At 36.9% G+C, this 143,472-nt stretch overlaps 9 protein-coding genes and 3 long non-coding RNA genes across 41 annotated transcripts; 7 read left to right on the top strand and 5 right to left on the bottom strand.

The window, feature by feature from the left end:
• Positions 1–540: 540 nt before the first annotated feature.
• Positions 541–1,365, bottom strand: LOC130736728 (uncharacterized). Its single transcript, XM_057588518.1, has one exon. The coding sequence runs from the start codon at positions 1,363–1,365 to the stop codon at positions 541–543; it is 825 nt and encodes a 274-aa protein (XP_057444501.1).
• Positions 1,366–9,955: 8,590 nt separating this feature from the next.
• LOC130736727 (F-box/FBD/LRR-repeat protein At4g00160-like) lies at positions 9,956–11,857 on the top strand. The gene is made up of 5 exons (XM_057588517.1): positions 9,956–10,666; positions 10,938–11,099; positions 11,186–11,418; positions 11,590–11,657; positions 11,775–11,857. Exons 1-5 carry the CDS (start codon positions 9,956–9,958, stop codon positions 11,855–11,857), a joined length of 1,257 nt encoding a protein of 418 aa, XP_057444500.1.
• Positions 11,858–14,165: 2,308 nt separating this feature from the next.
• Positions 14,166–18,621, top strand: LOC130736726 (FBD-associated F-box protein At1g66320-like). The gene is made up of 4 exons (XM_057588516.1): positions 14,166–14,699; positions 15,498–15,671; positions 18,330–18,367; positions 18,567–18,621. The coding sequence occupies exons 1-4, from the start codon at positions 14,166–14,168 to the stop codon at positions 18,619–18,621; spliced, it is 801 nt and encodes a 266-aa protein (XP_057444499.1).
• Positions 18,622–20,108: 1,487 nt separating this feature from the next.
• On the top strand, positions 20,109–22,583 carry LOC130738551 (uncharacterized). 3 transcript variants are annotated; one of them, XR_009019446.1, is made up of 3 exons: positions 20,109–20,684; positions 21,139–21,321; positions 21,506–22,583. It is a non-coding gene; the product is annotated as an uncharacterized LOC130738551 (long non-coding RNA). The 3 variants fall into 3 exon arrangements; XR_009019445.1 differs by having other exon boundaries at positions 20,114–20,773; positions 21,156–21,321; XR_009019444.1 differs by having other exon boundaries at positions 20,114–20,773.
• Positions 22,584–44,675: 22,092 nt separating this feature from the next.
• Positions 44,676–47,264, top strand: LOC130738550 (F-box/FBD/LRR-repeat protein At4g00160-like). Its single transcript, XM_057590572.1, has 3 exons — positions 44,676–46,456; positions 46,541–46,702; positions 46,787–47,264. Exons 1-3 carry the CDS (start codon positions 45,749–45,751, stop codon positions 47,078–47,080), a joined length of 1,164 nt encoding a protein of 387 aa, XP_057446555.1. The 5' UTR covers positions 44,676–45,748; the 3' UTR covers positions 47,081–47,264.
• A 6,565-nt stretch (positions 47,265–53,829) lies between these two features.
• On the bottom strand, positions 53,830–57,550 carry LOC130738549 (uncharacterized). 5 transcript variants are annotated; one of them, XR_009019441.1, is made up of 7 exons: positions 57,314–57,550; positions 57,133–57,227; positions 56,440–56,480; positions 56,240–56,288; positions 55,736–56,149; positions 55,178–55,273; positions 53,830–54,334 (listed from the first exon to the last, which is right to left on the bottom strand). It is a non-coding gene; the product is annotated as an uncharacterized LOC130738549 (long non-coding RNA). The 5 variants fall into 5 exon arrangements; XR_009019443.1 differs by having other exon boundaries at positions 55,183–55,273; XR_009019442.1 differs by having other exon boundaries at positions 53,830–55,273; positions 55,736–55,914; positions 56,013–56,149; positions 57,314–57,549.
• Positions 57,551–67,979: 10,429 nt separating this feature from the next.
• LOC130735498 (uncharacterized) lies at positions 67,980–68,665 on the bottom strand. Its single transcript, XM_057587457.1, has 2 exons — positions 68,408–68,665; positions 67,980–68,313 (listed from the first exon to the last, which is right to left on the bottom strand). Exons 1-2 carry the CDS (start codon positions 68,564–68,566, stop codon positions 68,164–68,166), a joined length of 309 nt encoding a protein of 102 aa, XP_057443440.1. The 5' UTR covers positions 68,567–68,665; the 3' UTR covers positions 67,980–68,163.
• Positions 68,666–69,092: 427 nt separating this feature from the next.
• Positions 69,093–72,628, top strand: LOC130738547 (FBD-associated F-box protein At5g56370-like). 5 transcript variants are annotated; one of them, XR_009019438.1, is made up of 5 exons: positions 69,094–69,890; positions 69,979–70,140; positions 70,227–70,800; positions 72,190–72,239; positions 72,313–72,628. XR_009019438.1 is itself a non-coding variant. In XM_057590570.1 (3 exons), the coding sequence occupies exons 1-3, from the start codon at positions 69,201–69,203 to the stop codon at positions 70,545–70,547; spliced, it is 1,158 nt and encodes a 385-aa protein (XP_057446553.1). In that variant the 5' UTR covers positions 69,093–69,200; the 3' UTR covers positions 70,548–72,628. The 5 variants fall into 5 exon arrangements, 2 of the variants coding, with proteins under 2 accessions (XP_057446553.1, XP_057446552.1); XR_009019437.1 differs by having other exon boundaries at positions 72,190–72,628; XR_009019436.1 differs by having other exon boundaries at positions 70,227–72,239.
• A 19,676-nt stretch (positions 72,629–92,304) lies between these two features.
• LOC130735497 (uncharacterized) lies at positions 92,305–94,148 on the bottom strand. The gene is made up of 3 exons (XR_009018478.1): positions 93,914–94,148; positions 93,446–93,536; positions 92,305–93,319 (listed from the first exon to the last, which is right to left on the bottom strand). It is a non-coding gene; the product is annotated as an uncharacterized LOC130735497 (long non-coding RNA).
• Positions 94,149–102,294: 8,146 nt separating this feature from the next.
• LOC130738541 (disease resistance protein RPV1-like) lies at positions 102,295–118,204 on the bottom strand. Of its 19 annotated transcripts, XM_057590549.1 has the most exons (9): positions 117,558–118,199; positions 116,337–117,447; positions 115,891–116,172; positions 114,940–115,788; positions 114,192–114,853; positions 114,013–114,091; positions 111,176–111,211; positions 109,170–110,007; positions 104,658–106,875 (listed from the first exon to the last, which is right to left on the bottom strand). In XM_057590549.1, exons 1-5 carry the CDS (start codon positions 118,130–118,132, stop codon positions 114,335–114,337), a joined length of 3,336 nt encoding a protein of 1,111 aa, XP_057446532.1. In that variant the 5' UTR covers positions 118,133–118,199; the 3' UTR covers positions 104,658–106,875; positions 109,170–110,007; positions 111,176–111,211; positions 114,013–114,091; positions 114,192–114,334. The 19 variants fall into 19 exon arrangements, with proteins under 19 accessions (XP_057446537.1, XP_057446532.1, XP_057446541.1 ...); XM_057590558.1 differs by having other exon boundaries at positions 109,170–114,091; positions 114,192–114,630; positions 114,709–114,853; positions 117,558–118,201; XM_057590544.1 differs by having other exon boundaries at positions 104,658–105,149; positions 106,798–106,875; positions 109,170–114,091.
• On the top strand, positions 109,145–114,036 carry LOC130736725 (F-box/FBD/LRR-repeat protein At3g26920-like). Its single transcript, XM_057588515.1, has 5 exons — positions 109,145–109,581; positions 112,986–113,091; positions 113,184–113,345; positions 113,424–113,630; positions 113,932–114,036. The coding sequence occupies exons 1-5, from the start codon at positions 109,145–109,147 to the stop codon at positions 114,034–114,036; spliced, it is 1,017 nt and encodes a 338-aa protein (XP_057444498.1).
• Positions 118,205–121,128: 2,924 nt separating the features above from the next.
• On the top strand, positions 121,129–124,581 carry LOC130738542 (protein FAR1-RELATED SEQUENCE 5-like). 2 transcript variants are annotated; one of them, XM_057590563.1, is made up of 4 exons: positions 121,129–121,403; positions 121,718–121,766; positions 121,890–124,147; positions 124,236–124,581. In XM_057590563.1, exons 2-3 carry the CDS (start codon positions 121,727–121,729, stop codon positions 123,635–123,637), a joined length of 1,788 nt encoding a protein of 595 aa, XP_057446546.1. In that variant the 5' UTR covers positions 121,129–121,403; positions 121,718–121,726; the 3' UTR covers positions 123,638–124,147; positions 124,236–124,581. The 2 variants fall into 2 exon arrangements, with proteins under 2 accessions (XP_057446546.1, XP_057446545.1); XM_057590562.1 differs by having other exon boundaries at positions 121,890–124,155; positions 124,236–124,580.
• Positions 124,582–143,472: the final 18,891 nt, after the last annotated feature.

The raw sequence follows: 143,472 nt of genomic DNA, 5'->3' as shown, positions 1-143,472 counted from the left end.
CTAAATCTTATTCTATATCACATGAGATTTAAATTATAATCACATAATTCATCAAATTACCATATAGCTTAATAATAAATAAAATAAAATAGTAAATAACCTAATAACGAAAAATGGGGTGTTACACTGGAGCTCAGCCAGATTTATGTCATTAATGTCGACTTCGGGGGTGACCTCGTGGTATGCGTACTGAGTTGGACACACCAACTCTGTATTTATGTAGGCCACTTTCTCTTTTTTAGGCCACTTGTGAGTTGTCTTAGCTTTCTCGTCGTTCTTTTCCGCTTTGAGTAATTCGACATACCTTACTCTATCAGCGAGCTGAGACATATCTCGAATATAACGCGTGTCGAGTTTCTTCCTAATCGAATACTCTAAACCACCTGCGGCCAAAACAACCAGTACATGTTCTGGGACGTGAGTAAAGCATCGAGATTTCAACATCCTGAATCTATTCAGGTAGTCATCAATGGATTCAGCATTCTTTCTTTTGACGCTAGCCAAATCCTTTAGACTCACTTTGCACTCCCCTCTAAAGAACTACTCCTGGAAAATCCTTTCCAATTGTGTCCAAGTGTGGACTGACCTAGGAGCAAGGGTTGTGAACCATGTAAACACGTTCTTAGTCAAAGAACTTGGAAAATACTTCATTTTCAAATTTTCGTTAATGGCCAGGTCTCCAGCCTCAATCTGGTATCTCGCCACGTGTTCCACAGTAGACTCCCATGAGTCCCCAGAGAGCTTAGTGAACTTTAGGACTTTCCAGCCTCGAGGGAGTTCCGCTTCGAGAACTTCTTCAGTGAAGGCTGAAACAAAATGGGGTCTATTCGCAAAATCCACATTAAAACCATGCTGATTTAGCAATTGTTCGACAACAGCAGCAACGTTTTGTTGCCCCCCAGCATTTTGGTGTTGAATTCTTTCCAACACTCCATCGGCATGCTCATTCCTATTTACCATGTATACGTTCTGCGGCCTTGGTTGTCCCCCTTCATTTTCTTCGAATAATGGGTTTTGTCCTACGTGTTGGTAGGGTTGTACGGGCCCGCGAGCTGGGATTGCGACCGGTGGAATTGGTTCAATCCTCAGCAGAGGTGCTATCTCGTTTTGTGCTCCTAACACTGTTGCCAGACGCCCCATCTGATGGGCTAACTCTTGGTTATTTGCATTCGTGTTCTGGATCAAGAGATTAAAGATCTCTCCCATTTGTCGAGATAACATATTAACCATCTCGTGCTGGCTATCGTCAAACTGTTTCCTGATAGCCTGAAGTGACCCTGAGTTCATGCCCGTGGGCAAATACATTTGCGAACTTTGCCCCGTGGCAAAGCCGGGAGGGCTCACTCGATTTCCTAAGTTCATCATTGTGCCATTTGCCCCGAATGGAGCATCCCAAAAGGGGGCACATTCTCAGAGAACGTAATTGCCCTACAAGCCATGCATTAACGATGTAGGCATGCCAAAGGGCATATCTCTCACAGGCGGAGGAAGGTTCGGTATAAAGGATGTTTGGGCCACGTTAGCCACTCCCCTCGTCACAGTTGGCAGTGTGACGGCCTGAACCGTGGTGGAGATAGGATCTCGGCCACGGCCGACATTACTATACCCTGGGGTGGTGCTATGACGCCAGGATTCGTTCCAGGAGACAACTCCTCCTCATTGTTACTACTGCTCCCACCAGGGCTATTCTGATTCACCACATTGGATCCTTGCGGGGAGGTTCTACCTCGACTATTCGCCATACTTATTGTCCTACCACTTCTCAAGTGCATAAAACTAACTCGCGCAAGCAAGGACGAAAAACAAGTAGCAAAAACAATAAAACTTCACACAAAACGCTTCTGTAAAACTTGGTTTTCACAAAAACGGTCCCACCGGGCGTGCCAATTTGTTTACCGTGATATTTGGTAAACAAACATCTTCCAAATTAGACTGGAAAAAGTTTATGAGTTTTGCGAATTAGGGTTATTTTGGGAAAACGTCTTGCAAAAGCGCGTGTGAAATCGGGTTTTTCGACAATCGTGTGTCAAAGGATAAAAGGAAATAAGGATTCGAAAGCAAAACGCAAGACAATCAAAAGTGCTTGAAGATAAAATTCACTAAGTAAAAAGCTTTACATCAATCCAAACTCATAAAATCGACAGGAAATCTAACAAAAGCAACAATGAGAACAAGTTCGAAACTATCTAAGTGCAGGAATCATAAACGGCTGGTTCGGCAACATACTCCTCCATGATCATGTTAGGCTCGTTGAGTCTCTTTGATGCAGACATGAGAGTTTTGTAGTGATTTTTAGAGTTGAGTTGGGAACCTTTTTCTGCATTAAACTCACCTATTTATAGAGCTCTATGTCCTGTATGAACTTGGCGGTTTCTTCTTCCTTGCTAGACGAGTTAGTGGGTCTTACCCCCCCCCCCCCCACGATCTGCTGCTTGCTCCGGAAGTTCCATGCGTAGTGGTGGAGATGATGTTCTTCAACCGCCTCTTGGCCACGTCATGGGAAGCGCACGTTCTCTTTATTGACTTAGTCAATGGTTGCACGTGTTTAGTGTGTCCGCGTTTGTAGCAACGGTTATCAACGTCCCCTCGTCGAAATCTGCTATCCATTTAACTTAGCATTTTTCCTCACCTCTCCTGGTCCATTTTCGACTGCCCCATGCGTTTTGGGCCAAACATTTTGGGCCAACAATCCTATTAAATTAGATTTATTTGAATCTCATTAATTATCATCAGAAATCAGAAATACAAATTAAATTTTAGTGGTTAAATATGATTTTTTATCCCAATGAAGAGTCAAAATAATTTTATTGAATGTGTTCTCTTTACAATATAATTAAAAAAATTATATCACTATTCATAAATTCGTTGGTAATATACTTAAGAGAAAAATGATGATGCACTGACAGGGTAAATTTATTTTACACCGTCAACTAATGAGATTGTAAGAATGTGTCATAATAATTAATCAAATTAAATAAATAACATATTTTCTCATATCTTTAAAATCTGATTGTTTAACTGTGTAAAAAAAAACTTTAAATGCCTACAAAATAAACTCTATACATAAACCGAATAGTATATATAGTATGATTGTACAAATCACAGATCACAAAGAATTATTCGCCTCTCAAAGAAAAAAATCACAAACAATTATTCGCTTTTAAAAAATAAAAACAAACAATTATCCAATAATCAAGAAAAAGTAAGTTAGAGGTAGGGGTTCTACCTTTTTTTTCTCTACGAAAAGCCTGAAGATAAAAACTTTTATCCGATGGTTTTTTTTAATATTCAAAATCTCACACCTTTTGGCTGTCTCACACATGCAGCAAATCGTTTCTTCCACTCATTTTACGCCTACCCCTAATTTATATTGGGTATCATTGTGATTTGTGAGACTTCTTATTCAAACATAATTTTGTGAGTAAATACTTTTCACCTTCCAAGCTTATTATGATGTTTGGGAGGGATACATGGAGCTTCTAAGAAGATACTTACACCATTTATTTAAGACAATGGCAACAAATTAAACACAATGAATGCATTGAGTGATGGGGGGTATCAAGTTCATCTTGCACTTCCAGTAATATAGATGTTTTTTCATGCTGAGTTGCTCGGAGTGAAGATTGACTGTTGTTTGGAGGTTGTCAATATCCTTATAAGCAAGAGGAATGTTAATAATTATTAGTTTAGGATGTGATTCTCATAAGTCAGATGTACGTTGAATTGGAGTTCGTCTATTTTTCTTTTTATCTCATATTACTAGAAAGTAGAAACTGCGATATAGCTTCAAATGCTATGGGGACAACAGACTTTCCGTTGTGTTTAAAACATTCCTCCTTCCAATTTCATTTTTGTCATTACTTGAATGTGTAGTTTCACTTTAGTTTTCCCAATGTTAAAAAAAAACAATTTGACATTGACAAAAAAATACTCTTTCCAAATTAAGAAAATACTCTCTCTATTCATATATAACTGTCATTATTTTAATTTTTTTCTATTTATTTGTCACTTTTATATTTTCAAGAGAAAATTAATTACATTTTTTTTATGCTTAACAATAAAAAAACAAAAACAGAACAAGAAAAAACAAAACGAAACACCCCCTACAACCTAACAAAGGTTGAGCCTAGAGAGTCAGCTAAAAGCAAAGGTTCAAAGTCAGGAGGGGGGTTCTGAACAAGGAGGAAATCTAAACCTTGTCTGGCTCCCATTTTAGCTAAGAAACCAGCGCAAGCATTTCCCTCACGCAATGTATGCTCCACTCGCACCTCCCAGAGCCTTTGAAGCAGCTCCACAATGTTATAGATCAAAGCCGCCAGAACATGATAATGAGAGGGAGGGTCACCAACTAGAGCCACAGGTAGCGAAGAGTCCTAGTAACAAACCACCCTTCTGTAGCCTCGCTCCCACGAGATCCTCAAACCATGAAAAAGTGCCATAAGCTCCATATGTAACACCGAAGCTTGACCACCAAAGCTAGCAAAACCAATTAACCACACTCCACGGGCATCCCGAAGGCAACCACCATACCCGGAACGAAGCGGGGATCCCAAAGCACTTCCAATACGCTTAACTTAATAGTGGTAGGAAAATTGAAAAAAAAGATATAAGTAATAACAGAGATAAATGGTATGTTAGGATATAAGATATGAATTTTAAAAAATAAGAACAAATATTATTTTTTCAATGTCTTATCTCCAATCCCACCAACGTTATGTGATCTAACTATTAAAAGAAGTGTGATCCCAGTGTAAGACCCAACCACCTTATAACCTTACATATGTCACAACCTTAAAGTGAACAAATGAAGTAGAGTTATACTTGTGAGAGACTCACTAGGGCCATACTATTGTTTAGTGTTTAGCTACCCGTAGCACGCGCATCAATTTCCCTCATGATTTGTGATTTTGCATTCATCTGAAATGGAAAACGAAATTAGCAGCTTACGAGAATCACTCCTCTGTCATATACTTTCTTTTCTCCCATTAAAGCTTCAACCCCCACTCTATAATTCGAATATGTCCACTATATGGGAAACAAAGATTCATATCATGGCTTTGTTCAATCTGTGTATGAGTCATCAGTGGCAGAGCCACCGCGTGTAGAGGTAGAAATACGCCAAGCGACTTGTCATGGGCCGATGACTTAGCTTGTTAGAGGTTTGGCTTGGTGGACTGGGCGAGACCCCGGGGTCCCTCGCCCAGGGGCATCGGCCTTAGGCAGGGAGCGTGCCAGGGGTTTGGGCCTCTCTCCCCAAAGCCCAACTGGCCCATTAAGGTACAATAGAGGCGCCAAGCCCAACTCCACACCTATAAATAGGGGACGGTTACCAATTGTAAAGGACTCTTGACTCATTTGAGAAATATTCAGATTGAAATTCAGTTATTCTCTCTCTCTAGCGGTTAGAACTTCTCTATCTAAAACACTCATATCACTTTCCTCACACTTTGGGTACTCTACCCCCATTCAATGTTCTTAGGATAAAACTCCTGGCGAGGCCTGTTTATTAAAAAGGTTGGGTCTTGACTTTTTAAAATGCTTGACTAACTAAAAAGGTCAGACACTAACTATCCAAAAAAGCATATTTGGCTTGATAAGCCGACTTGTTTATGTAATATAATTGTTATCAATAATATAAAGGCTCAAATACTCTGGAGGTCCCTGGAATTGTATGGCGTACGAAAATAAGCACTTGAATTTTTTTTTTAAATTCTGGATCCCTGGAAAAAAAATTAATCGAAATATGTCTCTACCCGTGTTACGAGCTTATGTGGCTTTATTTTTACACAGTCATCGATTCCACGTGGCTTTTATAATTTTCTTTTATTACACATGGATTAATAAATAATAATTAAAAATTTTAAGTTTAACATTAATCTCTAAACCTAAATCTTAAAACATTTTACTCATAGCCCCAAAATAACATCACACAAAATTGACAGATCTGAATTGCCACAAAGTTTGAGTTTTTCTTAATTATTCATCCTCCTCTAAACACATATATAAATACAAAAAAGGCTTCAACACTCTGGAAGTCCCTGAAATTGTATGGCGTATGAAATTAAGTCCCTAAAAAAAAATTCCGATTCGGGATCACTGGATTTTTTTTTAAATCTAAATAAATCCCTACCCATGTTATGTGCTTATGTGGCTCGAAATTTGCACAATCACTCATTCCACGTGACATTTTTATTTTTATTTTATTACACATGTTATAATCAATTGTATTTAGCTCACCTTGGAAGAGCATGTTTCCAAGGATTTTAAATATCAATTTTATTCTCCTTTCTAAAAAAAATTAAACATTTTAATCTTAAAATTAATCCCTAAACCTAATAATCCATGATCCCTAAATCAGAAGAAACCTAAACCTAACTTAGATATCACCATCTTCCCCATCCTCAATTCATCTTCATCAGCATCTAAACACCAAAATTCCTTTGAAGAGAACACCAAAATCTTCATCAACATCTTCTTCAACCTCTACCCCAACCCATAAACAAACCCTGTAATCCCAACCCCCACAAACCCAACAATCATTTTTCCCTTATCTTAAAAATGAAATATTTCCACACCAGAAACAGAGTAGGGAGAACCCGAAACTCAAAAAAATCGCACCACTGCTCCCTCGCCTAATCTCTCTTCGCACTCAACCACCTTTCTTCTCTTCATGGCGCAGATCGAACTTGATTAGAAGCAGATCGAACCCCAATCATCCTTCTACTTCTCTTCACAACGCATATCGTAGCAGATTGACGACATGGGTGCTTCTTCTCTTCACAACGGCAGGGGTTGGCGGTGGGGGTCAGGTTGAGGTTTTGTGTTGGGGTTGAGGTTGCAGGTGGGGGTGGGGGTTGGGGTTGCAGAATCTGTCTTAACACCTCCTTTAGAAATCACACAAAATCGAGAAGACCAAACACAGCAGCAACAACAAACTTACCAAGATTCACTTTTAATTCAAAGTGATCAACTCTATCAGAGGCAATTTGCATTCACCATCATATTCAAAACCAGATTTCATAGTTTCAAGCGGAAAGTTTGCTCATTTACATATAATTCTATGATTTCGCTCATTTTGCTCACAAAATTTAATAGATTCAAGCAGAATTTTGAGGTTCAGATGTTGATGAAGATGAATTGAGGACGGTGAAGATTTGTTATATGTTCTTCCTCTCAATCTGGGTTAAATTTATTAATTATAATTGATTAATAGTGTAATAAAAAATTTAAAAAGCCACGTGGAATTGATGATTGTGCAACATTCCAGCCACATATGCACATAACACTGGTAGAGACTTATTTCGATTAAATTTTATTCTAGGGATCCCGAATCAGATTTTTTTTCAGGGACTTATTTTCATACGTTATACAATGTCAGGGACCTCTAGAGTATTTAAGCCTAATATAAATTATATAATATGAGAGCAATGATGTACACGTTTTATTATTTGAAAAGTAAATGCAATGATATATAAAAAGACATATTTGGCCACTGGTCGATTAGCTCGTGGCCTATTAGCCTACTGGTCTATTGATCTTCTTTATTTGAAATTGTCTGTTAAATATATAGGCTTTGAAGTATACTTGTAGATCACGCTAGACCTTACAATTCGGCTTGTTAAAAGGTCACAGGTCAGGCATGGGCTACAAAAAGAGAATGCAGACTAGGTCTGGGCCACGCAAAGCCTAGCTTGCTTGACTTGGGCTTATTTCCACCCTACCAATGTGGCCCAATGTGGCCATGACACTACCCAAAAATTAGAAATTGAATATATAATAGGTAGTAAGAGATGGTCTTCTACTTTTTTTTCCTTTTCTTTGTTTTCTGGGTGCTCTTTGGACAGAAGTCACACTAAAAAATTCTCAAGTGTTTATTTATATATTTTAAAAAAATCATATTGTGGCTCTATGATCACAATCGCCTATATATAATTATTCTTTCGCTGCGTCATTTCAAAGTTAATTTTAGATATCTCATCAATATCAATATCAATCAATCAATATCAATATCAATATCATCAATATCAATATCAATATATATTAGAAAAGAAGAACTCCTATCAGGCTGATTTAGTGACGTGTCATTCTCACGTTAATTCTTAGTGACGTGTCATTCCCACGTTAATTCTCATAAAAAAAATTTCACGTGTCATTCTCAGGTTAATTCTCATAAAAAAATATATTTTTAAATTTTAGATTTGATTAGGATTTAGGTTTTTTATTTCTCGATTTTATCTTAATTTATTTTGGATTTATTTTTAGAGTATTAATTAATTTTTATGGTATTTTTATTGAATTTTCGGAATTTTAATGAATTCATGATTTTATGAGTTTTTATTGTGATTTGCTAGATTTTGATAGTTTTTATCTATATTTATTTAGTACCTTTTTAAATTTTAGATTTGATTAGGATTTTTTAAAGGTAATTTTAAATCTGAATTTTTTTTCATAAAATATTAAAAATTTAAAATATTTTCCCTAATTATCTAAGATTTACCTAGATTAAATAAAAAACTAAAAATTCAATAAAAATACCTTAAAAATTAATTGATATAAACTACCAAATCTCAATAAAAACTCATAAAATCTTTAATTAAATACAAATGCAAAAATGCAATAAAAATAACATAAAATATTCAAAAATTCAATAAAAATAACATAAAATTTAATTAATACTCTAAGAATAAACTTTTTCTTCACCTAAAATTTATTTCCATAACAAATCTTGAAACCGATTTTTTAAATTTAATTTTAAATCTGAGAAACATTTTCATAAAATATTAAAATCTTAAAATATTTGTCTTTATTATCTAAGGTTGACCTAAATTACTCCTTACTAATACTGCATCAGCCATCTCCTCCCCCACATGCCTCTACTGTGAACCGGCTGACATGGAGGAAAAATGATGAAGATCACTCGAGTATGCAACTTGCTTTATGTGGTGCTGATAATTGTGTAAGTGTTTGACATAAATGTTTATGCTTCACTTCCTAAAGGTTATTTTTTGTTGCTGAATTTGATTGACTTAATTAGTGAGCACTATATTTGGTAGTGTTGATTCAATTCCTAAATGCCATGGCCTTTAATTTTCTCTTAATGTTTTCATTGTTCCCTATTTTGTATATATTTCATAAATTTTGTAGGTACCCTGCAATATTGTCTCAAACTTGGATGACTTCAAATAAACAAAATGATGTCATATTTTATGATTTATCTTTCACAAGCCTAATTTGTCCTACTATCACATTCTTTTTTTTCCATGATTAATACGTGTTTATCATCTGCTTTATTATAATTGTTCTTACATTCTTAGTATGTTACATTTTTTATAATTTAAAATATTGATCGATGTATAAAATACAATAGACACATTCTTTTTTTTTCCGTGATTAATATGTGTTTATGATCTGCTTCATTAATTATGATTGTTCTTACATTCGTAGTATCTTAAATTATTTTACAATTTATAATATGATTGATGTATCAAATACAGTAGACATTTTCCCGTGCAACGCACGGGTAAAAAAAACACTAGTTAAGAAAATTCTTTTAAGAATTTGGTGATGGCTCCCCTCAAGCTTAGAGTGATTTCTATTTTTTTTATAAAAGAATATTATGATGAGTTAAAATATGGCTTTCAGAAAAAGTTTATGAGGTGATGTGTACTAGAAAATTTTCATGCCTAATTTTTTTAAATAATTAAATAAGAGTACTGTAAACAAAATATCTTAAATTTCTAAAAATACAATTATTCTGTAATAAAAGATAAAAGCTAAAATAAGTAATAATAAAGATTTGGTAACAGTATTGGTTAAACGTGACTGCTAGTTATTCAGCATTCAAATTTAGTGACACACACCACCATCAAACGCAAGAGCATGCGCATAAAGGGATGAGCAGTATGTAATCTTTCGTTCATTTCAGTTATTTGTAAATTTGACTTCTCTAAGAAGGATGGGCGATTTGATTAGCAACTTACCAGACGCACTCCTACGTGACATACTCTCTTTTCTCCCAACCAAGCAAGCTGTTGTCACAAGCATTCTCTCGAAGCGTTGGATGCCTCTATGGCGTTCAGTGCCCACTCTCGACTTCGACGACTCTTGTGTAAACAGCGAAGACACTTATGATCGTTTTGTTCAGGCCGTGTATGCAGTCATCTTTTCCCGAGATCTTCACCTCCCCATCCACAAATTCCGCCTCAACTGTTACACTAATTCTTATCATCCTAATTACGATCCTGCCAATATCAGTGATTGGGTTAATGCTGTTGTGCAACGCAGAGTTCACCACCTCGATCTCTACCTCCGTTCCCTGTATCATCAACCACCCCCTAACTTGTCTTCCATCTTCACTTGCAAAACTCTCGTGGTTCTCAAGTTGCGAGAATGCAACTTGGAACCTATTTCCTCTGTTGATTTACCTTTCCTTAAAGTCATGCATCTAGAATTGTTGTGGTTCTCAAAACGTGGATGTCTCGCTCAGCTTCTTTCTGGATGTCCACTTCTTGAGGATTTTAAAGCAAGTTTTTTATATTTTCATGAAGATGTCACTGATACAGAGTTTAAAACATTACCAAAGTTGCTCAGAGCAGAACTTTCTGCGAGAACTGACAATTTTTTGCTGGGAGTGGTTAACAATGTCAAGGTTTTGCGCATCGATTGGGTATTTGATTTATGAATCATTATTTTTTATTCCTAACTGAGGTTGTCTAAATGACTCATGATAAAGTTTTGGTTAAATAAACCATCATCCAATCATATTGGAGATAAGTGAGTTGGAATTTTTATATTTTATTTATTAATTTATTTCCAGCTCATTTATCTTCAATGTGATTGGATGATGAGTTATTTAACCAAAACTTTATCATGTGTCATTTTGACAACCTCTCCTCTGAAATGAGATATTTGATTTATTGCAATTGTAACTCATGCAGATTGAGCGCAGTCTTTGTAAAGGCATTTGCCCCTACGATTTCCCCATGTTTCACAATTTGGCCCATATTGAACTTGAATATAACAGTTATAATAATGATTGGTCTGAGGTAGTGGAATTTCTCAAGTGTTGCCCCAAGCTTCAAGTTCTTATCATTAACCAGGTTTGGTTACAGGCTTAATTAGAATGATTACTATTTGCCACTTCTTCATTTCATTTATTTATTTCTTTTGTTATCGTTGTTAACAGCCAAATATTCGTTTCTATGAGTCTTATCTACTTGAAGAACCAGCAAATTGGGAGTACCCACCATCTGTTCCTAAATGCATTCTATTACATCTTAAAAGATGTTGTCTCAATCATTATAGAGGCGCCGCATGTGAGTTTGAATTTGCAAGATATATTATGAAGAATGGAAGATCTTTAGAGAGAATGACAATATACAGTGGCGCTGACGTAGATAAACAGGAACGGCTTAAGAAGTTAGAAAAATTATCCTCATGCACAAGAAGCTCTGCAACGTGTAAACTTTCCTTCACATGATAACAAACAAGATTTGGTAGCTACAAGTAGTTTCCTAATTTCTTCCTAGTAGCTAGGTTCTTCCAAGTAGTTGAATTTGTTCTTTATTGGTGGTTTATTGTAAATTTTAGATATAGTGCTGAAGTTGACGCAATTGTGTGTAGTATGATGTTTGAACATGCAAATTCCTTGCTCCAATGTTTTGTACCCAGCTCGATTTGTTGGACTTTGTTCCACTTTTACAAAGTGTGAAATTTTGATTAATCCAATCTGATATTTCAATTAGTAGAACATTGATTTTTCTGCCTTTTTACAGGCACAACTAAGAAGCTGGCATTGAAAAACAAGGTTGTCTTTGGAGCTAGTGAGCAATGGCATGCTCCAAGTCTCCAACTATAACCGCAAGTATGGCATTTGCCAGAACAGTTTCACAGACAGGGATATCCCTTTCTAATTCTACATTTCTACTATTGAACATATAGACCAAGGGCCTTGTTTAACTAAGGTCGGTAGTTGTTTATCACATATTCAACCTGCCCCCTTGCTCCTAGAGCCTAGTATATACCAATCTTCTTTGGGTTGTTTGCATGCAGAAATGCCTCAATGAGTAATCGGGAAGTTTTGACTTGAAGATAATTGGGAAGATTAGATTAGATTTGTTACTCTTCCCATTTCATATTATATAAAGAAAGTTTTTAATTGAAAATTAATGGTGGATACGATATATAGTTTATGTAAATTTAAAATAGTGACTTAAAGGTTAAATGACTCATGGAATTGTAAAGGGAATCAGTTCTGATCCCTGAAAAAATATCACATCAAATTAGGTCCCTATAAATTTTTTTTAATTCAATTAAGGATAAAGTGTGTTTCCATCAAATGTGTCTTAATTTTGACCTGATCAACTTTTTCACGTGGCTTTTTTAAATTTTTTAAATTTCAGTAATACCACATGTTATGATTAATTGAAAATTAATATTAATCCATAATTAAATCATCTCAGCCCCAATTAAGTGTTGTGTTGGAATTAATTAGGGTAAGAATTTTCAAAACAAAGAAATCCAAAACGGAAACCATAATTTATTTTTGAAAGAGAAACCATGAATCTATTATCCACCAGTAGAAACATAAATCTACAACATAAACCCAGAACACCGACCCCAATCCCCAGCAACATCAAACCCAACCCCCTCATTCCCCTGATTCCTCCCACTCTCTCCAACCCAAACCCATCTGCAGCAACCTCTAACCCAAAGGGAAATCAGCAAAGGAAGAAGGTGAAGAAGGAGTTTCTATGTTCTGGATCGAAGGAGAAGTAGAAATCTGAATCGAAAAATTAGATCGAAGAGGGTGAAGCAGGTCGAATCCTCGCTCATCTCCCCACCCTTGAGTTAGTGAGCCGCCATACCTCTGATCTCATGGTGGAGTGGTCGTGGAAGCACCGGCAAACCCTCCGCCGGTGGTCATGGAAGGTGCCGACAAACCCTTCGCTGCTCCCAATTCTGGCTTCCTCTCTCCCAATCTCTTGTTTGGGATTTTTGGATTATGCTAGGGTTTTTGGATTTGGGATTTTAGGTTGGGGGGGGGATGATGCAGGGGGAGAATGGAGATGGGTTTTGTGAGGGGGAGAAGGTTCTTCAAAGAAGAAGAAGGTTTTGGATGTGTTGGGATGCTGATGGGGGTTGGAAAATGAGAGGAAATGTGTTGGGATGCTGGTGAAGTGGAAGTGATTATTAGATTAGGGATTTGTTATTATTAGATTAGGTTTTTGTTTAGTTTATGGATTAATTAAATTAGAGATTTTATTAAGTTTTTTTTTTTCTTCTTAAATAAATGGGTTTGAATTAAAAAATAAATTATTATAATGTTTCTAATGAAAAAAAAAATTAAAAAACCACATGGAATTGCCGACTAGGATAAAATTGAAGGCTGGCAGCATTTGACTTTAGTTGAATTAAAAAAAAAATTATAGGGACCCAATTTGATGTAAAAAATTTTAGGTCCTGGAACTGATTCCCTTTGTAATTTCAGGGGTCATTTGACCCTTTAAGCCTAAAATAATCTATATAAGAATAATTTATGATTAATATTTCCATATTAATACTAGAGAAGTGAATTTTATTTACAGAAATATTTGCACCAAAAGTTTACATAGATTACAAATATATTAGATACATATTTCTTTTTGAGATATGAGCATGAATTTGTATTGAATGTTTTCCAATAATATTTAAGTATGAGTTTTAAGTAATTATTTAAATAAATATGTATCAAAGTGACAATATAATCATAAATTTTAAAAATATTGAATATATTATAATTTATGAATGTTAAATTGATTTTATGAATTATACATTATTATATTTATTATACAATTTTAAGATTTAGACATTATAATATCAAACAATAAAAAAAATTAAACAAAAATTGAAAAATCCAATCCAAAAACTGTCAATCAAATTGGTTCGAATTTAAATTTTGAGATAAATCCATTATAATCATAAAACCTACAAGATTGGATTTAATGGTTTTCTCCTTCGAAATCAAACCAATCTAATTCACTGAACGCTCCTAATAGGAAGACATTGACGAACTGAAGCTTTAGTCCGAGTGGAGGAGGGGGGAAAGGCGGTGGAGGAAACCAGAATAACAGATGGTGGTATTTGCATGCAGTGATTTCTAAATTTTTTGCATCATCTCATATAACATGGAAGATAGTCTTCGTAGCCGTTTACCGGAGGAACTCATCTATCACGTACTCTCGAAGGAGTGGAAATCACTGTGGCGTTCAGTCCCGTCCTTGGATTTCAATGATGCTGACTATGGTACCAGATGCAAAGCTGCCTATGGCCGCTTTGTTCAGTCTGTGAATGCTTTTATCCACTCACGAGATGTCCACCAATCCATTCAAAAATTCCGCCTCAGATTTATCTCTCATGATGATCCTACTAGTATAAACAAATGGGTTAATGTTGCAGTTCAACGCAGAGTTCAGAATCTCGATCTTTCCATCATGCCTCATTGGCTCCTTACACAACCCACCAACTTGTATACCATCTTCACTTGCACTACTCTTGTGGTTCTCAAGTTGCAGGGGTTAACGTTGAAAGAGTTGAAACCGTTTTCCTCGGTTGATCTTCCTTTACTTAAAGTTCTGCATCTACAAGTTATCACTTTATCAGAACGTGGATGTCTCGCCCAGTTTCTTTCCGGGTGTCCTGTTCTTGAGGATTTCAAAGCAGTATGCATTTTAATAACTATTCCACTCACAGAGAATTTAACACTGTTAGAAGTCCCACATTGGCTAGAGATAGAGCCAAGATAAGCTTTATAAGGGTAGTGCAAACCTCGACTCTTGAGCTAGCTTTTGTGGTTGAGTATAGGCCTCCTAATTTCTAATATGGTATCAGAGCCTATCCTAGATCCATTTGTTGTGGAGACCTCCCATTATTGGGCCACCCGTTGTTAATCCCACGTTCCAGTCTGTTCAATCCTGGACGTGAGGGGGTGTGTTAGAAGTCCCACATTGGCTAGAGATAGAGCCAAGATAAGCTTTATAAGGGTAGTGCAAACCTCGACTCTTGAGCTAGCTTTTGTGGTTGAGTATAGGCCTCCTAATTTCTAATATGGTATCAGAGCCTATCCTAGATCCATTTGTTGTGGAGACCTCCCATTATTGGGCCACCCGTTGTTAATCCCACGTTCCAGTCTGTTCAATACTGGACGTGAGGGGGTGTGTTAGAAGTCCCACATTGGCTAGAGATAGAGCCAAGATAAGCTTTATAAGGGTAGTGCAAACCTCGACTCTTGAGCTAGCTTTTGTGGTTGAGTATAGGCCTCCCAATTTCTAATAAACACCTTACCCAAGTTGGTCAGAGCAGAAATTTCAATGCGGCGTACACGTTTTTTGCTCATGGAAGTGGTTAACAATGTTGAGTTTCTGCAAATACATGAGGTATATATTGTGGTTTGATCATCGTTCTTTTTTATTCTTGAGGAAAATTTGATGTTTGATTTCTTGTTATTGTAACTCATGCAGATGGATTTTATATACAACCTACATGATGATGAGGGAACAGAACCTTACGTTTTCCCAAAGTTTCACAATTTGACCCATATTGAACTTGTCTACCGCTGCTGTGCTAATGATTGGTTGCAGGTAGTGGAATTGCTCAAGCAATGCCCTAAGCTTCGAGTTCTTGTCATTAACCAGGTTTGTTTAGAGGCTTAGAATGATTTCTATTTTTTTTATTTTGAAACTTGTTCACATGTTTTCATTTATTTATGGCTTAAATAAGTTTTTGGTCACTATCCTTTACAAAATGCTTGATTTTTCGTCCCTCACCGGAGCAATGGTGGGCTTTAGTCCCTAACCTTTGTCAAAATGTTTGGTTTTGGTCCCTCCGAAGCTCTGGGTCAACGCCGGAGCTCCGGTGGCCCATGTGGCATGGCCACGTGGGATTAATGGGCTGATGTGGAATTTGTTTTTATTATAAAATTAAAAAACAAACCTAATTAATTTTTAAAAAAGAAATTGTTATGTATCAAAATAAAAGAAATTGTTTAAAATTCAAAAAATTGTTTTTTTGAAACGAACTTTAATCGCTAATTAAATCTTTAATTTTAGTCCTAAATTTTTTAACTCTAATCCTTCTTCATCATCTTCACTATCTGCTGATAAAAAAAATCACATTCACCATCTTCATCCATCATCTTCAACAAAACCCAGAAAATAAACTCTAATCCTAAAAAATAAAACTCAAATCAGATCTGTACAAGACCCAGAAGAATTCTTCAACCAATTTTCATTTCCTTTATTTTTTATAAGATTTGTACAAACAAGCAGGGAAAACTACCCCTGTCAACACAAATCAGATCTTTGCAACACAGGCAGCAAGCCAAAAAACTCAGACCACTACTAAAAAAAACACGATTTAGCGAGGGGTTTTAGCGAGGGAAACAAATCCGTCGCTAATAGCGACGGAATGCGACGAAATCAGCAACGGATTCATGGTATTGGAAATAAAATGTTATTTTATAATTTAGCGACGGATTTGAAACCTCGCTATTGATCCGTCGCTAATTCCCTCGCTAATATTATTTTAATATTTTATCTTGCAATTTAGCGACGGATTTTGACCGTCGCTGATGTCCTCCCGTCGCTAAATCCCTCGGTAAATTTTCTAAAACGTTAGCGACGAAAACTAACAAGAATTCCGTCGTTAAAAATATTGTTTTTAAAAATGAACAATTGTTCTCCCAGATTCGAACCTGGGGCTTGTCTCCAAAAGAGAAGGCTTTAGCCAATGAAGTAGATTACATTTATTGTATTATGTTCCAAAATATTTAATTTTAACTATACAAACACTAGTAAGTTAAAAGTTTTCAAGTCCAAACACTAAAACAATCCATTCACTCATACTCTCTAAGAAAAACCCTAACACACTCAGAAACTTCCTCTCGACTCTCACACTCTCATGGCCGCCACCGTGTCCCGCTCCAGTGTCGCCACCGTTGTCCTTCCCGGCGCTCCTACTCCACCGTTCGCGTGAAGCTGTTTGCAATGGTGAGAGAAGCGGAGAAGTGGAGCCAGAGGCGGAGTGGCCGAACCCCGACGGTGGCTGAACCACAGGAAGTGGAGCCTGCTCCGGAGTCGATCATGACGGTGAGCTTCATCTTCCATTTCTATTCTTAGATTTCATGTTCTCTCTATTCGATTTTACTTTTGCTTGATACGATTTCAAAACATGAAACCCTAATTTTCGTATTTCTGGATCACGCTCTCTCTATTCGAATTTTACCTTTGGTTTGATTGCTTCTAAGTACTGATTTTTCTTGAAAATGGATTTTCTACTGTGTTTTTTTATCTTTCCCTAATAGGGGTCAGTTTAGCTTTTTATTGTAACTGTAATATACATTAGATTCTCAACAAATTTGGGTTCTTACATAATGGTTTCCAGTTCCACTACATTCAATATTTATATAATCTAATAAGTTGTGGTTCTCCTTTTGCTTGGATTAGTCGGTCACATGCCATCTTCACAATTACATTAGAACAGATGCACAAACTCCATCCAGTTTCTTCCAGTAGTGATACTTCGGATGAGAATATGGGTTAAGAATACCTTTCAGAAAGTTCCATTTGGTAGATCTAGCTAGATCAGAGAGTGCTAAAAGAACTGGTTCTGATGGTCTTCGTTTCAAAGGTCATAATACTTTATTAGCCTTAATTCCCAGTATACTTTTGCTTCAAATTACTGTGTTGTTGTTGAAAATTATAATGACAAGGATTTAGTGACATTATCTTATCTTTTTGTCAAATAAGTGTACACATCAATAAAGGCCTTCTTGCACTAGGTAATGTCATAAGTGCACTAGGGGATGAGAAAAAGCGAAAAGAGGGTGTACACGTCCCTTATCGGGATAGCAAACTTACTCGACTCTTACAGGTTAGAGAAACATTTTGTTGTTTGACAATTGACAAAGCAGTTTTGTATGTACGCGTGTGTGTGTTAGCATATAAAATAGGCACCTAGACAACATAAATGCTTAAGTTTTCATGTAGTTCAAGAACTCAGTTTTATTAATGGTTGATATGGCAAGTTTCTCAGCTCTCTTAGTCCGACCCTTGTCACTTTGATTGGCCTAATGCTCTTTGCATTAAGTTTTCCCAGAGTATGTAAATGACACTTTTATGCATATTGAACTATTGGTGTTTAACTTCTGTTTGATTATCAGTTGTTTCACCTTTGGTTATTATATTAAAATCTATACCTACCTCATACTTCGTGCTTCATGGTTTCCTTATTTAAGAACTAGTTAGACCAAGTACATAGGAGTATCTAAATGGTGATTAATTTAACTATTTCAGGTTCATGTATCAGCTATCCATTCTAATGGACATTTCAGGTAAACTACCCAAGTTTTCAGCTGCTCAGAACCCATGAATCTTGATATTATTTGGTTTTTTAAGTTTTGATAATATAGGACTTGCTAACTTATTTCATGGTTAATCTGTGTCTCAATTTTTAAATGGACTTTATTATCTTTGATAGCATTTTACATTTATTATCTGAATTTTTTGATCTTATTGGTTATTTTTTCTTAGCGAACATGAACCCGATATCCTGAAGAAGGATAATACAAATTTCATGGGTTCTTAGAACACTGAAGTGTCAAGTTTACCATGCTGGTGAGCTAGTTTTTTTCACAGTAGTTTCATTCATTATTAGTTTAATTTCAACTAGTTCCCTTCTTATAGTTCTATTTCCCGCCCATATTCCTGGTTCAATTTTACTCTGTTTGATTATTGCTTATGATTAAGATGTATTTAGTTTTGTTCAGTTCTCTGTTTTTTAGCATTTAAATGTGTGGTAAATAATTGTGTGCATAATATTTTGCATGGCAGCCATCTTATTAAGATGTCGTGCTCCAAAGTGCTTTGGGTTGGAACTTGCGGTTTCATCTCCTCTATAAGCCCCGACATCTCAGGATAGAGGGAACAATCTGCTTTGTGTTTCCCTTCTGTGGATGTGAAGCTGCTTGAATCAAGAGGTACATCCCTATCTGTTTAAGTTTGAAGCTACTGAAGGGTTTGACACATGTGCTTGTGGGTAAAATCGTTGTTGGGACTTAACTTAATGGGTTCTCACTATGATGAATTAGATGTTGAGTTTGATGACCTTGTATTTAGATGAATATTTATGTATTTGACATTTTACCATGACTATGTATGGCTTCATTACTATGATTATGTATGGTTAATCAACATGATCTTAAATATGAATGTGAAACTTCAAACTAATAGTAGATTTTGAATTACTTCATTGAGGATTTGGGGAAAATGATCAAACTGAATTGTTATTGTACAAGAAAAATAAAATATGCTCAAAAAATAAAATTCGTCACTTACTTAGCGAGGGAATTAGCGATGGATTGGAAATAAAAATGTCAGGCGGTTAGCGACGGAATTGTCCGTCGCTGTTGTCGCAAACAGCAACGAACTGCTCTGTTCCGTCTTAAATAGCGACGGAGTGTTCCATCGCAAATAGCGACGGATTGTTATGTTCCGCCGTAAATAGCGACGGACTGTCCCGTCGGAATTAGCGACGGATTCATGGGATAATCCAGCAAACAATTTAGCGACGGAAATATATAAATTAGTGACGGCATATTTCCGTCGCTGATAGCGACGGATTTGAAAATCCCTCGTTAAATATTTATCGACGCCAGTTTGCACGGCGGACGGTGTTCCGTCGCAAATTTCGTTGCTAAATATTTAGCGACGGAATTTTCCTTCTTTAGCTACGGATTTTGTCCCTCGCTAAATTGCTTTTTTTTAGTAGTGGACCACCACCACAGGGATAGAACGCACCACATCAACAGTCCAATTATGCAGAAGATTAAAGGTTTGCCAGGCAATATCTTGGTTCTGCAACCTACTCATAAACGGAGCAATTGAAGCCTTTAGTTCTTGCATTTAGGGTTTGGGATTGGGAAGGGAAGAAGAGAGAGGGACTCATGAATCACCCCAAGCCCAGAGAGCAACGACGTTCCTCTTCTTCATCTCGAAGCGTTTGGGATTTTTGGAAGAAGGGTCGGCGCTGCTCGAAGGTTCGCCGGTGGGAACCATCGGCACATCGGAACCATCGGCTGGAAGGTCAGGGAAGAGGAGAGTGGATCTGTGGTGGTGGTGGCTGTTTGGAGATTGAGAAAAGAGAAGATTTTTTTTGAACGTGAAAAGAGAAGGTTAATCTGGAGATTGAATGGTTGAGAAAAGAGAAGGCTAGGTGTTAATTAGGTGAGAGAATAAATGGGTTAGGTTAAATGGATTTTTTTTTGAAATTAGGTTAAATGGGTTTTTCTAAGCCAATTTTTTTTTAAATTAATTAACACCTTGCCTCATTAATCCCACGTGGTCATGCCACACGGTCACCGAAGCTCCGGCGTTGACCCAGAGCTCCGAAGGGACCAAAACCAAACCTTTTGACAAATGTTAGGGACTAAAGCTCACCTTTGCTCCAGCGAGGGACAAAAACCAAGCATATTGTAAAGGGTAAGGACCAAAAACTTATTTAAGTCTTTATTTATTGACAGCGACATTTGCTTGGCTGTAAGCGTGATGGATCTGAAGAAGTAGGAGATTGGCAATACCCACCATCTGTTCCTCAATGCACTCTATTATGCCTTAAAAGATGCTATCTAAATGACTATACAGGCACCAAAGGTGAGTTTCGATTTGCAAGATTTATTATGCAGAATGGAAGATCTTTAGAGAGGATGGCAATATGTTGTCGTTCTAAAATAAATCGACAGGTAAGGAATAAGAATTTTAAGCAATTATCCTCATGCAAGAGGTGTTCCGCAACTTGTAAACTTTCATATAAATGATAACAAACTAGAATTGGTAGCTGCAAGTAATTTATTCATTTCTTCCTTTTAACTAGTCTTAATTTGATAGTTGGACTTGTTCTTTACTGATGATTAAATGTAACTTTAAGTTGTTGTGATCAATTGGATGTCAAATTTTGATCTTATGCGAACCTTCATAGTAGGTAAGTGTAAATTCTCTCTCAAACAAGCCTAATCACACACAAAAATCAAACATCTAGCTGTTTGTTACAGATTATTATCTCCTGCAACTTCGCTTCTCCTCCTAACATAGACCTTCCTAATTAAAGGTTAAAATACTTATCAGAAATGTCTGACCTTCAAAACCCAATCCATGAGGAATTTGGTAGAATACTATGCGGGAAGAATGGCATAATCTGTGAGATTGTTCTTACAGAATTTTAGGAGCTAGTACTGATGTGTGGATGGCCCAATGAGAAACTGAGAGCTGACAAGTTAATAAATTGCATCAGGTGAGTTTAATGATCTATTCTATCGTTTTGAACTACATAGGTGTATCTGCAAAAGAAACTCGTACAAGTGAATTTTTTAGCATTGTTAGTTTGTTAAATGATCAGTTTAAGGAAAGTAGTGATTGTTTCCAAGTAGTGATTGTTTCCCCTAATCTTGAATGTTACACTTCACATCATATTTTAGATTGATGCTTGGATTCTCTGGTTTGTTTACCAAAAATCAGCATAAACAGCCTCCCAACAACTAGGAAGCTGGCATTGAAAAACAAGGTTGTCTTTGGCACCGGTGACCAATGGCATGCTCCAACTATAACTGCAAATATGGCATTTGCCAGAGCAGTTTCACAGACAGGGATGTCCTTTTCACCTATTGAACATTGACCACGGGCCTTAACTGGAGATTAGTTATATACATTCATGGCAACAAGTCTGGAGGCAATCACACTCAACAAAGTCAGGTAATAAAATCTATGTTCAATTAAATGGGTTTGCATGTCATAAAAGAATTGCATAAAGAGATAAGCAAATCCAAGCTTGGTGATTCTTGAGTGTCTTCTTAGTTGAATGGAGATGGAATAACAATTTGTGGAAGATGGACATTATCCCTAGAAGAATAACTGCATGTTTCTGATTAGGTACCAGGATCCTTGTGCAAGATGATTCTTAAGCATTTATTAAATATTTATAATAATTATGATGATAGAGTCCATATTAAGTAATTGAATTTGGCTCTTTTAAAGGAGGGATGCTATAGGGGATAAAGAGTGGAATTATAACTATTGATTGAAAAAAAGTTAAGGTTTAAGTCTGAATCTGCAGTGCCGTCATTAATATCCTTCCAGACTGCACTTGGCGAGTCCAGAATACATTGTGCACTATTTTGTTCTGATGACCTTGGTAGTACTGAGGTAGTGACCCTTTTCACAAAGCTCAGAATTGGAATACCACACACCCAACCTTCCCGCTCTTGCTCATAGTATATGCCATTCTTGTTTGGGTTGTTTGCTGTGATCTTCACATCAAACTTGCATGCAGAAATGCCTCAATTAAGCATCAGATCACTTAACCTTATGCAGTTACGCTACCAATTGAGTAATTGAGAGAAGTTTTGCCTTGAAGATTGGATAAAGGATTCCTGCAGTTGGGTGCCAATGTAATATTGACCAGGAGGATAAGCAAAGCTTAGTGTCCAACATATGCACTTGCCAAACCCATTTAGTGGAGGATGATGAAGGTGTGAAAAACGACTAGAAGGGGGGGGTTGAATAGCGTTTTCAATATAAAAACTTTCCCCTTAAGATTTAAAGTAAATCTTTTCGGTTTTTCTACGATAGATGGTGCAGCGGATAAAGATAGAGAGAAGAGAGAAGCACACAAGTATTTTATCCTGGTTCACTTGATAAATCCCTCAAGCTAATCCAGTCCACCCGTTAAGGTGATTTCTTCCTTCTTAGAATGAAGGCAATCCACTAATCAGATAATTGTTACAACTGCACTTGAAACCTACAAGTGACTAACAATACACTGACTTAGCTCACACTAAGATTCACTCTCTTAGTCTTCTCTAGGATCCGATCAACCTTGATCTCCTAAAGGAATCACCACTAAGATTCACTCTCTTAGTCTTCTCTAGGATCCGATCAACCTTGATCTCCTAAAGGAATCACCACTAAGATTCACTCTCTTAGTCTTCTTAAGGATACTGACCTACCCGGTCCCTTAAGGAAAATCAAACAACTGTTTGAGGTTGGTGTTTACAAAGGTTTGCTTCTAAATAAGCTGAGTGTAAACTAAATAAGAACAGATGAAGAAAGTAGAAGCTTGAATCTTTTCTTGTATTGCAGCTCTTGATCTCTCTCTCTTAGCTTTCTTCTTTTTCTTCAGCCTTTTATAGTCCAAGGTGCAAAGGATATTTCTGTTGAGAGAATATGACCGTTGGAGGGCATTTCTGGAACTTCCAGAACCTGCTGTGGCTGAACCTTGGTAGGTAGGCTTTTCAGAATAGTACACTGCTCTTGTACTTCTTGATAGAGACATTTGCCTTTAACCAATGACTTCTGATCAGAGGAATACTTCGTGTTGGAACTTGTGAAGCTTGGTGATCAGAGTCAGAGGGATGCTTGGATCCTCTGACCTTCGTAACTTCTGCTTCTGGACCTTCAGAGCTTCTGGACCTTCAGAGCTTCTGGACCTTCAGAGCCTCTGGTCTTCAGATCTTCTGATCCTCAGATCTTCTGATCCTCTGATCTTCTGATCCTCTGATCCTCAGATCCTCTGATCTTCAGATCTTCTGATCTTCAGATCCTCTGATCCTCAGATCCTCTGATCTTTAGATCTTCTGATCTTCAGAACTTCTGACGAATATATCTTCTGGTGTCAGAATCAGAACCTGTTTGTCAAAACACTCAAGACAAACATTAGAGTATCATAGTTGTTCATCCACAAATAAATACTTGTTATCATCAAAACATAGAGTTGTACCACATGACCAAATCTTGATCTTACAATCTCCCCCTTTTTGATGATGACAAAACCATGTATTTTGATGAACAACTCTAAACAAATAAACTGAATACACTAAGAGTATAAGGTATCAGAGTTAAAACTTATCCTGATGTGTATAGTTTTTCTTGCTCCTTCTGAATCCAAGACTCGTGCTTGATTCTGAGCTAAGCTCCCCCTGAATCTAATACTTAATATCAACGTAAGTAATATCTAGATTCTGAGCTAAATAATATAGGAGTTGTCAAGATACTATCAGTTCTCCCCCTTTTTGTCATAAGCAAAAAGAATGAAGGTGGGAAAAAAATAGTAAGAGCATAAGACGAAATACTCCCCCTCAGAAGGAATACCAAGGGATACTTGGCTTCTGATTAGCATATCTTCTGATGAGAGCAGAAGTGTGGTTCTGGTGACATCTCCGTTCTGGACAAAATTTCATCTTCAGATACTTCAGAATGAGAAGCTAGGAACCTACTCTTCTTCTGATGACGCAAGTCAGAAGTTGTAGTAGCATCTTCTGATGTTGTTGCTTCTGGTTCGACAAGTTCTGAGTCTTTGTTTCTTTCTGAAATGGTCATGCTCATCTCTGCAAGCTTTTTCAGCTAGCTTTGACTTGACCAAATCTTACTCTACTGATGCCTCCAAGATCAACTTCACCTTCAGGTTCAAGTTTTGGATCTTGGGACATATGCCTTTCTCCCGTCATGTGTTGCCTGCATCCACTGTCCAGATTCCATGGTTGGAGTTTCGATGGACCTATTGAAGATATCTGCAACATATATAATCTTATCCCTAGGTACCCACTTTCTGGGTCCTTTCTTGTTAGTTAGCCCAGAAGTTCTGACAACTTTGGGTCATTCAACAGGATAATATAAAGGAATTTGAGCATGATATTTTGACATTGAGAAAGTTCCTTTCTTAAGAGATGATGGAGCAACTTCAGAAGGTTTAGAATGACCAATGTCATATATTCCATTTCTGCTTACGCCATAGATCATTGAAGCCATTAAGCTTCTGTCTACGCTTTTAGCCAGGAATCTTTGAAAAGATTTTTCATACTTAGATTCATTTCTACAATCAGAGGCATCACAGGCAACAATTTCTTCTAACTTAGCAATCTGGTTCTTAAGCACAGAGTTAGAATTGATCAAGGCATGATTATCATTTTTCAAATCAGAATTAATTTTCTCATGTTCGGAAGGAGTCTTGGAAACAGCAGATGAGTCCTTTTTCAGCTTCTTATGCTTAGACAATAAGGAGTTATACTTATCCATGATATCAGACAATGCATGTTTCAGTTCAGAGGTAGAGAAAGAAGCGAATACCTCATTTTCATCGTCTGAGGTAGGATCTCCTTCTGATGCTGAGTCAGAGTCAACAACATCCTTTGACTCTGCTCCTTTGTCTTTGATAATAGCCATGAGTCCTTGAACTTCACCATCAGAGTCAACATCCTCTGACTCTGATTCATCAAAAGTCACCATCAGACTCTTCTTGGTCTTGAAGTGCTTCTTTGGCCTTTTGTCCTTTGATGAACCTTTGTATTTGCTCTGCCTGTGCTTCCAGATGCAGTTGAGCTTTCTGGATGTCAGAGTCAGCTCATCTTCATCAGAATCTTCAGAGGCTTCTTCAGATTCTTCTCCTTCTGCTTGGAGAGCCTTAGCCTTTTCAGATTTGGATTTCATGGCTATAGACTTCTTCTTCTGATCCTGATGTTCAGCACGCTTTAGTTCATGACACTTCAGTATGCTTATGAGTTCTTCCAAACTCATCTGCTCAACATCTCTAGTTAGCTCCAAGGAAGTTATCAAAGGCATCCAGCTTTCAGGAAGACCTCTAAGGATCCTCATGACATGATCCACAGTGGTGTAGCTATTGCTGAGGGGTCTTATTCCAGCAATAATCAACTGGAATCTGGAAAACATATCCTCAATGGATTCGTCAGGTTCCATTTGGAAGGATTCATATTTCTGGATCAAAGACAGTGCCTTTGATTCTTTCACTTTCTTGTTTCCTTCATGAGACATCTTCAAGGATTCAAAGATGCCCTTGGCGGAATCACGATCAGTAATTTTCTCATATTCTTCATATGAAATGGCACTTTGCAGAATAGCTCTTGATCGGTGATGATCTCTGAATTCCTTCTTTTGATCTTCACTCATCTTCTTCCTTGGGATCTTTACACCATGTACATCAACAGGAGGGGTGTAGCCATCAACAACAAAATCCCAAAGATCAGGATCAAAGCCAAGAAAGAAGCTTTTGATTCTGTCTTTCCAGAAATCAAATCTCTGACCATCAAAGATAGGTGGTCTTGCACTGTATTGATATTTGCTTGTAGTAGTGGTGGAATCCATGAGTTTTTCACACTGGCCCGGATCTACTGAACACTGTTAAGTGTGGTAATCAGAACTTGAGCTCTGATACCAATTGAAGGTGTGAAAAACGACTAGAAGGGGGGGTTGAATAGCGTTTTCAATATAAAAACTTTCCCCTTAAGATTTAAAGTAAATCTTTTCGGTTTCTCTACGATAGATGGTGCAGCGGATAAAGATAGAGAGAAGAGAGAAGCACACAAGTATTTTATCCTGGTTCACTTGATAAATCCCTCAAGCTAATCCAGTCCACCCGTTAAGGTGATTTCTTCCTTCTTAGAATGAAGGCAATCCACTAATCAGATAATTGTTACAACTGCACTTGAAACCTACAAGTGACTAACAATACACTGACTTAGCTCACACTAAGATTCACTCTCTTAGTCTTCTCTAGGATCCGATCAACCTTGATCTCCTAAAGGAATCACCACTAAGATTCACTCTCTTAGTCTTCTCTAGGATCCGATCAACCTTGATCTCCTAAAGGAATCACCACTAAGATTCACTCTCTTAGTCTTCTTAAGGATACTAACCTACCCGGTCCCTTAAGGAAAATCAAACAACTGTTTGAGGTTGGTGTTTACAAAGGTTTGCTTCTAAATAAGCTGAGTGTAAACTAAATAAGAACAGATGAAGAAAGTAGAAGCTTGAATCTTTTCTTGTATTGCAGCTCTTGATCTCTCTCTCTTAGCTTTCTTCTTTTTCTTCAGCCTTTTATAGTCCAAGGTGCAAAGGATATTTCTGTTGAGAGAATATGACCGTTGGAGGGCATTTCTGGAACTTCCAGAACCTGCTGTGGCTGAACCTTGGTAGGTAGGCTTTTCAGAATAGTACACTGCTCTTGTACTTCTTGATAGAGACATTTGCCTTTAACCAATGACTTCTGATCAGAGGAATACTTCGTGTTGGAACTTGTGAAGCTTGGTGATCAGAGTCAGAGGGATGCTTGGATCCTCTGACCTTCGTAACTTCTGCTTCTGGACCTTCAGAGCTTCTGGACCTTCAGAGCCTCTGGTCTTCAGATCTTCTGATCCTCAGATCTTCTGATCCTCTGATCTTCTGATCCTCTGATCTTCTGATCTTCTGATCTTCAGATCCTCTGATCCTCAGATCCTCTGATCTTTAGATCTTCTGATCTTCAGAACTTCTGACGAATATATCTTCTGGTGTCAGAATCAGAACCTGTTTGTCAAAACACTCAAGACAAACATTAGAGTATCATAGTTGTTCATCCACAAATAAATACTTGTTATCATCAAAACATAGAGTTGTACCACATGACCAAATCTTGATCTTACAGATGATTTTCACCAGCATCGCTCAACCTTATAAGTTGGCCTTGATATTGATAGCATCTTTATGTGGGCTTATAGTTTTGGCCTCTAAAGTATCAATCTAACATCTAAATTCCCAATATCATAACCTGCCTCATGCATGATTCCCCTGTAAAAAAACGTTAACAGATTAGAAAATGCCTGGTAAACTATCTGGTTGTATTACAAAATTGTCTTCAATCATAATCTTAGGAAAAATCAACCTGAGTCATGTGACTAGCTTCAAAAAAGCTAGGCTTAAATAAGTTTTTGGTCCCTAACCTTTACAAAATGCTTGGTTTTCGTCCCTCGTCAGAGTAATTGTGGGTTTTAGTCCCTAACCTTTACCACAAGATTTGGTTTTGGTCCCTCCGAAGCTCTGGGTCAACGCCGGAGCTCCGGTGGCTCATGTGGCATGGCCACGTGGGGTTTATGAGGCCACATGGATTTTTTTTTTAAACCGCATAATTAAAACTCTTAAACCCTTCTTCCCATTCACAAAAAAAACCCTTAAAAAATCCTAATTAAATTCTTCTGCAATAGATTATTCCCTTCCTTATACACAGATCCTCCACTGTTACACATGCATTTGGGTTAGGAGTCTAGTTAGCTATATAAGGTGTATACACTATGTAATTGGTATGTTGTTAATGATAATGATACTCATTTTCCCTTGTTTCCCTCTCTATTCTCTATTCCCTCTGTTCTTCCCTCTCTCCCTAATTCTATCCCTATCATGCACCTTCAACCTATGTACTGTAAACAACAAATTCATCAAATTCTCATTCACCTCAATCATACCACCATTCCCAAATTAACAACTAATATCAATTTTGAATAACGCAAGGAACAATTAATCCCAATCTGAATGTAAATTACAACCTGGTATTATACACTTCTAATGGAATGGTGGAACAATTAATCCCACAGACGCTGATGGAAGCCGCATCTGCAATCGCCGAGGGGAAATACGACGCCGCGTCGGAGATCCTAACCCGTTTGGCTCTGGGTAATACCCCGACTGGGAGTTCGGATTAGCGATTAATGAATTTTGAGAGAACACAACCCCCCCCTTTCATTGATATTCGTACCAAATATATACAGAAGATGAGTCAACTGTTACTCCTAATAGACTCCTATCAAATCCCTATGATTATGCAAATTACAGCCTAATACATTCCTAAATTAGATGTACAATAATACAAGAACCTCTGACCAGATTTGACAGCAATTGTACAGCTATAACAATCCCATAATTATCTCACTGCATAAATGACAGCAGCTGGACAGTGATGAGATAATTCTAAATTATCTCATTACCGTAATTATCTCATTACCCCCCCTCAAGTTGGCGCATGCAGATTATGAATGCCCAACTTGGCCATAAAAGAGGTAAATTGTGATCTTCCAAGTGCCTTTGTAAATATGTCAGCCAATTGTGTATGAGTGGAGACATGAGTTGGTTGGATGACCCCTTTAGCAATCTCATCTCGCACGAAGTGACAATCAACTTCAATGTGCTTCGTGCGTTCATGAAAAACTGGGTTCTTGGCAATATGAAGAGCCGCTTGGCTATCACAATAGATCTGTATGGGTTGAGGATGATCAACACCAAGACAAGACAAAATGCCCAGAAGCCACTTCAGCTCGCAAGTAGCGGTTGCCATGGAACGGTACTCAGCTTCAGCTGATGAGCGAGGCACAGTATGTTGCTTCTTAGTCTTCCAAGAAATTGGTGACTGCCCCAAAAGCACAAACCATCCAGTGAGAGACCTTCGCGTTAAGGGACAGCCAGCCCAATCTGAGTCGCACCAACCATACAACTTTAAATCACTATCTTTTTGCAAAAGGATTCCCTGCCCGGGACTCCCTTTCAGGAAGCGAACTACTCGCAATGCTGCCTCCCAATGCTCTTCTCGTGGCTTCTGCATAAACTGAGAGAGAATGTGCACACAATATGACAGTTCTGGCCGTGTAAAACACAGATAGATAAGTCTTCCTACCAATCGTCGATACTGGTCGGGGTTGGTAATGAAACCACCAGTAGCAAGACCCAAGCGATGATTCTGTTCCAAAGGTGTGCTTGCTGGTTTTGCTCCAAGGAGTCCAGTTTCAGCAATTATATCCAATGCATATTTCCGTTGGCACAAAAATATACCAGTTGAGGAACGAGCTACCTCAACGCCGAGAAAGTACTTGAGAATTCCCAAATCCTTCATATGAAAGCAGGTGTTCAAATAGCTCTTAAATTGAGTGATGGCTTCATGATTGTTCCCAGAGATAATAAGGTCATCCACATATACTAGAACCACAAGCTGCAGTTCAGATTTTTGCAACACGAACAAGGAGTAGTCGTAGAGGGATTGTGTGAATCCGTAGCTCTTGAGGGCAGTGGACAGTTTAGAGAACCAACACCGCGGAGCTTGTTTCAATCCATATAAGGATTTTCTCAGTTTGCACACCTTATCAGATTGCTGGACAGCAAAACCCGGTGGCATTCTCATGAACACCTCTTCCTGAAGCTCCCCATGTAGAAATGCATTGTGTACATCCATTTGGTGAAGCTCCCAATTTTTTGCTGCTGCAACAGCTAATACTGTCCGAACTGTCACCATTTTTGCAACAGGAGCGAAGGTATCTGTGTAGTCTATTCCTTCGACCTGATGATTTCCAAGAATCACTAGCCGAGCTTTAAATCTCTCCACTGTTCCATCTGATTTGTGCTTTATCTTATAGACCCACTTGCAACCAAGTGCTTTCTTTCCTATGGGTAAGGATGTCACTGTCCAAGTCCCATTGGTTTCGAGAGCTTGGATTTCACTACGCATGGCTTCTCTCCATCGACTATCTTTTACAGCTTCAGCATAGGTATTGGGCTCTTGATCTTGCGTGATTGCTGCAAGAAAGGCACGATGTGCAAAATTGAATCTGTTACAATTTACATAGTGTGTTATAGAATAAGGCGCACCTGAGGGATGTGTTGGAGAGTATGAACTTGAGAATGGGCTCAACTTCTGGATGGTGTTAGTTACATAGTCACGCAGCCGTGTGGAAGGCATTTTTATTCTATGTCCTCGCCCCAACGAACAAGACTGATTGGGCACAACATCTACTGCCGCGTGAGAGGTTCCATTGCATCCATCACTTGGATCTGTTGTGTTTGCATCAATTTCACCCCCCCCCCCTGACTTCCACATTTGGTTCAATGTCTAAGGTGCTGTCCAAAACATCTACACAGTCCTCAAGATCCTCAACCAGTGCCTCATTGTGCGATGGTTTCTCTTGTGTAGGACCATCATTTTCAAAAGGATATTCTGACTCACAAAACTCAACATCTCGTGAAACAAAAAATTCCTTGGTTTCCAAATCAAACAATTTCCAACCCTTCTTACCATATGGGTATCCAACAAACAAACACTTTCTACTCCTGCTAGCAAATTTATCTCCTTTCCTTCCTTGGTTATGAGCATAGCACAATGATCCAAACACCCTCAAGTGTTCCAATTGAGGTGCTTGTTTGTGCAACACTTCATACGGAGTTTTTCCTTCTAACATAACAGATGGTGTCCGGTTGATCACATAACCTGCAGTCAATACACACTCACCCCAAAAATCAATAGGAAGATTACTTTGAAAACGCAGTGCTCGTGCCACATTCAAAATATGGCGATGTTTTCTTTCAACCCTCCCATTTTGTTGGGGTGTGCCCGTGCAGGATGTTTGAAAAATAATTCCATGATCGAGAAAATATTTCTTCATGCAAATGAATTCTGTTCCATTGTCACTTCTAAATGTCTTGACATGTGTGTTATATTGCCTCTCTACCAAAGCAAAAAAATTTAGTAGTGTTTGTGGAACTTCCCTTTTATCAACAAGTAAATAAATCCAAACAGCGCGTGAGAAATCATCCACTATTGTTAAGAAATAAAAGGCACCACATGAAGAAGGTGTTCTATATGGTCCCCACAAATCACAATGGATTAATTCAAAAGCTCCTGTGGCTCTGTGATCACTCAATGGAAACTTCTGTCTAGTTTGTTTGGCTCTAAGACATAAATCACAAGCCTTATTTGACAGCTCACAATTCTTAATTTTACTGACACTAGGAACTAGTTGCATGATTTTCCAAGATGGATGTCCCAAACGTCTATGCCACAGTTCTGCGTGGTTCACCCCATTAGTCTTGAAGGCCTTCACTCCTTGAATTCCACGAAAGTAATAAAGCCCATTCCTTCGTTCACCCGCACCAATCAGCATCCTCGAAATGCGGTCCTGCATAACACACAATTTTTTAGTAATCAACAAGTTACAATCTGTGTCGTCCACTAATTGCGATACTGATATCAAATTGCAATTCAGCTTGGGAGCATAGAGAACATTTGAGAGTTTTAAACCCCCATCCAGCACCGCGGTTCCTTCTCTGGTTGCAACAGTGTGCTTTCCGTCGGGAAGTCCTACGGGGCAATCTTGAATGTCATGTAACTCACACATGCTCTTCAAATCCCCTGTCATATGGTTAGATGCTCCAGTGTCAATTATCCATGGGTTGATATAATGCTTACCTGTCATCTTCTCACCGGTGTTTGCCTTTTGAGAATTCAACAATTCTACCAATGTCTGCCATTGTTCAGTGGTCAATCCAGTAATCCCAACTTTATCTGCCTCTGTGAAGGATGCACTTGCACTCCCTGCTGCACTAGTTACTGCAGCATTAGCACGAACTGCTCCTCCTCTACCGCGTCCTAGTCCCATCCGTTGATCTGTCTTGGCTCGCGCATCACCTTTTCCTCCATTTTTTGGTCTGTCTCCCCACCATTCAGGATATCCAATCAACTGGAAACAGTTTGCAGCTTCATGACCTGTTCTGTTGCAAACTTTGCAAGTCACATTCTTGTCCTTTGTCTCTCCACGTCCTTTTCCTCTGTTGCTAGATTGAACAGCCAGTCCCACGACCTCTCCTCTTTCTTCCTTGGCCCGAGTGATTGTTCTCACCCTTTCTTCTTCTATCAGAACTGAATATACCCTATTCAGAGAAGGCAATGGATCTGCCGCCAAGAGATTGGAACGCACAGTTCCATAAGTTGCATCATCCAAACCCATGAGAAACTGATGCACCTTTTCATCCTCCCTGCGTTTCTCCAACTTAGATTTGATATTGCACTTGCATCCTTTGCATGTACAAATCAGAATCTGGTCATAGTTGGCTAACTCGTCCCACAGCATCTTCAGTTTTCCATAATAGGCTACCATTGACATTCCTTCTTGCTTACAACTTGCCAAATCAGATTTCAGCTGCTGTATTCTTGGACCATTGATGACTGAGAATCGTTCCTTGATGTCTTCCCAGAGATCCTTAGCATGTTCGCTATAAGTCATTGTAGAACGCAAGCTTGGTTCTACGGTGTTCAGGATCCACGATACCAACATGGACTGAACTGTCCACTAGTCCTCCAGATCTATTGATCCTTCCTCTGGTTGCTCTATTGTTCCATCTACAAATCCCCATTTTCTTCGAGCACGCAACGAAGTTCTCATCGAACGTGCCCATTCGTCATAGTTTTCTCCACGAAGCTTCACCTGGGTGATTATGTTTCCAGGATTATCACTGGCGTTGAGATCATATGGTGAGGGAATTCTCTTCCCTTGGTCGACAGGTTGTTTGACACTTCCTGCCGCCTTTGGATCTTCTTTTTCAGGCCCTGAGTTTTCTTGCTCTGATGCCATAAAGAATTTTGAGAGAACACAACCCCCCCTTTCATTGATATTCGTACCAAATATATACAGAAGATGAGTCAACTGTTACTCCTAATAGACTCCTATCAAATCCCTATGATTATGCAAATTACAGCCTAATACATTCCTAAATTAGATGTACAATAATACAAGAACCTCTGACCAGATTTGACAGCAATTGTACAGCTATAACAATCCCATAATTATCTCACTGCATAAATGACAGCAGCTGGACAGTGATGAGATAATTCTAAATTATCTCATTACCGTAATTATCTCATTAGCGATTAATCGATTGCATGGTTTCTGCCTTGAAATCGTGGAGTTGTGGAGCTTTTCAGCAGGGAACACGCCGAATCAACTCAGCTTCTGCTTGAAACTCGGCTTGCTTCAAGGTTGGGTTAATGGCTGCGAGTGATTCTTGAAGTGGCATTTGAAATTGGGTTAACAGATCTGTCTTTTTTCTCTTTTAAAGTTTCAATTTTTAATTGTGGATTGCAGGTTGCTGGGCGTGAAGGAGTGGGGGGAGGAGGTTCCATGAATTTATGGGTTTTCTTATCAGCTTTCTAGGTTTGGTGTTGGGTTTGACTGGGGATTTGCTAGGTTCCATTAAGGATTTTATGATGGATACTAGCTTTTAAATTTAACATGGGACGTTCCGTTATTAAGTTTTCTCTTCTGGGTTTGGTATTAGTTAGAAGTTCTGGGTATTGATTCATGAAGATGATGAAGATGAACAAAAATTTGAGATCAATTTAATTTAATTAGTGAGTTAAAGATTTTTAATTACTGAGTTAATTTTCTTATTTTTTTAAAAAATATAAAAAAATAACACCTGGCCTCATTAATCCATGTGGCATTGCCACATGAGCCACCGGAGCTCTGGCGTTGATCCAGAACTCCGGAGGGGCCAAAACCAAATCTTGTGGCAAAGGTTAGGGACTAAAACTCACATTTGCTCCGGCGAGGGACGAAAACCAAGCATTTAGTAAAGGTTAGGGACAAAAACTTCTTTAAGCCAAAAAGCTAATATGCGCTTAGTCTCTACTCTTGAAGAAGTGTCTACTGATCTCTTTTGAGTAATGATATATACACACCTCATTTTTGAAACACTTCATTTCCACCTCCTTTTATTTCTATCTCTCTCCTCTTATCATCTATCACATCTAATACTTTCTCTCTCTTACTTTTTCTTTTCTTCCTATCTCTCTCTTCATTTCACCTCTCTCCACCTCAAAGAGAGGTGTGAAGATAATATTATTGATCTCTTTTAAATAACAAAGGTAATGTTTAATATGCAAAAATTAGTAAATGGAATTAAACGGGACGGAATGTATAATTTTGATTCTTATTTGAAATTGAACTGGTTGTGTAGGATGACGATGTTGATATAATGGTCATAGCTCGAGGAACTCTGTGATTTTAAGTTTCCACGCATGGTTAACATTGTTTCTCTCAAGACTGCAAATTAAATAAAATGTATAGCTTAACTCACATGCGACTATGATAATATGGTCAGGGGCGGAACCAGGATTTTGACACTGAGGTGGCTAAATATCAAACAAAAAATTAATTTTATTTTCTTTTATCTAAACGATGTTTATTTTTAAATTTACTTTTACGTATAATTTGTATACACATTTAATCTTTTATCTTTTATTTTATAAAACTTCATTATATCAAACATAATTTTATCAAACAAAAAATATTTATGTGTGAATCAATTGATATAAATGATATCAATTATGATATTAGGTTATTTATAAATATATAAAATTGTTTGTGGATAAAGTTCTTCTAGTATAGTGGTAAACATGCATATCCGTTTTTATCTAGGAGTAGGAGGTTCGATTCCCATTCCCTGCATTTATTTGTTTTTATAGTCTTTTTGGTCTAAAAATGAAAATAAATGGTGCAAGAAGGATTCGAACCTAAGACCAAGAGAGAATCCATTCATGTGCAGAGTGTTAGGCCATTGATTGTCATATAATCTATGCTACCTAGTATCAGTGTGAATATCAAAAAGATTCGGGGGCCCGGAGCACCGGTGAGCCACGCCGGTGGCTCTGCCCCTGAATATGGTGACAATTTGCAATTGAATTTGCAACATTTTGTGTTTCAAATATCACATTACCCTGTTTCCTTTTATTAGGAGCTATCTTCAAAGTCGTGACTATGGTCCAACCATTGACTCTAAAAAATACCAGGCTTAATTGCACTTTTGGTTCCCCTAGTTTTATGATTTAGGGATTTTAGTTCCCTTACTTTTTTCTTGCAATTTTAGTCCCCCTATTTCCTAAACTGGGCAATTTTGACCTAGTGATACCCAAAAAAAGTAATAATACATTCACACTTCACTTTCTCTCGCATATCATTTTCACTTATTTTTATTCTTACCTCTCTCTGCATTTTTGGACCGGGCGGGCATTACAGAACCTAATGACCGCCCTGAACGTTGACAGGCTACGGCAAGATTCAAGGCTAGTGGACGTCAGGCGGGAATGGAAGGAAGAATAAATGATTGACTTATGTATGGCCCTACCAGCCAGCTGTAAGATTCTTTTTTTTTTTGGTCAATGATACTTGGAATTAAAGCCCCAAAGGGTTGCCAAACGACACTTACAACATGTGAGACTAAATCTCAGGGAGTGCTACAGCAATGCACTAAAACATAAGAAAATGAAGCTCAAACATGCACACTCAGCTGACTCAATCAGCATAAATCATGAAGTAAAACCCTAAAAGGCCAGACAGAAACCTCTCAAAACCCAAATTAACAGAAAGTTAAATAACTTCTAAGCAGTTAAAATATATCTTGTTTGATCGGTGCTCCCAAAACAACAACACAACCGGCTCTGCCGGTGTTGCAAGTAGTGCAGGCTTCAGCTGCACAAACGGGGGTCATTCAGCAGATCTGACAACAAAGAGAAGGGAGAAGCTTCTGCAGATCCCAAGCAAAACAGCAACAAAGGCTGCAAGGACGGTGGAAGCGGCAAGATAAGGAGGCGACCGAGGTGGGGGCAGTGGCGGAAACGGGTGGCGCAGCGGTTGGACCAGTAGCAGCGGCAGCGGCGGTGTTTGCAGGTGATCGGAAGCAGCGGAGGATGAACATGTTCATGGAAGATGTGAGAGCTAGTGGGGAGAAGGTGCGTGGAGATCTGGACAAGGGGGAACAAGGCTCAGTTGAGGCTCACTGGCACAATCGCTGGAGATCCCGCTATGGAAGGGAAAGGAAGCGCGGTGGCCGGACATGGAGGTGGAAGACGGAGTGGAGGGAGTTGGAAGCTGGAAGAAAAGGGGAAAATAGCAGGAAAAAAAAAAACAACAAAACCCACTTATTTGGGTAAATAACCACCTAATGTGGTAGAAACCCACCATTTGTGGGAGCAAAACACCTAGAAAGCAGGAGAAAACCTCCCTAATGGAGGAGGGAACCCCCCAAGGGGGAGGAGCCCCCAAGGGGAGTGACAGCGCTAGCTTTTTCTTAAAACCCTGGCAGAGCTGTTTCTAGTGCCTTCTGTAAGATTCTTTTGGGTTTGTCCTATTCATATAGGGATTTGGGCCTTGGTTGTAAGGCCCAAATAAAGAAATAAAGTGAACAAGGACCTCATCCACTATAAAAGGAAGGTCCTTGCCTTGTACTAGTGAGCTTTTTACCATTTAATAAGAAATATTTGTGCTCTGCTAGGGTTTAGTCATCGAATCTTTCATACCTAAGTAAGCTCTAGTACGAAACAATTTCATATTACATCACTTATTACTCCAGAGCTGGCAACATATTAAAATTAAACATAATAAAATTAAGAGTTAAAATATGAATCTTGAAAACAGAAACTTGAAGTTAAAATATGAATCTTGAAAACAGAAACTTGAAATTTGCAAAATACAAGATCAAAATACTTACAATAACAAAGCTTTTGATTGAAACTTCAGAATAAGGATTACAAGGAGATATTACAAGGGAGAAAGAAGGGGATGGAGTTTTCGGATTCCTTTCCCTCATGGGTAAGCTTCCTTTTATACACCTAGAGTACTACTGTATCTTGGGTTACATTAACTCTGGTTACTTTTTAGGGTAACTTGAGTTCTACTTTTTTGAAAATTATTGATAACTATTTTGTCGTCTTTTTCTTTTGATGGATGGCTGATAGACCTTGTCGGTCACGCTTGATGATTTGCTTTTGATCTTGAACAGTATGTCTTGTCTTTTCTGCAATAATATTTTCCACTTTAGTAAAAAGAGTGGAATCCCATGTTGAAGCAATCATCTTCATTGTCTTGAAGATAATTATTTTGCAAATTGGAAGAAGCTTCGTCCTCTAGTGAATCAGATTTTTGACTTCCAGAGACTAACTCCAATCTTGATCTGAACTCTTCTTGAGATGTAGCTGAAGCTAGCTCAGCCATAATCTTTGATTTTTCTTGTAAAAATAGGGCCTCTTGGTTGATTTGAGGCGTAGAGGGAGTGCCAGTTAACTGGTCTTGACTTTTCTGGGTAAGACCGTAACTCTTGACCCATTCATCAATTTTTACCTTTTGAATTAGCCTGACGTCGAACTTAGCCCACCATTTGATTCTGATAGACTTTTGAAGCTGATAGAGATTAGTGTCATTATAGAACTGAACCGAACACCAATCCCAAGTCATGATCCATGAAATGGCTTGTGAGGCAGTGAAGTATAAAAGCCTTTCTTCAGGTTGGAAATGAGTCTTTTGAACAAAGTGATTGAACAGAGGTTGAACTTCTTCAGGAAAAATGCTAAAATCTAGTCCTATCTGATGAAACCAAAGTTTGAACCATTGTGGGAATCTTAGAGGGATGCCCTTCTTGAACCAAAAGAACCATGAATGCTGGAATGGCCGGAGAAATAGGAAATAATACCATGCATCCATGTAATCAAAGTAATTATGACCTGTTGGAGTAAATTCTCTTGAGAATTGTTTTGATTGGAACAGAGGGTGCTTCCAATCTTGCATATTGAGAACCTTGAGAATCTTTACTTTGGAGTAGATGATTTCTCCATTTTTGTCTTTATTATGAGTGACCTCTATTGAATCGGTATCTACTAGGATGAACTCATAAAAGAGTCTACCTTTTGAAGGGTGTCCTGGCATGTAATGAAAGTTTGGGGGAAATACTTGTTTAGCAATTTCCCTTGGATTGCAGTTAAACCAAGCTTTTTCGATCATTATTGATGGAAGGCATTCTGGTTTCTCTTGATACTCATATTGTTCTGTTTTGCCTGGGGTTTTTGAAGAAATGGTGTTTTGATAATCTAGTATGGAATATTTGTTGGATAAGGGGACTAATGGGCTTTTTGATTTTGCGGGAGATTGCACTATTTGAGAGGCAGTGGGCCTTTGGGATAATTTTGTTGGTGTTGATGGGCCAGGATGCTTAATTGTTTTGAGAGGGGTTACTGCCACTGGGGCTGATGATCCAGTTATTGAGCTTGGTAGTTTTCGGGACGATCCCAGTGGGGGACCATATTGATCTCTCGAAGTGGGTTTCTCACTCATGGTTTCCCTGTAAGAATTCTCTTGTTAGGAAATCTGGGAGAGAATTTTGATCTCCTTTAATATGAATAATATCAAATTCAAAGCAGGAAAGTAATGATTGCCATCTGGCGAAAATATGTTTTGAAACCAGATTTTTAACATCTTTTTGTAAAACAGAAGGGGCTGCTTTACAATCGGTTTTGATTAAAAACTTTTTATTGAAAAGATCATCTTGAAATTTTGTAACGCATAAAACTATTGCCAGAATCTCTTTTTTGACAGTTGAATACTTTTGTTGGGCAGGATGCCAAATTCCTGAATAAAATCTCACAATTTGCTCTTTTGAAGAATTAACACATTTTTGTTTAAGGATTCCTCCATAACCTAGATCTGAGGCATCTGTCTCTACTATTAGAGAGGCTTCAGGGTCTGGTATTCCTAGGCAATGAAGATATTTAACTGACTCCTTTATCTTTTGAATGGCTATGGTCATTTCTTCATCCCATTGTGGAGGGTCCTTTCTAAGCCTTTTGAACAAGGGAGCACATACGACCCTAATGTTTGGAATGAAATCGGCTATGTAATTTACACAACCTAAAAATCTTTGTAACTGATTTTTATCTTTGATTTCATCTGGAAATTTTCCAGCAAATTCTAAGGATCTTTGAATAGGGGGGGTTATTGTGCTTTGATAAATTTCATAACCAAGAAATCTTGTTTTAGTTTGAAAGATTTTCATTTTCTTGGCCGAAACTACTAAACCATTTTCTTTGATAACTTCAATGAATTTATTTAAGTGTTGAATGTGTTGACTAATATTTTTTGAAAATATTAAGACATCATCTAGATAAACTATTGCAAACTCCATATAGGGGTTAAAGATTTCATTCATGATATTTTGGAATTCACTGGGAGCATTTTTGAGACCTTGAGGCATTACGTTCCACTCATAATGGCCAAAAGGAACTACAAATGCAGTTTTGTATCTATCTTCTTCTGCCACTGAAATTTGATAATATCCTGATTTCATATCAAATTTTGAGAATATAGTAGAGTTATGTAATCTTTTGATTAAATCACTCTTATTAGGTATTGGGTACCTGATCCATCTTAATACCTTGTTAAGAGGTTTATAATTGATGACTAGCCTTGGAGCACCACGTTCTTGTTCAGAAGCGTTGAGCACATAAAACCCTGAACAACTCCATGGTGATTTTGAGGGTCTAACAAGACCTTTGTCTAAATATTCTTGAATCTCTTTTTTACAATATTCTAGATATTGTTGATTCATTTGAATAGGACGTGCTTTTGTAGGTATGTTTTTCTCGTTAAATCCTTCTTCATATGGTAAAGTAATGGTGTGAGTCTTGCGATGATGGAAAGCCATAGGATTTATTTCACAAATTTCCCTTTCTATTTTATCTTGAAATTTTGTGATTATCTTTTGAAGATTTGGCGTCTGAATCTGTTCTTCAATTCTTTTATATTGAATTTCCTTATTCAACATCTTGATATGTTTTCTCTTTTGTTGAATTAGAGTATCTCTTTTTCGCTGAATTAGATTAACTCTTGAAATTGACGCATCTTGTAGAAGATTTAGTTCTTTTAACCTTGGGGGCTGTAAGAATTCAAAGAAAACTTCTTGTCCTAGAGCTTCTGTAATTAATCCTTTTCTTGAAGCGCCAAATGGGTATAATAAGCTTATGAACGGTGTTCCTAATATTACCTTGTTTGATATATTTTTTGCTAGAACAAATGAGGTAGTGTAGCAGATTTTGTTTTTACAAATTTTTGCTTGTGATAATTTATATCGTATATTAAGTTTTGATCCTGTGGCACTACTAACTCCTTCGGTAGTTTTTTCGTAGTATTGGGTAGGAATCAATCCTTCTTGAATGTAATTTACATCTGCTCCGCTATCTATTAGAGCCACAATGTCAAATCTTTCTTCATGAATTACTAAAGTTATTTCACAATCCCACTTGTGTATGGTAATTATATTGAGCATGTTAATATATGTTTGCTGATTACTATCTGAATTGTCTAGGTCTTCACCCCTAGAAGAACTAGCTTTGTAATTCTGGGTTTTTAGGATCTCCTTACCCTCTAATTCCATTAACCTATACTCTAAATTAATGTCATTTTGTTTTAGAGTGGTTATCTCTTCTTTAATCATTTTGATCTCACCTTGAAGATCTTTTATTGAGACAGTCTTACTTGGTTTTTTAAACCTTTTAAGGATCTCATTCATACTTATTGGGTCTACCTCTTCAATTTTAAATTTTTCAGTTTTTTCGACCAAAACATTTAATTGGCTTATGAATTCATCCCTAAGAGACGAATCTTCCATTTTGTCAATTATGGAAATTAGACTGAGAGTTTGATCTTTAGAGAGCATGTTGACTTGCCTGAGACAACTTGAACAGCCACAAGGACTTGTTCCATCTTGACCTATACACTCTTCTTCTTCATTTTCAGAAAAATTAGAGTCTGTTTCATTAGAGTATTCAATTTGATTGACCTCGTCGTCTTCTTCATATTCTGAAGTAGACAAGTCTTCAGGTTCTTCGGTATTTATTAAAACACTTAATAAACTTTGTTTGATATTTTCTTCAAGTTTAAGATTATTAATCTTTTGTTGAGTTGTGCATTTATTAGCATAATGACCTGGTCTTCCACACTTCCAACAAACATTTTTCTTATTATTGTTAGAACTTTTAGTAGGCTTCTTATTAAAGCCTTTGTTTGTTTGTTTTGGTTTTTGAAAATTAGATCTTTTCCTAAAAGGTCTCTTGTTGGTTGAGGAGTCTCTCTGAGCTGCTTTTCTTTTGATAGTTCTTTTGTGTTGTGTGGTAGGAGCTCTAATGGGTTCTACTCCATATTGTTGGCAGAAGTTTCCTACTTCTCGCCTGCTTATTGAAACTTCTTTTTGCATTTTATTTTGGAGTTTGAAGTCGGTACAAACTTGCAAACCCGTATGAATTATTGCATTATGAATTTGTCCAAAAGTTAATAAGTTAAAATCAGGGGAACTTTCACTGAAGGTTTGGATGGTTTGGTAGACTTTTTCCTGCATTAATCTGGGAAGCCCAGCTATGAAGCGCTCTTTCCAGAATGCACTGGACCCATCTTCTCTTAATACAACTTTTGAAAGGAACATGTCTTTATACCAACGGTAATCAGACATGGTTGGACAGTAGAGATTGGCGAGCTGGTTTTTAGCTCTTTCTCTGAACATATTGGGATCTCCTACAAAGTGTAATATTATTGTGTAAACTAATGTAGAAACGGCATCTTCCTCACCATTTTCTTTTGTCTTGGTTAGGATTACCATTCTATCTTGTTCATTTATTAAGTTATCCCACCAACCTTTTAACTGACCAGTGAAGCCTTGAGTAATGACCAAGGCAGCTGCTCGATCAGAATTGTTTTTTGACTTAAGCCATAGCAGCCATAACCATTTGATTTGTTAAATCAAGAATAGCTTGTTCACTCATGCCATCTAGATTCCATTCATTAATTCCAGATCCTGAAAAATGATTTTGAACAAGTTCTCCTCATTCCTCAAATTGGACATCTGGATAGGTTGGTCTATTGTAATAATTCCTAAGCTTGGGATAATGTGGTTGGTTTCCTTTTATCTTATTAATGGATAAATCTTCTTTTTCAAGATTTACTATTGGATCCCTTATTGTAAGTTTTTGCAGTTTAATTTTGATATCTTCTAAGTCTTGTGTTTTAGAAATCTTGATAGAACTTAGATCTTCTTTTGTATAGCTAGGGACCTTCAGAATAGGGCTTTGTAAACCTTTTCCTGTAATGGAAAGAATAGGATTTTTAGGAATACTTTTTTCTTCCTTTGATTCTATCCTTGTTAACTGTTTTGTCATGGTAGTTAACATAAGGTTTGAATAATTCATTTGCTGATGAATTTTACCAATGTCTTCTTTATCAACTATTCCTTCTTTATTTATCTTTTTGTACGGAGAGGCTTTGACTTCTTGATCTCCTACTTGGATTTTTACTCCATCTTGGGGTGGATATTCTGAGGTTACTACCTTATCTTGAATAGTTTTCCAGTTTGAACTTATTTTTCCTAGAGGATTAACTTCTTTTGAGAAAGGATAATCTATATTAGTTTTGATACAGAATGATTCAAACCAGTCAAAGAAATAATAGTTAAGTTCTTAATCTTCCATAGACTGGTAATATAGAGTCCTATAGTTTTCTGTTTCTTCTTTAGGAAAGGTTGCAAAATACCAATCCCTTTTTGGCTTATTGTAATCCGCTAAAAAATCTTCTTTAATCCATTTCTTGTCAATTTGAAAAGGGTACTCTCTTGTTAATGTGTTTAAAACTTGAGAAGCGGTTGGAGAATATTCAGGAGAACCTGTATTTGTCTGGTAAACAGGTTGAGAGAGGTTTGGATAATTATTATCTAACCCTTTGAGTCTTATTGTTGATTCTGTTGAAGATACAGAAGTTCTGGGGATGTCTACTTTATATAATTGTTCAGGAGTTCTAACCGCAAATGAATTTGATCTATTCATCCTTAGAGTTAGATTTGTCCCTTCTTGAATTAGTTCTCGTACTTGTGTATTATGAACTTTTTGTTGAGGTAAAGAGTTCTTGAATACCCATTCTTCAGGAACCTTACTCATAATTTCATCATGAGTAAGCTTCTTCGGAACTTGTACTGAAGATCTCTTTAGATTTGCTTCTAACATAATAGTTTCTTGTTTTGGTGATGATCTTAAGGCTTTAAAATTATAATTAATTTTTGAAACTTTATAATAAACTCTATATATTATTGAAAAAGGATCACTTTCTTCTTCAAATATGTCATCATTTGCCAACAAATCTAGTTGCAAAGCATTTTTAGTCCAACTGTTTTGTAGATTCATGGCATAGTTTGGATAACAATTAAAGAAAATAGGACCATCATGAAGGTTTGATTCTAAAACGGCAATTAAAAAATCTTTTGGTTTTAACAATCTCATGTCTCTCAACATGACAATTATTGGAGAATTAATTCCTAGTCGAAAATTAGGTTTTGCAGCTACTTGCACTAAATTTATGTGAATAAAATTATATCCATTTTTTACATGTTGATCTAAAATATCTTCATTTAACAATTTTATGGTACTCTTGTGATCAGAACTATGCTGACAACATTCTATTGTAAAAATAGAGTCGTCCGACCTATTGAACAAAGTATGTTGCTTGTAAATTTCTTTTTTCTTGACTATGGGTATTGACCAGTTTTGAAGGGCTCTTTCTATAGAGGCTATTTCTAGTTCTTGTTGAGACAATCTATTGATCTCCTCTGTACTAGAGACTGAAGGTGGGATTATCATTTTATTATTAGGTTTTCCCAAGCTTATCTCACTTAAGGTTTTAATTAATCTTGCCATATTTTAATGGGGTTTGTACCAAGGTTCGTGCTTCTTCCCAATCTAGCTAAACCAACGGGCTCACTACCTATCCAAGGCTTTACTGCTGGGACCACTAGACTGCAGGGGTAACTCACACTATCCTTAGACTAATCCCTTAGAAAACTGGCTTTGATTAAGAAAAACTCTTTTTTTTTTTTTTTTACTTTATATCAACCAGAGACCCTAATCCCTCACGGGACCGGGCTCTGATACCAGAGCTGGCAACATATTAAAATTAAACATAATAAAATTCAAAGTTAAAATATGAATCTTGAAACGTTACTTATTTCTCTTATGTCTTCTCTTCACATTTATATAAGGTGGAGATGAAAATCGATGGTGGACTCAACATTATTCCTACTTACTCAGCCCAGAGTCAGAGCATTAAAAATTCGGCCAAGACTATTTGTACCCTCCCTGTTTACTATCCCCACCTTCCCCTTTTGAGCAAAAATGCAATTATACCCCCAATTTAAAAAAAAAATGATTCAATTAACCTACTCCCTCTCTCATTCATTCACGATACCTTCTCCTCTTCCAAAATCTGAGAACCATCTTCCTCTCTCATTCAAGATAGAAAGGAACAAGAAAGAAACAAAGGAATTTGTAGAACGAAGGAGAAAGATGAAGAAGCAAGGGAAGAAGAAGGGAAACATAAACCTAATCCCCTTTTCTCTAGTTAGTCTCCTCAATCGACTGTTGTTGATTTATGTTGATTTCGCTTTCGTTTTCGAACCATGTTTAGGATTTGTTTGATCCGCAATTTAATTTCCGGTAGTGTAATCGTTCCTTCATTTAAATTGCAGTAATGTAATGTCTGTTTCTGGGTTCATCTCGTTGTGAAAAGGTCTGGGATGGTTCTTACCGCAACTAAGATTGCAGATGTTACCGCAACTTAGATATCAGACACTACCGCTACTAAGATTGTGGACGTTACCGCAACTTTGATAGCGGACGCTACCGCTGTTTAGATTGCGGACGCTACCGCTACTTAGATTGCAGACGTTACCGCAACTAAGTTTGCGGACGTTACCGCCATTTAAGTTGCGGTAGCAATAAAACATCCGCAGTTTAAATGACGGATCGAACCACAACCCATATCCTAGATCCTAGATTTACGCGAAAAACAGTAAAAATCCCAAAATCACACCTTTTTTGAGCTTCTATTCTTCTCTTGATCTTACCACCGACAATTACACTAATTTGAAGCTTCAAATACCTCTAAGGCGTGTGATGGATTGATTTAGAAGATGAAATAGGGATGAGGAAGGTGAAAGTGGAAGAGGAAAAAGGAAGAATGTGAGGTTAGGAGAATTTTTTTTACTACTATTGATGTTTTCTATGTTGGGGGTATCTTTGGGATTAAAGAATAAGGGGATCGTGTAGATAGTACAAATAGTCTTGGCCTAAAAACTCACTCTACAGAACAGACTACAGACACCACCATAAACACGTCTGGGTTTATCTCCCAAGTAGCAACTCGAATACAATTTAGGGTTTATGTTTTGCTTTGTGTGTGGATGGAAAGCAGGACCAGTAAGATACACTTTTTGGATTATCTAGGAAAGATATGGCCGATTTGATTAGCAGCTTACCAGACTCAATCCTCTGCCATATACTCTCTTTTCTCCCAACCAAGCAAGCTGTTGCCACAAGCGTTCTCTCGAAGCGATGGATGCCTCTATGGCGTTCAGTCCCCACTCTGGACTTCGATGACTACAACAATCATACACATATCAAAGAGGATATTGATCGTTTTAATCAGGCCGTGTATGCAGCCATCCTCTCCCGAGATCTGCATCACCCTATCCACAAATTTCGTCTCGATTCCTCTTACTCTGATCCTGCCACTGTCAGTGATTGGGTTCATGCTGTTGTGCAACACAGACTTCAACACCTTGATCTCTCGGTCCTCCGTTGCCTCTATGCTCAACAACCCCCTAACTTGTCTTCCATCTTCACTTGCAAAACTCTCGTCGTTCTCAAGTTGCATCGCACCAAGTTGGAACCTATTTCCGCTGGCTCTGTTGATTTACCTTTCCTTAAACTCCTCCATCTACAACATTTGAGGTTCTCAAAACGTGCATGTCTCGCCGAGCTTCTTTCTGGATGTCCAATTCTTGAGGATTTTAAAGCAAAAAGTTTATTTTTTCTTCAAGATGTCGCTGATACAGAGTTTAAAACATTACCAAAGTTGCTCAGAGCAGAACTTCCTGCGAGAATTGCTGATTTTTTGCTGGGAGTGGTTAGCAATGTCAAGTTTTTGCACATAGATGAAGTAATTTGATTTATGAATCATTATTTTTTCATTCCTATTCGACATGATGAGATATTTGATTTCTTGTTATTGTAACTCATGCAGATTGATGGTAGTCTTGGTGAAGGCACAAAACCCTACGTTTTCCCCATGTTTCACAATTTAACCCATCTTGAGCTTGAATATAGATGTTACAATGATAATTGGTCTCAGGTGGTGGAATTGCTCCAGCATTGCCCCATGCTTCAAGTTCTCGTCATTAACCAGGTTTCATTTAAGGCTTAGAATGATTTCTATTTTTTGACACTCCTTTCACATGTTTTCATTATTTATTGTGTTTATTGTTAACAGCCATTGTTTCATCACTTGATGAATGGGATCAATGAGGAAGTAGGTGATTGGCAACACCCACAATCTGATACTGAATGCATTTTGGTACACCTTAAAAGATGTTATCTAAATGGTTTTAGAGGCAAACCAGTTGAGTTTCAATTTGCAAGATATATAATGCGGAATGGAAGAGTATTAGAGAAGATGAGAATATGCAGTCACAGCTCGGTAAAACAACGGGAAAGGCATAAGAGTTTAAAAAAATTATCCTTACGCACAAGGCGCTCTGCAACTTGTAGACTTTCCTTTAAATGATAAAAATCAAGATTTGTAAGTTACAAGTAGTTTCTTCATTTCTTCCTTTTAACTTGCAGCTTGCTACAATTATATGGCCTTTGTCTTTATTTGATAGTTGAACTTGTTCTGTACTGATGAATAATCGTAAATTTTAGATATAATGCTCAATTATGCAAACCTCTGTGTGTGAGGTAGGTGTAAATTTTCTCTCAAACAAGTGCACTCACTCACAAAAATCAAAACATTTGGTTGTTTGTTACTCTTTTATATTTTGGTAGTGTTAAATTTTATTATTATTCTGTATGAATGTTGTAGCAGAATCTGGTAAGAATTTTAAATTTTTACCTAAGATGATTTTATCTTTTCGATAAGAAAGATTATGATTTTTACCAGGATGCAGGGTTGTCAATAGCCAATTTCTGTCTATAACGCCATAGCAGCCCGTGGCCGCTCCATGCGATCCCAGTTTAGAGTAGCGACTGTTGCGGCCGCCATACAGGCACAAAAAGTGGTCAATTCAGCGTTATTTGGCCGCTATTCGAAGCGATAGTCAACAACCCAAAAAAAAAAACCCCAGAATGATAACATGAGGGAAGTTTTGGGATATATTTTAGTACTTCTGTCTCTGCGCCTTTCACCAGCAACCACACAACCCTGTAGTGACCCACCCTTTCCACGACCATATTGTTTTCTTAAGTTCTCAATGTCTATCATCTTTAGGATGTTTTCTCCCCCGCCCTGGCCTTGTCTTTGTTTTGTTGGTTCTTTTGTGATTTAATAACGCCTCTCTGGCTAGACACAAGAACTATTCTCTTCTAGGTGTTTGTTTTGTTGGTTCTATTTATCTATTTTATATGTTTTGTTTAAGATATCTGTAATTTTTTAATGTTAATTAGGAATGTCATGAATTTTGAGCATTCTTTAACATTTATAAATGTATATTGTATTGATTGAAAACTTCAAAAAAATTAGTATAGTGGCCATCATGCTATGTGCAGCAATTTTGTGGTGGGACGTCACTACCCCGCTATCTTGGATGGACAACACTGCCAATATGCGGTAACTGGATTCGATCATTAGCATTATGAAGTAGAAGTTTCATAGCAAGGATGAATCCTTAAAGCTTACAAAGCATACAATTGACACATGTACATCGATCTTTTATGTTGTTTGGTCACTGAACAGCCAATTGTATTAGAGGGAAAGAGTAATGGTTGTGCAGCTTTTACATTTTTTTGGGTAATTAAATTGGTGTTAGCCTTCCCTTCACTTGAATCAGTGTTTTTCCTATTATTTCTTTTTAGTTTTGGTTGGATATCACCTTGCTTAGTTGATGGTTCATGAGATCTTAGAGTAGGTAAGTTTCTTTTCGCTAGGAAGTCCTCTTTGGTGGTTTTTCCTGTCTCGAAATGGATTACTCTCTGGTTTCAGCGGAGGGATACCTTTTCTACACACCAAATTCTGAGTAATTGGAATACTGAAATTGTTTAGATTGTTTGCTGATGCTGTAGGGGAGAAGCATTTGAAGCTGATATGAATGAAATATTTTATGATAAGATGTTAGCATTCTGTAACTTTGATATAGCATTTTAGATTTGTTTGGTCTTTGTTCTACTCTGATGAAGTATGAACTTTTGATTAAGTTCATCTGATATTTCAATTAGTAGAACATTGATTTTGGTGCTTTTATATTATAGTAAATTTGCAGACAGGCACAACTATTTAAGATCTTCTAAATGGTATATTCTAGATTTTCATCTCCATTTTCTATGATTTGAAGCAGGTTTTGTAGGTTATATAATTTCCTCAATTTTATTTTATGATGCACTTGCTTGACTAGTTGAAATCAAGGTGTATGAAATTTGATACAGGTTTGGTTTCTTCATATCTTATTAGAATATCAGGTATAGTGAAGTCATTTAGATGGTGTAGCTTATGTGTAAGGAGGAAGAGCAAGACAAGCTGAAGATCAATGAAATATTTTGATGTCGGATGTCTTTCTATCTTGTCAATGAAATCATTTACATTCCTTGATTGCTATCTCTGGCAGTTCTAAGTGGTTCTATATTTTGTTTCCGTAAACTATCTGTGTAAGTAATAGTAGCGGTGATCCCTGGAGCTGCTGCTTTAGTCTAGTGTTATGTTTAAGTTTCTTGCTCTCTGTGCTTGTTTTCCTTATTGTGCACTCTTTTTTTAAGTGTGGAGCTCTCTGCTTCCTACTTGCTCTGCATTTTGGTTTTTACTTTTACCTAGTTGTATTTGCTTATGTTGGTATTGTTTTGCTTACTCACTTGAGAGAGGATGTTATCAACTCTCAAGACTACCATTTATTCTAATATAATTTCATTTTCTAAAAAAAAAAGTAATAGTAGCTCAGTTATTCATAGATTGTAACACCAAGTATACATTCCTCGATTGCAGTGGTAACTGCTGAGTAGTGAGTACCATAGGAAATTGCACTTAAAATGACTTTTTTTTTAGCAGGTAAAAGTAAATCATTAAGAAAGTAGAGAATGATAGAAGTTCTGAACGATTACTCACAAAATTACTTGGAAAAACCTATGCAAAATCATCAAAAGAAAATGGAAGCACATGTACATAGTTGTTGCTGATAAAAAAAAATGTACATAGTTGTTAGCAAATAAAGCTTCTACTATCAACATTTTAGTTTGTTTTTTGACCTAGGGGTGATAATGCAAAAGCTGGTGTTTGATATTTAATTTATAATCTAAGCATTAGTTTTATGAGCTCTCCATATGCTTATTTTAGCTTATTTTAATGAGTTTAATGAAAATACACTGTCAATGTAATTTTTTTTACACATACCCCCAATTGTTTTCCGCCACTTCATTAAATACAACTTTAATTTAATTTAAATAAAAGAGAAATGTAACCGTTTGGCTTATGTGGCATACAACGATTGGATGTCAATGTAAAACTTCTTCTTTACACTGACGGTGTATACTCTATTTTAATAAGTACTCTCTCTTCTTTTTTTTACTACATCGGAAAATTAACAAAAGAAAAGAAGAAAACTAAGGCACGATTAGGGAGTCCTTCAACAAAAGAAGCTGAAGCTCACTTGCCGGCTGACTAATAAGTACTCTCTCTGTTCCTATATAACTAATATTATTTTGATTATTTTTTTGTTCATATTTATCTGATACTTTTACAATTTCAAGAGAATATTAATTATACTTTACCAGTTGTACCCTTCATTTATTGGGTAGGAAAATTGAAAAGTTAGAATTAACAAGAAAGATAAAGGACATAATAGGAAGTTAGAGAGTAATTTTAATAAAACAAGAACATTAATTATTATTTCTTAATACTTATGCAACAACCTTAAAATATCGGTTATATAGGAACGGAGGGAGTATCTAATAATAGTTTATAAAATAGCTATGTGGAGCTTAGCACCTTTTTCTTTCTCTCATTTTATCATATGCAAGAGAGTTAGCCTTCAGAAAAGTCTTCCAATCTAGTCTTTTGAATGGAAATTGTTTTCATTGGGAGAGTGACTCTAATCATGAAATGAATGTTCTTGGTTTAAACATCATTGTTTATTGTTAAGGATGTCTCCGGTGTACAAAACAAATAAAGAGAGTTTCGTCCACTAGTTCTCTTTGTCATGACAACTCACAACTATGAAGGATGAATACGATTGCAGATTGCTCTATTTTAATTCTTCTCTCTGTACAGTTAAAATGGACGGAGGTAGTATTATTTATCATTTTTAATTCATTTTTGTCATTATATTTTTATCTTTTAATCCTTATTTTTTAATTCTTAATTCATTTTTTATGATCTTTTTTTTATTGAATTTTAATGATCTTTACTATCATATTCATGGTAACATTAAAATTTTAATTCATATCTTAGCTCTTTTCAAAATATTTGAATTGAATTTAAACATATAGTATTTTATTTCTTCAAAAAAAACATGTAGCATTTTTTTATTTTAAAAATATTCCTATAGTTTTTTTTAAAGTAAAAATATTCCTATAGTTATACTTTTAATTTTTACTATTTCGTTTTCATATATAAATTAAATTTAAAATAATTATAATAAAATTATATTTTAATAATTTAATAATTATATTTTCCGTGCATTGCACATTGCACAGGCCAAGTTTTGGCTTTTGGTTACAGAAAATTATAAGGAGTTAGGGCTCGTTTGACATACCGTATTAGGCAGGATAGTATAAACTTATACAATACACTATGAACTTATCAATTGTTTAGTGCTAACATTGTATTGTATAAGCTTATACATCAATCTCTTCTTATACATTAAAATGATGGATTATTTTATCCACCCCATAGATGATGGATAAGACATGATAAAAATGTGATGTATAAGCCACAACCACAACCCTCCAGCATCGCGGCCACACCACCTCCACCATTGCTACCACCACTTTCCACCACCACCATTGCCATCGCCGCCTCCACCACCTCCGTCGCCACCACCACAACCACCACCGTAGTTGTTGTCATCGCTATCACCACTGCCACCACCATCATCACCTTCCACCACCACCACCGCCTCCTCCACCTCAACCGCCATTGTCATTGCTGCTACCACTACATACCGCTATGACCTAGCACCACCATTGTCGCTGCAACCACCTAAACTACCACAACCCTCCACCGCCATCACCCCCATCACTTCCAACACTGTCGCCACCACCCTAACCACCAGTCAGCATCACTGCTGCCAACTTTAGAGCCACCACCACAACCACCACCCTCCATCACCGCCACCGCCATTATCGCAGCCACCTTAGCCGTCACAACCATCTTCATTTTTATAATATGTATCATTATTCAATATTTTACAAAATATAAGTTTATATTAATTTAAATAAAATGATAAGTTATATAGTGTGTCACCAAAAGCTGTATAATATTCAAATTTTATCAGAACTAATACCATCGGGTCTAATACTATCATGCCTCAAAAACTTAAAATATGAGGTGATGATGTGTTAGAGAAAAATTGATGTCTAACTTTTGAAATAATAAAATAAGGGTTTAAATAAAACATCTTAAATTTATAGTAACAAATATTTTGAAATCATTGTAAAAAAAACAAATATTTTGAAATTGAAGAAAAAAAGCTAAAATAAGTAATAACAAACATTTTATAACAATACTAGTGTTTTTTTACCCGTACGATGCACGGGGAATACATATGTCGTATTTTATACGTAAATTAATACGTTGATTTTTTAAAATATTATAAACAAAGATGAAATATAAGAGTCTAAAATGAGATGTAAACGATTGATTAACTAATAAAAAGATTGGTTAACGAAATCTCAAATTCTACAAAACATATAAGGGGACGGATTTATCGTATTTGATACATCAATCAATACGTTTTTTTATACGTGAGTCAATACGTTGATTATTTTAAGAGTAAAATACACTTACCCCCCTCAAGGTTTGTTAGAAAAACACTCCACCCCATTCTTATTCAAAATATACACTCCAGCCCACTCATTTTATCATGTTAACTCCATCCAAAAGATGCTAACGGAATATTCCATTCAAATCAAAATTATTTAATGTAAACTTATTTTTCCATTTTTTTCTGGTTATGTTTTATTTTATTTTTTTCAAAAAAAACTTCACTTTCAAATAAAAATCGTTTAACGTCAGTTCCATTTAAAAAAAAACGTTAGTTTCAACAAAAAAGAATATAACATCACAATTACTAGCAATACCCAGTTTATAAAGGATTTTTATAAATAGTGAATTATATAAAAATATTTCGAAATTAATTTCATACTAATTAAAATTTCTAAATACTAATTAAATTTATTTTTCCTAGATTTATAAAAAAATGTTGCTTATGAATTCTTTGAGTAATGTATGGATATTATTTAATAAAATTCTCTTATCATATATCAATAACATCCCTCATTTTCAATTACTAAAAGTAATATATACTTTAACATTTAACATGTTATAACCAACGCGATCATATGATCCAAATTAATTAATTAATTAAAATAATAATATAATTTTATATTCTTTTATGGAGTGGAAGTTTAACGTACTTTTACCATAAGTTTTAATTTAAAACTATTTCATACATATTTATTCTTGAATTATTTTATAAAATGGTTACTTTATATACCAGCTCCAAGAGTATGTAAGCATTGAGAATATTTGTTTGGTCAAATATTAGAGAGTGACGTTTTTTTCTGAGAAAAAAAAATAACCAAAAAAAAAAGGAAAAATAAGTTTACATTAAATAATTTTGATTTGAATGGAATATTCCGTTAGCATCTTTTTGAATGAGGTTAACTTGATAAAATGAGTGGGGTGGAGTGTATATTTTGAATAAGAATGGGGTGGAGTGTTTTTCTAGCAAATCTTGAGGGGGTAAGTGTATTTTACTCTTATTTTAAATATATTAAACAACAGATGAAATAGAAGAGTCTGTTACGCGGAGCATAGTGGCGGAAAAGTCTTAAATTGAATCACTTGTTTGAAATTCGTGCCGTAGAATAACTAATAAACAAAGATGAAATAGAAGTGTCTAAAATGCGAAGCAAACGACTGATTAACTAATAAGAAGATTGGTTAGCGAAACCTCAAATTCACCAAAACATAAAAGGGGACAGTTTTACGGTGTCTAATAAACAGTAGTTAAGTTACTCTACAGTGACCGCGATCATGAGCGTCAATTTCCGCTCACACGTTCTCAAAAACTTCTTTGTAAACAACATTAAAAGGAAAATTAGCTTGTACAGTGAACAAATAAAAGTGAATACATTATTTAATGGGAATAAAATAAAGGTAAATCTCCAATGGTAACAATGTTAATGTGAACCTTCTCCTCTATCATGACTTCTTGAATTGTAGAACATAATCCAAAGATTTTCAAGTCAAAAAATTACAGCAAGAAACTAATTCAAAAGGGAAAAGAGATCAGCATGAAAGTACGCCATTGGGAGCCATTTTTTACAGAGATATGTAAAGCCTAAACATGTAAATGAAGACTTGACAATCTGAAGATAATTAAGAGGTGTGGAAAGATAAAAGCTAAAAAAATTTCCAAGACCACATGTACCCCAGGATCATATGACTTTTATTATGTAAATGAGATTTTAACAGAAATCATTCATGCATATATCAATATGTAGAAAAGAAAAAAAAAAGACTAAAGAAATTGAGGCTCTTAGAGTTTCATTTATAAGCCAACCGGAACTTGATGCCACTGCTGCTCTAATACCGATGCCAACAATATAAAACTGACTGCTAATCATAAATAAATAAGAGTAAGAATGGTAATAGCTTGAAATGAAAACCAAAACATAAAATTCATAAAAACCCAACAGGGAACAAATCAAGGAAAAAATATTACTTCTCGTTGACATAGATAAATATATCAGCCAAGATACCTTCTAATTCCCCAAAACTGTTCTGACATGGATAAATATATCAGCCAAGATACCTTTAGTACTTATCAACTATACATTCTTGCAAGACATTCAACATTCTACTTTTTAGCTGTATATAATTTCATTTATATTATTGCTCAATATAGGCTGCAAAAGATAAGCTGCAATATGCAGCTAGAAAGGGCAATTTCTTAAGTATGCAAAAACAGCCATGTAAAGAGGAGCTGTGCAGATAGAAGAAGCAAAAACAAAAGGATTTTTGTTAATTTGAATTTTTATAATGGGACTGTTTGACAGGCAAGAAAGCAAAAAATTGCAATTAAATTTGAATTTTGAAACAAAATTTCTTGGAAATAAGCAGCTAGAATATGAAGGGGTGCATTTTAACCGGTGCAGCTGTTTGGAAATTGGAAGTAAAAGGTTGTAACTGTCACATGGGGTGGAAAGAAAGTAGTGGGAATGTAAAGATTCAAAAATACCCTGTCTTTTCTTTTTTACCATAAACACAATCTAAAGTTCTAATCAAATCCATTAGAATCAGCAAATCACTTTATCTAAGCTTCTACACCTCAAACTTCTTATAATATTAGTTTTTAAGTGTTGTGCAGTTACTTCTATTCAGGTTGATACATATCAGTGGTATTCTTCCTCACTCCTCAGGAACACAACATCAAGATTGTAAAAAGAGAGTATATACCTTACTTGTAACACGGCCTTATAATAGATGAAACCAAAATCTTCCTTAAATCTTCTATTACTATGGTCTCCATCATACATCTCCCATGGAAAAGCCCTGAAATAAAGATAACTAAAGAAATCAGAAGATTTAGCTAATAGCTACAATAAGCTTGCACTGATGATGCTTTGAGCAGGCATGCCAAACCTAGAAATGGTTAAAATATACTAAGAAAGTTCTCATTCCCAATTTCCAATGGAGATAAAAAGTGAGACACCATAGAAAGAAAAAATATATATAAGAATATACTGGACATAATAAGTGTTATCAACATTGAAAGAAAAAAGAACAAATAACTATAGACAACCAAATCTTGGCCAAAAGACATGAATATAACTCCCATAATTCTAGTTCTATTAGGTAGTTCAAAAAAAATTCAATATAAACCCAAAGACACAGTAACCAACCCTATGAATGAGAAAAAGTTGTTTGAGATGATTAGATATGCACTATTCACATATTGTATTAATCTCATGTTTCTAATAAATCTTAATGTATACTGTATATACATTTTATCACCTTTTTCCTTTTATGATTTTTTTCCTTTGTTGAGTGTTTCTCCTTTGCAACAGTAGCAGCATCATTCCCTTCCTGTTTATTCTTCAGTTACAGCCTACAGAATCAAAGGAAAGTAGAAAGTAGTCCCATTCTTAACATAGTTTGCCGGATCAAACACCTCCAATACAAATTTTTCTCCCCTTCCAGCACAAAATAATTGATTAAAGATTAATAAGACACTAAACTCAGATTCTGCAGCTCTAATCTTAATTTTCACATGAATAATCAGAACTTCTACCTTGGTCTATTGTTTTGTTGCCATCATCCACCTTCTTCTCTTAATCTAATCCTTATTATTCAGCATGTGTCATGAACTCAGAAGCTGAAATAAACCCCCTGATTAATATTTGATCTGAGAATATTCAGATAAGGAACCTGCGACATCAAATCAACCATATATGTTATACATGTCATAGTACTAAGAAAGTAAATAGAGTAAGAGAAATAGAGAATGTAATAGCTCACTTCATGAAACTATTGTAAGCATATGGGAGACGGTGCTTCTTCTCAGGTGCTGCAAAAAGAAAAATCAATTTACAAATAAGGACACACATGAATGTTGTTGGGAACTGAGAAAGAAAATCATTTGTAGAGGGAGTTCTGAGTAATCAATAATGCAAAGTTTTAAGGTAAAAAACTCCTCTCAGTGCATTTGTTGAACTCACCACATCTCTTGCAATGGAAGAAGTTATCCTAGCCTCCAATTCTGAAAAAACAATTATATAGAGAAGATGAGGATCAAATTCTGTTAAAGGACATTAGACACCACAAACAACTAATGACTCTACTCAAATTAGAATGATTAATCCAGGAAGCCAAACTCAATTAATAACTTACCCTCTACAGTACATTAAAGAGGATGTGAATGATACACAATTATCAACATGAGACTTCAAAAAAGAGAGAGAACAAAATATAATTTTCAGATTCTTTTTCATTTTCAGTGATGATCTGAAGAGTGTCACAGTAAAGTGAATCAAGCCAATTCTGCAAGATTGTTACTCTCTGAATACAATTGATTAATGATATGACCTTGTTGCCAGTTGACTATGCTTACTTTTTAGCAGTCCTTGATGAACTTTTTACTCAGTAGAGGTGCATTCATCAAAGATAACATCACCATATATTTTAGGATTTTTAGAAAATCTATATATAAACTACCTTTGAAGCCAGTTTAATCGCAAGATAGGAAATTAAATAAGCATCAGGCAGTAGCATACAGTTCTACTATTCAGTAAGATTTCAATAGAGGGCTTACAAAAATTAAAGATGGTAAAAAGAAGATGTAGACTCTTTCTCGATAAAAACTAAAACTGAGAGAGACATATTTTTGAAGTTGAATTCAATAAGCTTCAAACCTTGAAAGCAAATGAATACTGCTTTGGGCATGTCATCTATCTCTTTTGAACTTATCTCTTTTCAGCATCAACCAATACAATCAATTTTTTGCAGCCTGGTGAAATTGAAAAATTTGAAAAAAATTATGTGAAAAGGAGAACACGGGAGGTCAAGCAGAAAGATAAGGGAGAAGAGGTTTACCCATAAACCAGCCCACCGAAACTCTAGATCTCCTCAGTAGGTATTCCACTCTTCTTCTTACTGATTCACTTTTGAAAGAAAGAAACCGGCGAAGCACGACCCAAAGGTTGGAACAGATTGGGGAAGAAAGGTGGTAGGTGTGTAACAAACTCAATAAGAAGAAGATGATGAGCCGTGCAATTGAAAAGATAGGGTGAGCCGTGCAATTGAAAAAAGAGGAGGAGGAAGAACATTAGGTTTAGCTGTTAAGGAGAAATAAGGTAAAGAAAAATCAGGGCACATGTGGCAAGTAGGGCCAAGGTGGAAGAGCTGACGTGTAAAATATTAAGTGAGAATTAATCTAAGAGCGACACGTCACTAACTTGGCCTGTGGGAGCGACACGTCATGCTAGAAGTTGTTCTTTTCTAATATACTAGTCATTTTTACCCGTGCGTTGCACGACGATCACGTTTATTGTGTAGATATATCTGTAGAATATCAAATAACAGAGAATAGGTTCAAACATGTATGTGAATAGACCAATTCCTCCTTACACGGTTCAATAAGAAGATCTGGAGGAATCTCAATGAGTGATTCAGCTTCATCAATGGTTGTTATTGTTCTGTCTCCCACTTGAAGCAACCAATCAGCAAACTCTTTTATTTCTGCTGATGAAGAAGATGAGTTAGCATTTTGCAATCTCATATTAACAGCCAATTTCATTACCTTGCAATGCTTCCATAAATATGAAGAATTGATAGCATAACCCACAATCTCCGAACGACTTCCTTTGGAAATAACTGGGAGTATTTGTCTAAAGTCGCCTCCTAGTACCACAACTTTCCCTACGAATGGAATGTCATAACCATAAGTAGATCTAGTCTCTATAATGTCATTTAGAGATCTGTCCAAAGCTTCAAAGCAATGTTTGTTCAATATAGGTGCCTCAAAGAAACAGTGCGTCTTTTATAAGTACCCATGTTCCTGAATAGTTCACTAATAGGAATGTTCTCACGAAATCCATCTTCTCCATAAAGAAAAAGTAAAGGGTACTGCAGTGGGATGAATGCAGTATGCATCTCGTGGATTTTTGTCAAGAAACCATATCTCAATTTAACAACAACATCCCTACCAAATTGCATATCATCAAAGTCACCAACGATCAAAGCTGCAACCCCATCATCCGTAGGCATATTATAGGTTCTGGGATCATTTCCCCTTGCTCGAAAAAGACGCACAGAGAGTTGAGAAGTATCATCAGAAGATAGATGATCACGAACCTGCCGAAAAACTCTAGCAAGCACATTGGTATGGTTAATCATGTGTTTTAAATCCTCAACCAATGAATTATCAAGCTCTTTTCCAACACCGTTAGAGCTGCACAATATTAAAAAAAAAGATTAAATAATTATAAATAAAGATATACATGGCGTAATATCTAATGACAACACGTATAATATTAAACTTTTGTGTTACCTAAGAATTTTCATCCGATTTTTTGTTTCGTTTTGTGTATCGTATATATACAATTGAGCAAATTTTGGGGGTTGACCTACTTGCGGAATTAAGCTTCATATTCGATGATAGTTTTGACCGCATAGGACAAATTGTGGAGGCCCGCCTCCGTCATTAATAGAAGTTTGAACCTTACCCACCCATAGAGGTAAATGCGAACATGCTGTTATATACTCTGATATTTTCCTTAAAATTCTTAGCTCTAGGATCTTTGTCTGTCCATAAATCCAGTAATAAAGATGGCGGGTTGCGTAGATAAGGAATGGTAACTTTTCCTTTTAAACAACACAATGAAAATGTAGCTTGTCCGGAGGATTTTATTTTCCCAGTTTTCTCATCATGCCATATTAGAGCATTACAATAGAAACAAATAGACGTAGGATCACCCAAGTCAAGTATTTCTGTAAATTGTATAAAATGTGTTTTTAATAAATTATAAATACAATTATATATTAAAACCTTTTTCAAATAAATAAAATTAAATAAATGAAATACGTGCCATAGATGACTGAAGTGGAAATAATTGTCCAAAAATCTGGGCTAAAGCTAAATCTGTCCAAATCTCAAATATTCGGATGCAATGTTCCCCATGATGATTTGGTCCAAGCAGCGAGTGTCCTAAGAGTGCAGATCGGTAACCTTCCATTCAAATACCTCGGAGCCCCTCTTGGTGATAATCCTCGCAGGAAAAGGTTTTGGCAACCTCTGATAGAAAATGTGAGGCTAAGGCTGGGTTCTTGGGGTTCTAAATACTTATCCCTTAGTGGAAGGCTTGTGCTGCTAAAAGCAGTTTTGAGCGCCATTCCAATCTATCACATGTCTCTTTTCCTGGCCCCGGTTGGAGTGGTGGGCGAACTAGAGAAATTGATGTGATCTTTCCTTTGGGGGAGGTTGGATGGAGGGCGAGGAATTTCTTGGATCGCATGGGAACAAATCTGTAGAAGTGCTCAAGTAGGAGGGCTTGGGGTTGGCTTTATTGGTTGGAGAAATAAAGTTTTACTTCTCAAGTGGGCGTATCATCACTATGGGATGAATGGGTTCAATGAAGGTTATTGGCAATACCCACGATCTGATCCTGAATGCATTCTATTACACCTTAAAAGATGCTATCTAAATGATTATAGAGGCACCAGCGGTGAGTTTCAATTCGCAACATATATAATGCGAAATGGAAGAGTTTTAGAGAAGATGAGAATACGATGTGGCTTTAGCGTAAATCAACTGGAAGAGCCTAAGTTGTTTAAAGAATTTTCCTCATGCACAAGGTGCTCAACAACTTGTAAACTTTCCTTTGAAGGGGCAAGAGAAGTGTGGGACCTGAAGTGAGGACTGCGTGGAAGTGATAGCAAACTAGATTTGTTAGCTGCAAGTAGTTTCTCCATTTTTTCCCTTTTAACTAATAGCTAGCTACAAGGATATGGATCTTGTCTTGATTTTCAAATTAGTCAAACTAGTTCTTTACTGATGGTTAATTAGTAGATTTGAGATATAGTCATATAGTGCGCAGTTGTACGTTAAATTCTGATCTTATGCGAACCTCAATTGTAGGTATGTGTAAATTCTCTCTCAAACAGGAGCAGCACATGCCCAAAAATATAATATTTAGTTGTTTACTGTTCAAGAAGAACTCACTTGTTTTTTGATAGCATGAGTTTTTTGTGTGTATCAATGTAGTAGCAGAATATGGTAAAGAATTAAACTTCTACATAAGATGAATGTATCATTTCAATAAGATAGGGACTTGTACCACTATGAAGTACTTGGATCACTGGAATCTATGATTAGCTATATGAAACAAAAGTTTCATAACAAGGCTGAATCCTAACAGCTTATCACGCTTGCAATTGACATTTGTTCAACCAGCTTTTATAATGAACAGCCAAGTGTACGGAGGAATATATAGAGTAATGGTTATGCAGCTATTGCATTTTTTGGGAGATAAAAAGTGGTTTAGTCTGTCTTTCACCCATCCCTGAGTTTGTCTGAACAGTCAGAACAGACATGACTAAAAAGTGGTTTAGTCATGTCTTGACTCTTGAGCTTGTGCAGGACTCCAGGTGGATCCAAGCGTGTTCACATTTCTGTTATTGCATGCCAATTTCATGGCACTGTGAATTTTATTTCTGACTATGCTCTTGGTTAAACTTAGGCAGTGTGATTTCTTTTTGCCCAACCTTATTATGTCTTGCTTCATTTCTTTTTATGCAGGGCTCTACTTTTTTCAACCTCTATTTAGAAGGGCTAAGTTTTAATTATGTTTATATTGCAATTGCTAGAGCCATTATTTTTTGGTTTCTGTTACACAAGATGGTGCAGTCAGTCTATTTCCCTTTATCAAATCATTGCAAATTTGCAATGGTGTGTGAGCTGCATTTTTTAAAATTTCATTAACGCAAAATTTTACAGGGGCTATGTTTGCACCAATTTAACTATTCCTGATGCATGTTGAAACACAGTTCCTATATTCTTATTTACTATTACTCGTTTGTCTATAATAGTTGAGCAAGTTTTCAATAATCTAGTAAATACATGTCATAGGACAATCCTGAAGGCCCGGTAAAACGGATTCCTATTACCATGTTTTCAGTAATTTACATTTTTATTGCTTGGTATATTGGTGTACAGTTAAAATTTTAGTGGTTGATCATTTACATTTGTTGTTCCTTTTTTTTAAGTTGTCTGCATTTTAGCTAATGTATGTGTGTGCCAAGATGTAGGACCAGATGTTGTAACATCGTGCTGTGACATTTGTCCCTGCGGATCTGCTGTGTGTTTGGCTGATTTTTCTAGAAGCTTTGGATGGGTTTCGTGATAATCAAGTTAGGGTTATTGAAGAAGCTTCTCTGTGCTATCTGGAATATAATATAGTGGAATCAAATCTGTTGAAGAGGATTTGATTTGGTTTAAATTGTGAAAGTTGTTATCTTTTGTTCAAATCTTATTTGATAAGATTTGTTACTGGTTTAAAAGATTTGTTCCAGATCTGTTTTGTGGACTCTATTTTCGTGCAAGCTCATTGAAGATCAAGACCTGAAGAATGACTATTTAAGGAGGCTTAACCCTAGTTGCAAAGTGTGCGTTGGGCACCCAAGGATTGGGTTTTTAGGGTTTTGTTTTGTGAGTCCTTGTTCTGTTATTTTGTACACCTCTCTACTGCCTCCATTGATAATCATATGTTTTAGAGTTGGTTTGTTTAGTTGAGTTGTAATCTCTTCAAATTGTTGTTTGATCATGAGATCTATCTTTCAATCTCTTGTAAGGGATCGGTCACTGTGGCAGTGATCATTAGGAGTTAGGGGAAGTTTTCTCATAGCTTAGAGGAGAAGGGCTAAGCTAGATTCACTTATGTAATAGTGGTAGACATTGAAGAGGCTCTATACTAAGGGGGAGTACTTAGGTATAGGAGGGACTTTCATGTGACCTGAGAGCTATTATTTGATAGTGAATTGACTCCTGGATTGGTATCCTCCAGATGTAGGTGATGTTGCACCGAACTGGGTTAACAATTCCCTGTGTTTTTTTCGTTGATTTAATTTATGTACTGTTGTGCAATTGTCGAACCGATTGTCCCAACATCGCGTTCGACATCTGTCCTGTGTGAGAACCAGAATTTCAACATTCCTTGATTACTACCTCTGGCAGTTCTAAGTGGTTCTATATTTTGTTGTCCGTGAACTTTCAGTGTAAGTTAATAGTAGCTCAGTTATTAATAGATTGTAACACCAAGTTTAGTAATTGATCAAATTGTGCAGCTTACCTTACTGCCATTTTGATTTTGCCTCTTTCCACCAAATGGTTTCCTCTCAAATGCTTCGCTTATGCTGTTAGGCTGTGTTGAATAGTGAGTACCATAGGAAATAGCATCTAAAATGTCTTTTTAGCGTGTAAAAGTAAATCATTAAGAAAGTAGAGAATGATAGAAGTTCTGAACGATTACTAACAAAATTACTTAGAAAAACCTATGCAAAATCATCAAAAGAAAATTGAAGCATAACCAAGTACATAGTTGTTACTTGTTAGCAAATGAGCTCTCCATATGCTTATTTTAGCTTATTTGAATAAGTATCTAATAATAGTTTATAAAATAGCTGATGTGGAGCTTAGCATCTTTTTTCTTTCTTTCATTTGATCATATGCAAGAGAGTTGGCCTTAAGAAAAGGCTCCTAATCGAGTCTTTTGAATGGAAATTCTTTTTATTGGGAGAGTTACTCTAATCATGATTTGAATGTTTTTTGTTTGAACACGATTATTTATCATTAAGGATTTCTCTGAAGGATCAATAGGATTGCTCCTAACAACTTCTGGATATTGGAATGAACTAGTGGTGGAAAAATTGAGTACCAATAATTAATTTCAATCTGAGCTTTATCCAATGCTCTACTAATCATGTGTAGCCATAAAATCCCACCTACTGGTCTGATTGATTGAACAATTGAACTAAGACTCGATCACTTGACTAGTTCGAACATCTCATCATTTTGAATGCTAATCGGTGTGAATCGGGATGAACCGGTCGAGTTTTGGTTGGACTGGCAAGTCAAAGTGGAAGGCAAGAGAAAAATGTTTATGCTAGCTAAAAATTGAACCTTAGACAAGCAAGAAATGAAGCAAAGCCTTTACCAAGACATACTTATAGAAAGAAAAAAATGAATTAAAAATCTTTCTTGGAGATATCCATTTTTCGGGAGAGATAGATAAGATATCTCAACTCAGTGCCATCTTGATACCACCTAGGAAAATCCTATTAATTGCAATTTTCTCCCGATCCCTGAAGCATGAAAAAAAAGGGTCGAATGGTACGATCTCGCTGTCACCCCAGAATGAAAGGGGTGATCTCGTAGTTCTTGTTCTTAAAAATTTGAATCGTCGGGAACATAACTCTTCCATCTCAGTTCTGGTGATTCATAGCTAAATACATGACAATTGAATCATGAGCCGAGATCATAAAAAGCATATTGCGAGTAGGAAGTGGAATTAATACAATGAATTCAAAAGCATCAAACCTCTCTTGTTCAGAAGAACCGAAACACATCGAAATGGATAGGAAGAATTGAAGCCCTGTCAAATAGAGATTTTTTTCTTTCAGCCATTTTTGGATTGTTAATACGATACATGTTGAAGAGATCTATCCAGTTCCAAATATAACTGACATTGCTCCCCATTCCCATCTCTATTAAGAGCTTGACGGACGCTAGAATTAAATGAGTTATGTTCCAAAAATTCAATCCTCGGCCGTAAGTAGACTCACTAAGTAGACTCACTCTCTCTCGGGGCAACAGTGGACCCCTTCCTGCCAAAAACAAGGGACCTACTTCTTGACTATATCTGTTTAATACACTGTTGTCAATATTAGAGTTGACAAAAACAGTGAGCAGTAAGCAATAGATCTCCCCTTATTGATTTTTGGAAAGCTGGTGGCCGCCTGTGAATAAGCAAAGGGGTGGCCTGATCCGACATTGTCCGAATCCTACTTGGAGAGATTTGATTCATTGAAAGGGTTCGCTTTGACCACCATTAAGAGTTGAAGAAAAGAAAAAAAAAACAAGCCAAGATATATTTTGTTTAATATATACACACGTTAATATATTATTAGAGTTTTTTTAGTTAACTTCTATGATACTTTTAATTTATAAATTATTCCTTTCGTAATAAACTATACTTTTTGACTATTTTTAACTAGTTGTTTAACTATAAATTATATAATGAAAATAGTTTTAAATTTAAGTATATTAACTTTTATTAAAAATATTAAAAAAATTGATATACACGACTCATCCAATCCAATTAGTGAACCACTGGTTCGATCCGTGACTCATGACTCAGCACCTCAGCTGAATCGATAACTGAGCTGAGCTCAAACCCCTAAATTTTGAATAAATAGTTTTTTTTGGTACATCGGAAAGATAAATTGCACCTACCATGAATTGATCCCTGGACCTCTCACTACCCAACCCATATGTCTCTTAGCTCCTACCACTTGAGCTATCCTACAAGGACGAATAAATAGTTATTTCATCACAATTCACAATCTTGAACAATTTTTCTAAAAAAAAACAAATATAAGTATTTTTTTAACGTAAATATTAGTAGTAATTGTAAATATTTTATTATTTATAATCGTGTTTGTAAAAAGGTAGCTTAGCACGGAAAGCTTGTCGTCTTGGGTCTCTACTTCAAGTTTGGAAGCAACCACCCTCATCCGTTTATGCTTCCCTTTACTTAGATTCTGTTAGTTAGTTTTATTTTTCTGTTACTTTTCCTTTTGTAAAAAAAAGGCTTAATTCCAATTTGGCCCCCTGATGTTTCAAGAATGGGCGATTCGCACCCCCCGTGTATAAAAGTTGTGGTCAAACTCCCCTTTGTTACAAAACTGTGCTAACGAAGCCCTTCCGTTAGCTTCCGTCTGTTGACCAAACGGAAGTGGCTTACGTGTATTTTTAATTTCTTTAAACCTTTATTTTTTTTCAAAAACATTCCCTCTAAATTGACCAAACCCGATTCCCCCCAAATTTTTCCCAAATTGAACCCTATATTTCCAATTGAACCCTAAATTCACCATTAGAACAAAGAGAAAGTGTGCGCCTTCAATCCCTCAAGTTCCTGGGTTTCTATCTCTGAATCGAACGGTTGCAGACCAAGATTCGTGCATGGCAAGGAGAGGGAGAGATCGTGGACGGCGTGGATCGGCTGGAGCAAGGAATCCGAGGCAAACCCCTTCGCTGTCGAACAGTGAAGCTCCGCATGTGGTCCACACTGCTGGCCATTCGAGGTACCTTTTCCCTTCCTCTCTGTCGTTTCTTGTATATTTTATGGTTCAGGGTGTTTAATTTATTGCAATTTACTGTGGTTGTTGGAATCTAGATTGGCAACTGTACATATTTGGCATGGGGGAAAGTTTGTGACTCACCCTACGTATGACTATATTGATGGGGTCTGTGAAAGTGTTGAGAAGTGTGATGTTGATACCATAAACTCAATTGAGTTGGTAAAATTAGCCAGAGGTCTAGGTTACAGGTCCTTCAAAGTGTGGTACCTTCAACCTGGGTTTTCCCTTCAACATGGGTGCAGACACTTTTCAAATGATAGTGATGTGGTGAGGTTCTTGGATGAGCACATTGGGGCTGATGAAATTACATTCTACATTGAGACATTGACAGATGTTCCTGGATCTCTATCAGGCTTGGTAATTGATGATGATGATGAGGTTCAGATAGTCCCTGGACCTGAGGTTACTCAACCTGAGCTTCTCACTGGAACTGAAACTGAGGTTGTCACTCCACCAGAGGTCACTGAAGTTGAGCTTCTCACTGGACCTGAACTTGAGGTTGTCACTCCACCTGAGGTTACTCAAGAGGAGTTTGTCACTCCACCTGAAAGTGTTGCTGCTAAGGTTACTCAACCTGAAAGTGTTGAGGTTTCTCAACCTGACACTGCTGAGGTTACTCAACCTGAAACTAAGAAGGTTAGTCAACTTGAAACTGCTGAAGTTGTTATTGATGCTAGTTTTGTGAAAGAATTGAATGAGGAGGCTTGGAATGACATGAAGCAGATACCTATCAAACAATGGAGCAGAGCTGGCTATAGCACATACCCAAAATGTGACTTGCAAGTTAATAACATGTGTGAGGCCTTCAACAGAGCAATCCTAGAGTATAGGGATAAACCTATAATCAACATGCTTGAAGGATTGAAGTTCTATCTTACCAACAGGATTGTGAAGCAAAGGGATATGGTTATTAGGTACCAGGGTGATCTATGTCCAACCATTCAGAAGAAATTAGAGGTGTCTAAGAGAGACGCTGCTGCATGGCTTCCTTTATCTGCTGGAGACCCTAGGAATTCACTTTTTGAAGTAACTAATGGGACTTGGAAGTATGCAGTGAATTTGGATGCTAAATCTTGTGCATGCAGAAGGTGGGACCTAACTGGTATCCCTTGCTGCCATGTTGTAGCTTGCATATGGTACAACAACACAAGGCCTGAGGATTTTGTAGACCCTTATTACTGGTAATTGTGTTAATGTTGTATCTTGTATTACTGAAATTGTATGTTGCATATCTTGTATTACTGATATCATCTCATTTATGTGTTTAGGAAAAGTACGTTTTTGAGGACATATGAAAATATCATACTACCATCAAATGGTCCTGACTTGTGGCCTAATCCTGGGAATAATGTATTGCCAATCATCCCACCAGCAATGAGGAGGGCTCCTGGAAGACCAAAGAAAAAAAGGGTGAGGGCTGCTGATGAGCCCAGAGATCCACATAAGCTGCAAAGGTTTCAATCAACTGTCTTTTGTGGCAACTGTAGAAGGGCAGGCCACAACATCAGATCATGCAAGGCAAAAACAGTTGCTGATATTGTTATTCCACCAGGAGGGAATAAGGTAATGATTTGCAACAACTAACTTATTAATTTGTTTTAAATTTATTTTCCTTTCCAACTTTTTTTATTTCAGCTCTGGTTATTTCATGTTTGGAACTAACAGAAACAAAAGAAGAAGACTAAAGAGGCAAGTGGCAGTGGAACAACTGAGGGAGCAACAACTCAGCAACCACCCCTAAACCCAACTAATGGAGCATCTCAGCAACAACCCCAGGGAGCATCTCAGCAACCACCTCAAGGAGCACAATTCAATGTTGGTGTCTTGACTCAAGAAGTTCCATCACAGGGAGGAAGCTCAAGAAATGAAGTGGGAACTACATCAAGGACCAAAAAGAGGTCAAGAGCATCATTGAGTGTTGTGGAAACTTAAGACAGTCTCACTTGAAGAAGGCTGCAACATTATGTGTTTTGATTAAGTGGGAACTAGTTAGGCATATTTTGATGTTTTGGTCCCTTTAATTATGATGTTTTGTGGACCTTAGTTATGATGTTGTGGGAACCTTAATTATGTAATTTGTTATGTTCCTAACTTACCTTTGAAGGTTATGAACCTAAATTATGTATTTTGTGGTGTTTTAATTAAGCATGATACCTTTGGAGCTTCAAATGTTGTGTTAATTAAGTATGATTTGGTTTCTGTGGACATGATTTGGTTTCTGTGAACATGATTTGGTTTCTGTGTTAATTAAGGATGATGTGGTTTCCTTGTTTTGTAACATGCATCAGGATAGATAGCAAGCCATAGCAAAATTAAGGTAATATAGCAACATAGAAACATAGACTTTAGACTAAACTGTGAGAATTCTCATTGCATTAGAATATCAAGTAGCAATTAGGCTACCAATTACATTCCATCATAACCAAGTAGGCTTAATTCCTAACCAGTACATGACATGAGCCCTATTTCCTAAGGTAAATTTTCAGCAACAACATTACAATCACAAGCAGAAAAACTGCACTAAGTCCCTACCCAATGACACAACACCTAGTCAAATAGATCTCCTTCTTCTTATGCACTTCAAGCTTGCGGATTAGCCCAGAAATAACCTTCCTATCACGTACATTGCCTTCCCCATCATACCAATGAAAATATGAGCACAATCTCCTCCCATAAACCTGAAAAGGAAACCCAGAAATATTACAAACATTGTCAATGATATTTTCCAAACTAAGATGAAAAGGAAACCCAGTTTCGATTGTCAAAACTTACTTGATATTTTCCACATCCATAGAATCGCCGGCCAGCATTTTCACCCACCCAACATGTAACTAGTTTCGACTCAGCCCCACAATCGCAAACCCTTGTCGTTCCTCGAACAGACCCATGGGTCATGGAGCTTCCACTTGACATTTGGCTTCCTCTTTCCATCCATCGCAGCAGCGACTTCCTGGGGGGAATCGGTTCTTCAAGCTATTGCTATCGTCTTCTCCCTCGCACCGGTTCTTCAAACTACTGCTATCTTCTTCTCCCTTTCTTTTCTCTTCAACAATGGTGAAATTAGGGTTCAAGTTGGGTTCAATTTGGGGGATCGGGTCTTATGAATTGGGGGGGGTGATTTTCATGAAAAAATAATTGTTTAAAGAAAATATAATAACACGTGGCCGCCACGTCAATTAATGAAGCCACTTCCGTTTGGTCAACAGATGGAAGCTAACGGAAGGGCTTCGTTAGCACAGTTTTGTAACAAAGGGGAGCTTGACTGCAACTTTTATACACGGGGGGTGCGGATCGCCCATTCTTGAAACATCAGGAGCCCAAACTGGAATTAAGCCTAAAAAAAAATAAGTGTAACTCCTATGTAACATTTGGAGACATAAAAGAATATATTAGACAAATTTTGCTGTTGTGTTTGGTAACATACCACCATCAAACACGTTAGGTTTTACTTTTATCTCCCCCAGGCCCCAATAATAGCCAAGCGCATAAACACAAGAGGGATGCAGCAGCCAAAGCAGGAGCAGTAAGATTCACTTGTAAATTTTGGATTATCTAAGAAGCAAGGATGGGCGATTTGATAAGCACCTTACCGGAGGAACTGATATGCCACATACTCTCTTTTCTCCCAACCCTGGAAGCAGTTCGCACTTGCGTCCTCTCCAAGAGATGGAAGACACTGTGGCGTTCAGTTCTCACTCTCTACTTCGACGACTCTCTTACATATAAAAAAGAGGAACATGCTCGTTTTGTTCAGTCCGTGTCTGCAGCCATCTTCTCCCAAGATCAACGTCAACCTATCCACAAATTTCGCCTCAAGACTTACTCTAATCCTGCCACTGTCACTGTTTGGGTTCATGCTGCTGTGCAACTTAGAGTTCAACACCTCGATCTCTCCCTCTCTTCTCAGTATGTTCAACACCCACCTAACTTGTCTTCCATCTTCACTTGCAAAACTCTCCTGGTTCTTAAGTTGCAGGGCACCAAGTTGGAACCTATTTCCTCTGTTGATTTACCTTTCCTTAAACACCTCCATCTACAAGATTTGAGGTTCTCAAAACGTGCATGTCTCGCCGAGCTTCTTTCTGGATGTCCACTTCTTGAGGATTTTAAAGCAAAACGTTTAGATTTTCATGAAGATGTCACTGACAGAGAGTTTAAGACCTTACCCAACTTGCTCAGAGCAAAAATTTCTGCCAGAACTGATGTTTTTTTGCTTGGAGTGGTTAGCAATGTCAAGTTTTTGCACATAGATGAGGTAATTTGATTTATGCTTTATGAATCATTATATTTTCATTCCTATTCGACATGAGATATTTGATAAATTGTTATTGTAACTCATGCAGATTTTCTTTAGGTTTGGTGAAGGCACAAGACCCTATATTTTCCCTATGTTTCACAATTTAACCCATCTTGAGCTTGAATATAGATGTTATAATGATAATTGGTCTCAGGTGGTGGAATTGCTCCAGCATTGCCCCAAGCTTCAAGTTCTTGTCACTAACCAGGTTTCATTAAAGGCTTAGAATGATTTCTATTTTTTGACACTTCTTCACTTGTTTTCATTTATTTATTTTGTGTTTATTCGTAATAGCCATATTTTCATCAGACTAAGATGAATGGAATCAATGAAGAAGTAGGTGATTGGCAATATCGACGATCAGATCCTGAATGCATTTTGTTACACCTTAAAAGATGCTATCTAAATGATTATAGAGGCACTAGCGGTGAGTTTCAATTTGCAACATATATAATGGGGAATGGAAGAGTTTTAGAGAAGATGAGAATACGCGGTGGCTTTAGCGTAAATCAACTGGAAGAGCCTAAGTTGTTTAAAGAATTATCCTCATGCACGAGGTGCTCAACAACTTGTAAGCTTTCCTTTGAAGGGGAAAGAGATTTGAGGGAAATCTAACAAAGGAAGAGAAATGTGGGACGTCAAGTGAGGACCGCGTGGAAGTGATAGCAAACTAGATTTGTTAGCTACAAGTAGTTTCTCCCTTTTTTTCCTTTTAACTATTAGTTAGCTACAAGGATATGGATCTTGTCTTGATTTTCAAGTTAGTCAAAAGTTCTTCACTGATGGTTCATTGTAGATTTGAGATATAGTGCGCAAGTGTGAGGCAACTCTACGTCAAATTCTGATCTTATGCGAACCTCAATTGTAGGTATGTGTAAATTTTCTCTCAAACAGGAGCAGCACATGCCCAAAAATATAATATTTAGTTGTTTGTTCAAGAAGAACTCTCTTGTTTTGTGATAGTATGATTTTTTTCTTTTGTGTATCATTGTAGTAGCAGAATATGGTAAAAAATTAAATTTCTACACTTATCTAGCTTGCAATTGACATATGTGCAACCAGCTTTTCTGTTGCTCGGTTAATGAACAACCAAGGGTACAGAGGGATAGAGTAATGGTTATGCAGCTATTGCATATTTTGGGAGATAAAAAGTGGTTTAGTCTGTCCTTCACCTTAATGGAGAAGGAAAAAGTCTGTATTTCACTCTTAGTGGTATCTTGAAATCTTGAATTAAAAGTTTTTTTCTTTCTTTCTATTATTTCTTTGAGTTTTGGTTGGGTATTAAGTTGCTTGGTTTATGAGATTTTAGGGTAGGTAAGTTGCTTTCTCTTTATTTGAGCAATTGGAACATTGGAAGGCTTTGTTGGGAGAGCCATGGGAAGGCACATGAAGATATATATTATATATACATAGGATTTGCTAAAATAATCCCACTAGACTTTATAAGAGAGTAAGTTAGCACTTAACACACTTTCTTTCTTTTAGACAAAAACATTATGTGTCTCATTCTTAAAAACAATTTCACCTATTGGGTAATAAGTAATTAAACTATCATTTTTTTTTCTTCTAAAATCTGCATATTTTTACTTCTCCCCCTTCACCTAGCCTTGCAACCAATTGTTACTGCTACATTTCCTATCTGCCTTATAATACCCACTTACAAGGAAGAACCATTATGACTTAGTGGTAAAAGCTAATGTTCCATCATCCATGTCTTCTTGTCATAAGGAATTCCAAGCCCATTTTCTACATCCTAACCATGACAAACTCCCATCTGTTTTTCAGAAAGATCATTTTCTACATCCTACCCATTTTCTACACCCTAAACCCTAGATTAAAAAATTTCTGGATTTAGTTTGCTAACTTACTCCTTAAAAATAAGTGGGATTACATTAGCAACCCCTATACATAACACGTACACACACACACACACCCCAGAGCTTGTTCTAAGAGTGTATGACCTTGCAAATGTGCGTTCAATACCTGATGTTTTTCTGAACATGCAAATGTCCTGCCCCTATTTTTGTAGCCAGATCTGCTTGTTCTTTGTTCAACTTTTACGAAGTATGAAATTTTGATTAGTCAGTCTGAAGTAGAAGTGTAGAACAGTGATTTTGGTGCTTTTCTGTTAGAGTAATTTTGCTTACATGAACAACTAATTAAGATCTTCTAAATGGTATGGATTAGAGTTTCATCTCTATTTTCTATGACTTGAAGGAGGTTTTCTAGTTTCTATAATTTCCTCAATTTTTTGAAGATCCACTTGCTTGACTAATTGGAATCAAGGCCTATGAGATTTGATACAGGGTAAGTTTCTTCTCATCAAATTGGAATCAGGTATAATGAAATTATTGAGATTGTTGTTCTAATGTCTATGTAGGAAAAGCAGAACAAGCTGAAGATCAATGAAATATTTTGATGCAGTATGCTTTTCTTCCTTGTCATATTTGATTTCTTTTCTTTCAGCAATGATATATTTTTCTGGGTATTCTTTCCTCATGAGCTTGTGCATGGAGAGGAGTTCACATGAGAATATGAGATATGTCTAACTCTCTGTAATTGCATGTCAGTTACATGAGATATGCCTAACTCTGCTCTTGGTTAATTTTATGCAATGTGCTCTCTATCTTTTCTTTGTCGATTTCTATCAGACGGTCTGAATTGTTTTATTTATGCAAAATTTAAACTTCCTGATCTACTATGTTTGCAGCAATTTAAGTATTCCTGATGCATGTTGAAACAATAATTTGTTGAGAACCCAAACTCACTGGTACAACAAAGAGTGAAAAGAAACAAACAGAAGGTAAATTGATTGCTTATTGATGGCAATTGGAATATTACAGAAAGAGAGTAGTTCCCCTGATTCTGATCAGAGCTAAGCTCCTATAGGAAGCTCATAGCTTCCTACTCATTTCTATACCCTCAATAATCAAAGATAAACCTCTCAACCTCTCTCTTATTCCTTATAAGCATGGAACGATTACAATTAACGCTCAAACTCACTGGTACAACAAAGAGTGAAAAGAAACAAACAGAAGGTAAATTGATTGCTTATTGATGGCAATTGGAATATTACAGAAAGAGAGTAGTTCCCCTGATTCTGATCAGAGCTAAGCTCCTATAGGAAGCTCATAGCTTCCTACTCATTTCTATACCCTCAATAATCAAAGATAAACCTCTCAACCTCTCTCTTATTCCTTATAAGCATGGAACGATTACAATTAACGCTCAATCACCAGCTGTAAGGTAGTTACAAAGTGTTTCCCTTTTTTCCCCTTCTAGAATACACTCTCCATACCTTTTTCTCCAAAGTCCTGATGGGATAATGTTTCACTTGGGCCACTTGTTGGATCACAATCCCTAACAATACCACCTTCTGAAACTACAACCTTGTCCTCAAGGTTGAACGTAGAAAATTGGCTCTTGATGGTAAGTGCATCTTCCCAAGTAGCTTCCTCTGCTGCCATGCCTTTCCACTGGACCAAAACTTGCTGGATCATTTTAGCTCCGGATGGCTTTCTTAAGCAAGGATACATGGAAAACGGGGGGGGGGGGGGGGGTGCACACGAGAGCCCTCTGGTAACTTTAGCTTGTAAGCCATCGCTCCTACGCGAGCCAAAATTAGGTAAGGTCCATAGTAGCGGGCAACAAGCTTGGCATGCACACAGGTGACTACACTTTGCTGGCGATGGGCTCTTAACTTAACAAAAACTCACTCCCCTACTGCAAACGATTTCTCCACCCTCCTAGCGTCGGCTTGAGTGGTCATCCTATCCTGAGCACGCTGCAGTTGTGTTCTCAACTAGCGTAGTGCTTCATCTCTGTCCAGCAGCTATCTTTGGAATGCTTCTACTCGTCTCCCCTAGCCCCCAACGGGTTAATACTGGCGGTTTACGACCATACACCACCTCAAATGAGGTCTGGTTAGTAGTAGAGTGGTAGGTAGTATTAAACCAGTACTCCGCCCAGTTTATCCATATGACCCTTGTCTTAGGTTGCTCCGCAGAGAAGCAACGAAGATATGTTTCGAGGCAACAGTTGACCACTTCGGTCTGACCATCCGATTCCGTAACATGGGTCTAAACACATTTCCGTAACATTGGTCTAAACACCTCGTTCATCAGACTTTGGAAAGTAGGCGAGGCGTTCATGAGCCCAAACGACATTACCAAGACCTCGTAGTTCCCCTTATGAGTTCGGAACGCTGTTTTATGCACATCTTCAGCCTTAACACGAACTTGGTGATATCCTGATTTTAAATCAAGCTTAGAAAAGTATCTTGCCCCATGCAGTTCATCAAGCAATTCTTCAATGACAAGTATATGGAATTTGTCGAGCACTGTTACCTTGTTGAGTGCGAGATAATCCACACACATGCGCCATGCTTGGTCTTTCTTCTTTACAAGTATGAATGGGCTGGAATATACACTGGTATTGTGACGAATGATGCCTGCTGTTAGCATTTCCTGGACTTGCTTCTCAATCTCATTTTTGTGTATGTGGGGATTACAGTAGGGTCGAACGTTGACGGGTCCTTGTCCTTCCACAATGTTGATGCAATGCTCCCTTCCTCTACTCGGGGGTAAGCCAGTTTTTGCTGCAAACACTTCTTCATATTTGTGCAATAAACTCTGCAATTCACTTTGCTGTGCTACAAATATCCCTTGCTCACCAATACCTTCCTTCCTGGAATTTTCAAAGGACCACAGTACTCCTTTGTCACCCCCTCCGGACTTGCTCAGGATACTCTGCAACACTTTCACGGACTCTTGCCCCACGCTCATTCCCTACAGCTTGACCAATTTTCCGTCATTCCAGAAGCTCATGGTGTGCTTGTTCCAATTAACAATGGTGTTCCCCAACGTGTTGAGCCACTCGATGCCCAATACTATGTCAGGTCCTCCCAGATCAAACAACTGAGCGCGCATTTGAGGTGGTATTCCCCGATTTCCATGTCGAAATTCCTGCACCGCCCTCGGGTGTGGGTTTGGAACCCATCTCCCAATTTTATGGTCATCCTGGGTGTGTCTTCTATCTCTCCCATCCCATTTGTTGCACCAATTTGTGGTCAATGAAATTATGTGTGGCGCCGCTGTCTACCAAAATCAGCACCAGAACTCCTTGTATCTTTCCCTGGAGTCTCATGGTTTGAGGTTGATCCATGAAGTTGTCAGTCACGTTGTACAAACTCATGACACTCAACTCCCCTTCAATCTCTTCATCTTGGTCACCCACCTCCATGGACAGAAAGTTTCCCTCCTCTGATTTAGCAACGCCATCTTCAACTATGAACACCTTCAGTTGTTGATCGGGGCACTGATGCATTGGGTAGAAAGGCCCTCCACATTTAAAACACTGGCCTTTTTGTTTCCTTTCTAACAACTCCTGGTAAGTGAGGTGGAAGAAGCCCCTGTCACGTGGCTCAGTCTTCCTTACTTCTGTTTGGGCCTTTTGCTCTCCTTTTGGCCTAGTTGAGCCTGGTTTGGGGATAGTCCATTTTCCTTATTTCCCCTGACCCATACCCAGTCGGTTCCTCCAGTTCGACCCGGCCCGGTTGGTCCGAATCTAAACTCGGATCCTCCCAAACGGGCATTTCGTGTGAAACATGACCCGTTTTCCCTTCTCACCTCTTTCTCTACGGCCTGAGCTACCAAAAGTAGCTTAGATATGCTAACGCCAGCCATCGCCACCAAGCTGCGTACCTTTCCCCTTATCTCCTCCTTCAATCCATGCAAGAAGTAAGCATGAAACTGTTTGTCAGGCAATTTGGGTATCTAGGCAGTGAGATATTCAAACTCCGTGATATATTCTTCAATAGAGCCCCGCTGACACAACTTCGTCAGCTGCTCATACACATCGTCATCGTCATGGCCTCCGTAACACTCCAGCAGCGCGTCTCGGAGCTTTTCCCACGTTAGAGGATCCTCTAGCTCTAGAAAGGGAGTTGTAGATATGTATGGTGGATCCATCCATACTCAGCTGTGCCATGCTTACCCTTACCTCAGGCGATGTCTCTTGAACCCGAAAGTATACCTCTACGCGTGAAATCTATCCCACCGGATCTCTACCATCGAAAATCGATAGCTCAACCTTCCTCACTGACTGACGGAACTCCGTCAAAGCGTCACCACGCAAGTGGTAAGGCCTCATCTATCCCGATTTCTCTACAAACAAATCTGGGGTCTTCTCTTCTGATCGTTCTCCTTTCTCCCGATTCACGCTCGCATCCTCCAACTGGATGGATTTTCCCAACGATCGCTCCAGGATCGCAACCAATGTCGTTGTAAGGTCCTTGATAGTCGTTGTGACCGCCGCCAGCGTTGAACGAACCTCTGCAAGCTCACTTTCCAGTGCGTCAACTTTCGCCTCCATCTGGGCCACTACATTTTTGGACTTCTTGGGTGGCATTCACTGGTCAAGGTGAAGAAATCGGGTAGGTCGGACCAGTTTGTTGAGAACCCAAACTCACTGCTACACCAAAGAGTGAAAAGAAACAAATAGAAGGTAAATTGATTGCTTATTGATGGCAATTGGAATATGATACAGCGAAAGTCGTACTAGGATTGCAAGCGCAAATCCTAAAGAAAATGTTTCTGGAATCCACCGGAAAGGGAGATAGCCAGCGCTAAAACCCTAGAAAATAATCTGGAATCCACCAGAGAAGAAGAGAAAACTCTTGAATTTTATTATCAATCATAAACTGAATAGGCTATTGCCTTACAAGTGCTTAAATAGGCAAATAGGAAAACACTAATGAAACTAAAAATAAAGAAAATCCGAACTAAAAGATCCTAAACTCAATTAGAAAGTAATCAAAAATAACAAATCCTAACAAATTGATCCTAAACTTAATTAAAAACAGAATAAATTCGGAATAGATCCTAAATATATTTAAAAATACTAAAAATAATGAATTCCTAATTAATCTGCTCCTGCATCAGGCTCCTTTTCTTGTGAAGAACTCGACCCCGAGTTCTAACGTAACAAAAAAAAACAAAGGAGGCCTCTGTTCGGAACTCATGAACAACATTAAGAATGCCAGGGTCAAATACCCAAATTTGTGTAGAACTATCTGATGCCCGCATGAATGCGTCATAACCAAGTGCCTCTGATGTCTTTACATTCTCCTATTCTTCCAAAGAACTTGACCACAATTTCTCTTCTAAATAAAAGGCTTCAATATGCAAACCAACCAAACGAACAACACCATTACTACAACTCCGAACTCTTTTTTCATCATCTCCTTCAACAAATATCTCATGAGCACCATCACTATCTTTAATCAATCCTAACCTCTCCAGTTTCTCCAAAATAACCTTGGGGGATTTTGAATTATAGGGGATGGTGCTTTGTACTTCTGTAGGAAGCGGAGTTGAAGGTTTGAATGTAAAAAACTCTAAGAACTTCATGTGGCCAAAGTTTTCATCTTTTGTAACGTCAACTTCCCCTGGTTTCTGCGCAGATGGTACCAAATCATCCACCAACGTTTTTGCCTCATCTTCCATGTCAACAATAGAGGATGGCGCAAATGAAATTTGAGAATCTGATTCCGATGAAGTTGCGTACATAGGTCTTGCAGATGAACATGAATTTGAAGTAGGTTTTGGTAGGGGTTGTGGCAAGGAAATTGGATTTGCAGTCGGTGATATGTTGGGGTAAGGATTGATAAGGTTGGATGTAGCAGGTTGGGGGTGTGGAGTTTCGGTGGTTTTAGAGGTTGGGTACTGAACTTGGTAATAAGGATGAGATACCGATGGTGAAGGTAAGGATTGGGAAGGTAAGAATATAGCGGAATGATTGTTGTTGTGGTCGCGCGGAAACCTATGTGGTTTCCCTCTCTTGTCTCATCGCCGGTTACCATTGTTGGTATTGTTGATCTGCGCCGTTATAGCCGTGATGAACGTCGCCATCTGTTGCGTCATTTGTTGTGTCATCTGTTGTGTCATAGCAGTTAGGCCGCGGTAAGAGTCGCGGTAACATCCTTCAGGTATGCTTGGGTCACTGGTTGATCTTCCATGGTTGATCAAGCAAAGAAAAGAGACAGGAGAAAGCCTGTTCTGATACCACTTGATACAGCGGAAGTCGTACTAGGATTGCAAGCGCAAATCCTAAAGAAAAGGTTTCTGGAATCCACCAGAAAGGGAGATAGCCAGCGCTAAAACCCTAGAAAATAATCTGGAATCCACCAGAGAAGAAGAGAAAACTCTTGCATTTTATTATCAATCATAAACTGAATAGGCTATTGCCTTACAAGTGCTTAAATGGAGAAATAGGAAAACCCTAATGAAACTAAAAATAAAGAAAATCCTAACTAAAAGATCCTAAACTCAATTAGTTAATAAAAAATAACAAATCCTAACAAATTGATCCTAAACTTAATTAAAAACAGAATAAATTCGGAATAGATCCTAAATATATTTAAAAATACTAAAAATAATGAATTCCTAATTAATCTGCTCCTGCATCAGAATATTACAAAAAAGAAGTAGTTCCCCTGATTCTGACCAGAGCTAAGCTCCTATAGGAAGCTCCTAGCTTCCTACTCATTTCTATACCCTCAATAATAAAAGATAAACCTTTCAACCTCTCTCTCATTCCTTATAAGCATGGAACGATTACAATCAACGCTCAATCACCAACTGTAAGGTAGTTACTCAGTGTTTCCCTTTTTGCCCCTTCTAGAATACACTCTCCATACCTTAGGCCCAACTAAGTCCTGATGGGCTGAAGTTTCACTTGGGCCACTTGTTGGATCACAGTCCCTAACACAATTCCTTTATTATTATTTACTATAAATTTATTACTGATTTTTCATCATAGTTGAACAAGTTAAATTTCAATGATCTAGTAATTACATATTCTTAAGACAATATTGAAGGCCAGGAAAAATGGATTCCTAATACCATGTTTGCTCTGGTTTACGTTTATGTTGTTTGGCGCATATTGATGTACAATTAAATTTTTTATGGTGCCTCATTCACATTCCTTGATTGCTACTCCAGCAGTTCTATCATAGATTCGCAGTTTTGGATTTTGTTGTTTGACCATTGACCATTATCAGCATTGGTCAGTCTTTGCTCAGTTATTCCAGAGATTATTACACCAACTTTGCTAATTGATCATGTTGTGCTGCTTACCAACCTTACTGTGTATCATTTTGATTTCCCCACTTTACATTTTCCACTTAATGACACCCTCTCAAAAGCTTTACTACCGGTTAAGCATAAAATTAGACTGTAGATACAATAGTGGAAGAAGCCAAATCCCCTGTGGAGATAGCAATCAAGGAATGTGATTTGGTTCTTCCAATCATTCATTGAGATATAAGTAGGGGAGTAAATCAGCCTAGAGATTGGAGATAGCATAATATTAGAGTATAGATTCAATCTAATTTACATACTTGTGGAAGTATGCTCATAAGCACATAAATAGTGATTGAATATCTCATGTGATTTCACACTTTCCTTATCCATTATCTCTAGAAAAAAAATTATTACTCAAATATAATTTTTTTAAATTAAAGACTCGATGCAATTTAATGACAAAAAATTGCAGACTCTCACCATGAATTTTGCCATGAATTTAATGACATAATTGTAAACTCGCAAAATGCAACTTAAGGACAATTTTTTTTATGTTTCTTTAGAATATTACAAAAAAATCCACACACACTTACCCTAGCCAAGAACCTGTCTCAGCAACACATGCACCATATCTTGCGGTGGATCCTCCAGAACAAGAAGCACCTTGTGACCCTGTCTAGCTCCCCAACGAGTCATATGGTCCGCTACCATGTTAGCACCCCTCGGAATGGCTATAACATCCACTAACCAGTCTTTCAAGAGCCACCATTTTACCTCTTCCAACACCGGCAGAAACCGCCTGCTCTCCTCATCACCCAATGTGATGATTACCTCCAAGCAATCCAGCTCGAACAACATTCGACGCAATCCTCTATTCCAAGCTAGCGCGTGACCATCCCCTCGTAAGCCGCGACACCCAACCACACACCTCTAAAGTCGAGAAACCAGGCCAAGCAAATGCGCCAAGTTTCCTCCAAATCTCCAAGGATTGAGGGCAATATCTTAAACAATGGATTATGCTTTCCGAATCCGCTGAGCATCGCCTACAGGCTTGGGTCTGCGTCAAGTTACAACGAAATATGTACTCATTTACTGGTAGCGATTCTTGTAGTATGATCCAAATAAACAAACGGGCCTTCTCTAGCACACAACGTTTCCAAATCCAACTCCAATTCTCATTCTCCTCCCCCTCAACTTAAGGTCAAAATTGAAAACGCTTACAATGCAATTTAAACCGAGAATTACAAATTCTCACAAAGACACGCAAACTACCCAAGCCAAATATATCCAAACGACTAGTTTTGTTGTTGAGGATAAAACTCAACCTAACTCTTCATATTTATAATAACTATCCTCTTCTTTTATCTTCACACTACTTGATTTGAGACTTTGATTAGTACCCACCAATGTTGTCAAAATTGGGTCGATCATTGAGCTAGTGAAGGAACTGGTTCATTATTCAATGGTTTCTTAATTTTCAGGAACTTCTTCTTCATCTCAGTACTCTCCAAATGCACCAAAAAGTAGGAAACAAACCTTAGCATCTCCAACTGGTTTAAGAAATCAGCGTTGGAGATGCTCTTAGTACATGGTAGAGAATAGTAAAGCAATTTTTTATACTTGGAAAAAATAATTTATTATATTAACAATAGTATAATTGATAAAGTTATCCCAATTTTAGAAGGAAAAAAATTAAACACGTGATGTGTCGCGTCAGCACCATTATACACTTGACAATGGCGGTAGAGCCCATTTTCTAGAAAAGACTAATGGCATGTTTGATTGCAGTTTTTAAAAACTATATTTAGAAACTCTTTTAAGAAATTGTTTTTGAAAACTATTTTACGTGAAACAATTATTTGAATTAGATGTTTTCCAACATTAAAATATTGTAATCTGAAAACTAAAAACTGAAATAGAAAACATTTTTGAACTGTTCTGATATTTTAGTTTTAAAAACTATAATTGAGAACTGTTTTTGAAAACAAACAGATTTTTAAATACCGTAACCAAATAGACCCTAAAAGGGTTGATTTCGACTCTTTTTTTCAACAAGAGTCTATTTTAAAGTGACAAAAAGCTTAGTTAACCTTTTTTTTCAATGAGGATCAAATTAAAAGTGAATAATATTACATTTATCAAAATTTTATTTAATTGTCAACTTGATTTGACACAACTAGTAATAAGGTATAACTTTCATCTCTCCCTATAGGTCGAAGGTTTGAATCCCTTGTGTTTTGTAAATTCTCAATTAACTAGTTTTATACCCGTGCATTCAAGGATGACATTTGGTATATATTAGTATTCATTTTATATGGTTTATAAATTATAAATTATAAATTAATTTTATAAACTGTAGACAACAACGAAAGTTTGACTGAAATAGTATACACATATCAACATGTAAGCTTTAGTATTAATTAAACATTTTGTCTTAAAAATTAAATGTTAATGTTAATGGACTATTTCTTGTACATTAAAACATGAGTATCCTCTTTGAAAGACTTGTTTTGTAAACATACTATAAAATGTGTCACATGGATTAATCAAAGATCTTGAAATTAGAAGACACCATAATAGGTCTAATTAAGGGCATTGTCACGTTCCAAAGTTAAATTCCAAATATGTCATGATATTGAAATCAATGCACATTTATAAGCAAGAAAAACACCATGTTGGCTTTCATAGTCTGATAATGAATTAAAATAAAAAGGGTAATTTTTTTTTTCGAGAGCAAATGAAAGATTATTCATTAATAATCAAAAGAGGGAAACAACCCCACAAGAAGGGGAGAGCAAAAAGAAAACACCAAGCCACCCAAAAAAAGACACAAAAAACCACCCAAAAGAGAAAAGCACAACCTTCCTAACACCTAGTAGGAAAATACTCTTTAATAACTGCAATCAACCCTCGAACGACATTTTCATCACTACCAGGGAAAGACATGCCTGCAAACTTAGCAAGACACCAGGCCTTCTTAGCTCGAGCGAAATAAGTACTCGAAGGTGAAGGAGGACTAGGCGTCGCCGTCTCAATAGCTCTCCACACTCTCAGATTTACGAGGACGACCCCTAGGCCGCTGAGAGCACTCACGCAAAAGCATCATCGTTGTGAATTTCACATTGTTTGACATGATTACTGGACAGTGGCCGGTTCATCCTTGCTACACAACTCTGTAGTAGATTAGAAATCTCTGAAAATAAAGAAGAAAGTAGATAAGAGAATGAATGCGTAAGAGAGAGTTTTTGTGTTGTGTCTTTATTATGTAGATAAGATTAAGGCTAAAAATCATTTCATGCCCCTGATGTATCAAATTTGTGCAAATGCCGTCCCTAATCTTTTTTCGTCTATGTTTGTACCCTCCATGTTTCTCAAAAGAGCAACGAATGTTCCTACTTGAAAAAGGGATGAGGGGATTTGAACATGCGACCTTGAACTAGCAAAACACTCATTTTACTAATTGAGCTACAAAATCAATTGGAATATTTATGAATAACATTTTATTTATATCATGATTATTCATCATTAATCACAATGTTTTCATCGTCTCCATCTCCAACCACGTAGAAACCCAGATTTTGCCATCATCTCCACCCCTAACTACATGACATAGACAAAAATAACCTAAGAAAACTAAACTACAGTTCATCAAGAAGAGCGAAACCCACGAATCCCAAATAACAAGCCTTCACTCATAAAATATTAATAATCAATTACGAGAATTCCTTCCCCAATTGAACCAAAACAAGATCATTCATTCATTCTCCAATTTATCTGATCTATCGATAGGTATATATATTCCATATGAAAAAAATAATCAGATTCAAGAGAATAGAGTGATTTGATGATTAAATGCCTAGAGAGGGTGAAAATATGATTAATCAATTATATTATGCAATCAAAAGAATGAAACTGGAACGTAGAGGTGAAGAAATTGAGAATTGAGTTGAAAGTAAAAATGAGGCTCAGATCTAATAATTGGTGAAGATCAATCAGGAGAGCTGGATTTGTCACCCCAACTTTCGGATTTTCAAGTTCCCCAATTTTCGGATTTTCAAGTTCCGAATTATTTCGGAATCTTAGATTCCGAAATTAATTCGTGATTTGTAGTGCAAAATGCATGTAACACCCCACTTTTGAGTGAAAAATGCTTCGGAAACCTTATTTCCGAAATATTTCGGAAACTTAATTTCCGTAAGTGGGGTGGCATTTCTAATGAGTGGGGTGCCAAATCTAATGATCAATCCTTCCATTGCTGAAGATCACGAGACCAAATAATTGGGCCGGAAGAAAACAGAAGAAAAAACCCCATTTTCCCCGTTGGAGTCTTAGGTTTTCACACAGGGTAATTGGGGGTCTTAGATAGAGCATCTCCAATGGTAGTATCTAATGTTAAATACATACTCATATGAGTATTTATTACCATTGGAGAACATATTCAATTCCAACATGGCAAATATGAGTATGTGGGAATAGATACTCTACACGAGACTTGAAAAGTGAGCTTGTATTTATTACAAACACTTACAATTAGTTAAAATGGAGATAAATAATAAAATATACAAATGTGATGTTGATGGTGAGTTCACTATAGAAACTTTTACACTTTGTTTGGTAGAGGGAGGTTTGGATAGAGAGAGATGAAGAAGAGAGAGTTAGGGGGAAGTATGTGTGTTTGGTAGGTGAGAGGAGGGAGATAGAGGGGAGAAAAAGTGGTGGGACCCACCACTTTTTTGGTCTCTCCAAATTGAAGAGAGATTGAAGAGAGATGAGTGAAGACTTGATTTACACTATGTTTGGGGTCTCTCTCTTCTCTATCTCTCTTCTCTTTAAATCTACTCTATTTCTCACCTATTTCTCTCTACTCAACTTCTCTCTTCTCTACTCTCTCTTCTCTATCTCTCTCTTCTCTACCAAACAGAGTGTTAAGAGTTGTTGGGTTGGAGTAAAAAGTTAGTAAAGTGGTGTAGATGATGTGTCATTATGGGGAATTGTAAAAAATGAAGTGTAGATATTTTAGTAAGTATGATGGATGTAGATGCTCTTAGGTTTTCACTTCGGCCACCAAATTTTCCCCATAAAATTTCCAATTCTTCTGGAAAATCATCCTAATTATGGTGAAGAAATCAGCTTCGGCGCCGAGTAATGGATGATCTGAAGTTGTGCGAGATTCAGTAAGTTGTGTTAAGAAAGGGGAGAACAATTAAATTATGTAAACAAACATAAAATGGAGAAAGTGTAATTGTTGTCCCCTTTTTTCATGTTTTTGTCTAGCACTTACTTTGTTGCTTTCTCCATGCACTAACTCAATATTTTTTTTAGTACTATTATCTCAAGACATGTGAAAGTGTTATGTGTCGGTCATTGAAAGCAACCGAGAGATATGAAAAGACTAGCATTCACGATGGGCGTAAAGGAAAAGAAAAAAAGAAGGAAATAACTGAAATAGTTGCTAAAGTGAGTTTATGAATTTTGAACAATTTAAAAGTTGATTATTATCATATGAGATTAATTTATATGCACTGACGGTGTAAATAAGTTTTACACCATCATTCAATCACATCCCTCCATTTTGTTAGCTCACAATTAATTTTGAATTTAATAATATCTAAAATAGAAAATGGAAGATTGTGATTGAATGATGAGATAAAACTTTTTACACCGTCGGTGCATACAAATTAATCTCTTATCTTATTTCCATTTAGCATGATATTTTAATCTTTATTCATAAGCATTTTCAGAACATGGGTGATAGCAAGGTTAAGAAAGAAGGAGAGAAGCGGAAAAGAGGATGACCATTGTTGAAAAGTTCCTAGCTGATTCTGCTTATTACCGATGTCATGATAGTAAAAAACAACTAGGAGGTAAATTTCTTAATGTTATTACTGAAATGGTTATTTGTTCCGGATATTAGTAGACATTGGGCTTTTAAATATTCAATGTTAAGAAATCATCTTTTCTACCACTGAATTATACACAATATTATAAAAAGGGTTAATCATCATATTAGTCCCTGTCTTTATCTCGCCGTCTGAAGTAAGTCCCTCCCGGAAAATTTGCAAATCTGAGTCCTCTCGTTTGTCATAAGTCTGGAGCAAGTCCTCACCGGAGCTCCGGGCTCCGGCGAGTGATGAATAGGCATGCTGATTGGATAAATGTGCTTACGTGGATTTTAAAAAAAGAAAAAAATAAATAACACATAAGATCATTTAACCCAATTAGCAAAAATAACTCTAAATTAACTAACAAAATCAATTCCCCAAATTAAATTCAATTCCCCCAAATTAAGCTCAATTCCCAATCAAATTAGGGTTCATCTTCTGCATCTCTTCTTCCCCAAATTTATTGTCACAAAACCTCATCTCCATTCTTCCCCTCCATCACGTCCACCTGAACCTTGAACTGTTCCTCAACATGAAAATCCCAAACAAGAGGAATCTAAACAAGAGATCGAGAGAGAGGAAACCAGAACTGGTTTGAGAGATCAGAGGTGTGGTGTGGCTCACAGACTCAAGGATGAGGAGATGAAGCGCTGAAGGAAAGGTTTGGTTATGGGGTTGAATCGGTGATTGGTGAATGGAGGGTACTGTGGCCTCCTTCCTGAAGCCTCCATCTTGCAAGTTGCATCCTCCTTGCAACCCAATCACAAGCCATGGCCTCTTTCTCCTCTCTTCTTCTCCTCTCCTTCCACATCAAACCCACCCAAACAACCACAAAACTCCGATGAACAAAACCTCTCCGACGTCCTCAAATACCACAACCAGACCAAGCTCGGTTTTAACAGCTACGCCAGAGGACCTCACGACCTTGTCACAAAACCCCAAATTTTAATGTCACAACCTCACAACCACAACCAAGAGCATGCTTTGGAGCTTAGAGCTCAAATCCCATATGGGTTTTTCCCCAAGTTCTTTCCCCCTGATCCCTTTTCTTATGGGGTTGTCCTTTATTTTCTAGCGTGAAGCTTGGAAGTATGAGTAGTGTGCTTTCTTGTGGGGTTGTGATGGCTGCTGCGTGTCTTGGTTGGGAGGTGAAGCTTTTGGACTCTTTGGAATTCCATCCTGTTAAAGGGAAGATTCCAGGAAGGAGGCTTGAAGATGGAAGAAAGGGTTTGAAATTGGGGGTGTGGGTTAACTGGGATTTTGAGTTAATTTTGGGGATTTTGAGTTAATTTGGGGGATAATGTATTTTGTTAATTAGATTAGGGTTAGAAAGTTAATTTAGTTTAATTTTACTTAATTGGATCAATAAAGCTGACATGTAATATTTTTTAAAAAAAAATAATTTTTTTTAAATCCACGTAAGCTAAGTTATCCTAGTCAGCTGGCCAAATCATCACTCGCCGGAGCTCCGGGATCCGACGAGGACCTGCTCCAAACATATTGCAAACGAGAGGACCCAGATTTGCAAATTTTCCGGGGAGGGATTTACTTCAGACGGCGAGACAAAGACAGGGACTAATATGATGATTAACCCTTATAAAAAATTCCGGTCTCAAAATCTAAATTCAATAATTATTACACTAGAATGTCAATGAAATTACTTGTTTTGGATGATCAATAATTATTTTCTTTGAATATATGTAATAATGATACCTATATAGTTCCATTGAAAAAAAGAAGAAAAAAACACATCTTTTTCTATTTTCTTAGGTGCCCACTAGGGTGCTCCTTTTAAAAACTGGTCCATCGGTGCACCAATGCTTAAAAACCGTTAGATTCAAGATTCTTAAAATATTCTACACATGGATGGTTAGGATTAAATTGATGAATAAAGGGTATAAACGTAAAACCTTCCAACCCTAAAATCAGCCAACTGCTCTCTCTCTTCCTCTTTCTCCCTCAGCCGCATCCTATCTATCAGTTCCCCTCTCTCATGTCAGTTCTCTCATCCACGATCAAAGCTTCAACACTTCTCAAACGCGATCCTCTTCCCCTGCTTTACTCGATCCACATCTTTCTCTTCCTCACTCGATCCCCTTCTTCTTCCGTTACGCTCTGATCTCATGTCGTCGGCCATCTTTCTCGCTCCCTTTTCTTCTTCCTTCGGTTTTTCACTCACAAAACCTTCAGATCAGAGCGAATCGGTGTGTTTCGTGTTGCCAACCATCAAATCAGAGCGGATCTGCCGCCGGAACAACCAGATCGAAGAGGTGTTGCCGTCCGAACGGAACTGTAAGGCACATGCAAGAAGCCTAACGGATCGGAGGTACCACCACATCTCTTGTAAGCAGTAGATCAGAGCGAATCCAACCCCCTCATCTTCTATTGTAAATTTTATGATTTCAGTTGTAAAAGTTGTGAATTGAGTTGTAAATTTTTTGATTTGAGTTGTAAGTTTTATTTTTTTTCTCTTCAACGCCCTGGATCTGTAAATGGGATAGTAAGATGAGATCATTTTTATTTGAATGTGTACAACAAGATAAATCTTGGAGACCTCTTTTGTAGTTTGCAATGGTTCTGACAACCACCTAGAAGAGAAAAAACTCCTATCAGATTTTGTTATGTTTTTGTCTTTAATTTTGAATGTCATGGACTCATGTGTTATTGTTAATTAGTACATAAAGATAAATCTGGAGTTGAGCAAACTGGGTAATCTGGGTTCAATGGAGGTTGTTCAATGAATCTGGACTCATGGTGGAACCTCAACATCTCTATTTTTATATATTTTTAGTTTTTAATATTTGTAGATTACCAAAATAACCTTGGTGCACCGGTGGACCAATTTAATAAATGGTCCACCCTAGTGGGCACCATTTTCTTAGAAGAATGTTCATAGGAAGATAATCGAAAAAAGAAAGAATCTGGGTCACGACACTTCTCACACTTTTTATGTCTAATTTAAATGGGTAGCCCGAATTATTTGGTACCATACTCATTCTTCCAATGAACTTTTTTTCACCAATATTAGTTCATTTTAACACAGTGGCACGAATAACATTCGGTAAAAGATCATTAACTATGAGGCGAGTTCCATTGCATAACCGAGACGACTAGTCTTTATTCCTCAATAATATTATTGGAGCCCTTTCTTTAAACTCAACTTGTGATTTAATTTGGAATTGCAGAGCACTTTATATCATTTAAAAGCTTAGAAGTAAACCACTCTGAGTGTATCTCTGAATCCGCATCAGACCTGCAAGCTGTATCTGAACTAAAGTACTATTTTGGTTCACCAAAGATTAAGCTCAACATAAAATCATTCATCATCTCAACTGATTCAAGAGTCGGACACAATATGCATCTCTATTAAAAAACCTTGTAATCTTTCATGTTAGTTAAGAGATCTGTATATGCAAAATTCACTAAATCAAGAATATGATTTTTTTGAGAGCAAAGAAACTTATATTGATCATTGAAATAAATCATGAGAACAATCCTCTCATGTAGATATACAAAGAGTCAATACAAGAAGAGAATCTTTAACCAAGCTGAATTAGATAACTGCCCAAGAAGCCCCTAGTGCTATTTTGGATACAAGAGCGCCTCATGAGAGAGCCTCGTTAAAACCTCCCAAGGAAAAACCCAGTGGGAAAAACCCTAGAGAGGAAAAAGAGTGCTCAAACATAAGCCATAATCCACAATAGACACTTAACAAATGTTGGAAATCAACCTTCTTCTACTGCCTGTAGCAGCACAAAAACTCAAGTCTAACATTACAATGAGACATTAAATCCAAACACTAAAGTACCTTGACTAATTCTATTGTGAAATTCAGCACAAATGCCCTACTAACAACTAATAGCATAGCATCCTTATACATCTAGCAGGTCCTCACAAAAACACTGCAAGACCAGATCTGTTTATGTCCCGTTGCACTACTTATGCGTCCCTCGTAATTCAGCCTGCATATCTTTTCCAAATCAAGAATAGGAGTATCACCTAGCTCAACTAACAAATCAACAAGTTTGTCTACATCAGCTTCTCCACTCTCATCCGATTCAAATTTACAATTAACAATTTGAAGAATCCAATCAGCAAATCCATTTATATCAGCTGCAACTTCTGGGGACTCAATTGTGTGCGTACCTGCAGTTAAAGATTTTGAAGTATGTGGGTAAGTAACAGAACAATTAGTAAATAGTAGAAAAAAATAAAACATAAATAAAAAATATATAAAATAAATAAATTTATAAAGGCTAGCTTGCTTGTACTTCTCCAAATATTTTGCCTTTCTTCAAATTGAACATCAAATCATTCAACTTCATCTTGAAAACCCTAGCCACAAAGATATCGTCCACCAGAGTACTCAACTCTCCCAACCTTGACTTCCTTAAAGATATCCCTACCACTTCTTCTGGTATAACTACTTCTGGAACTTCTGAAGCATCACCAGTATCAATGAATTCCTCAAAGATATCCTCCACCTCTTCTACTGATATAACTACTTCTGAAGTATCACTAGTATCAAAGAAGTGTAGAAGTGAGGGTTTCACGGAGAACATGGAAAGAACTTGACAATTTCAATCGGAGATACTGGGTCACTTGGTTGATAAGGCGCAATTTCCCATTGAAGATTCATCACACAACCATATGGTACAATGGAAAAACATTATTAGAGACTCATATATCAAACATGAAAAAATAGGTATGACTAATTACATCAATTCAAAGTAAATAAGTGTTGATCATCTAAAACAAGTAATTTTCATGGACATCCTAGTGTAATAATTATTGCATTTAGATTTCGAGACTGGAATTTTTAAAAATAATATAATGTATAATTCCGTGGTAGAAAATAGGATTTCTTAATATTGAATATTTAAAACCCCAATGTCTACGAATATCGTGAACAAATAATCATTTCAGTAATAACATTGAGACCTTTACCTCGTAGTTGTTTTTTACCATCACGATGTCGGTAATAAGCAGATTCAGCTAGCAACTTTTCAACAATGATCATCCTCTTTTCTTCTTCTCTTCTTCTTTTCTTAACCCTGCTACCACCCATGTTCTGAAAATGCTTATGAAAAAAGATTAAAATATCATACTAAATGGAAATAAAATAATAATCAACTTTTGAATTGTTCAAAATTCATAAACTCGCTTTAGCAACTTCTTCAATTCTTTCCTTCTTTTATTCTTTCCCTTTACGCCCATCGTGAATGTCAATCATCTTATATCTCTCGATTGCTTTCAAAGGCCGACACATAACACTTTCATCTGTCTTGAGATAATAGTACTACAAAAACATTAAGGAAGGGGAGAGCAATAAAATTATGTAAACAAACATAAAATGCTGAAAGTGTAATTGTTGTCCCCTTTCTTCATGTTTTTGTCTAACACTTACTTTGTTGTTTTCTCCATGCACTAACTCAAGGATTTTTTTGTAGGACTATTATCTCAAGACAAATGAAAGTGTTATGTGTCGGTCATTGAAAGCAATCGAGAGATATGAGAAGACTAACATTCATGATGGGAGTAAAGGGAAGGAAAAAAAGAAGGAAAGAACTGAAGAAGTTGCAGAAAGTGAGTTAATGAATTTTGAACAATGTTAAAGTTGATTATTATTTTATTTCCATTTAGTATGATATTTTAATCTTTATTCATCAGCATGTTCAGAACATGGGTGGTAGCAAGGTTAAGAACGAAGGAGAGAAGAGGAAAAGAGGATGACCATTGTTGAAAAGTACCTAGTTGATTCTGCTTATTACCGACGTCGTGATGGTAAAAAACAACTAGGAGGTAAAGGTCTTAATGTTATTACTGAAATCGTTACTTGTTCAGGATATTAGTAGACATTGGGCTTTTAAACATTCAATATTAAGAAATATTATTTTCTACCACTGAATTATACATAATATTTTTAAAAATTCTGGTCTCAAAATCTAAATGCAATAATTATTATACTAGAATGTCAATGAAAATTACTTGTTTTGGATGATCAATAATTATTTTCTTTAAATAGATGTAATAGTGATACCTATTTTTTTCATTTTTGATATAAGAGTCTGAATTAATGTTTTTCCATTGTACCTGATGATTATGTGATGAATCTTCACAGGGAAATTGTGCCTTTTCAACTAAGTGACCCAGCATCTCCGATTGAAACTGTCAAGTTCTTGCCAAGTTCTATGTGAAATCCTCACTTCTACACATCTTTGATACTAGTGATACTCCAGAAGTAGTTATATCAGAAGAAGAGGCGGAGGATATCTTTGAGGAAGTCATTGATCCTGGTGATGGTCCAGAAGCTCCAGAAGTAGTTATACCAGAAGAAGTGGTGGAGGATATCTTTGAGGAAGCCATGTTGAGAGAGTTGAGCACTCTGTGTAAATTAATAAAATGATTAAAAAACATTAACTATCAATTCTAATCAAAACAGGTTAAAGCTCAGTTTATGCTGAAAGGTAAAGAGGTTGAAGAAAGAAGTTGTGAAAACTTCACCTTCTAAACAAATTGGCCATGTATCCTCCCCATCTTCTTAAAAAAGATAGGCTCAGCCAACTTTGGAAGTTCTACTTCTGAATCCTTTGCCGAGTCAAGTTCTAAATTAGTTTGTACTTTGCATTTTGATCCATTCAACTAAGAGCCCACCAGAAAAAGAAGGAGATGCACCCTGGTGAGATGACAGCAGAACATGCTCCTCCGATACTCTCGGGTACTGCATATAGAACTCAGCAAAATAAGCAATGCTAACACAGATTGATTAAACAATGTGAAGACCACTGATTAAGTTTTAGAGAGAATACAATCAAACTTTTATAATTGCTACAACTCTCCAGCAAACAACCATCATGCACCAGTGGAAGGCCTACCATTAAACCAGCAGAAGTCTTCACATTAGACAACTGCTCATAAACAGATAAGTAAATCTCGTTCAGGAACGAATCCATGGTGGTCTCTCCAGCTATAGAATTAACCACAATACATACATCTTTACCCAGAATAATGCATCATAGAAATTAATCATTTTTAATACATTGATCTCAAAATTAAGTTAAATACAAATACTCAAAAAACTCACATCAGAAACCTCAAATACTCAAAACACCCACATCAGAAACCTCATTCAGCAGATAAAAGTATTGAAAACCCTGAAGTCAAATCTAATTTTCAGACTCAAACAATGGCTTAAAAGGGTAATTGAAAATGTCATTTTCATCAAAGCAAGAATTTTGCAGGAGTAAAATTTGAACATGGACTATTATCAATAATTGTGCTACCAAAAATCAACCCACCATGGTTATTGCACTATCAATGAAATCCTAGTTTATATTGAATCAGAGAACAACTATAATACCCATATAGCGAAATCCCTAAATCAAGTCTTCATACCTGATTATTTATGATTGCTCTGAGAAGATCACGACCTTATCCATTAAGGTTGTCTAATGGGCGGGTACGGTTGATTTCGGGCCAAAATCTCGGTTTCGAACAGGTGAAAATAACCCAACCGCCAAGTCCGCTGCCAACCGCCCAGTTGCCATGGGTAGATCAGGTTCGGTTCCGGCAGTTTACGGTTTTAGCGAGAGGTTTCGTTCGGGTTTAAAATCCAGAAGAATCCAAAAAAGGAGATGAAGATTGGAAAACAAAATTTAACAGATCTTGTCTTATTCATCATTTAAGAGATGTTTTTACAACAACAACAAAAAATAAAAACCGATGGAAGAACCCAGATCTCGAATATCTTCATCTTCAATAGAGGAGATCTAAGACGATGGTGCGACGGTAGTTGATGGCACAAAGGTGGTCTGACAGTGCACGAAGGTGTTGGCGGATCTAGACCTCAGAAGGAAAAGGTTGTGCGTCGCTGGGTCGTGGTGGTGGCACTAGATCGAAGAGAAGGAGAGGAGGAGGTGTTACGGTAAACGGCGGCGTTCAGGAAGGTTGGGAGAGTGTGGCGGCTAGGTTTAGGGTTGGAGATGTTCAGAGTGATGGGAGGTTGAGAGAGAGTAGAGGTTGAGAGTGATGATAGGTTGAGAGAGAGTAGAGGTTGACAGTGATGAGAGGTAGAGAGAGAGTAGAGGTTGAGAGTGATGAAAGGTTGAGAGAGACGGCTAGGGTTTGGTAGTTGAGAGGGTAAGGGTTAAAAGAGGATATTTATAGTGGGTTGGACTAAGGAGACTAGGGTTAGTATTGGGCTGGGCTGTTTCTTTTTCTCCAACCAGGTTTGGTCGGTCTAGGGCTCAAACAAAAATACACCAGACCAAACCACCTTAATCCGATTTTTTGCACCCGATCCACCCGCGAACCAAACCGCCCGGTTCACCAAAAACACACGCGGTTTGATCGGGTTCAGTCGGTCCGATTTTTTCTGGACAGGCCTATTGGCCATGCTCTGAGATAATCAATTCTTAATTTTCTTAAAATGCATCAAAGAGAGGAAACTAATTAGCGATGTTAGGTTTGAAATTCAAAAGTTTAATAAATTTCAAATTGCATTCTTTCAAAGAAGCAAATGGAAAAAAGATAGAATCTGAAAACAAACCTGGGAAAAATATCGGCCATCAATCCAAAGAACTCGCAGTAAATCCTGATATGTAGGCTCTCCTCGTTTAACAATCAGCAATGACCTCGCTCTACTTAAACCAGTTGATAAAACCATTAGTTTACCAATAACAATCAGCAATGAACTCTTAATGATTTTCAACATATTTGCCTTCAAAATTATGGGAAATACAAATACGCAGAACACCCACATCAGAAACCTCATCTAGCAGATAAAAGCATTGAAAACCCATAAATCAAATCTCTATTTTAGACTCAAACAATGGCCAAAAGGGTAATTGAAAATGTCATTATCATCAAAGCAAGAATTTTTTCACAGAAACGAAAATATCCATCTAGTTTCATTGGAAAAAATAAGAAAAAAAACTTCTTTTTCTATTTTCTTAGAATAATCTTCAAAGGAAGATAATCGAAAAAAGAAAAAAATCTGGGACGCGACACTTCTTACCCAAATAGTTGCAGATTCTGGGTACCTATTGAGCCCGTGGAAGTTTTTCTCTTTTCAATATGGTTCGCGACATGATGACGATGAAGATTTCAATCTAGTTTGGTTTGATCCTGTGCATGCTTTTGCAACATAATCGGGTGATCTCCGAGGTGGCCATTGATTGAATCGGGTGCTGGATTGATTTGGGGCTCCGGATCAAAATCGACTGATTAACTGATAGCATGTAACCAATTTTATGGATATTTTAATCATAAAGGTGAGGTTCGAGAAGAGATGCCGATTGTTTAGAGAAATTGTCGAGTTTAGGAGAAAGAGAGAGAGAAAAGGCTGATACCGTTGAAACAGAGACGAGATAGTTTGAGCAAAGAGAAAAGAAAGAAAAAAAATGCTCTTAAAAAAGGCCACGTGGATTATGATGAAGAGAAGGTATTGAAATGCCACCTGGAATAGTGGGACCATGAACAATTCCTATTTCTATATATTATGGAAAAATCAAGTCTTAATTTTCTGAAAATACATCCGAGAGAGGAAACTTATTAGCGATGTTATGTTTGAAATTCAAAAGCTTAGTAAATTTTAAAATGCATTCTTTCAAGGGTTAATGGTCAAATTAGTCCTTGAGTTTGTAAGCGAGTTTGATTTTAGTCCCTCTGACGAAAAATGACGTTTAGTGGCGGTTATTTATACAATTACTGGCGGTTTTTGACCATCACTAAACGTCATTTTTCATCAGAGGGACTAAAATCAAACTCGCTTACAAACTCAGGGACTAATTTGACCATTAACCCTTTTTTCAAAGAAGCAAATGGAAAAAATATAGAATCTGAAAACAAACTTGGGGAAAATATCGGCCATCGGTCCAAAGAACACACAATACATCCTGATATGTAGACTCTCGTCGTTTAACAATCAGCAATGAACTCTCTCTAATTACACCAGATGATAAAACCATGAGTTTATCAATAACAATCAACAATAAACTCTTAATAAATTTCATCATATTTGACTTCAAAATTTAGGGAAATACAAATACGCAGAACACCCACATCAGAAACCTCGTCCAGTAGATAAAGGCATTGAAAATCCATAAATCAAATCTTAATTTCAGACTCAAACAATGGCCAAAAAGGGTAATTGAAAATGTCAATATCATCAAAGAAAGATTTTTTTCACAGAAACAAAAAATACCCATATAGTTTCATTGAAAAAAAGAAGAAAAAAACACATCTTTTTCTATTTTCTTAGAAGAATGTTCATAGGAAGATAATCGAAAAAAGAAAGAATCTGGGTCGCGACACTTCTCACACTTCTTACGTCTAATTTAAATGGGTAGCCCGAATTATTTGGTACCATACTCATTCTTCCAATGAACATTTTTTCACAAATATTAGTTTCTGTTAACACAGTGGCACCAATAACATTCGGAAAAAGATCATTAACTATGAGGCGAGTTCCATTGCATAACCCAAACGACTGGTCTTTATTCCTCAATAATATTATTGGAGCCCTTTTCTTTAAACTCAACTTGTGATTTCATTTGGAATTGAAGAGCACTTTATATCATTTAAAAACTCAGAAGTAAACCACTCTGAGTGTATCTCTGAATCGGCATCAGACCTGCAAGCTGTATCTGAACTAAAGTACTATTTTGGTTCACCAAAGATTAAGCTCAACATAAAATCATTCATCATCTCAACTGATTTAAGAGTCGGACACATTATGCATCTCTATTAAAAAAACTTGTAATCTTTCATGTTAGTTAAGAGATTTGTATATGCAAAATTCACCAAATCAAGAATAGGATTTTTTTGAGAGCAAAGAAACTTATATTGATCATTGAAATAAATCATGAGAACAATCCTCTCATGTAGATATACAAAGAGTCAATACAAGAAGAGAATCTGTAACCAAGCCGAATTAGATAACTGCCCAAGAAGCCCCTAGTGCTATTTTGGATACAAGAGCGCCTCATGAGAGAGCCTCGTTAAAACCTCCCAAGGAAAACCCAGAGGGAAAAACCCTAGAGAGGAAAAAGAGTGCTCAAACATAAGCCATAATCCACAATAGACACTTAACAAATGTTGGAAATCAACCTTCCTCTACTGCCCGTAGCAGCACAAAAACTCCAGTCTAACATTACAATGAGACATTAATTCCAAACACTAAAGTACCTTGGCTAATGCTATTGTGAAATTCAGCACAAATGCCAGGACTAACAACTAATAGCATAGCTTCCTTATACATCCAGCAGGTCCTCACAAAAACACTGCAAGACCAGATCTGTTTATGTCCCGTTGCACCACTTATGCATCCCTTGTAATTCAGCCTGCATATCTTCTCCAAATCAAGAATATGAGTATCACCTGGCTCAACTAACAAATCAACAGGTATGTCTACATCAGCTTCTCCACTCTCATCCGATTCAAATTTACCATTACCAATTTGAAGAATCCAATCTGCAAATCCATTTATATCAGCTGCAACTTCTGGGGACTCAATTGTGTGCGTACCTGCAGTTAAAGATTTTGAAGTATGTGGGTAAGTAACAGAACAATTAGTGAATTGTAGAAAAAAAATAAAACATAAATAAAAAATATGTAAAATAAATAAATTTATAAAGGCTTGCTTGCTTGTACTTCTCCAAATATTTTGCCTTTCTTCAAATTGGACATCAAATCATTCTACTTGATCTTGAAAACCCTAGCCACAAAGATATCGTCCACCAGAGTACTCAACTCTCCCAACCTTGACTTCCTTAAAGATATCCCTACCACTTCTTCTGGTATAACTACTTCTGGAACTTCTGAAGCATCACCAGTATCAATGAATTCCTCAAAGATATCCTCCACCTCTTCTACTGATATAACTACTTCTGAAGTATCACCAGTATCAAAGAAGTGTAGAAGTGATGGTTTCACGCAGAACATGGAAAGAACTTGACAGTTTCAATCGGAGATACTGGGTCACTTGGTTGATAAGGCGCAATTTCCCTGTGAAGACTCATCACACAACCATATGGTACAATGGAAAAACATTATTAGAGACTCATATATCAAACATGAAAAAATAGGTATGACTAATTACATCTATTCAAAGTAAATAATTGTTGATCATCTAAAACAAGTAATTTTCATGGACATCCTAGTGTAATAATTATTGCATTTAGATTTTGAGACCGGAATTTTTAAAAATAATATTATGTATAATTCAGTGGTAGAAAATAGGATATCTTAATATTGAATATTTAAAACCCCAATGTCTACGAATATCGTGAACAAATAATCATATCAGTAATAACATTGAGACCTTTACCTCGTAGTTGTTTTTTACCATCACGATGTCAGTAATAAGCAGATTCAGCTAGCAACTTTTCAACAATGATCATCCTCTTTTCCTCTTCTCTCCTTCTTTTCTTAACCCTGCTACCACCCATGTTATGAAAATGCTTATGAAAAAAGATTAAAATATCATACTAAATGGAAATAAAATAATAATCAACTTTTAAATTGTTCAAAATTCATAAACTCACTTTAGCAACTTCTTCAATTCTTTCCTTCTTTTATTCTTTCCCTTTACGCCCATCGTGAATGTCAGTCGTCTCATATCTCTCGATTGCTTTCAAAGGCCGACACATAACACTTTCATCTGTCTTGAGATAATAGTACTACAAAAACATTAAGGAAGGGGAGAGCAATAAAATTTTGTAAACAAACATAAAATGTTGAAGTGTAATTGCTGTCCCCTTTCTTCATGTTTTTGTCTAACACTTACTTTGTTGTTTTCTCCATGTACTAACTCAACGATTTTTTTGTAGTACTATTATCTCAAGACAAATGAAAGTGTTATGTGTCGGTCATTGAAAGCAATCGAGAGATATGACAAGACAAACATTCATGATGGGCGTAAAGGGAAGGAAAAAAAGAAGGAAAGAACTGAAGAAGTTGCAGAAAGTGAGTTAATGAATTTTGAACAATGTTAAAGTTGATTATTATTTTATTTCCATTTAGTATGATATTTTAATCTTTATTCATCAGCATGTTCAGAACATGGGTGGTAGCAAGGTTAAGAACGAAGGAGAGAAGCGGAAAAGAGGATGATCATTGTTTAAAAGTACCTAGTTGATTATGCTTATTACCGACGTCGTGATGGTAAAAAAATAACTAGAAGGTAAAGGTCTTAATTCTGAAATGGTTACTTGTACAAGATATTAGTAGACATTGAACTTTTAAACATTCAATATTAAGAAATCTTATTTTCTACCACTGAATTATACATAATATTTTTAAAAATTCTGGTCTCACAATTTTAATGCAATAATTATTACACTAGAATGTCAATGAAAATTACTTATTTTGGATGATCAATAATTATTTTCTTTAAATAGATGTAATAGTGATACCTATTTTTTTCATTTTTTATATAAGAGTCTCAATTAATGTTTTTTCATTGTACCTGATGATTATGTGATGAATCTTCACAGGGAAATTGTGCCTTTTCAACTAAGTGACCCAGCATCTCCGATTGAAACTGTCAAGTTCTTGCCAAGTTATATGTTAAATCCTCACTTCTACACATCTTTGATACTAGTGATACTCCAGAAGTAGTTATATCAGAAAAAGAGGCAGTGTATATCTTTGATGAAGTCATTGATACTGGTGATGCTCCTGAAGCTCCAAAAGTAGTTATACCAGAAGAAGTGGTGGAGGATATCTTTGAGGAAGCCATGTTGAGATAGTTGAGCACTCTGTGTAAATTAATAAAATGATTAAAAAACATTAACTATCAATTCAAATCAAAACAGGTTAAAGCTCAGTTTATGCTGAAAGGTAAAGAGGTTGAAGAAAGAAGTTGTGAAAACTTCACCTTTTTAACAAATTGGTCATGTATCCTCCTCATCTTCTTAAAAAAGATAGGCTCAGCCAACTTTGGAAGTTCTACTTCTGAATTCTTTGCCGAGTCAAGTTCTAAATTAGTTTGTACTTTGCATTTTGATCCATTCAACTAAGAGCCCACCAGAAAAAGAAGGAGATGCACCCTGGTGAGATGACAGCAGAACATGCTCCTCCGATACTCTCGGGTACTGCATAAAGAACTCAGCAAAATAAGCAATGCTAAAACAGATTGATTAAACAATTACTAAACAATGTGAAGACCACTAATTAAGTTTTAGAGAGAATACAATCAAACTTTTTTATAATTGCTACAACTCTCCAGCAAACAACCATCATGCACCAGTGGAAGGCTTACCATTAAACCAGCAGAAGGCTTCACATTAGACAACTGCTCATAAACAGATTGGTAAAACTCGTTCAGGAACGAATCCATGGAGGTCACTCCACCTATAGAATTAACTACAATACATACATCTTAACCCAGAATAATGCATCATAAAAATTAATCATTTTTAACACAATTGATTTCAAAATTAAGGTAAATACAAATACTCAAAAAACTCACATCAGAAACCTCAAATACTCAAAACACCCACATCAGAAACCTCATCCAGCAGATAAAAGTATTGAAAACCCATAAATCAAATCTAATTTTCAGACTCAAACAATGGCTTAAAAGTGTAATTGAAAATGACATTATCATCAAAGCAAGAATTTTGCAGGAGTAAAGTTCGAACATGGACTATTATCAATAATTGTGCAACCAAAAATCAACCCACCATGGTCATTGCACTATCAAAGAAATCCAAGTTTATATTGAATCAGGAGACAACTAAAACACCCATATAGCGAAATCCATAAATTACGTCATGATAAACAAAATCCCTAAATCAAGTCTTCATACCTGAGTATTTATTATTGCTTTGAGAAGATCATGACCATGGCCATTCGGGCGGGTACGGTCGTTTTCGGGGCAAAATCTCGGTTTTGAACGGGTAAAAATCACCCAACCACCAAGTCCTCCCAGTTGCCATGTTTATATCAGGTTCGGTTCCGGCGGTTTACAGTTTTAGCGGGAGGTCTCGTTCGGGTTTAAAATCTAGAAGAATCCAAAAAAGGAGATAAAGATTGGAAAACAAAAATTAACAGATCTGGTCTTATTCAACATTTAAGAGATATTTTACCACAAAAAAAAAAGAAAAACAGATGGAAGAACCCAGATCTCGAATATCTTAATCTTCAATAGAGGAGGTCTAAGGCGATTGTGCGGCGGTAGTTGATGGCACGAAGGTGGTCTAACAGTGCACGAAGGTGTTGGCGGATCTAGACCTCAGAAGGAATAGGTTGTGCGTCTTTGGGTCGTGGTGGTGGCACTGCATTGAAGACAAGGAAAGGAGGAGGTGGTGCGGTGGACGACGACGTTCAGGAAGGTTGGGAGAGTGTGGCGGCTAGGTTTAGGGATGGAGATGTTGAGAGTCATGAGAGGTTGAGAGAGAGAAGAGGTTGAGTGTAATGAGAGGTTGAGAGAGATTAGAGGTTGAGAGTGATGAGAGGTTGAGAGAGACAGCTAGGGTTTGGTAGTTGACAGGGTGAGGGTTAAAACAGGGTATTTATAGTGGGTTGGACTAAGGAGACTAGGGTTAGAATTGGGCTGGGTTTTTTTTTTCTCAAACCAGGTTCGGTCGGTCTGGGGCTCAAACTGAAACCGACCGGACCAAACCACCTGAATCCGGTTTTTTGCACCCGAACCACCCGCGAAGCGAACCGCCTGGTTCACCAAAAAAACACGCGGTTTGACCGGGTTCGGACATTCCGGTTTTTTCTGGACAGGCCTATTGGCCATGCTCTGTGAAAATTAAGTCTTAATTTTCTGAAAATGCATTAGAGAGAGGAAACTAATTAGCGATGTTAGGTTTGAAATTCAGAATTTTAGTAAATTTCAAATTGCATTCTTTCAAAGAAGCAAATGGAAAAAAGATAGAATTTGAAAACAAACCTGGGAAAAATACCGGTCATTAGTCGAAAGAACTCGCAGTAAATCCTGATATGTAGGCTCTCCTCGTTTAACAATCAGTAATGACCTCGCTCTAATTACACCAGTTGATAAAACCATGAGTTTACCAATAACAATCAACAATGAACTCTTAAACATTTTCAACATATTTGCCTTCAAAATTAAGGGAAATTCAAAGACGCAGAACACCCACATCAGAAACCTCATCTAGCAGATAAAAGCATTGAAAACCCATAAATTAAATCTCAATTTTAGAATCAAACAATGGCCAAAAAGGGTAATTGAAAATGTCATTATCAATAAAGCAATAAATTTTTCATTGAAACTAAAATACCCTAATAGTTTCATTGAAAAAAAGAAGAAAAAAACACTTTTTTTCTATTTGCTTGGAATAATCTTCAAAGGAAGATAATTGAAAAAAGAAAAAATTTGGGACGCGAAACTTCTTACCCATATAGTTGCAGATTTTGCGTACCTATTGAGCTGGTGGAAGTTTTTGTCTTTTCAATCTGGGTCGCGACATGATGACGATGAAGATTTCAATTTGGTTTGCTGCGATCTCGTGCGTGCTTTTGCAAGCAAATCGCGTGATCTCTGAGGTGGCCATTGATTGAATCGGGTGCTGGATTGATTTGGGGCTCCGAATCAGAATCGAGTGATTCATTGATAGCATGTAATTGATTTTATGGATCTTTGAATCAGTAAGGTGAATGTCGAGAAGAGATGCGGCTTCTGTTGATCTACTTTTTCTCTCAAATTGTTGAGAGAAATTGTCGAGTTTGGGAGTAAGAGTGAGAAAAGGAAAATATCGTTGAAGCAGAGACGAGATAGTTTGAGCAAAGAGAAAAAAAACGAAAAAAACAATGCTCTGAAAAAAGCCCACGTTGATTATGATGAAAAATAGGTATTGAAATGCCACCTGGAATAATGGGACCATGAACAATTCATATTTCTATATATTATGGAAAAATCAAGTCTTAATTTTCTGAAAAATGCATCAGAGAGAGGAAACTAATTAGCGATATTAGGTTTGAAATTCAAAAGCTTAGTAAATTTCAAATTGCATTCTTTCAAAGAAGCAAATGGAAAAAAGATAGAATCTGAAAACAGACCTGGGGAAAATATCGTCAATCAATCCAAAGAACTCGCAATAAATCCTTATATGTAGGCTCTCGTCGTTTAACAATCAGCAATGAACTCGCTCTAATTACACCAGAAGATAAAACCATGAGTTTACCAATAACAATCAGCAATGAACTCTTCATCATTTTCAACATATTTGCCTTCAAAATTAAGGGAAATACAAATACGCATAACACCCACATTAGAAACCTCATCCAACAGATAAAAGCATTGAAAAACCATAAATCAGATCTCAATTTCATACTCAAACAATAGCCAAAAAGGGTAATTGAAAAAAAAAAAAACACTTCTTTTTCTATTTGCTTAGAAGAATCTTCATAGGAAGATAATCGAAAAAAGAAGAATCTGGGTCGCGACACATCTTACACTTCTTACCTCAAATTTAAATGGGTAGCCTAAATCATTAGGTACCAAACTCATTCTTCCAATGAACATTTTTTCACCAGTATTAGTTCTTGTTAACACAATGGCATCAATAACATTCGGTAAAAGATCATTAACTATGAGGCGAGTTTCATTGCATAACTCAGACGACTAGTATGTATTCCTCAATAACATTATTGGAGCCTCTTTCTTTAAACTCAACCTGTGATTTGGAATTCCAAAGCACTTTTATATCATTTAAAAACTCGGAAGTAAACCACTCTGAATGTGTCTCTGAATCCGCATCAGACTTGCAAGTTGTATCTGAACTAAAGTACTCTTTTGGTTCATATGAAATTCAGCTCAACATAAAATCATTCATCATCTCAACTGATTCAAGAGTCGGACACAATATGTATCTCTCTTCAAAAAACTTTTAATCTTTCATGTTAGTCAAGAGATCTGGATATGCAAAATTAACCAAATCGAGAATAGGATTATCACTTGGCTCAACTAACAGATCAATAGGTATGTCTACATCAGCTTCTCAACTCTCATCCGATTCATATTGACCATTAACAATTTGAAGAATCCAATCAGCAAATGCCTTTATATCAGCTGCAAATTATGGGGACTCAATTGTGTACGTACTTGTAGTTAAAGGTTTTGAAGTACGTGGGTAATTAACATAACAATTAGTAAATTGTAGAAAAAAAATAAAACAAATAAAAAATATATAAAATAAATAAATTTATAAAGGCTTACCTGCTTGTACTTCTCCAAATATTTTGCCTTTCTTCAAATTGGACATCAAATCATTCAACTTCATTTTGAAAACTCTAGCCACAAAGATATCCTCCACCAGAGTGCTCACTCTCTCAACCTTGGCTTCCTCAAAGATATCTTCTACCACTTCTTCTGGTATAACTACTTCTGGAGCTTCTTGAGCATCACCAGTATCAATGACTTCCTCAAAGATATCCTCCACCTCTTCTTCTAATATAACTACTTCTAGAGTATCACTAGTATCAAAGAAGTGTAGAAGTGAGTATTTCAGGTAGAACTTGGCAAGAACTTGACAGTTTCAATCGGAGATGTTGGGTCACTTGGTTGATAAGGCACAATTTTCCTGTGAAGATTCATCACATAATCATCTGGTACAATGGAAAAACATTAATTGAGACTCTTATATAAAAAATGAAAAAATAGGTATCACTAATTACATCTATTCAAAGCAAATAATTATTTATCATCTAAAACAAGTAATTTTCATTGACATTCTAGTGTAATAATTATTGCATTTAGATTTTGAGACCGGAATTTTTAAAAATAATATTATGTATAATTTAGTGGTAGAAAATAGGATTTCTTAATATTGAATATTTAAAAGCCCAATGTCTACTAATATTGTGAACAAATAAGCATTTCAGTAATAACATTGAGACCTTTACTTCGTAGTTGTTTTTTACCATCACGATGTCGGTAATAAGCAGAATGAGCTAGGAACTTTTCAACAATGGTCATACAAAATTAAGAATAATTGAAAACACCATATAAGAGAAGTACAAATATGCAAAACACTCACATCAGAAACCTCATCCACTATATAAAAGCATTGAAAACCCTTAAATCAAATCTCAATTTCAGACTCAAACAATTGCCAAAAATGGTAATTGAAAATGTCATTATCATCAAAGCAAGATTTTTTTCACAGACATGAAAATAGCCAAATAGTTTCATTAGAAAAAGAAGAAAAAACACTTCTTTTTTCTATTTGCGTAGAATAATCGTTGAAGCAGAGACGAGATAGTTTAAGCAAAGAGAAAAAAAATGAAAAAAAGAAAATGCTCTGAAAAGGCCACGTCAATTATGATGAAGAGTAGGTTAATAAATGACACCTCGAATAGTGGGACCATGAACAATTCCTATTTCTATATATTATTATGGATTATGGATCAATTATGGATGAGCAACCGGATATCGCCTAAAGCTCATACCAAAGAGTGTCTCCCCAGCATGTCATTATATCGGTAGTCTGTGGTTTCTCTTTGTTCTAGCATTCTTTGTAAAAAAACCTATTTAATTCGTTGCAAGGTAAAAAAATAGAGTTGTAAATGCTGTTTCTCTTTAGGAAAACACCGTGAAATACGTTTGAGGGTTTAGCTTTCGTATCCAGCCCATCAATTCCTATTAGAAATTAGGGAGGCCTAACTAATTGTGTAACACCCCGATTTCCGAGTGTCACTTTAGTAACTCAAAAATAAAATAAAGCGGAAAAGCAGGTATTTTTTTTTCGTTTTGTTCAAATAAAAAGACTTGTCGAAAAGAAGACTCAACCCAATCGCGATTAATATACAATATAAGTACAGCTCTCGCTGCAACTAAAAACATCGTCACGAGTGTCCTCAAGTGACGGAATGTAACATCAAATAACTAAAGGTATTGCCCAACGGCAAACAAGTGCGACCCATAGATAGAGTCATGAGTTTTATAAATACAGTCTTCCAAGAAAGTAAGTTAGCCCAAAACGGCTTCCAAAAAGACTTCCTACGTCCGACTACTCCATGCGATCCCCATCTATGGAGAACCACACCGAAAGCAACCTGTCGGAAACTACCTGGTCCCAAAAGTACAAATGACGAATCAGAGCTATGACAGCAACAACCAGCTCAAAAGACTCTAACCACCCATAACCCACACTACTATCATCGACCCTTCCTCGATCAGGCATGAAGTCCGGGTCCTCGTCGAAGGCTTCAGTAATAGTCATTTCGCTCTGGGTCTTTCCCGCACAACGAATCATCACGAACCGGCTGACGGACGCCTGGCAGCGAGCCGACCGCCCAAACACAAACATACAAACAAAGCCAAGGTGCGAGGGTCAACTCACAGGATATAATAGATAATACAAGCAACATGTGATGAATTAAGGGGTATATATATATAGGTTGTATATATACATGTAAGTTTTGTATTGCCTACCCTAAGGTATATACATGGCTTGTTATCAATGCTCCAATAAACAATTCAATATCTACTATCTCCACAGTTCAATAAGCAATATCTCGACAATTCAATAAGCAATATCTCAACAATTCAATAAGCAATATCTCAACGATTCCAAATTGGGGCGCATGTATGCATGCAATATCAATTCAAACGACGATCCCAATAAATATGCATGTCGAGTCGATCTAACCCATTGGGTTGAACATAAGGACTCGCACACGCAGCAAATGACAACGCCAAGTCGGTTCGCTCAATGGAGTCGAACATACGGACGTTGCACGCGTCTAACGACTATCGCCGAATCGATCCAATCCATTGGATTGAATATAAGGATCCGCGCGTGTCGAAAGATTATCGTTGAATCGGTCCAATCCATCGGATTGAACTTGCGGACTCACGCGAGTTTATATGGCGATCGCTGAAACGATCCAATCCATTGGATTGAATATAAGGATTCACGCGTGCCCGAGTGACTACCGCCGAATCGATCCAATCCATCGGATTGAATATAAGGATTCACGCGTGTCAAACGATTATTGCCGAATCGGTCCAACCCGTCGGGTTGAACATAAGGATTCGCGCCCGCTATGCCGAAGATACACTCTTGGTGTTCTTCATGAAGGCCAGTATATCGACCGTCCCAACCCCGAGTATATGCATGATGCAATATGTTTAGCTAAACATCGAATCGTCCTCACACGTACGTGTTTAACTACAAATTTCAATTTAAAGATACCCGAAGGTCAAAGTCGTCTTTGCGACTAGCTGTGATAAGCCGGAGTACATATTGCACTCAGTGACATTTCCATGGTCACTATGGTTCATCCCTGTGACGACCATCGAATCATCTCAAGTTCAAGGCTTTTCGACTATTTCCCGTTTTTCACAATCACTTCCAACTCTTAAATTTTCCTAAAGGTCTCGTTAATTAACCAAAGCATTTCAAGTTGAGTTAATCAAGTTATGAGGTTTATTATCGAAATCCAAGTTCCATAAGTTCCCAAGTTCCAATTTCCAACTATTCAAAGCTTCCCAAATTCCCCAAATATAATCCCCGGGAAAAGTCTAAGTATTTCAAAAAGGGCTAGATCTCAGACCTCAGGTCAGGACCTGCCTAGGGTTTCCTCTCAACCCGAAAGATCAACAAAATCAACTCAAATGTCCTACGCTCCGCAATCGCGTCAACACGCACAATTTGATATCAATTCAACAATATTCAGCTCTAAAGAGCGATGCAACAATAATACGGTGCGAGAATCATAAGACAGAAACCAGTAAACGGCCGAAGCCTCTCAGAAAACGGAGACACACGTCTCATATAAGTTCACTCGGCCGAAGCCTCCAGAAAATATTTTTCCATAACGCGATAAACAATATCCAAGCAATATTCAATATCAAGCAATATTCAAGTCGAAGTTATCGACGCCTACAATGCAAATAGCTAATAAGTAAGTTGCCCTAACCTCGAGTTGTTCCAGTCTCGCGGTGTAGGTCTCGCTCACAAGCTTGTTCAGTCAATCCCAAAGTTTCCACAATTGAACCTTTGAGCAAGCAAAGCAATAATGAATCAAAACAAGTCGATACAGTCGAAACAATCCTAACTAATGTTCGACGAAGCTCAAGAAGCTTCAGAGTACAACATTTAGGCACGAATGGAAGGGCTTTCCCCGAATGGATGAGTTTTGACTCGATTCTAGTTTTGTACAAAAACACTTTATTTGCTAAAACGTGCATAACTCGAGCTACAGAACTCGGAAGGACACGAAACCGGCGCCAAAATTTCGACAATTGAAAGAGCTACGCAATGGCTCAGGTCATAGAGACCCAAAAATTATTTTTGGACACGGTACCCAGGCAAATAGGTTTCGGCCACTATGGAAAATAGGGTTTTCGAACTTTTTCTTCGATCTAAATCAATTCCTAGGTATTCTTAGGCGATATCTAGGCCAGGGAAACTCTCAGAAAAATTATCGGGTCGAGAACTGTCGCAGGGGTATTTTGGTCAATATTTTTAGCTCGGAAACTCAAAATCAGAATTTCGAAAAACAAATTTGATGAGCTCGATCCTAACGACATTTATAACAACTAATCCTACTGAAGCTAAGCTCAGTCGAGAGTTTTTGATCCAAAAAGCGGAACCTCTGTTAGAAAATGGGTATTTTCAGAAAACTGGACCTCTGCGACGATTCGGCAGGATTCAGTCGAAAACAACTGGATATTCATGCTCTAGAGCACGTAGGCAATAAGTTTAGACACCAAAATCAGCTTATTTGGACAGTTTTACAAAAAGCTCAAAACTTTGAGCACAGAAGGACATAGAGAAAAGCGACAGAATTTACGATCAGAGGTAGGGAAAAACATCAGTACCTCGATGTCTACGCGTAGCAACAAACGGAACGACGATCGGTCAAGAATTGGAAAAATCACTTTTCTCCTCCTTCCTCCTTGCACCCCTCGGCCGTGTGTGTGTTTGTGAAGTTTTGATTTTTTTGATTTTTTTTGAAGTCATATATATAGGAAATTGAAAACGTGAGAAAATGATTATTTCGCGATTCCGATTTTTCCTACTGATTCCAACGTATTTTAGACACGATATTCTTCCCGCTGAATCTTTTAATTCTCCAAAGAAATATCAGTATGATTTTTGGTTTTCGAGGCTTGTTTTTAATGTGTACCGGCTTAAAAATGCACTTTATGCACTTTATGGTCTTGACCTCGGATGCAGAAACTTCCTTCTGAAGAAAGATTCGGAACGCCGATTAGAGTGGGCGTGCGCGGATGATATCTTTATTTGAAGCTCCGAATAGAAAAAGTCTTCATCGTCCGTCAATTTTAGGGTTTCTGAACTATCAGGGTTTCGGTTTCGGTTTCGGCAAACTTCCGAGCATTGGAATTTGTCGTTCGTACATTCCAGGGTTTCGTATCGAAACGCTTGTTATGGAAAGGAATAAGAGAAAGTCTTATATTCCTCTAGAAGATTTTTGGAATTTATTCCTATAGTGTTCCAAGGGTGGAACTTAGTTTTTTTTTCCCTAAGGTTCTTGTCCTAGGTTTAATGCGAATATTAGTCGTGCTATAACTTTTATCGACTTTGATGCAATCCTTAGCTTTTTCCTGAACTTTCTCCTTCACAAATTTATTCCATTCAATAAACACTTGTTCAGGTTTTTCCTTCACGTTACATCCAATTAATCGTGAAAAGAAATTTTATTCGATTTATTCCAACTTAAAAACTTGGGTCTCACAAATTGGGTAGGCCTAACTCAACCCAAAAGCTAGCTCAAGAGTTGAGGTTTGCACCACCCTTTATAAGCATTTGGTAAAGCTAGCTCAAGAGTTGAGGGTTGTTCTACCTTTATAAGCACTTGGTTGCCCACATCTCTAGGCAATGTAGGACTTCTAACACACCCCCTCACGCTCAGGGCTGGACATCTGGAGCGTGAATTAACATTAAAGGGTGGCCAAAATACGGAAGGTCTTCAAATGGATCTAGGACAAGCTCTAATATCATATTAGAAATTAGGGAGGCATAACTACCATATTAGAAATTGGGTAGGCCTACCTCAACCCAAAAGCTGGCTTAAGAGTTGAGGTTTGCACCACCCTTTATAAGCATTTAGTTGGCCACATCTCTAGCCAATGTGAGACTTCTAACAATTCCAGTGTAAATCCCTCCAAATCCCCAGCTATGGCAGGTGCCGGTGCCGGTTCGTGGAGACTGTGAGCTTTGAGCTTTGAATGATGTTTTGTTTTTTTGGTGAATGAAAGCAGAAACTGCAGTGATTTGTGAATTTGCATTCATCTTTAAAGATGGAAGATAGGATTAGCAACTTACCAGATCCAATTCTCTGTCACATTCTCTCTTTTCTCCCAACTGAGGAAGCCATTGCAACCAGCGTTCTCTGCAAGAGGTGGAAGCCTCTTTGGCGTTCAGTTCCCACTCTGGAATTCTTCTGCCACAGTCGTTTTATCACAACAGAGCTCTTTCTGCAGTCCGTGAATGTTGTTATCCTCTCCCGAGATCAAAACCAACCCATTCATAAATTCCAACTCACCTATAACTTTTGTGATTCTGTTGATCCTGTCAATTTCGAGCTATGGGTTAATACAACAGTGAAACGCAGCCTTCAGCACCTCCATCTCTACCTCCGATTTCATTCGTGCCTCACGCGACCCGCCAACTTGTCTTCCATTTTCAGTTGCACAACTCTTGTGGTTCTCAAGTTGTATCAGATAAATTTGGAACTGTTTTCCTGTGCTGCTCTCTGTAGCGCCCCAATTTCGCAACTGAGGAATCACATTAAGTAACCTAACAAAGTTTAAGGACTATTCTGCAATCCCTAAAAACCAAGGGTATATTTTTTGAAAATGACTAAATACCATAGGGTTGGAAACATTACATAACTTTATTTAAATAACCTGTTTCCCGACATAATAATGTACATAACATAGAGTAGTTCACAACACCATAAACGGGGTTCCAAAATAAGTACGCTCACTTAGACAAGTGGCGAAGATAAGGTTTAAACAACAGAGTTTTCAAATGGGGAAAGAAACTCAGACATAGTCCACCAAAAAGGGAGAAACAACTGCTTCATCCACCTTTACTCGACCGCCCACGGTCACGATCTCCAACTCGAACAGCTAAGCTTCAGCGGAAGGCTCTCCATCGCCTAATAGCGTTAAGCGCCCAAACAACAAGTAGCAAATAGAAAGGGTTAACTCCATGCAATTACCACATAATAAAGAGAAAAACATGTTATTCAAATCTAATACATGCCATGGTAAGTAAGCTACCAATTTAATTCAGGATAGATGACAACTCATCCTATCGATCATGAAATCGAATCATATATTTAACAGAATTAAACATATCAGCAAAATCAACGATATGGTTTTAAAACAGATACCAACAAAACTTAACAACATAAACTAACTCAGGAATCAATGACTTAACACCATAGGTTAATTCAGATAACAATAACTTCAACAATATAACATCAAATCAGATATCAATAATCCTCAACAATATAACAACAAATCAGATATCAATAATCCTAAAAAATATAACAACAAATCAGATATCAATAATTCTCAACAATATAACATCAAATCAGATATCAACAATCCTCAACAATATAAATCAAACAATAACGTCTCGCAAGACGGGACAGTCCTGTGAAAATATCAACTCCACTGTCACTAAGTAACGCCTCGAAGGACGGGATAGTCATGTGAAAATATTCACTCCACTACCACTTGATAACGCCTCGAAGGACGGGACAGTCATGTAAAAACATCCACTCCACTGCCACTTGATAACGTCTCGCAAGACGGGACAGTCCTGAGAAAATATTCACTCCACTGTCACTAAGTAACGCCTTGAAGGAAGGGATAGTCATGTGAAAATATCCACTCCACTACCACTTGATATCGCCCCGAAAGACGGGACAGTCATGTGAAAATATTCACTCCACTGCCACTTCAAGCAAATCAAAACATCTCATCCAACTCAGTAGTCACTCAAACAACAATCTCAAATTCAATAATCAAAACAGGATAACCACATGTTATTCATATTATCAACCAACATAAATCAATTCAATTACATACCAACTCAGTTCAATGACAGAAACCAGTAAACGGCCGAAGCCTCTCAGAAAACGGAGACACACGTCTCAATAAGTTCACTCGGCCGAAGCCTCCGAAAAATATTTTCCCAGTTCAGTACAACAGTCATAATCAAATGTCAATCAAACTTAAACATCTTCATCTCAAACGCATGCAGTGCGATAAAAACATGCAAGACTCAAAGACGCGCTAAAACCGAGTTACCCTTACCTTCGTGAGTAGAAGTTGTGCATGGAAGTTGCGAACCTAGAACAAGGAAACACAATCATCAACACAAGACCTACTAGAAGTAATCAATCTAATAACACTAATCGAAACCGGAAAGAAAGCTTTTAAAGCTTCAGAGTTCCTATTTAGGCACGAATTGATAACAGAACTTCATTTTCTAAAACGCGCATAACTGGAGCTACAAAACTCGGAATGACACGAAACCAAAGCCAAAATTTCGACAATCGAAAGAGCTACGCTATAGCTCAGGCCATACATACCCAAAAATTATTTTTGGACACGGTACCCTAACAAACAGGTTTCGGCCACTTTAGAAAATAGGGTTTCCGAACTTTTCCTCCGATCTAAATCAATTCCTAGGTATTCTTAGGCGATATCTAGGCCAGGGAAACTCTCAGAAAAATTATCGGATCGAAAACTAGAACAGGGGTATTTTGGTCAAGATTTTTAGCTCGGAAACTCAAAGTCGGAATTTCGAAAAATAAATTGGATGAGGTCGATACCCACGACGTTTATGACAACTAATCCTACTGACGCTAAGCTCAGTCGAGTGTTTTTGATTCAAAAAGCAGAACCTCAGCATAAAATTGGTATTTTGAGCAGAATTGAAGTTCTGAGGCGATTCGACGAGATTCGGCGAAATGTAATCCGCTAAACATGCTCTTGGGCGTACAGGGAATAAGTTTAGTCAGAGAAATCAAGTTATTTGGACAGTTTTACAAAAAGCTCAAAACTTTGAGCACAGAAAGACATAGAGAAAAGCGACAGAATTTACGATCAAAGGTAAGGAAAAGCATCAGTACCTCGAGGCCTACGTATAGCAACTGTCAGTCCGACGATCAGTCAAGGATTGCAAAAAGCTCTTCTCCCTCTTCTCCTCAAGCTCACCCACGGCCAAAGCATGGAAAAAGATGAAGATATTTCAAATTTTGGCTATTTATAGATTGGTCAAAAACTTGGCAAAACAAATATTTCTCGATTCCGATTTTTCCTGTGCAATACTTCGTGAATTCTGAGTGGGTTTCCGATGTCAAGTTTCCAGAACTTGAATCAAGGTTTTGAAATAAATGAAACGATCCAAAAAGAGGTATGAAATAATTCAACCCGAAAAACTACTTTTTGCAGCGAATGTCAGATGCAGAAACTTCTTTCTGAAGAAAGATTGGAAACATCGAAAAAAATGGGTGCACGCGTGTGGAATCTTCATTTGAAGCTCCGAATAGAAAAAGTCTTCATCGACAGTTTACTTAAAGGTTCTTGAGCTATCAGGGATTCAGTTTCGGCAAACTTCCGAGAATTGAAATCGGTCGTTCGTACAGTCCAGGGTTTCGTGTCGAAACACTTGTCAAGGAAATGAATAAGAGAAGTTCTTATATTCCTCTGAATATTTTTGAATATCGTTTCTACAGTGCTTTAAGAGCAAATTAGCCATTTACTAACGTTTTCGCCCTAAGGCGGAAGTGAATGAAACTCGTGCTATAACCTATAGCGACTATATAACTATTCTTAACTATTTCCTGAACTTTCTTCTTCATAACGCTAATCCAAACATTAAACACGAGTCAAGTTCCTCTCACGCTTACACATAATCCTATGCGTGAGTTGGAAATTAATTACTTATTTAATTCTAAAATCTTGGGTCTTATAATCTCCCATTGCTTAAAGTCCTGCATCTGGAAAATCTGTCTTTCTCGACACGCGAGTCTTTCGCGGAGCTTCTTTCTGGATGTCCAGGTCTTGAGGACTTGAAAGTAACTGATTTACGTTTTGATAATTATGATGTCACTGACAGAGAGTTCAAAACGTTACCCAAGTTGCTCAGAACAGATATACAGATTTCAGAACATACATATTTTTTGCTCAAAGTGGTTAACAATGCTAAAGTTCTGTACTTAGAGGTAATGTGATTTATGCATCATCATTCTTTTTCATTCTTATGGAAAATGGGATATCTGATCTGATTTTTTTTGTTACATTGTAACTCATGCAGATTGATGATGATATAGATGAAGTCACCGACCCCTACTTTTCCTCCATGTTTCATAATTTAACTAATGTTGAGCTTGTCTATAGATATCATATTAATGATTGGTCTCAGATAGTGAAATTGCTCCAGCATTGCCCCATGCTTCAAGATCTTGTCATAAAGCAGGTTTGCTTAGAGGCTTATGGTGATTTTCTAATTTTCGTACACGTTTTCATTTATTGATTTTGTGTTTATTGTTGACAGCCAGAATGTTGTGTGCTTGACTCTGTTCAAGGTGGAGAAGTAGGAGATTGGAAATTCCCGCCATCCGTTCCTGAATGTGTTCTATTACACCTTAAAAGTTGCTATCTAGATGATTATAGAGGCACCCCAGACGAGTTTCGATTTGCGAGATATATTATGCAGAATGGAAGGTTTTTAAAGAGGATGACAATATGCAGTTATGTCGAGGTAAAACGACGGCAAAAGCTTAAGAATTTAAAAAAATTATCCTCATGCACAAGGCGCCTAAATCCTTCAAGAATGTGCGACCTTTTACATAGAATAGAATGTTTTAAGTCAGGGGTAATCCAATCGTGGCTTCTCTTAGTGGACATAGTAAAAAATGGTTCATAAGTATATGCTAAGAGTGAAAATCATTAAACTAGGAAAAAGTTCAAGATGTGTGGTAGCATAGCAGTGTAGCAGTCTGCAGTTGTCATAAAAAATGCACAGCCTTAATATGTACTACTGATTCATGAATACATAACAGTTTCAAAAGGTACTGGAAAATGGGAAAGAAACATACCAAAAGGATAGGTTTAATTGCTTGAAAATTTTATTTACAATAAACCTGGATGATAAACAGCAGCAATGATGACTGCTACCCAGCCACAGTCCCAAGATCCAGTTTACAGCCTCCGTCTCCAAATCTGCTAGAAACCAGACGAAAAAAAGAAGAAGTTAAAATACCTCTATCATAAAATTAAATTTTATGGAGGAGTTAAAATGAGATCAGGGGTAAAGAATGACCATTCAGAGTTAAAAATCAGTGTACGATGGAAAACCAGAAAGAAAGTGCACCCCTTCTCTCGTGCTCAAACCACTTTGGAATCCTTCCTGTTTATAGGCATGGCAATTCAAAGTAGGTCTTTACCCCTCATGCACTTCCTGTTTTAGTGTAGCATATTAATGATAAAATCTATCACATTCAAATCATCCTCTTCAAGCGGTGCCAAATTCAAGTCTATTTTTCTCCTTTTATCAGGATTCATGAATCGGATATCCTGCATGTTTTGCTCTTTCAATACATGGATTCCAATTCCAAAATCAAAGACCCTTTCAATCCTAAACTCCACATAATTCCACTTATTTTTTGATATCCTGCATATTTCGCTCATATGTGTATCAAAGTAGTCTTTGCTTAGCCTCTGAAGAAGAGTACAACCCCAATTCACTCTGAATAGTTGACCTGAAGAGCCATTGATGAAGGAATTTACTATTGAATAATCATGGTCAGGCAAATTTGTTTCAGGTGGAGAAGCAATACATAGTAAGATGAGAGGGAAGTCGTTACGAAACCAGAAAGAAAGTGACGGAGATGGACCCCTGTTCTGGTGCTCAAACCTCTCTGGAATCGTTTCTCCTTCTAAGTTTCGCAATTGAAGATGAATGTCTACATCCGCACCCAGTTCCTGTTTAAGCGGAGAACATTAATTAATAAATAATGATGAAATAAATAAATACATTCTAAACATAACAAATCAAATCAAAAACTAACCTGCCTCACCAACATGCTTCTACAACTGGAACTCAAGGATGGACATCCGCATACAACTAACTTGTTTAATCTTGGCAAAATCCCTTCACAAATTTCTCTAAGTTGCTCGCATCTATTCAAGAAAAGCCTCCGTAAAAAGCGACATTCTTTGATGCATTCAGGTACAACTGTGATTGATGGACAATCCATTAGCTCTAATTCTTGCAAGTTAGGAAACAAGGAGGGAACTAATACTAAATATTCATCTGACAGGTGGCTCTGTTCGAGAGTAAGACATTCTAGTTTTGAAGGCAAAAGCATGGAACTCTCTTTTTCATTCAAGAACGTGGGAACTAATTCCACAGCTCCGCCATCCATCACTTCTTCTTCACTCTCACTCTCGCTATCCTCATAATATATCCGCCGCTGACTGATTTCGAGCCATAATAGTTCTGGCATCGTGTCTAAGCTCCTTAATGGCAGCAAGTGAGAAACCCACATGAATAGAAGTCGAGTCAGATTTCCAAATGAATGTGGAAATTTGCTTATGTTAGTGCACCTCAAATCAAGCTTCCTTATATTTTCCATCTTTTCTAATATTTCTGGAAAACTCTCAAGACTTAAACAACCATGAAGATAGAGTTTTTCAAGAGAGGGCAGCTTAAGGGAAGGAAAACTCCTAAGCTGGGAGCAATAACCAGCATTCAAGCTTTTAAGTTTGGCCAACAACCCAACCGAACAGTCAATCGTAATTAATTTTGAACAAAATTCAAATGAAAGCTCTTCTAAATTTGGGAGACCAGTTAAGTTAGGTATCTCTGTTAATGATTCACAGAAATCGAGATTTAAAACTTTCATAGTCTCGAACTTCTGCTAAAAAAGAAAACAAAAAAAGGAAAACAAAAATCAAATGAATATTAGTGATTATAATACACAAGAAGATCAAGGATATTGAATCATTATCATACTTGCCTTTGATGATCTTCCCAACTCCAAGGACACCATGCTACTATAAGGTAATATGCATATGGAAAGTTTCTTTGGATGGAAATCACTTGGTAAATGTTGTGAAGGGTATTTCCACCACTCTAGTACTCTTAAACTATTTGGAAGATGCTCTGGACCTTTAGAAAAATGAGTTTTTCTAATGACAAGTGTTTTGAGTTTTTTCATCTCTTTGAAAGCCTCTCCATCCCAATTCACTTCTTCAAATGACGGGTAATCTAGATGCATCATTTCAATTTTGCTTGTTCCCTTTAGAAGAAAAAAAAGACAAATAAGAGATTAACACAAGTAGTAAGAGACATGCAAATATTAAAAAGGGGGGAAATGGTAATATAACATTAGTAGCTTTGAATAATAAAAAAGGCTAAATCAAGATCCACGATAAACAACCAAATAATCCAGACAAGTCATACCGTATTTTGTTCCAAAACTTCAAATATGTCTTCATGAAACCATAACCTACTGCGGTTTCCAGGCTCTTGTGGTGATTCTTGTCGCACAATTTCTTTACCCATATCCTCAATCAAGTCGTGTAGTGTCACATAACCCGAATGAGTAATCTTTATGAGAGACTTATCAACCAACACAACAATTTGATATTTAATGCAATGGTTATGATGGGCATTGAGTATATTTTCAACCTCTTCTAAGTGATATCCTTTGAAGCAACAAGCGACGTCTAAGAAAACACTTTGCTCTTGTTTCTCTAAAGCAGCAAAACTCACTTCAAGTACTTGTTGAATCTTTTTAGTTGGAATCTTTTCATATTGCTCTAATGCAGATTCCCATTCTTGTATACTTTTTCCATACAGGTTAGAACCTATTACTTCCAAAGCCAATGGAAGGCCGGAAGCATAAGCCAATGCACGGCTTAACATGCCTTCATAGTTTGGTCTAACCTTGTCCTCTTTAAAAGCTTTCCATCTGAGCAATTTAACAGCATCATTCTCGTTCAACGTTTCCACTTCATATGTGCTTTCAACCCCGTGTAATGCTAGCAAGTGTTTATCCCGAGTCGTGATGATGACTCTACTACCACGACCAAACCAATCAGACCTTCCAATAATGCCTTGTAGCTGCTCCATCTTGTTAACATCATCTAGAATCAAAAGAACCCTTTTTTGCTGGAGCCTACGTTGTATCATTGAAATTCCTTTGCCGACACTTGTTATCTCAATTTCCTTCTCTTCAAGTACATCCACAAGAAATATCTTTTGGAGATGTGGTAACCCATGTTTGTTTGAATTTTCTCGAACATTTTCTAAAAAACATAAACCTTCAAAATGGTCAGCAATGGAATTGTAAACTGCTAGAGCAAGTGTTGTTTTACCAATCCCTCCTATTCCATGAATTCCTACCATGTGAACTTTATCATCAGACCCAACATCCATAAGAAAAAGCACTTCTTCCACTTGGGATTCTAGTCCAACGGGGTAATCAGCAATATGTAAAGCTACACGATTAATCTTTCTTAAGACCTCTTTAACAATTTTTCCGATAAAGTCGTGTTCATAAGATCCATCACTGCCCAATAAGAGAAGTGAAATTTGTGTGAAATAATAACAATAAATTCTATCATGTCTGTGAAGTTGTAAAGAAACACAAGAAGAAAAAAAGAGGGTGAAGTGGGGTACCTGGGTTTGTAATGAGAGCCTGACAAATTAGCGGCTTGGTTAAGAGCCATCTTCCATTTTTGCAACCTCTCCATGTTGTCCTTCAACTTTTCCTTGCTATCCTTAAACCTCTTCTCATGCTTGTCCATAGCTTCAGCATAAGTCCCACTTTGATGTCTGACATGAGAAGGATCCACATCATAGAAAACCGGAAGAACCAACCGACCTTTTGCCTTGACACACTCCATGATTGTGACAAGTTCATCCAGGCAAAATGAAGAAGAAGCATAGTTCACAGAGAAGATAGGGATGGCAATCCTCGACTCTTGAATGGCCTTGATAAGTGCGGGTGTGATTTCATCTCCTCTCTTAAGGTCCTTATCATCAATGAAGGTGTGGATTCCCTTATCTGAGAGAGTTTTGTGGAGATTGCCAGTAAAACCAAAGCGAGTATCAGAACCCCTGAAGCTGAGGAATACATCGTAAGTGAATGCATAGGTGAAGGAGGAGAAGGAGGAGGATGATGATGGTAGCAGAGCCATGAGAAAGAAAGCTTGGAATGATAAGTGTGGAATATGAATGGTGTGTGCAACCATAAGTATATGTCATGAGAACAGAGCAACCAAATACACATGAGATTTATAAAAGACAAAATTAAAGGGGAAAGGGATTTCATATATAAATCCTAAAAAGAATTGTCAAAAGGTATATACGCCGGTGATGCTTGGAATTATTGAGCTCCAAGACTAGTCACTTAATAAAATATCTACAAAGAAAATATCTATAACAGTCTGTCTCTCCTTGTTTTTCAATTTTTCTTTATGATTGGACCCATGCTTGTTTTTGTAGTTGTTGAAGTGATCCCACTTGGAATGAGTGCTACCATTTAAATCAAGTAAAAGTCAAGAAAGGCATGCCACCAGGCCCAGGACCATTTACTCTTGCGTTATTGTATTATTATGCTATAAACTTTCTTGACCTGCCTGCCAGTCATGGTAGAAATTTACAGGAAATTGTTTACCTCTGTCACTGCCATCATACTTGTTCTCTTATCTTCACACGCTTTATACTTATATACATTGTAGAAAATATCTATATCTAAGCCTGGTTAATTATGCAACAGTCTCATTGTTTTTCAATTTTTCTTAATGATAGGACCCCATGCATTCTTATTTTTGTGGCTTCGGCAATAAGAATAAGCTGTTTCCTTTTCTTTTCTTTCCATTACGAATTGTTTTGATTCATTCACATCTCATTTTCACTATCTTTCTCTTCTTATCTCTCACTTCTCTTCTTAACACCATCTTTTTCTTTCTTCTTTGAATTTTGATAATACAAATCTTTAAAAAATTAAGGGTTGAGAGCAGCTTCAGTGTGGGTGGAGACTAGCTAGGGAGATTTTTGGACCTAAAATATCAAACATCTTAAAAACAGTAGACTCAGCTTCTTCTTTTATTGTATTGTTTTCATGTGAGTTGAGATCTTATCATGAGATGAAAAGCACAAGTCTCATTGATATGGATGAATGAAGAAAGAAGCTAATCATGAAATGAAAAGCACAAGTCTAAAAGCTTATCAAATTTACAGTTCGTGCTCTATTTTTTGGTGTAAGTACAATGAACTCAGCCACCATGTCTTTTTGTGTATCAATTACAATTTTCACTTCTCTCAGCATCCAGGACCTTATGAAGTTGCTAGGCTACTTTCTGTAGAAGAAAGAAAGAAAATCAGACTTATTCTTTATCATTAATACCACCGTAGAAATGAATATGTGAATCAAAGCCAGGTAGAGCTTAAAAGATTTTTAAATGCTAGTTTTTTTGAGCTGGGAATAAAAGATTTTTAAATCATATGCACACACAGAGGGTTATAGAAAGATCAAGAAATAATTGAGTGAAAACATGATAATAAAGATAATTTTATAAGGGTATGATGATCTTTATTTTCTCTTAAATATTTGTAGGTTTCAAAAAAGGAGCAACTTAAGGTTCAAACCACAACAGAGGGTTCATCACAAATGGAGGAAGGCCTGTGGGGTTAAGAATATATCTATATATATGTCTGGTTGTTTATGCAACAGTCTCTCCGTTTTTTCAATTTTTCTTTATGATAGGACCCCATTCTTGTTTTTGTAGTTAAAGTGATCCCACATTGAATGAATGATACCATTTAAATCAAGTGAAGTCAAGAAAGGAAATTTACAGGAAATTACAGAAAATTGTTTACCTCTGTCACTGTCATCATACTTGTTCTCCTCTCTTCACACGCTTTAATTTTTACTTATTGACATGTGCATTATTTTATTTTAAGATTGATTTCATCAGATATCAAAAAAGTATTATAAGCAGGGGCGGACCCACTCAGAGGCCAGTGTGGCAGTGGCCACACCGGTTTTTATTTTTTATTTTTTTTTTAAATTTATATGTTAAAAAAAAAGAAAAATTATTTGTTTTCTATCACCACCACTCACGCACGCACGCTTCTTCTCTGTTCTCTCACGCCTCCGCCTCTCTCTCGGTCGATTCACGGCTGCACGACGGCGGCGCACGCCTCTGGATCTCTTGACTCTCGTTTGTGCCTCTCGCCCTCTCTACTCCTGCTCTCCAACGAACCAACAACGAAGCTCCTGCCTCAGACCCTCAGTGCTCAGTGTGACAGTGCCTCTCCCTCTCAACTGATTGAAGCTCTCACTCACTCAAAGTCAAAACTCAAAAGGTAATGCTCTCAGTCACTCGAAGCTCTCACTCTCAGTCACTCAAAGGGTTTGGGACTTTGGATTCTTGTTCTAGGGTTTGAGGAAATTGAAATTGATATGTGGAAACTGAAATTGATATGTGGAAAAGGGTTTTCTGAATTCTTGTTCTAGGGTTTGAGGAAATTGAAATTGATATGTGGAAACTGAAATTGATATGTGGAAAAGGGTTTTTTGAATTCTTATTCTAGGGTTTAAGGAAATTGAAATTGATATGTGGAAACTGAAATTAATAGACGATTTTCATTGTAAACTCTTCTATTTTCATGAGAAACTTTCTCTCATGGTTTTATCTATAATATTTCTCTTTTAGTCTATAATTGCTTTTATATTTAGCCTCACTGATATTTAAAGTCTGGATCCGCCCCTGATTATAAGTCATGATGAGAACAAAGCAAGCAGACATAATTGTGTCAAAAAAGAAGTTTAGAACCTAAACATAAGCGTACAAAAATGTAAACGAAGGTGATGCTTGGAATTATAGAGCTACAAGACCGGTCACTTAAAATATGTATAAAGAAAATATCTATAACAGTCTGTCTCTCCTTGTTTTTCAACTTTTCTTTATGATTGGACCCCCATGTTTTTCAACTTTTCTTTATGATTGAACCTCATGTTTGCTTTTGTGGTGGAAGTGGTCCATGGAAATGAATTCTACCATGAATGATCAAACAAAAGAAATTAAATCAGGTAAATGTAAAAGTCAAGAAATGCATGCCACAAAGGCCCACCATTGAATCTCAAAATGATAGTACATTAGCAGCGTGAAAGATGGAGAGCCACAAACTATAACAATATATATAGCAATATAGAATAAAGACTTGAAGGACTTGGGCAGGTAGCACTTTGGTCCATCGATGGACCACTGCTTTTGACCGGTTTTTTCAGGTCTCTGGGTTCCTGCCAGTACTTTGCTTATTTGCACATAAGGACTTCGGTTAACCTACAATCGGGTACAGATCCTAAGGGAAACCCAAGGAAAAACCCTAATTAGAATCCCCCACACCCTAAAATTCAGATCTATCCTCTGTCCTCTATCTTCTCCCTTGAGGGACCGTGACCACCATTGTGTCGCAGCTTGTAAAATTTGTTCATCCCCGTCTGTGACGAAACAGGTTAGCCCATACTGTGTTAAGAATTTGTCCTCTGTCTTCTCCCTTGTTTGTTCACTTTGTTAAGATTTTTTGGGTGCGTTTGGTTTTTTAGAAAAACCCTGGTTTAGGTACCTTCGGTTGGTCGGGTTTTGGGTGAAAAATGACTTAGTTGAGTTTCGTTCTGTGAATCTGGGTCATAAAAGATTTAGTAATGTGTTGAGTTGTCAATTTCCTGGGTTTATGTTTGAACGATTTACTTTGTTGTTGGTGGTGGAGCAAATTTCGTGGCTTTTGTGTGAGTTTGTTTGTGGAACTAATTTGTTTAAACCTTTCAGGTTGAAGGGATGGAAGACTTAGAAATTCCAAATTGCTGTTCAGATGAAGGTACAATTTTGCTATGATCTTGAACTGTAATCTGAATTTGTAATTACTCTGACATGAACCATTTGACCCGTTAAGATAGGTATGTATTTGAGATTCTGAGTTGGTGTTGTTACTTTTATATAGGTTCTTCATCAAATGGGGAAGGAAAAAATGTTGCCGGAGATCTATCATCTACCACACCTACCTTGTCTGAATCAATTGGTGAGGAAGAAGCGGGTTATGCTTTCAATAGTATGGATGATGCTGCAAACATTGTGTGGGATAGTATTAATGAGACTAACTTCAAGAAGTACCATTTTTTGAATCGGCAAGTTGTATTTGAGTTCTACAACTTGTATGCTAGGATAAAGGGATTCTCAATACGGAAGAGCAAGGTGGTGAGAAACAAGCATGGGGAAATTGTGAGGCAAGACTTAGTGTGTCACAAGGAAGGCTTTCGTGAAGAGAAAAATCGAATGAGGGCCAATCGGAAGCGGGAAACAAAGGTAGAGACAAGGTGCGGGTGCTGTGCAAAATTGAGGGTTCGTTTGGATGTGGAAAGTGGTAGGTGGCATGTGGTATTATTTGGAGATGATCACAACCATGCAATGTTAGAGGGGAAGCAATCATCAATGTTACCAGCTCATCGGCAGATGAAAGATGGTGATATAGTGGGAATGAACAGCATGCGAAAAGCTGGTATTAGCACAACTGAGATATACAATTTATTTGCTGATCAATCCGGGGGTTTTGATAAAAACAATTTTCAAAAGGTAGATATGCTTAATCAAATGACGAAGCAGAAACAGAAGAAGCAGTGTGATGCCAAAGCTGTTCTAGTGTACCTTAAGGGTCTTGCTTCTGGTGATCCGGGGATGTATTGGTCACACCTTGTTGATGAACAAGGCAATTTAAAACAATTGTTTTGGGCTGATGGGATTAGCAGAATGGATTTTCAGGTTTTTGGTGAAGTTTTGGCATTTGATGCAACGTACCGGAAGAATAAGTACGGGTGTCCCATTGTTGTGCTAGTTGGAGTTAACCATCATTGTCAGACTATTGTATTTGGCACGGCAGTTTTAACTAATGAGAAGGAGGAAAGCTATGTGTGGTTACTAGAACAATTTTTGGCAGCAATGAAAGGTAAAGTACCAAGTGCGGTAATCACCGATGGAGATCCTGCGATGCGGAATGCTATTAGTCGAATACTACCCAAAGCTCATCACCGTTTATGTGCTTGGCACCTTTTACAAAATGCGCAAAGAAATATTGGGGACCCAAATTTTGTGAAAGGTTTTAAAAGGTGTATGTTGGGAAACTATACAGTTGCGCACTTCAATAAAAAATGGCTTGAATTGGTTACTGAACACAACCTTGAAGACAATGCATGGGTGCAAAGCATGTATGAGAAGAGGCACATGTGGGCCACTGGGATGATGCGAGGAAAGTTCTTTGCCGGGTTTAGAACTACCTCACGGTGTGAAGGTATGCATTCCCAAATTGGTAGGATTGTGCGTTCTGGAAGTAGCTTGCTTGAGTTTGTCCAGTATTTTGAGCGTTTTGTGGATTATATGAGATGGAGAGAGGTTGATGCGGACTACAAATCAGTGGTAGGAGACGCTGTCCCGCAAACCAATGTTAGAGCATTGGAAATTTGTGCTGCAAATGTGTATACAAGGTCTGTATTCTTAAAATTCCGTCCTTGGCTTAGTAGGGGCAGTGTAATGAAAGTTGCTTCAATAAAGGAGACATCATCGTGCATCATATACTCTTGTACAAGTATTGTAAGCCAACAAAGCTGTGGCATGTGGCGCATGATGACCATTTGTCCACCTTTAGATGTTCTTGTCAGAGAATGGAGACCTTTGGGGTACCTTGTGATCATATCATAGGTCTGTTGGTGCATCTGGACATTGATGTCATTCCAGAAAGCTTAATATTGCAAAGATGGTGTAAAGCATCAAAGGAAGGTATGAAAGATAACTCAGAGTCTGCCTTCAAATTCTGGGAGTCAACAATGTTGGCTAGGCTTGGTTCATTGGTAATGAGAAGCAGAGAAATGTTTAACCTTGGGTGTGAATCTATGGAGGACTACCTGGATACTGTTGACGTCATGGCGAAGCATGTTACAAAACTAAAAGAAAAGAAGGCTGCCGCTGTATCCAATGCTTGTGCTAATAATGTTGACACCGGCAATAAGGAGTTTGATAATATTAAAAATCCTACTGCAGTTAGGAGCAAGGGATGTGGCGGTTCACAAACTGGGAACAAGACAGGCAAAAGAAAGTGCAGTATTTGTAAGAATGAAGGTCACAACAAGATAACATGCCCCCAGAACAAAAGGGCAAAAGTTGCAGCATGTGGTGAACCTTCTAATGTGGGTCATGATGATGATGGAGCAGGTGATTAGGTACAAAATCTGGTTTAATGCTTACAACGTTGACACATTCAAAATTTGTTGTGCTTATTTTAATGAAGTTCTTTTTTCAGGCTGCAGGTTGGGGGAATGGATGTGTTTGAATGAAGGATGATAGTAAATGGCATTTAGATATTAGAGTCACTTCTTTTAATTAAGTTATATTTTCAGGCTACATTTGTAAGGTAGGATAACTATTTGTAATGTTGTTTCATGTTTGAATGAAGGTTGGACAACTATTTGATAACTGTGTGTGTAACTTAATTATGTTTGAGTGTCCAATTTTAGTGGGAATCCAGATTCCTTCTTTTGTGAAGCTGTTTCATGTGTGAATGATAACTGTGTGTGTAACTGAAGAGAGAAAGATTTGAATTGGCTTAAATGTGTGAAACAGCTCTGTAGGGAAAATTGAAGAGCTTACTTATAGAATTGCACTAGACTTTTTATCCACCAAAGTGGGTGCAAGTCACTTCATTTTTCTTCATCAATTTTATTTCATTATCTTCGATTCTTAGTGCAAGATGGCCTAACTAAGCTGTAGAAAATATGGAACACAGAGCATATCAAGCAGATATGTGATATCTTCTTTCAAAATTGGAATAGGATATATGTTAATTAATCATCAATACATTAACATGTACATCGGAATAATTTCCATAAGAGGAAATCATTAACTAGAAGGAAATATAGTCCGCTCAAGGACCCTCATCAAGAAAAACACGACATTTTGACACTTGACATGCAAGCACTTATTAGGGTCTTTAACTTCTCAATTAGCACATTAAAATACATAAAATCATGTTTGCACCAATGCAAAATCAAGAATATCCTAAACGGACAAACTGGCCTTGAGTGCATGAAAACTTTTGAGAAAGCCTATTACCCTGCTTTCCACAACCACGAAGAACTTGAAGTGGTAGGACAAGAACATCAGAGTTAATAAATATGTGGAAGAAGAAATGCATGAATAGGAAAAAGTGGAGGGTGAATTACAATGCTTATCTGCCAATGCACGTAATTGGTGCAACAAAAAATCAAATCTAAGCTCATTATCACAATGCTCAACCAAGTAACTTAAAAAAAAAATGTCGCTGGATAGGCTTTGAGGCACCAACGTACATTATCACAATGCTCATAGCACAATCGGAATTATAATTACAATGCCAAGATGATCCTCTTGTATTAAGACATACATTAATAAGAAGTGAACATGTTCTTAGGACCCAAACATCATGGTTACAATCCAAACATTAAGACAGACATTGAAAATACTTAAGACCCAACGTCTAGGTTTCTAAACCAGAATTTGACTACCTAACTGCCTGCCCACTTGCTTACCTATATTACAACAAAATTTTGAATACCACAGTCAATGCTGAACCTGATCCATAGTCTATATAAACTTGTAGTGGTACTCAACAAAAAACACAAGGTAAGACATCCATTCACTACTCATGCGGACTACTCATAACACATTTGATGCTCCCAGAAATTTTCAGCTTTTGCAACCACCATGTCCAAGGGTTCATTGTGCGGCCCATATAAAAGTTTCATGGCAGCTTTCATTCTAATTAGTTTATCCTCAACCTGCATTTGAAATTTACCCAATTAGTGTTGCCCAATGAAGGTCAATTGAAAGAGCAGTTGTTGTTAAAAGGTCACCCGAGGTAGGAGATTGGACATGAAGACATCATCCATCTGAAGCCACTCCAATGTGCAAATAGCTGATTGTTGAGTGCAAAAACAATTTGGAAACATACAAGTTTGTTTATCACAACCTTGGAAAATATGTGCAAGCATTACTCAGTTTGGGGAGGTAATCACCTGCTTGTGTTGTTCTCACTAGAAATTGCTTGTTGAATCTCCCATGTCCCCAGCTCATAGTTGCCTTCAAGATAGTTGTGAGGGTAGTATGATGAGAACATCATACGACCAATGACTTTGCCCTATAAAAAAACCGTTTAACGTAAATGACCATGAAACATCGAAATCGAATGTCTATTATGCTTTAATAAGGTAACTTGATACACACAATAGCCCTTATGGATTTCTTCCTAGTTGTGGTTAGTTGTGAATCAAGGTCATCATCAACCAAGTAAACTACTGTCTCATCCATGGATGCAACCATCAAGTACCAACTTCCATTATCTTCCATAACCGGCACATAAATCTGATGAAACCGACATGGTTAGTACACATGTTAATATCCCGCAATGTATCCGCCATATATTTAGTAAACTAATAAGAGTAACATTACATATTTCAGCGTTTCAAAAGGAGCCATCCATTTAGTTGCAAATTCAGGCAGAAGATCCTCTGCCATCTTCCCCTTTAATACAGCGTCCTGAAAGTGAAAGTTTAGTCAAGACGGGCATGGTTGGGCAGAGTTAATAACATAAACATACAAAGAACAATTATATACCGCAAAGGAGGGGGGCATTATCCAGGCTGGCTGACATTCGGTATTATGTTGATTCCATGTCAGCTTCATGGCCATGTACTCGAAAATCTGATGTATATCCAACGCAGCTAATTCTTAACCACACATAGGAAAAGACAACTAATATAACGGGGTCCATTAATGTCACTGCTCTTACCTTCTTCTGAACAACGTGTTCAGGGCAGAGACTTAGAAAGTCTTCTCTTGTCCCAATTGTAGACCCTATCTTTAGCAACTCCTCACTGCATTACAACAAATTGTAGTCAGTTAAAACATTTGCATAGGGGAAAATTACTACAATTGAAATAACATTACCTTGGGTTACCATGCAGCTGAAAGACATAGGCGCATAAATGGAGTTCTGGAATTGTCAGCAACATCTCTACAGTTGGACTAAACTTGGTATCCATTGCCTAGCCAAGAAGAAAGCATCATTATAAATAATATTTAGTGTATACCAACATTTTTGATAATTCTACAAACAATCAGTTTTGGTTCGTCTGCCACAGAAATTGTTAACCTTGGGTAATACGTGGCCAATTTTCCTTGACGATTTCTTCTTGTCTAGTGATATATATGACCTAGGAATCTTTCTAGGTCTGGAAGCTGGACTTCCACGAGTTCCCACTTGTTTCCCTTTGTCCTGCAATATGATTTTAACATATCAATGCATTTCATTTGTAATGGAGAGGGGTATTGCTTTAATGGACAGAAGTCACGAACCTTTGTCTTGTCTTTTGCGGGCATATTTGGGGACCCACTTGGATTAGTAGGTGATTCAATGATTGTGCAATCATCAGGGTCTGAGTCAGAAACATCAAAGTCAACCTCCAAGCTTTTGAACAAATGCTTTCCCCTTGATATGTTAATTCCTTTGGACTTGCTCTTGTTGATTCTTTTCTTGGCTGACAAGGTTACAGCTTTGTCACCTCCCTTGTTAATGTTCACTTCCTTACCGGATGATGGCTTCATATTAGGCTTATCATCATCGGATACAGTCAGGTCAATAGACATGTCTAGCCTTTTTTTGACCTCATCTAAGGTTTTTGGATCCTTGTGCAGCACTTTGGATGTATATTGTCTGGGAGGAAGTGTCCCAGATGGTGTTTCGGCGTCAAATACAGCAGCACTTGCATGTTGTGAACAGCTGCCCTGAAAGATATTCGGTGAAGCCTTCGGCTCTGCTGCCTTCTTCTCAGCCAAGGTAGAAATTTGTTCAGCCATACTATGTAGGAGTTTGGTGTGATTTGAAATCTCCTCATCAATTTTCCCCACATGCCTGTTCATGGCCTGCATCCAACACGCAGTTATGAACAATCGGTGGTATTCAAGTAACATATACATATGGATATTTGCTCACCTTCATGTAACCAATGAGGCTATTAAGGGCCTTCAGCAGTGTGAATAATCCCTCAAGGAAATCGCGCCTGCCTATTTGATCAAGCTGGCACATAAGGGCAAAAACCAGTAAATGAGATATTAAACTTGTTAAACTAAAAAGTGTTACATAGTGAAAACAACTTCAAATCCATAACTAAATAGCAAGGTGCCACCAAAAACCAGGTTTACAAGTCTTAAAAGCCACACAAAGTGCACAAATCTTCAACTCCATAAATAAGCACCATTAAATAAAAATATTTCCAAGTGTACTAAAAAGTGTTACAAAGTCAAAATCACTTAAATTTGTTCATAGTATAAAAAATCTTCAGATCGTGAGTATTTTAATAGTCTAAAAAGTGTTACTTAGTATCAACTTCAAAATCACTTCAATATTTTCGTAGTCTAAAAAGTGTTACAAAGTCTAAAAAATCTTCAGATCCAGATCTATAACAATATGTTCATGTGTTAAAGTACTATTTCTCACAAAGTCAAAATCACTTTCAGATCCAGATCTATATAACAATATTTGCAAGTGTTCAAAAGTGGGGGACCTCGAAAGTGTTACCATTTCGCTTTTTTCCAAAAAGGAGGACCCTTAGCAGAAACTAGAAAACAAAAAAAGAAAGGCTGGTACCATGTTTCTGAGACCATTCATTTCAGCCTCAGTCTCGGCCTCAATTTGCTCGTCAGTTTCTGTCCCTTGGTTCCTTTGTTCATCTTCATGACCATCAACATCCATCTCATCCATAGTTGTTTGTTTCTGACCTCTGAAAATAAGGTGGGAATTTCTTACCAATGAGGGTTCAAGAAGCAAAATAAATACAACAAAACGAATGTAGACAAGCTACTGACTACAGACCTAGACATGATGAACACGAATGGAGCACAACAAGCTTCTGGAATGGTTCTCCAAAACTCAGTTTTGAAATGGAAATGCTTATCCAAAAACCAGTCCTAGAACCTAAGATGTGGATACTGATATCTAGGGTCTCCAACTTAAGATCTTAAAGGAGATAAAATCTTCATTTGCTGCTGTGATGCGTCAGTCTATGATATGACCCTAACATTTTTTGTCACACTTTGTATGCACACATAGACATTATAATTAAGGAATTTAAATCGATACTTTGTGTACAAAATTAGGAAAATACAACACAAGAGTCAGTCAAACCCAGTCAGCAAATAAAGCAACAATGTATGACCATGCAAGTATGGCTGAGAATTTGAACGCACGAAAACAATTAAATTGCAAAGCATTACAGGTCTAAAGGTCTGGGTGTCTATTACACATGCCTTCTTGCATAAAAAACAAAGTGACATACTACCATTCAAAAGTTACAGTCATATAGCATGCATCGGATTGTTCACTTCAAGCATAGTGCAACATACTCCTTAAGTCCAGATTTTGTTGCTTGAGGCTTGAGTTTTCCATGACCAGATCAAAGTTCTCCACCTCTAGACACTGGATTCGTTCATTCTTCTCCTGGACCTTATGCATGTTGTAGTCTACAATAGCTAAGTTATGGGATTTCTCCAACCTCTTTAACCATTGTAATGAAACATGTTCCATTGCTAGATCTGCTGATGTTGCATGAGGGCCAACTTCTACAGGTGTATCTTGGATTTTTGGGGACCGTATGTAACACATATAACTGTGCTGGGGTGAGCCATTCAGAATTTTCAATGGATATGGATAATACTCGGGTGTGTCCATCCCCAAAACCTTACAAGCTTCTATTAACCAGTTTTTCATGCTAAACTTGAGGACAACTTGATCACCTTTCAAGCACTGTGACATACCATGCTGAGGTTCAGACTTCCCTTCATCATCTGACCAAAAAAAATATAGGTCAGAGAGTCTAGCTAATGAAACCCTTGCATATATGTTAAAATTAAATGAATGGAGGATGATGATGATGATACGTAACTGAAACTGCACTTTGTTTGCATTGGGGAATATGACCTTCTACACAGTTGAGACAGGTTGGGTGGGTAAGCAGTGCTGCTCTCTCCATGAAAATCATGTGTGTGTTGGGTAGGTCCTTCCTGGCTCTGGAGCGGGGTTTCAAATTCTTCTGAGAGTGCAAAGAATGCATCTAGTGCTTGTTTTGCTTCGTGGAAGGTTGGATACCTTTCATGCTTATTGTTCTTGAATTTATGCACTTGTGCATTGCAGTCATCCCAGGTAGTGTAAATCCCAGGATTTCTGCCCCGGAAAACCACATAAAATTTGTTGCTCGTACCAGACATCAAATTGTAAAGAGTTTACATGCGTGAAGTATGAAAAATTTGTAAAGAAGTTAAAAGGGGTGAAGTAGGAAAAATATGCGGTGTTAGCCAAGAAAGAGAACGTCCTTATATTAAAAAGTGAAATAAATGGACCCACCCACCTCTTTATGCTCAGAAATAATGGTAGCTAAGAAAATATTCAACCTTCACGTGGTTTGTACTGCATGCTGCCAGGGAATCTGTTCTTTTACAAAGAGCACAGTGAATGGTCTCTATCAGTCAGTTTCGGTCACGTTCCTTCCCTTAGAAGCCAGCCGAATACATTGGGGACATTGGGTTCCATGAAATAGGGTTCGAATTAGGGTCAAATATGGAGCCAGTCGAATCAACAAGTGGCGGTGGCCTGTTCAAAATAAAGTAATTGGATAACAAATATTATTATTTTAATTGAGTACAATAAAAAGATAAAAAAAATATGGGTCAAATAAAAAATAAAGGTTGAAACTAATATTTTCTTTCCTTTTCTTTTTATTTATCTGAAAAAATATTAAGCTGAAAAAATAAAAAGCTGAAAAAAAATTAATGTTGAAACAATTCTAAATCGTAGACTAATGTCGAGGAGATTCTAAATCTTCATTACGACGGTGGTTATTGAAGGGGACTAGCGTTTAGAGGACGAGGAGGTACCAAAAAGCACTTAAGCGGGTCAGCCGTTGAGGAGATAAGTAGACTAATGTCGAAGAGATTCTAAATCTTCATTACGACGGTGGTTATTGAAGGGGACTAGCGTTTAGAGGACGAGGAGGTGTGTAAAAGCACTTAAGCGGGTCAGCCGTTGAGGAGATAAGTAGACTAATGTCGAAGAGATTCTAAATCTTCATTACGACGGTGGTTATTGAAGGGGACTAGCGTTTAGAGGACGAGGAGGTGCGTAAAAGCACTTAAGCGGGTCAGCCGTTGAGGAGATAAGTATACTAATGTCGAAGAGATTCTAAATCTTCATTACGACGGTGGTTATTGAAGGGGACTAGCGTTTAGAGGACGAGGAGGTGCGTAAAAGCACTTAAGCGGGTCAGCCGTTGAGGAGATAAGTATACTAATGTCGAAGAGATTCTAAATCTTCATTACGACGGTGGTCATTGAAGGGGACTAGCGTTTAGAGGACGAGGAGGTGCGTAAAAGCACTTAAGCGGGTCAGCCGTTGAGGAGATAAGTAGACTAATGTCGAAGAGATTCTAAATCTTCATTACGACGGTGGTCATTGAAGGGGACTAGCGTTTAGAGGACGAGGAGGTGCGTAAAAGCACTTAAGCGGGTCAGCCGTTGAGGAGATAAGTATACTAATGTCGAAGAGATTCTAAATCTTCATTACGACGGTGGTCATTGAAGGGGACTAGCGTTTAGAGGACGAGGAGGTGCGTAAAAGCACTTAAGCGGGTCAGCCGTTGAGGAGATAAGTATACTAATGTCGAAGAGATTCTAAATCTTCATTACGACGGTGGTCATTGAAGGGATGGAGAAAGGTGGAGGCTGGAGCGTTTGTGGACAGTGCTTCCAGAGGACCTTGTTGTCAAAATTAAAGAGTTCCCTGCCCGTATTAATTCTCATGTGCCTGACAGTATTCACTGGACAGGGCATGTTAGTGGCGAGTATTCGACATCTACGAGGTACAATTGGCTCATAAATCATAGAATGACCGTGAATGAAGTTGCTCCCTGTGGTCACTTGCATTGGAGTTGGATTTGGAGACTGAAGGTCCCGTTAAAATGCATCATGCTCATCTGGCTGGCGGTGCATGATGCGCTTCCAACTAACTATTGTCGCTTCAGGCGTGGCATTGCTCCTTCGGCACTATGTGTTCGCTGCAATAGTGGGGAGGAATCAGTCCTTCATAGTCTTCGTGATTGCCCCATGGCTATGCGGGTTTGGAATATGATGGGTTTTGACACCTATAGCGTTGTGTTTGGCCTGTTAGATTGCCAGCGATGGCTTTGTGAGGTGTTGTCAGATTCGTGCTCCATGGCTGTAGCGACCCTGTGGTGGATTTGGCGCGCTCGGAATGCTTTCTGTATGGAGAATCTCAGCATGAGTGATCAATTCTTGGGCTCTAACATTGCTGTCATGGGTGATGAGGTGGGGCGTTGGATCGCTGGCCTTGATAGTGGGTCGTCATCATCCCCGCGCTTGGTCAGGTGGCAACCCCGTGATCCTAACTGTCTGATTATCAATGTCGATGGGAGCGTGAGGGGCGAACCGCGAAAAGGTGGGTTTGGAGGCTGCTTCCGTAGTGGAGTTGGTCAATGGTATGGGGGGTTCTATGGGCACTGTAATGACTCCAATATCCTGTACCTTGAGCTGTTAGCCATCTTCCATGGTTTATCCTTGGCCTAGAACCGTGGTGTACGCGCTGTGGAGTGCCAATCTGACTCCCTTGATGCTGTCAAATTGGTCTCCTCTGTTCCTCCTTTAAGACATTCATATGCATCCCTTATATGGGATATTAAGGATCTTCTTAGTCGCTCTTGGCAGGTGGTGGTGTATCATACGCTGAGGAAAGGAAATGCTTGTGCAGACTTCTTAGCGAAGCATGGAGCGGAGCAGGATATGCCTTTAGTGGTTATAGAGCAACCCTTGGAGGGTTTGAGGTTTTTGGTTTTGGATGATGCCTTGGGAGTCTCCTCTGTGAGGCCTTAGCTTTCTTTTCTTTATGGAATGTACTAAAAAAAAGAGCCTGGTCAGAATTAAATTTTTACCTAAGAAGATTTTATCTTTCCAATAAGAAAGGTTAGGACTTTTACCCGGATCCAAGGTTGTCAACAGCGAGTTATAAGTCTATAACGTCGTAGCAGCCCTTGGTCGCTCCGTGCAGTCCCAGTTTAGAGTAGCAGCTGTTGTGGTGGCCATACATGCACAAAAAGTGGCCAACACAGCGTTATTTGGCAGCTATTGGAAGTGATGGTCAAAAACCCAAAAAAATAATCCGCAGAATGATAACATGAGGGTAGTTCTTGGGAGATATTTTAGGATTTCTGTTTGGGAACATAGTGTAAAGTGTATAGAGGGAAAGAGTAATAGTTGTGCAGCTATTGCATTTCTTTGCGTAATAAAATTGGCGTTAGCCTGTCCTTCACTTGAAGCAGTGTTTTTTCTATTATTTTTGTGAGTTTTTGTTGGATATCAACAACTTGCTCGGTAAGTTTCTATAAGCCTAATTTGAGTAATTGGAATATTGGGAGGCTTTGCTAGGAAGTCCTCGTCGGTGGTCATCGTGTCTCGAAATGGATTAGAGGGTTTCGGCTGAGGGATACCTTTGCTACACACTAAATTCTGAATAATTGGAATATTGAAATTGTTTAGATTGTTTGCTGGTGCTATAGATGAGAAGCAGATGAAGCTGATATGAATGAAATGTTTATAATATGGTAGCATTCTATACCTATGACTATGATATAGTAACGAGTGAATCACCATTTTGGTCCCTAAGAAAGTAGGCGCCGGTCATAGTAGTCCCTAGAAATCATTAATGGTGAAAAAAATCTCCGAAAGTGTGGACGTCGGTCATAGTAGTCCCTATCTATGTTTGGTTGTTAGTCCCTGGGACGGAAAATGCCAATGTGTCAAAGTTATGTGCCAAGTAGGTTTCAATTTAGTCCCCAACATTATCAATTTAGTCCCATATTTAAAAAAAAGAAAATTCAGATCATCATCTTCTTCCTCATCATATTCCACACCATCTTCATCTCAACAAAAACAAGAAACCCATAAATATATATTAAAAGGAAGGGCTCAAGCCAAGAGTACATAAACAAATTACACACATAAGAATTGGTCCAAAAGCAAAATTGACTATAGTAAGGAAAAACAAAGGAAGAGAGAAATACAGTAAACTAGATAAAAACATAACCAGTAGCGAATAACAAGACACAAAAGCAAAAGCATTATAAAACTAAGCATCAGGCAGAGGAAAAACGTGCTCTCTTGATCCTGCAGCATTTCCACGCCTAGTCTTCTTGCTACGCCTTCAGCACACATAAAGCAGGCGAAAACGAAATTGGACAGAAAGATGATGCAAGGCCAAAAAGCATCCCTGAAGCAAAAACGCACAGCACCAGAACAATACACAAAGTTAACCATTCACTCCAGACAAAAACAAGGTCCTCAGGTCAAATTGCCACTGAAATAGTTAATGAGTTTTGAAATTGAACAATTCAATGCTAGTTAGACTATGTAATAAATTATTCCAGTAAAAAGAAAAATACTCGTACCATGAATAATCAAAGGTTATCTTCAATCAAAGGTTGTTTCCCCTTTATGATCAAACACCGGAATCAGTTTTGGAAAACCATGAATAATCCATCCAATATCATGAAAGAGTGACTTTGATTAAAAAACTGATGAATAAACCAATTGCAGCTCAGTTTCTTGATCTATGTCTTGGTCCTGGATCTTAGGTTCTGCTACAACAAACGGCTTCAAGATTCGATTGCCAAAGGCACGGGACATTGCTAGCACCCCACCAACTCTCCAAGTACCTGCCCACATGACAACACCCCCAACATTTTCAATCCTCTTCCGCTCGTCACTTCTTTAAACCTTAATTAAGAGGGGAAATAGCTAACAGATGAAATTCGATAAAGCAGTCACAGAAGCATTGCATATATCAGATCAGAAAAACGCAAGAAGTGCAGAAATTGAAACTTAGAACAAGAGAAAAAAAGAGATTACATATGCGAGGGAAGATTTGAGAGGGTGAGCACCAACGATGTCGCTCTTGACTCCATGGATTCCAAAGAGGAGCAAATCGTTGTGAACACCTCCAATTTGGTGTGGAATGGTCTTTGAAGCTTCCTCCATCTTCGAGAGGGTCATGGGTTCGGTTGCTGAAATGGCGAGGGAAGTCAGAGATCGAAAAGCAACCAACCACCTCCTCTGCGATTCACAGAACGGGAAGGTACGAGGACCTCGATTCGCACCAGATCCAACCCTCTTCCCTTCGATTCAAGCTTTTTCTCCTTCTTTTGGGTTCAAACAATGAGTTTTTTCTGGGTTGAGAATGAATTTCTAGGTTGAGAATTAATTTATGGGTTCTCCTTCTCCTATTAAGGTGAGGAACGAAAATGTTGGCTAGGTTGATAGCTGGAAGAGGCTGCTGAAGACTATGGAGAGATGAAGATGGAGAGGATGATAGCTATGGAAGTTGATGGTTGCTGGGAAGAACGGAGCGGAAGGGGATAGATTCAGGAGTTCTCTGATTTTTTTAATTTTAAATTTTTATTATTATTATATATTACGTGGCAGCCAAGTGGACCGGTTCATATGTCATTTAACGTGACACATGGCATTTTCCGTCGCAGGGACTAACGGAAATTTGAGATAAGGACTCATATGACCGACGTCAACACTTTCAGGGATTTTTTTCACCATTAATGATTTCTAGGGACTACTATGACCGGCACCTACTTTCTTAGGGACCAAAATGGTGATTCACTCTATAGTAACATATTTCTAGCTTTAACTTGCTACTGTACTCCTTAAGTCCTTTTGAAAAGTGAAAAATTAGTGGGCTGTCCATACATAACACTTACACATCCCAGACCTTGTTCTAGGAGTGTGGGACTATGGAAATCTGCTTTCAATAGCTGATGATTGTCTGAACAGGCACATGTCTTGCTCCAGTTTCTGTGAAAAGTTCTGTTTGGTCTTTTTTCAACTCTTATGAAGTGTAAACTTTTGATTAAGTTAATCCGATATTTCAATTAGTAGAACATTAATTTTGGTGCTTTGCAGACAGGCACAACTATTTAAGATATTCTAAATTTTGCCTTCATTTTCCATGATTTGAAGCAGGTTTTTCTAGGCTATATAATTCCCTCAATTTTTTCTGAGATCAACTTGCTTGACTAGTTTAAATCAAGGCTTATGAGATTTGATAAAGGGTCGGTTTTAATCGTATCAGAATATTAGGTATAGTGAAATCACTTAGTTTGTTCAGCTTATGTGTATGAAGGAAAAGCAGCACAGGCTACAGATCAATGAAATATTTTGATGTAGGATGTCTTTCTTGCTTGTCATATTTGATTTTTTTTGTTCTTGAAAATGTTTTTTTGGGGGTATTCTTGACTCTTGAGCTTGTGCAGTAGTTCCCAGGTGCATGTCAATTACATGGCACTGTGAGTTACATCTCTGACTGTGCTCTTGGTTAAATTTTTGCAGTGTGATTTCTTTTTGCACAACCTTATTTATTGTCTTGCTTCATTTCTTTTTAGGTGACCCCTAATGTGGACCACTTTTAAAGTGGTTTAATTTTAGACCACTTTTTTTAACCTACTATAACAGGTCAACACATCTTTTTTTAAAGATATTTAATATATGACAAATTTTTAATGATGTTTTTTCTTAAAAAATATAATGTGTTGACCTGCCATACCAAGTCAAAGTAGGTGGTGTAAAATTACACCACCTAAAAATGGTGCATATTAGGTTCTCCCTTCTTTTTACGCAGGGCTCTATTTTTTTCAACTTCTATTTAGAAGGGCTAGGTATTAATTATGCTAAAGTTATATTCCAATTGCTAGAGCCATTATTTTTTGGTTCTGATACACAAGATGGTGCAGTCTATTTCCTTTTATCAAATCATTGCAAATATGCAATGGGGAGCTGCATGTTTAAGAATTTCATTTATGCAAAATTTTACACTTGCCATGTTTGCAGCAATTTAAGTATTCCTCATGCATGTTGAAACACAATTCCTCTATTCTTATTTACTATTTATTACTCGTTGTCTATAATAGTTGAGCAAGTTTTCAATTAGTAACTACATGTCATAGAGCAATTCTGAAGGCCCGGAAAAATGGACTCCTAATACCATTTTTTTCAGTAATTTACATTTATATTGCTTGGCTCATTGGTGTACACTTAAATTTTTAGTGGTGGATCATTTACATTCCTTGGTTGCTATCTATGGCAGTTCTAAGTTTTTTTTTTTTGTTGATAGGCAGTTCTAAGTGGTTCTATATTTTGCTTACCGTACACTATCAAGTGTAAGTAAATTGTACCTCAGTTATTCATAGATTGTAACACCAAGTTTACTAATTGATCAAATTGTGCAGCTTACCTTACTGTCATTTTGATTTCGCCTCTTCCCATCAAATGGTTTCTTCTCAAATGCTTTGCTTATGCTGTGTTCACGGTTGAGTAGTGAGTGCCATAGGAAATAGCATCTAAAATGACTTTTTAGCATGTAAAAGTATATTATTAAGAAAGTTGAGAATGATAGAAGTTCTGAACGATTACTAATAAAATTACTTAGAAAATTGAAGCATTACCAAGTACATAGTTGTTAGCAAATAAAGCTACTAGTATCATCATTGTAGTTAATTTCTTGAGCTAGGGGTAATAATGTAAAAGACAGCGTTTGATTTCTGAGGTGTTTATAAGTGTTTAATTTATAATATAAGCGTGTTATGCGTTTTTCAAGAATTAATGAAAATAGTTTGAGCTCTCCATATGTTTATTTTAGCTTATTTAATATTTATAGTAGCTTATAAAATAACTTATGTGGAGCTTAGCACTTTTTTCTTTCTAGGGTTAAAAACTATAACCGTCCCTGAACTTTGAGCAAGATTTGAAAACCGTCTCTCGCCGGAAAATTATCTGAAAACCATCCTCAGACTTTTAAAAACAAAATGGACCTGTCCCTCCGGCCACCATAGCTCCGGCGATCCCCTTATGTGGCATTCCACGTCATTTAATGAGTTTTAGGTGGAATTTTTTTTATTTTAAATTAAATTAAAAACTAACCTAACCTAAAATTAATCCCTAATTTATCACTTTCTTTTCTGTTACAAAAATTTATCATCTTCAACAACATCATCATGTTCAACATCTTCATCATTTATTTCTAAAAGAAAACATCATCATCTATTTCTAAAATAACAACTTCATCATGAATTTTAAAATAAATCATCTTCAATATCTTCTTTTTAAGATTAAAATTTAAAGAAATCATTAAAAAAACTTAAGAAATAAATTCATAAATCATCATCTTCTTCATTTGAGCTGAACTCCAACCCCAAAACCCAGGAAAAAATACCCAGCCTCCAAAACTGAACCACCCCTGCAACATCTTCAACATCAAACCCAGAACCACCCCCCACAAAACCCAAAACACAAATCAGAAGCCAAAACATAGATCGAAACCTAGAAACACAAATTGAAACAAATCAAGCTCAGAAACCCAAAAACCCCAACCCAAAAATCCCAACGCATGTATAACCATACAGAGCTACCACCCCCAAACCTCCTCAGATCAAAGAAGCAAAAAACCCAAAAGAAGAAAAAGAAGGTAGTCTCCCTCCGTGATTCTTCAGAGGAAACCAAACTCTGCAGTTCCTCCACCACTATCCAGATCTGAAGTCAAATCTCTCTCTTTCTCTTCAAACCCAGCCAAATCCCTCTCTTTCTCTTCAAACTCAGCCAAGCCCCCTGCTTTCTAGGTCGGCGTTTTGAGGTTTGTTGGTGGTTGGAGATGGAGGCGCGATATGGGCTAGGATTGGTGGTGGCGGCAGGTGTGGTTGCGGCGGTGGCGCTGTGTTGTTGCGGCGGCGGTGCAATGTGGTTAGGGTTGGGGGTGATGGCATGTTTTGAGAATGTTGGAAGAAATGAAGCCAAGAAGAAGAAGAAGAAGATGATGATGATGATGTTGTTGGAGACTTTGAGAAAATGAGAAGAAGATGAAGAAAGAAGAAGAGAAGAGAAACGGTAGATGAGAATGGATCTGAAGGAGATTTTGTTTTTATTAATTTTTTATTTTTAATCATTAGTAATCTAATTTGAAATTAAAAAAATAAAAAAATATATGAATTTATTTATTGACGTGGCTTCCACCTAGAGCTCAGCCCACACGTAAGCAGGGTGGTCGGACCTATGGTGGTCGGAGGGACGGGTCTAAATTGTTTTCAATAGTCTGAGGATAGCTTTCAGATAATTTTCCGGCGAGGGACGGTTTTCAAATCTCGCTCAAAGTTCAGGGACGGTTATAGTTTTTAACCCTTCTTTCTATCATTTTATCATATGCAAGAGAGTTAGTCTTAAGAAAAGTCTCCTGATCGAGTCTTTTGAATGAAAATTAAGTTTTTTCATTGGAAGAATCAGTCTCATGGATATTTTTGGTTCGAATACAATTGTTTATCATTTAAGATATCTGTGGTGGTGTATGAAACAAATAAAAATAGTGTTCCGTCCGCCTCATCATCCTCCTCCGCACTTGTCTCTGCAATACATCTTCACTAGCTTGTAGCTTCTATTTCTCCTTGCCTTATACTCCCTCATCCATTTTGAAATCATTTTAAATTATAAAACCACACCAGCAAAACATTCATTGTTGGACTACAATAGTAAACCCATTTTGCAAGCACTCAAAGTAAAAAAGCCAACATTCTGAAGAAGCAAAGTTCCCACTTGTCCCTACTCCATTTTCTTTACAACTTTTGAAATATTTAAATTTTAGGTGATGCCCACCCTAAATTTTAAAACTCATTTGGTCCTTACTCCAAATTAACATGATATAGAAGGGGGTTGATGGGTACTAAAGATGTGAGATGAGAAGGAAGGTCAAAAGAAATATGTGTAATTAGTTTTTTTTTAATGGTTCAAATGTTGATTAGAATAAAAAAAAAATCACGTGAATTGATAATCAATATCAATCAATATCAATCAATATATATTAGAAAAGAAGAACTTTCATAGTGACGTGTCAGCACCAGATTAATTCTCATAAAAATTATTCCACGTGTCAATTTGTTAGAGGGTATAATTTTCAATTAATATATGTTTTAATTTTATATATTCTAAACTAATTAATTGATATTATTTTAGAAGATATAATTTTCAATTGATATATGTTTTAATTTTATATATTCTAAAATAATTGATTCATATTATTTTAAAAGATAAGATTTGGTCTTTTAATTTATTTTTAGAATATATTAATTGATTTTTATTAAATTTTCGATTTTTTTTATTAATTCGGGATTTTATGAGTTTTTATTGTGATTTGCTAGATTTTATTAGTTTTTATCTATTTTATTTAGTACCTTTTTTAATATTTTATTTGATTGGGATTTAGGTTGTTTATTTCTTAATTTTATTTTAATTTATCTTATTATTTATTTAATTTTAATTCCAGGAAATATTTTCTTTTATTTTAGATTTATTTTTAGAGTATATTAATTAATTTTTCTTGAATTTTCGGATTTTTAATTAATTCAGGATTTTATGAGTTTTTATTATGATTTGCTAGACTTTATAGTTTTTATTTATCTTTATTTAGTACCATTTTAAATATTAGATTTGATTAGGATTTAGGTTGTTTATTTCTTAATTTTATCTTATTATTTATTTAATTTTACGTCCGGGAAATATTTTATTTTATTTTACATTTATTGATAGAGTATAATAATTAATTTTTATTGAACTTTCATATTTTTATTTAATTCAGGATTTTATGATTTTTTATTGTGATTTGCTAGATTTTGATAGTTTTTATCTATCTTTATTTAGTACATTTTTAGAGTTTAGATTTGATTATGATTTATGTTGTTTATTTCTTGATTTTATCTTAATTTATCTTATTATTTATTTAATGCTAATTCTAAGAAAAGAGAGTTGATTTGGTGCTGAGGGTCCATAAAGCTACCATGGACACGCAGAGATTTGATAGCTGCTATTTTTACCTCTGCCACATGTCGCGATCAGGACAGAGGTATGTCGTAAGATGATGTTATGTGAAGTAGAGTTTATCATGTTGTGATTGATGATTTGTGTCATTTTAGTTTATCCTTTGTTCGTAATTTAATCATGAATTCTTAAATTTCACATATTTTGTGTGTTTTGATCCTAAAGTTTACAAATTTTTGCATAGACCCTTTAACGAATTATTATTGAAGACGTAATGTTTAGATTCTTATGTAATGTTTTTTCTATTGTTCTCCTTCCGCTTTTGTATTTTTTTAAACTAGATTTTAGTATAGTTTGTAGAAATCCATGCGCGTGAAGTCATTCTAAACGAGATTTTGGTATAATTTATAGAAATTCACGAAACTTAGGATAACCTGAATTTATATTCATTTCTCAAATTTTGCTCCTTTTTATTCATCATGTTTGAGCTGTGTGTGTATAAGCATACTTTTTGCACTGTATTTAGATGATGCACAACTTACTAATTTTTTTTTATGATGCACAGGTTAGTCAAATTGATGAAATTAAAGAGCTCATATTTAATCTTCATGAGTATGTTTAGCCCATTGTTAAGGTTGGTTCATGTTTTCCTCAAACTCACTAGTTTTGCATATAATCATGTTTTAGTATGCCAATTGTGTGACTTATCTTACTTTGCTCCATATATTTCCTTAAGTTCAATTTAAATTGATTGTTAGTATAAGTTCATTGTTGAAGTAACCACAATTATTTTGGGTATGAGAATTTTTTTTCTCACATATATAGATAATTTGTTGGGGTGTGCACAGTTGGGGCATTACACCATTTTTTGTTTCTTTTGACTGATATGCGTCTTTGATTTTTTGTTTCACAAGGTTCCACCCCAAGATTCACAAATACACTAGATACAATTCTTTCACCACAGTCCTTTTAAATTGGTGAAGGAGGGTTTTTTGTTCTTCAAGACTTCATTTTGGATTTCTGTTTCAATCTTCTTCATGAATTGATTTTGTTCTTCAGCTAATTGTAAGATGTCATATGCTTCAAGGATTCATGCTTTTCTCTTCTTAATCAAAAGCAAAAAGATTGAGGAAAAGAAAATCTTTTGGGGTGCAGAATATTCATTTATTGGAAAAAAATTACACGTGTCATTCTCAGGTTAATTCTCATAAAAAAATACATTTTAAAATTTAAGATTTGATTAGGATATAGGTTGTTTATTTCTTGATTTTATCTTAATTTATTTTTTTATTTATTTTTAAAGTAAAAAAAATACATTTTTAAATTTTAGATTTGATTAGGATTTAGGTGATTTATTTCTTGATTTTATCTTAATTTATTTTTTTATTTATTTTTTGAGTATTAATTAATATATCCCTAACTTTTTTTAAGAAGAGTGAGTTTGAAAGCTATAGCTTAAGTTAATTTTTTAATATATTCCCAAATAATAATAAGAGTAAAATACACTCACCCCCATCAAGGTTTGTGAGAATAATAACACTTAACTCCATTCTTATCCAAAATGTGCACTCCACCCCAATAATAATTAACAATTACACTTAACTCAATTCTTCTCTAAATTCTACACTCCACCCCACCCCCTTTAACACCATCAAAAAGATGCTAACGGAATATTCTTTTAACTCAAAATTAATTAATTTAAATATAAATAAAAATAAATTACATTATCCTCTAACAAAATAATAAATATTTTTTTTTTTAAAAAAGTAGCACGAGATAATCCTTGCTTATTCAAGTAAACAAATTCTTGTTATTTGGAGGGCAGCACAATTGATTTACAATAAAACATGTTGTATTTTTGGCCTTCTTGGGGAAATTCCAAAATCATAGAACTAGAACATTTCTTAAACGAGAACAACTTCTGTTTTACTTCTTCTAGATCTGAGTTACGTAGCTTCAAGCTAAGTTTGAAACTCATCCTCTTCAAGGCAACAACATTTTCCATCACAAATTTAGCAAAACTTAACTCATGCTCAGAACCATCAAAACTCAAAAACTTTACCACTAAGTTTACTAAAAAAAAATTGTCAATAAGTTTACTAAACTTTCAAAATATAATTGTGTTATGACGATATGTGATTACCTTAGTTATTAGGTTGTATGAGCACTTAAGCACATGACATTTTAATTTCTAAAATATAAGTTGTTTAAGGTTATACACAGGTATTAAGAACTCATCATTTGATAAACATTTTGACTGAAATACCCCTTATTTAAATTTGAGTTATATTAGAGAGAGAAATATTTTGACCATAATAAACACCAAGTTTAATTATTATTTTTTATTTGGAGGTATTTAAAATATTTTATAAATATTTTGAATATTTACAAAATTATAGTATAATTATTATTTGGTTAGAGGATAATGTAATTTATTTATCATTTATATTTAAATTAATTAATTTGAGTTAAAGGAATATTCCGTTAGCATCTTTTGGATGGTGTTAAAGGGGTGGGGTAGAGTGAAGATTTTAGAGAAGAATTGAGCTAAGTGTAATTATAAGATTATTATTGGGTGGAGTGTA

The sequence above is a fragment of the Lotus japonicus genome, chromosome 2 (genome assembly GCF_012489685.1).
Source record: "Lotus japonicus ecotype B-129 chromosome 2, LjGifu_v1.2".
In the NCBI taxonomy this organism is placed as follows: Eukaryota; Viridiplantae; Streptophyta; class Magnoliopsida; order Fabales; family Fabaceae; genus Lotus; species Lotus japonicus.
Note: the sequence above shows the minus strand (reverse complement) of the source record. Positions and strands in the feature narration are given on the sequence as shown.

Coding starts and splice junctions, on each gene's coding strand:
- LOC130738542 (XM_057590563.1), top strand. CDS start 121,727: ATGGAAGACTTAGAAATTCCAAATTGCTGTTCAGATGAAG. Junction 121,767..121,889: donor AAATTGCTGTTCAGATGAAG/GTACAATTTTGC, acceptor ACTTTTATATAG/GTTCTTCATCAAATGGGGAA.
- LOC130736726 (XM_057588516.1), top strand. CDS start 14,166: ATGGAAGATAGTCTTCGTAGCCGTTTACCGGAGGAACTCATCTATCAC. Junction 14,700..15,497: donor TTCTTGAGGATTTCAAAGCA/GTATGCATTTTA, acceptor TAACTCATGCAG/ATGGATTTTATATACAACCT. Junction 18,368..18,566: donor CATTCTAATGGACATTTCAG/GTAAACTACCCA, acceptor ATTTTTTCTTAG/CGAACATGAACCCGATATCC.
- LOC130738550 (XM_057590572.1), top strand. CDS start 45,749: ATGGCCGATTTGATTAGCAGCTTACCAGACTCAATCCTCTGCCATATA. Junction 46,457..46,540: donor AGTTTTTGCACATAGATGAA/GTAATTTGATTT, acceptor TAACTCATGCAG/ATTGATGGTAGTCTTGGTGA. Junction 46,703..46,786: donor AAGTTCTCGTCATTAACCAG/GTTTCATTTAAG, acceptor TATTGTTAACAG/CCATTGTTTCATCACTTGAT.
- LOC130736725 (XM_057588515.1), top strand. CDS start 109,145: ATGGAAGATAGGATTAGCAACTTACCAGATCCAATTCTCTGTCACATT. Junction 109,582..112,985: donor TATCAGATAAATTTGGAACT/GTTTTCCTGTGC, acceptor TGTCACTGACAG/AGAGTTCAAAACGTTACCCA. Junction 113,346..113,423: donor AAGATCTTGTCATAAAGCAG/GTTTGCTTAGAG, acceptor TATTGTTGACAG/CCAGAATGTTGTGTGCTTGA.
- LOC130738547 (XM_057590569.1), top strand. CDS start 69,201: ATGGGCGATTTGATAAGCACCTTACCGGAGGAACTGATATGCCACATA. Junction 69,891..69,978: donor AGTTTTTGCACATAGATGAG/GTAATTTGATTT, acceptor TAACTCATGCAG/ATTTTCTTTAGGTTTGGTGA. Junction 70,141..70,226: donor AAGTTCTTGTCACTAACCAG/GTTTCATTAAAG, acceptor TATTCGTAATAG/CCATATTTTCATCAGACTAA.
- LOC130735498 (XM_057587457.1), bottom strand. CDS start 68,566: ATGGAAAGAGGAAGCCAAATGTCAAGTGGAAGCTCCATGACCCATGGG. Junction 68,314..68,407: donor ATGGATGTGGAAAATATCAA/GTAAGTTTTGAC, acceptor TTTCCTTTTCAG/GTTTATGGGAGGAGATTGTG.
- LOC130736727 (XM_057588517.1), top strand. CDS start 9,956: ATGGGCGATTTGATTAGCAACTTACCAGACGCACTCCTACGTGACATA. Junction 10,667..10,937: donor AGGTTTTGCGCATCGATTGG/GTATTTGATTTA, acceptor TAACTCATGCAG/ATTGAGCGCAGTCTTTGTAA. Junction 11,419..11,589: donor AAACAGGAACGGCTTAAGAA/GTTAGAAAAATT, acceptor TGTAAATTTTAG/ATATAGTGCTGAAGTTGACG.
- LOC130738541 (XM_057590554.1), bottom strand. CDS start 118,132: ATGGTTGCACACACCATTCATATTCCACACTTATCATTCCAAGCTTTC. Junction 116,173..116,336: donor AAGTTTTGGAACAAAATACG/GTATGACTTGTC, acceptor TTTCTTCTAAAG/GGAACAAGCAAAATTGAAAT. Junction 115,789..115,890: donor AGTTGGGAAGATCATCAAAG/GCAAGTATGATA, acceptor CTTTTTTAGCAG/AAGTTCGAGACTATGAAAGT.
- LOC130736728 (XM_057588518.1), bottom strand. CDS start 1,365: ATGATGAACTTAGGAAATCGAGTGAGCCCTCCCGGCTTTGCCACGGGG.